Source organism: Oryctolagus cuniculus, chromosome 6 (genome assembly GCF_051225735.1).
Source record: "Oryctolagus cuniculus isolate XC-2025 breed Fujian yellow rabbit chromosome 6, ASM5122573v1, whole genome shotgun sequence".
In the NCBI taxonomy this organism is placed as follows: domain Eukaryota; kingdom Metazoa; phylum Chordata; class Mammalia; order Lagomorpha; family Leporidae; genus Oryctolagus; species Oryctolagus cuniculus.
In genome coordinates, this window is record NC_142872.1 from 61,395,730 (window position 1) to 61,515,753 (window position 120,024).

Sequence of the window (120,024 nt, forward strand, 5' to 3'; positions counted from 1 at the left end):
CAGAATTGTATAATATGAGTATTGGTATCAGCAGTAGCATGAAGCTAGGTTTTCTTTGAAGGCCTTGTCAATTCATGGTGAAAACCAAGAGTGGTCATCTTCTTAGTAAGCCTCAGAATCAACTTGAGAACAGAGGATGAGGAAGCTGGTGTGTGTGTGTGTGTGTGTGTGTGTGTGTTGTAGAATTGTGGGTAGTCTCAAACAAGGCTGAGCACCATGACACGAAACATCCCGAGGCACTGAAGTCTGCCAAGGGTCGTGCAGGTGCATAGGGGACATTGTGAACCCTGGAAGGAGCAGAGAAAGCTCTCAAGGAATGGGGCACCCAGAGCAGCTCTTGGCAGAAGGGACAGACTCAGCAGGGCTTGGCCTTTTTCAGGAATAGATGCAGGGTACCTGGAGGTGGGTGCTCAGAGGAAGTGGCAGCACAGGTGGTTATAAGGGGCCCACGCGAGAATCCTGCTCCCCACTCCCAGGACCGCTGCCCAGCTACTTGGTCAAGATGGGCACATCTCCCACCCTGCCAGCCAGATCATGTGGGCGGTAGCTCTGTGCTGTCCACGTGTTCTTGGCTGTGCGCATGGCCCCAAGACCTTGGAAGGGACAGCACGCAGGTAAAGAAAGCAGGATTAAGAACCCAGAAGCCAGGCAAGGACTCCGGGGAGGGAGTGGAGAAGATAGGCTCTTTGAGAGATTGGGTTTGGAGGGCTGTGTAGTCTATGCTGAGAGCCCGGCCAGGGTGACCTCCAGCGGGCTGCAACGTCTCCCTGGCAATGGGCCACAGAAACTGAGGGTGGAGCCAGTTTTTGGCGGGACCGCCATGGCCTGGTCCATCTCATCATTTCCCTGAGCGGATCTCTCTGGGTGTGTTGTCCGACAGGGATGGAGATGGCCACGGGGGGCCCTGGCGGCACGGCCTGACCCTGACTTGTTTTCCCAAAAGTGCGGCTGGATTTGCTCAGTGCCATCTGCACAATGTCATGGGCCACCCCACCCGCCGTCTGTTTATAGGCAGTCCGACAGCTGGCTGGGACGAGGGGGACACTGTGTGACCATAGAGTGCACAGCACTGACAGCCTCTGACCCCAGAGACCCTGGGGCCTTTACCTCGCTCACCCTGGGATCCCAGTGGAGCAGCTGGACCTCGGGTTAGCATCCACCATGTGCCTGGCCAACAGGGACGACAAGGACATGGTGCTATTGGTTGGTAGGGGTCCCTTAGGTACCAGGTTCGGTACAGACATTTCCTTTAATCCTTGTAGTGACCCTGCAAGGCAGGAGCAGTTAGTCTGCTTTGGCTGATGCGGAGGAGAAGGGTCAGCAGTTGCCCAAAGCCCAGAAGCACAGGACTCTCTCAGCAGGAGAGACCTCTTCTCGGCATTCAAGACCCTTCCGGGCTGTGCACTGATCTGCCCACCTGGCCTCGACCCTGCCCTGCCCTCACCTCTGAAGCCCAGCCAAGCACTCCTTCTGGCCTCCAGACCCTCGGTGCTGTGGTCCCCCATAGCTTTGGGAGCATCTCACCTGGTCTGCGAGGTCCGTGCGGACCCCTCCTTCTTGGCCTCCCTCGGGGCCCATACAGCTTAATCCATGATGACACTTTTTGTTCTAAAGCTGCTGCTCACTGCTGAGCCTGACCAGGGCCCCAAAGCGCGTGAAGCCAATCTCCAGCAGCGCAGTCCACTCGGCCTGGGAGCTGCTGGCATGGGGCCACGCTGGGCATCTGAAGACGCATGTGTGTGTTTTGTGCACGTGTGGACAGAACCGCACATGGAGTGCCCCTCCTCCACCTGCCTCCCCTCCTCCAGCCCCAGAACTCTTCTCCATCTTCCATTGCTCTTCTCTGTGTCCTGGGGGCCAACTCCCGCAGAGGGCAGTACCCTGGCTCCTGGGGCCTCCAGCCCCTGGGCAGGCTGGCTGGATATCAAAGCCTAGGAGGAGAGGGAGGCCAAGGCGTTTGCTCTTCCTCCTCCTCGTCCTGCTCTTGCTCTGCCTCCCTGGGGCCCCCAAAGTGGCCTGACTGCCCTGAGTCCCCGCATCAGCTCTCGCTGGTCTGCAGCAACCTTGTCCCCTCTCCTGACCGCTCAGTGCGACACATGGCCATGGCTTCCTGCTGCGGCTCTGCCCTGGGTGTTTCCCAGCCTCTGTGGGTTCCCTCAGCCTGGCCCCAGTGCGGTATCTGGCCCTTGCGAGACACCCTCATCCCACTTTTGTGTCTGTTGTTGTAACCATGTCACATGTGTGCCTGCTGGGACTTCTCTGCCCCCAGTGCATCCACAGATGGGGGTGTGCTCATGAAGCGGGCAGGGCACGTGTCTCGGGGCAATTCTAAACTAGGGTCCTAGATCAAGTGAAACCACTATGAGAGGGAGAGACAAGCCTGTTGGTGAAGGCAGATTGGCCAGGGCTACAGTGGACACGAGTGAGCTGTGATGGCGATGGACGACTACTGAGCTAGATACTGAGCTGTGGGACTTGGGTGCGTGTGTCCCCCAGGGCTTTTGTGGTGGGTCTTGGTCCCCAGTGTGGGGAAGCGGTGGAGCCTTTAAGAGGTGGGACCTGGTGGGTGATGGGCAGGTTACAGGCTTGGGGGGGAGGGCACTGCTGTTTGAAAGAATGAGCGTTCTCCAGGGAGCCTGGTTCCTTCTCTGCAGTAGGTGGTCAGAAAAGAGCAAGGCTTCCTGTCTCGCCACATGACTGCCCCTTCTGCATGCACTCCCGCCCTGATGACTCTGCCATGACGTCACACAGTGAACGGGGCCGTCCTCAGGGGCCACATTGATGGGGAGGCCCAATCTTGGACCTCCAGCCTCCAAAACTGTGAGTTAACTAAACCTCTTTTCTTTTTCTTCTTCTTCTTTTTTTTTTTTTTTTTTAAGATTTCATTTATTTGAGAGGCAGAGTCAGAGAGAGAGAGAGAGAGAGAGAGAGAGAGGTCTTCCATCCCCTGGTTCACTCCCCAAGTGGCCACAATGGCCAGAGCTGGGCTGATCTGAAGCCAGGAACCAGGAGCTTCTTCTGGGTCTCCCATGCAGGTCCAGGGTCCCAAGGACTTGGGCCATCTTCTACTGCTTTTCCAGGCCACAGCAGAGAGCTGGATTGGAAGTGGAGCAGCCGGGACTGGAACCAGCGCCCACATGGGATGCCGGCATTGCAGGTGGAGGCTTAGCCTACTACGCCACAGCACTGGCCCCAGACTCTTTTCTTTATCAAGTATTGAACTCCAGATATTTGGTTAGAAAACAGAAAATGGACTCATAAGCCTACTCAAACACAGGGACGGTTCCAGCACAGCCTTGTAAAAGAGGATCCACGGGCAGACCATGGTCAATTTCACCTGCCGCCCTTGGATGGACACTTAGTTCTTGCTGGCAACTAAGCTGCTTCAACCAATGTTGCAACAGGCATCCTTGCACCTACACTTCCATGCCTTTGTCCTGATGCATCTGGGGAGGAAGCACCCCAGGTGGAACTGCTGGAGCGAGATGCGGCTGGGTTTCAGCTGTGCTGGGTCTGTGAGTGATGCCGGAGGAGCGTCTCTCCCCAGGGAAGCCCACACAGGAAGCAGTCACCGCTGGTTTGCCCTCTCAGGAGCCAGAGGGGGGGCTTGTCCAAGAGCTAGGGTGTGCAGGAGCCGACTCCACCCAGCCTTCCTGGAACTGCAGCCTCGTCGTCGAAGAATTTCTTATTCATTCAAAGTGGCAATAGTGCAACATGCCCACCGTCACCTCCGCGGCCACCACAGCCTTCTATCTTCCAAAGAACCTTGGAGTTGATATAAGAATGTTGCAACCAATTATCAGGGGAAAAATGCTTTTAAAATGTGATCCAAGAGAAAAGCCTGGAAGCAATTACTCCTGTAAGCTTCCCCATGATCGCGTCGGAGGGAGGGAGTGAGTGTTTAAAGAGCACCCACCCTGAGCTGGGTGCGTGCTGGTGCCAGGACACCATGACCTTGCAGGTCAGGTGCTGCAAAAGTGCAGAGTGTGCCCAGGGTCATGGACTTGTGAGGGGTCAGCATTGCCTGGGTGTGTGGGGGGGAGGGACAGCGTAGAGAGAGGCAGCCCTGGAGCAGCCAGGGCGCAAAGATTCGGGGCAGAGATCTCTATGTCGGGGGTTGGTTAAGGAGTCACCCTGGCTGTTCATAAACGTTCCACCGTCCTCTCCTTCTAGGGCATAGTAAGGTGCTGCTTCCTGCCCAGGAGACTTGGGGAGCAGCAGCAGGAAGTGTTGCCTGCTGGGTGGGAGCCCTAAGAGCCAGGGTGTTGGCCGGCGCCGTGGCTCACTAGGCTAATCCTCCGCCTTGCGGCGCCAGCACACCGGGTTCTAGTCCCGGTCGGGGCATCAGGTTCTGTCCTGGTTGCCCCTCTTCCAGCCTAGCTCTCTGCTGTGGCCAGGGAGTGCAGTGGAGGGTGGCCCAAGTGCTTGGGCCCTGCACCCGCATGGGAGACCAGGATAAGTACCTGGCTCCTGCCATCGGATCAGTGCGGTGCACCGGCCGCAGCGCGCCAGCCGCGGGGGCCATTGGAGGCTGCGGCAAAGGAAGACCTTTCTCTCTGTCTCTCTCTCACTGTCCACTCTGCCTGTCAAAAAAAAAAAAAAAAAAAAAAAGAGCCAGGGTGTGCTTCTGACACTCTCTTTTTCATCTGCCACAGGAACCTCAAAAGTCCAGATGGTTTCAGCCAGGGACCCTAAGCAAAGAGAATGAACTGGGACTTCATCAACCCAATGGTGCGTGTAGGTGAGAAATTCTCCTTGTGTTTTAGGCTACTAAGATTTGAGGACTATGTGTTACTACAGCAAAATTTGGTCATCCTGGCTGATCCTGTTGGAAACCATTGGTGGTGACTGGAGGTGACTGCAGATGGCCTGCAGAAATGGCGTTCAATTACCCGGAATCCCCTGCTTTGAACTGTCTGTGTGACAGCCAGGGGTGAACCTCGGGAGACTGCCAGACTGTCTCTCCCCCACCCAATCCAATATGTCCCAGACTCCCTTCTTAACAAAGGGACAGCTGGCATGGCCTCAAGTCGTTGTAGTTAGCTAACGTTTCACAGGGGAATTTCAAAATTGAGTCTAATTTTAGGGTTGTCTCCTATTTATGGCAAAGGATTATAGTTTTCCACTTGTGGTGGTGACATAAATTTTTTTAAATTGTCAGCAAAGAAAGTGAGTCATGCTAAAGTCTTCTCTAAAGCCAACAAAACACAGGTGGCACATGCTTGTAGCAGAAGGTCATAAAGGTGGTTTGTAAGTGACTGCAGGCTGGGGTATGGAGCTCATGCTCTATGCCAGAATCTCATGCAGAAGCAAAAGGGCTCTGTCAAGGCAAGAGGTGTAGCGCAAGACCACGTGCTTACTATTTCCAAACCTGTTTCTACAGTGAGAGAGAAGTTGGTAGAATTCAGAGAGGCCTATGCTATGGTCTTGTGCTCTCTGTGTCAATCAGTGCTGGCACACAGTTGGTGCCCAATCAATGTTTGCTGAATGAGTGATCGAGTCCTAGGTGAGTGGGCTGCAGTCTTGGAATGTGCCTGCTCTGCTCAGTATTTCTGAAAGCTTCTGTGTGCACATCTCAGGGAGTAGGCAGAACACTACTTGGCTGTGCGCACAGTAGGTGAAGGAGCTGAGGGGCCCTTGCGTGGGGACTGGGGAATGGGAAGAGAAGTCACAGAGGCTGGGTGGGAAGGGGGAGGAGTATCAGGCCGTGTGTGTGTGTGTGTGTGCGCGCATGTGTATGTGTGCATATTTGGGGGATGTGGGAAAGGACAACAGAGAACAGAGAGATGAGTATGTAAGCTGTTTGCAAGGGGCAGCATTGTGGCGTAGCAGGTTAGGCCCCCACTTGTGATGCTGGCATCCCTTATGGGCACTGGTTCAACACCCGGTTCCTCTGCTTGTGATCCAGCTCCCTGCTAATTGGCTGGGAAAGAAGCAGAGGATGACCCAAGTACTTGGGCTCCTGGACCCATGTGGGAGACCAGAAGTTCCTGGCTCCTGACTTTGGTCTGGCCCGGCCAGGGCCATTGCAGCCATTTTGGGAATGAACCAGCAGATGGAAACTCTCTCTCTTTTTCTGTCTCATCTCCTCTTTCTCTCTCTGTAACTCTGCCTTTCAAATAAATTAAAAAATAAATCTTTAAAATTAAAAAAAATTTTTTTGACAGGCAGAATGGACAGTGAGAGAGAGAGACAGAGAGAAAGGTCTTCCTTTGCCATTGGTTCACCCCCCAGTGGCCGCTGCGGCTGGTGCACTGTGGCCGGCACACTGCGCTGATCTGATGGCAGGAGCCAGGTGCTTCTCCTGGTCTCCCGTGCAGGTGCAGGGCCCAAGCACTTGGGCCATCCTCCACTGCACTCCCGGGCCACAGCAGAGAGCTGGCCTGGAAGAGGGGCAACCGGGACAGAATCCGGCGCCCCAACCGGTACTAGAACCCCGGGGTGCCAGTGCCACAGGCGGAGGATTAGCCTAGTGAGCCGCGGCACCGGCCTAAATTCTTTTTTTTTTTAAAAAGTAAGCTGTTTGCATGAAGGATACAATGCAAATCCTCCAACTGCTCACCCCCCCGCCCCAAGTGACTGCATTTGCACAGAGCAGTTCCAGCTTAGCAGGGGAGAGCAGAGGCTGCAGAAATCCCAGTGAGGCCCAGGCTTTCCAGAGCTGCAGCGTTGTGGGGGGGAGGTAGAGTTCTACCATGACATCAACACTAGATGACGCTGGAGCTGCTTTCTGGGTTACACGTGAGTGAATGAATGAATGAAAGGACAACGACTAATGCACACGGGAGTGTGACATCCATACTCTGACTGTGTATGAGCAGTGAGCAGCCAATCTGTTCTCTGAGGATGAGTGCACCAAGGTATCTGATTGCAGTGCACTTCACAATGTGACTTTGGCTCTCCTTCCTTGGGGAGGGGCACCTGTGTCTCCTCCCTTTATGTGCGTGTGGGTTTTTCCTGCTTCTCTTGGTCTCCCATGCGGGTGCAGGGCCCAAGGACTTGGGCCATCCTCCACTGCACTCCCGGGGCAATAGGATATGACAGAGGAGTCCATGTTACATCCCACATCGCAGCCAGGAAGAGCAATGAGGCTTCCGTCTTGCCTCACGGGACACTTGCACTTGAGCCCTCTGCTACCATGCTTGCTGTGGTTTGCTCCTCGGCACCTCATGCTGAACTTTGGTTGCCACATGGCAGCGCTGGGTGGTGGTTAAGATGAATCTCTCGTAATCCCTTCCTTGGGAGAGTCATGTCTCATGCTTGGGGGACTGAATGAATTATGGCGAGAGGTTATTACATGACAAGGCTACCTCTCATGTGGTGTCCCCAATGCATGCCCACTTGCTCTTCTGCTTTTATACTGTATGGGGAAGCAGTAGGAGGCCCTCACAGACCTTGCACTCCTAGACTTCCCGGCCTACATGTCCATGAACCAAAATTAACTTCTTGCCTTGTTGGTTACCTGGTCTCCAGTATTCCATTATAGCAACAGAACACGTACTAAGATGCGTGGGAGGCTGCTGTGCTGTGAAAAACCCCAGCCACAAGGAGGTGCTCCGGTTGGCAGGCTTGGTCATTGCGTCATTCCTATTTTTTAAAATATTTTTCTTATTAATCTGAAAGGCAGAGTCACACAGAGAAAGGTCTCCCATTTGCTGGTTCACTCCCCAAATGGCTGCAACACCTGGGGTTGGACTGGGGCTGGGCCAGGCCAAAGCCGGGAGCCAGGAGCTTCTTCCAGGTCTACAGCGTGGGTGCAGGGGCCCAAGCACTTGAACCATCCTCCACGGCTTTCCCAGGCACACTATCAGGGAGCTGGATCAGAAGTGGGGCAGCCAGGACTCGAACTGGTGTCCATAGGGGATGCCGGCACATGGCTTTAACCTGCTGCACCACAGCACTAATACCTTCAAGTCGTTCTGATGCAGACGTTTAGATGGTTCCCTTCACCAGCTGTCACATCATCTCCTGGCTTTGAGTCTCCCCTGGGTGAGTCCCAGACATCAAGGCGTCAACCCTGCGTTTGCACAGAGCAGTTCCAGCTTAGCAGGGGAGAGCAGAGGCTGCAGAAATCCCAGAGAGGCCAGGCTTTCCAGAGCTGCAGCGTTGTGGGTGGGAGGTAGAGTTCTACCGTGACATCAACACTAGATGACGCTGGAGCTGCTTTCTGAACCCTACTTGTTAGGGTTCTTGCCCCAGGGCACACAGGACTATCATCAGGTGGCTGTTTGCAGGGGCTCGGGGTTGGAGTAGTCTGCCATGCAGCCTGCAGGTACCGGAACACAGTAAACACCGCTCTGTCCACAGCCGAGGCCTGACACCAGCAAGGCCAGAACAGCTGAGCAGCGCAGGGAGGGAATACTGAGCACATGAACACGTGTCTGCGAAGTTCAGCTCCTCAGTACCCGTGGCTTCCTCCAGGCGCCCTTTCATCATTTCACTGCATGATCCTAGCAGTGGGCAGGTGCTTTCCCACAAAAGCCTTCAGTGGGACTGGCTGCTCAGGAACCATGAGTCAGCAAGCTTTGTCAAGGTGCTCTGACATCATTTCCTGCCTGCTCTGATGGGTGCGTTTGGTGGGAATAAACAGTTCACATGCTAACGCCAGAGAGAAAGGGAGGAACCTGCCTCAGGGAAATTCAGGAGTATTTCAGGAGGTTTGTGGAACATGAAATAGCATCTGAGTTTATTTTGGTGTAAAAAAATGTTGACATCCAAATGGATGAAGGATTTTGCACTTGATCTTAGCCAAGAGGCCAAGAAGCGATATAGATGAAGGGTTTTGAAAATGTTCATGGAAAATGTGTATCATGTAGAGCTCTTTGTTTAGAGGGGCACTGAGCCTGTGATTATAAAGTAAACTGAAAGTATGCTATCAGGGCCGGTGCCGTGGCTCACTTGGCTAATCCTCTGCCTGCAGTGCCGGCAGCCCATATGGGCGCTGGGTTCTGGTCCTGGTTGTTCCTCTTCCAGTCCAGCTCTCTGCTGTGGCCCGGGAAGGCAGTGGAGGATGGTCCAAGTGCTTGGGCCCTGCACCTGCGTGGGAGACCAGGAGAAGCACCTGGCTCCTGGCTTCAGATTGGCGCAGCGCTGGCTACAACGGCCATTTGGGGGATGAACCAATGGAGGGAAGACCTTTCTCTCTGTCTCTCTCTCTGTCTACCTGTCAAATAAAAAAAAAGTATGCTATCACAAAAAAAGAAAAGAAGAGAAAAGGAAAGAAAAGAAAGAAATAAGGAGGGAGGGAGGAAAGGGTCATTGTATTCTTGGAATCATATCTATAAAATTCATGAAATTTGTTCTCTATATACTAACAAATAAAAATGTAACAATCACAAAAAAGGAAAAAGTTATGAATTTCAAAACTTTTTGCACCAAAATAAACATATTTTAATTCTATTTTCCATGAACTTTTTGAAGTACCCCTTGTATGTAGGACAGAGATTTTATTTGATTTTATTGATTTATTTTATTTATTTGAAAGACAGAGTGACATCAAGGTGAGGAGGGCGGGCATCTTCTGCCCTTTGGTTCACTCCCCCAATGGTCTCAAATGTCTAGGGCAGGACCAGGAACTCCATCCGGGTCTCCCACATGGGTGGCAGGGGCCCAAGGACTTGAGCCACTTTCCGCTGCTTTCCCAGGAGCGTTAGCAGGGAGCTGGATCAGATGTGGAGAGGCTGGGACTTGAACTGTGGCTCAAAAGAGATGCTGGCGTGGCAGGTGGCAGCCTAGCACCCTGTGCCTCTGGCCCCATGGACAGAGATTTGACTGTTCGTCAAGCTGTGTTGTGGTTGGTTATATTCTACCGGAAGTCCCGCCCAGCAGCTTTAAGAGGCCACTCCTGTCGAAAGTGCACCCAGAAGACCATCAGCTGACTCTCCCCTCTCACCACAGCCTCGCTTCTCTGCCTGGCTGAAGCTGAGGCAGACAAGAGTCTGGTGAAAGCTTCCATCATCTGATCACGGTTCTGAATGAAAACACGACGCTGGCCAGCTTGGTTTTCCCAGTACTGTCGAACACCAGTCTCCTCTGATTTGCTGCAAAGCTGCTTTGCAAATGCTGGTAAAAATTCTAACTAGGAAGGGGGCTTTATAAAGAGTCAGAAGTGGGTTTTTCTACCTGGACGGCACTCTGAGCAGTGTGCAGCTTAAGCCTTGTCTTTGGGCTGAGAAGGAATCACACTGCATTCCAGAGGCAGGAGGCCAACTTCCTTCAACAGAGGGCCACGCCTGTGACTTAATAACAAACTCATTGCGTCGTGGGGTCTTGCTGCCCTTGGAGGTCTCCCTGACATGTGACCCAAGAGCAACTGGAAAGACTCGCTGACTGCAACCCGGCAGGAAGGACCGAAAGAGGCTGACCGGTGCTGTGGGGCTGGGATCTCGGTGAAACCCACAACGTAAATCAAGGGGGAAAGTGCGCTGTGAACTAGAGCCTTGGCAGGAGCCAGTCGCGCTCAGTGACTCCCTTTTCCTGGAAGATCATTCAGTAATTTTTCAGTTTTCCAGCTAATTCATTCCACATAACCTGAAACCTCAAATCTTGGCTCATCTGTCTAAGCATGTGAGCTACTGCCACCTGTGGGCCAGTTGTGGGGCTGCAGCCTAGCTCTATGAGAGGCTGCAAATGTTCAGATGAAAATCATCAGAGAACATAGATTAAAAAAAAATGCAACGGAGGGGCTGGCATGGTGGTGTGGCAGGTTAAGCTGCACCTACGATACCTGCATCCCCTATGAGGGCCAGTTTGAGTCCCGGTTACTCTGTGCTTCTGATTTAGCTTCCTGTTGCTATACTTGGGGAGTGGCCCAAGTACTTGGGTTTCTGCCACCCACACGGGAGACCTCCATGAAGTTCCTGGCTCCCAGCTTCAGTCTGGCCTAGTTCTGACTGTTGTGAATCTTTGCAGAGTGAATCTATGGATGGAGAAATCTCTTTCTTCTTTGTCTCACTCCCTCTCTCTCACTCTGTTGAAATAAATCATTAAGAAAAAAAAAGCAAGGGGATTCCTAAAATATTATATAGAGATAACTATTTCTTAACACAGTTTCTTATAGGGAAGGAATACAAGCTCTTGGAACTGGAGACAGAAATCATTGAATTGTGTAGAAGATGGGGAAAATTGTTTTACTTAGGAATTTCTCAGAAAAACATTCTGTGTGGAAGAAAGGAATTGACTGATAAGTGCCTTTGCAGGTGGAGTCAGATCCACCCAGCCAGAGGCCAGGCTATAGGAAGAGTATATGGTCTCTAAATTGCCCGTGGAGGAGGGTGGATCTTGTTACCCGGTATAGCTGACCTGGATGGAGCAGACAAGTTTGCTGGCAAAACTGCGTTGCAATTTGGGGAGACTCTGGTAAAGGAAGACTAAAGGAGAAGCACAGGAGAGGGGGAATTTGGGGGGCATTCATGTCTGATGAGGAACTGCTGCAAGGAAGACAGAGTAACGTCCGCCCTCCTTTTCCCCCACCGAAAGCCCGGTTGAATTTCTTGGAGGACAATGGAGGAGAGGGAAGAGTCCAGGTGCAACTGGGTTTGAAACCGAATCTTGGGGATGCTGGGGAGTTTTAGAAGCCACCAAGCCGCTCTCCACCCAAAGCAGGAGCCCCTCGGCAGACCTCCTTGGGACATGGGAGCTGTCTGGTGTAGACACATCCAGGGCTTGCTTCTTCAGCACGGAAGACAGGCCCAGAGAGGAGCTTCCAGCGTTTGATTTGCTCGTTGGAGTCAGAAGAATTATGAACAATGAAGCAGCTCCACTTCGTGGTGGGGAAGGGAGGGGCAACAGTAAAGGCAGGACAGCTGCTGGGCAGAGTGTTCCTACCGGGACATGGGGTGTCAAGCACTTTATGTGTGAAGGCATTTCCAAAAGATTGCAGAAAATGGAATGAAAAGAGGTTTATTGTGGTGCAAAAATAGAAACCCATGTAATTTTTCATAATCCACATGTTGCATCACTTTGTGAAGTCTCCTCGTGGAACCTTGAAGGAAGGTCATTATTCCCCCTGCCCCGGAGATACAGGAAGACTTGCAAGCCCAGATGATTTGTTTGAGCTCGCATGGCGTGTACAAGAAGGAGCTTGAATCGGAACCCCAGCTCTCATCCCCGTCACCTGCTGGCTTGACGAGGAATTGACCGTCTGACCACATTTCTGAGAAGACATTTGTTCCCGAGCGATGGGCTCTCCATCATGTCCAGTGTGGGCTCTACACCTTGACAGGAACACAGAGAACTTCCAAAGTGGTCAACACATTGCATAGGAGACTTGGAGAATAAATCAGCTCCGAGAAAAGTTGGGAGGGAGTGGGATGATTTCACCAAGGGGAAGGCTGATTATATAAGGAGTCTTCAGGTCCATGACAAATCTGCAGAGAACGGTGGCCGCCAGCTGTTCTCCGTCTCCCCTCTGGAGCAGCGAGGAGGAAATTGGCTGCAGCCTGAGAGTGTCTATATGGAAGCATTTCTTGACCTTGGGTTGGGTCAATGCAGAAAAAAAAGAGAGAGAGAGCAGGCCTTTCTTCTGAGGCCATGGAATGGAGACCAGAGTCGCCTCTGTGTGTGGGCTTGTTGGAAGCCAATGTCCGCCTCCCTGCTGGGACTCCCTGGGCGTGTGTGTCTGACAAGTGCTGAGAGCTGCATAGGAATGCTGTGGAATCCCTCGGGGGTCTTCTCTGAGGGTCCCTCCAATGCCCCTGTGTCCTCACGACAGCCCAGTACCCCTTAGTAATGACTGATCCCACCAGGCACCAGGGCAGGGGGTTTGGGTAAGTCCGAGGGCTCCATGTCGCTGGCTTTGCTCCTGGCTGTGCTTAAGTTCTGTGAAGCTCTGTTTTCTGGTCCATGAGACTGGAGCTAAGGTACTGTGTAGGATCCCAGAAGCAGGCCATGCAGGAGTCTCTATGGGAGTCTAGCAGAGCGAGTGCTTGGCACATGGTTGGCATTCCGTGAGCGATAGTCTTCGGGATCCCCCTCTTGAATCTCTCGAAGTGTTGTGAGGTCTACATAAGCTCTCTTTTTTGACTGTGAACTGGTGGGTTCTGTCACCTAGTTAAAGACCCAAGGGGCACCATTTACATGTGCTGTGGGAGGGATTTGGTGATGGAACTCATGTCCACTTCATGCAAAACCCGCATAACGCGCAAACCCTGGAGCCTCTCTGGTCTCCCCCAGACCTCTCCAGGATCGGTGCTCTTTGTAGCAAACTCTCGCGGCCTCTTGGATCAGTCTGTCCAGCCAGTGTCATTTGGTCCCGTCTGGGTCTCCAGTTCCGCTTACAGATTCCAGGGAGGCTCAGAATGAGCACAGATCGGGCCGCATTAACCCCAGCTCCTCCACGGACTTGCGCTGTGGAGTCTCCTGCTCTTCCTGCATGGCCCTTTCCTCATCTGTAAAGCAGGAATGGAAACCTAGCAGCCCTGTGGTATCGGGGGAAGAGATCGACTGTGCGAAACACCTGGCACGGGGCTTGGCCTGCTGTTGCCCAATGAAGGCTGCACGGAGAGCAGTGCCTTAGGGATCATCTCCAACTGTGGGCCCAACCATCTTGACACCACGCACATGTATGGCCCTGCCTCTGGCTGGCTTTGTTCTCTGCGAGATTCCTGACGTACAAGGTACCTCCAGAGTCCTCGCCCCTTCACGCACGGTCTTCCCCCTGGAGCCCTGCCAGTGTGGTAGTGGTGGTGGTGGTGGTGGGGGGGGGGGGTGATTAGGTCCTTGCTGATCCGGGAATGGAGCCAGACTTTCACGACTCATGCGCTATTGACATAACGGATGAGCTCCTTGTCTCTGTGTACATTGTAGGATGTTCAGCAGCCTCCCCGCCTCTGTCCACTATGCCCCGTCACATCCCCCACACCAGCTGTGACAACCCAAACAACCTCCCTCTCCCCCGCCCACCCCTGCCCTGCAAGGGACACAAACTCACCTCTGGCTGAGATCCACTGACCGGAGCCGAGACCTGACTCCATGTTTCCATAGTGAGTCTTGGATCTGCCGTCTCGATCAGAACTTTGCTCCCCCAGTCCTTAAATTCCTTGACGGTGCAGCCTGGTAGCCACGTCAGAGACCTTTAGTTTCTTTGTAGAAACCGAGAAAGACACAGAGACAGGGAGGCAAACTGAGGCAGCCAGCAGTGAAGACTCCCATGAAATGCCCACCGTGCTGAGTGTGCAGGGCTGTGAGGGGCTTGCAGGGCTGCCCCAGGCTTGGGGATATACGCCACGAGGCATGGAAGAGCCGGCAGGCCGACCTTAGCGAGCCGGGGCTCCTGGTGCCCAGGGCAGCACGCACGGCCTCCTGGTACCGAAACTTTCTCTCCCTCCATCTCCCTTTCCAAGCCGGTCTCTGCAGGCTGCCCTGGCATGCGTCCCTGCCCATACCCTCTGCCCGGGTCAGCCAGCACTGCCAAACAGCCTCTCAGCTCCATCATGGGTGCGGGAACAGAGAGGCACATGGTGACTGGGGGGTGAAGGAAGCAACACTCCCCATGCTGGCCCATGGAAAAGAATCAGTGCCTTTTCAGAGGCCAAGTTCACCCACTGCCAAGGCCAGCACTGTGTGTCTCCCCACCTTTCAGTCTTGTTAAAAAGCAGAAGCCACGGCACGGCCGGGCAGGGCCGCAGAACAGAGAGGGCTTTCTTCACAGCGCTGGACGCAGCTCAGCGCTTTCATGAAAGCTCTTATTAGCCCCGGCTGGTGTCCCATTTCTCCTGACCCGGAATGAAAACAAGTCGTCTGGGTCGTCTTTCCCAGGCTGACTGCAAAAGCAAAATGACCATGCTCGTAACTGATTACTGTTAATTTTGGTCATTAGCACTCATTGGCCTCCCTTGTTACGTGTGGACTCCAGGGTCCCAGGATACAACTGGGTTTGCTTTCCCTCGTTCCACACCCTGCCTCACCCCCATCTCTTCCAGGGTAGCCGAGAATTCCCCCTCTGGCTTGAATGTTTGAATGCCGATGTGATGGTGACCGATCAGACTTGGGGTGCAAAGTTAGGGGCTCAAAGCAGGTGCGAAGACAGTCCCAGGAGGGCTGGCAGGATTACAGGATGAGAGGGGACGCACCCTCCAGACTGGTGTTGGAGGCAGGAGGCCAGGAGGTAGGGACAGAAAGCAGATACACTTCACAACGATGACACTGTTGGTTCTCCCCCCTGGCCCCTCCAAAGAGGAAGTGCCCAAGCGTGAACGAGCAGTTGATTTGGAAAGAGAATCGGCAGGTTTTGCCTTTAAGACACAGGGAGAGTTCAGAGTCATCTACACAGGAATCATCACATCTCAAGTATTCAAAATATGAGTTTAGCTCCCACTCTGCCAAAACTCTTTAAACTCCATCAAGTGCAAGTCCTGGAGGAGGTTAGCTCGGTTCACACCCACTCTGGAGCTGGAGCGACTTTTCTTCCACGTCCTCTCCTCTCTGGGGTGGCGTCTAGCTCCTCAGAGACCCCAGGAGCTGACAGAAGTGAAGGCAATAAGCAGGGACTGAAAGCTTCAAATTCCCAAAGGGCAGGCCCTGACATCCGCCGCTGCCTGCTGGGCCGAGGGTGGGAACTGGACTCAGGCTAAGCCGAATGTGGTGTTCGCCCCCCATCACACCCTCACCCTGAGCCATCTGGTTTCCTGAGTGATGGAAAGAGGGGCTCCAACTCGGATAGGCCAATCAGAACCCCATCCCAGAAATTTCGAAACCAGAACTGATATGATCTCAAGGCATTCCCTCCTTGGTGTTGGAAATATCAAGCCATTCCCGGACAATCCTTTGGTTCCAAGTTCAGAGGAGAGACTTCCTGGATTTGAGACCCTGCTTCCATGCTTCCAGTTGTCTCTGAAACCTGGATGAGAGACACCGGGAATAGCCAGATTCCTACATAGGTCCAGGAAGCGCCATTCATATGGCCACCACTGAACAGGGGCCCGTAGAGTTGTGCAGTGTACAGCTCGCCCAACTGTACATCATGACTCCTCTGGTCACATCCTGCCCTTTCTTTAGCTCACTTAGAGCAACTTCAATACCCTGTTATAAAACTCCTCTTTTTGCCAAATTCAGTTGGAATTGGATCTATGCTACTTAAACCAAATGAGCCCAAAATAATATGAGAATAGTTATCTTTAACCACAAAGAAGAAAAGATGTGGTCTCCCCACCCATTCCCTGGCCCTCCCACCCCCACAGTTTATTCTACATAGCAAGAAGGAAGTATCTATCTTTCTTAGCTATTAACTGAAAACTTACTGGGGTGCTAAGTCCCGTGGGGCTCGCCAGGTCAGGCAGAGGTTGCACGAATGTCAGCAATTTCCGGAAGGCCCTGGGGCTGGCTGCTTCGAACAGCGGCACAGCTCCGTCATGGGGGTCCGTGTCAGGGCAGACTCAACAGTTTCCAGGGTGAATGGGGCTGAGACACAATGCTGTGCTCTGGCCAGCTCTGGGGGATGGGGTGTGTAGGGTCCTGCAGAGAGAAGGAAGGGCAGCACCAGACAGAATCGCGGCACAACCAGGGGACAAAGAGAATGAAGAGCTTCCGATCCATCACTCCTGCAGCCGGCCCCTCTGGGGGCTCCCGGATCCTCCCGATAAAACACACAGCGTCGAGGTTCAGGAGTGGCAGGGTGACACTGGCAGAGTTCCTGGTGAGAAGACAGAGGGGCGAAAATCCCAAGTGTCCCCAGGCATGTAAATAAGTGTTGTGCCAAGAGCTGTTGTGTGGAGCCTCCTCCCGCCCTGCCCTGTCCTGGCTGGACCCCCGGGAACCCACGGCAACTCTGGGAGACCCTCTCCCCACGGGGAAAAGCGTTTCTGATTGGATGTGGATAAAACACTGGACACAGTTGGCATTAATTGGGCATCCAGGACCACCCGGGCAGACAGGGCCAGGCTGGAACAGGGGCTCTGTGACCGTGGCTGAAGTCACCAGGGCTTTGTAGTAGTCAGCTTCCCCCTCGTACTGTGAGGCTGCTTTGAAGAGTTCGTGGAAAAGAGGGAAATAAAGGAGACCTTTACTTTGATGCAAAATGATTTTGAAATGTGGCCCTAGCTTTTCATAATGCACATTTTCCACCCTCGGAATACTCCCGGCATCGCGCCTGGTTCGTTGTGGGGAGCAATTCGGACTAGACTGTTACTGGAATTAAGACTTATTCTATGCATCTGCTCTCCCACAATATGGCGCTGAGAAGGGAGTAACAGCTTCTACACAGCTGCCTCCAGTTCAACCAATAAACTGTAGGACCTGCTCCTGATTGGAGGAGAGCAGCGTACTCGGCGTGTGGGTAGCAGAGTTGGGATTGGCGGAAGAGGATTATAAAGGAGGAGAGAGACAACATGCACCAGGAACATCTATCTGAAGGAACACCTGTGCAGCCCCCAAGAGAGCCGGCCAGCGGTGTGCCGCTCCCCCGCGGAAGTGGGGAAAGTGGCAGGGGGAACCGCCCTTCCACGGAGGTGGAAGGGACGGTAGCCAACCTGGGAAGAACCAGCAGCAAACCCGGGGAGGGCCGAGCAGACAAAAGAACAGCGCAGGGTCCTGTGTCGTTCCTCCACGAAGACGGGGAGCGACATAATGGTGCCGTGACTCGGATATGAAGCCTAGGCAGGGTTTAGTGTCGTTCCTCCATGAAGAGGGGGAGCGACATAATGGTGCCGTGACTCGGATAGGAAACCTAGGCAGGGTTTAGTGTCGTTCCTCCGCGAAGAGGGTGAGCGACAGTTCGTCTGTGTGTCTTTCCCAATGTATCTGCGCTCATCCTCGGGCCCCGCATTTTCTCACACATACCACGGTCTACCTGATAACAGAGGACCCATGCCGCCTTTGTTTGAAAAATTTTTGAAAGATATCTTTGTTTATTTGAAAGGCAGAATGACAGAGAGAGAAAAGAGAGAGAGCGAGAGAGATATCCCGTCCACACTGGTTTACTCCCCACATGCCAGCAACAACCAGATCTAGACCAAACTGAAGCCAGGATCCAGGATCCAGGATCCAGAAGCTCCATCCACGTCTCCCATGTGGGTGGCAGGAACCCAAGCACTTGGTCGTCTTCCGCTGCCTTCCCAGATGCATTAGTAGGGAGCTGGATTCGGAAGCAGAGCAGGCGGGCTCAGTCACCACTCCAGTATAGGGTGCAGGTGTCTTAGGTGGTGGCTTAACCTGCTGCACCACCATGCCGGCCCCTGCTGGAGTTTTTTCCTCTAGACCTTGCTCAATCCACCAACATCTTACCTCTCGGTATCTACTTTGGGTTTGCTGTTGCTATTTCTGTGTCTTTCTCACTGCCTATTTATTTATTTATTTATTTATTTTTCTTGGGCAGGCAGAGTTAGACAATGAGAGAGAGAGAGAGACAGAGAGAAAGGTCTTCCTTTTTCTGTTGGTTCACCCCCCAAGTGGCTGCTGCGGCCGGCGTGCTGTGTCGATCCAAAGCCAGGAGCCAGGTGCTTCTCCTGGTCTCCCATGCGGGTGCAGGGCCCAAGCACTTGGGCCATCCTCCACTGTACTCCCGGGCCACAGCAGAGAGCTGGCCTGGAAGAGGAGCAACTGGGTCAGAATCCGGTGCCCAACCGGGACTAGAATCCGGGGTGCCGGCGCCACAGGCAGAGGATTAGCCTAGTGAGCCACGGCACTGGCCTCTTACTGCCTATTTTATCACTCCTGTGTTGCTGCCACCCATCCCTCAGTGTACACAGGGGAGCGGTTCAATGACCACCCTTACCCTCCCCCCAACCCCGATCCTGGACTCTGCAGAAGCCCAGGCCCCTTACACAAAATCCTGCAGTGGACTTGCGCTGTGGCGTAGCAGGTAAAGCTGCTGTCTGCAGTGCCAGCATCCCAGATGGGTTCCGGTTCGAGTCCCTGCTGCTCTACTGCCCATCCAGCTCTTTGCTGTAGCCTGGGAAAGCAGTAGATGGTGGCCCAAGTCCTTGGACCTCTGTACCCATGTGGGAGACCTGGAAGAAGCTCCTGGCTCCTGGCTTTGGATCGGTGCAGCTCTGGCCATTGTGGCCATTTAGGAGTAAACCTGCAGATGGAAAACCTCTCTCTCTCTTTGCCTTTGCCCCTGTGTAATTCTGCCTTTCAGATAAATAAATCTTAAAAAAAAGAAAAGGCTAGTTTACCTGCAGTCTGCAGTCCACACACCTGTTCCACAAGGATTTCTCAAGTTCGGCACTGTAGGTATTTTGGATCAGATAGTTCTGTGCTGCCGGGCTGTCCTGGGCATCGTAGGGTGTTCAACAGCATCTCTGGCTTCTACCTCCCAAAGGTTGGAAGCACTCCTACTCCAGGTGTGAGTATGAAAAATGCCTTCAGACATAGGCAGATGTCCCCAGAGGCAGGCAGGTGTACTGTGTGAGAGAGAGCCATTGCCGTAGGCCAACTCTAGCTATAAAACATGCATAAGGCGTGGTGCACGGTGCACAGAGCTGTTGGTGCTTTGGCCCAAACTGTGCCTTTGCTCTTCTTTTGACTTTTTTCCTAGTTGAGGTTATAAATACACATAGTTCAACTGGTTCTACCAGGTCTGTGAAGACAAACAACATTCACTAGTCTTCCTCCCCTCCCTTTCCCCTTCTGGGGGAACAACGTTTTCCATCTTTTAATATTTACCGCCTGTCTCCATATATGCTCGCAGCTGCTTCCTGCTTTTCCAGTGTGGGTGTTACCCATGAATTTGCCGCCATGGATGTTAAGGACTTAACTGCTTCCTCCCTCCACTTTGGCGTCCCGGTCCCTAGCCGCTCCCTGCACTTCTGTTGCACTTTTAGCTTGATAAACAGTCATTATGTCTGCTTCCTGAAGAGCAGCTCACCAGCACAGTCTGACCTGGTTACCCCTGTGCGTGCTGCCAGCTGGGCTAATCCTTCATCCTTGTTCTGAGAGTTCCTCTCACCTCTGGTTTCTGCACCTGCTCCTGGATTAAATCTCGTCTCGCAAGACTTCAGGTCTTTTCCAGAACCTCAGAATATGATGTCATTTGGAAAGAGGATGGTTATAATTAGTTAAGGTGAGGTCACACAACTGTAGGATGGGCTCTTTTTTCATCCAACATGCCTGAGGGACTTACTGGAAGAAAAGCAAGAGACACAGAGATAGCTATGCAGGGGGAAGACAGCCTCATGACAACATAGGCAGACAACTTCGGCTGCCACAAGCCAGACACCTATATACAGCAGAAACTTGAAGAAGCAAGGACCCTCCCTGGAGGGAGCATGGGCCTGCAGGTACTGTGCTGTTGGGCCTCTGGCCTCCAGAACTATGAGACAACACATTTCTCTTGTAAACTACCCAGTTTTTGCTACTGTGGCCCTCCCCTATCTCTGTCCTCATTTTACATCATTCAGTTACCCATGGTCTACTGCAGTGCAAAGATACAAATGCAACCTTCCAGAAAGAAACAAGTCATTGCACAGGGTTCTGGGTAGTGAGATGAAATTCTGCAAAGACCTGCGCTGTCCCACACCAGATGTGTTATCCCCCTGCCCAGGGTCTGTGCACCCTACACACTCCCAGTCCCTCAGTCACTCAGTCATCAAATCTACCAGCGCAGCATCACAGCGGAGTCTTATTTTACTTAATAGTGGCCTCAAAGTGCAAGAGTCGTAGTTCTTGTGTTTCAGGTATGCCAAGGACAAGCTCTAAAGTGCTTCCTTTATAACTGAAAAGATGAATGATCTCAACAGAGAAAGAAGACACATCCCATGTGGGGGTTGCTCCTATCTGTGGCAAGCACAGAACATGGTGTGTACAGGGTTCAGCACTGTTAGGCTCCCACAGGATGTTGGGAGGTTTAGCCCATGGATAATGGGATGCTTCTCCAGGTTGTCACGGCAGCCCTAAGAAGCTAACACTATGGAATGTGGGTTATTTTTGTCTTTTTAGTTTGCTCTCTCATTTCATAGAGCCTATCTCTCAATGGCTTTGAGGGAAAAGAATGTAGAAGGTAAAATTTTGAGAATTTGCTTGTCTAAATTATTCTATTCCTTTTTTTAAAAGATTTTATTTATTTATTTGAGAGACAGAGTTATAGACAGTGAGAGGAAGAGACAGAAAGAGAGGTCTTCCATCCTCTGGTTCACACCCCAAATGCCCACAACAGCCAGAGCTGAGCCGATCTGAAGCCAGGAGCCAGGAGCTTCTTCCGAGTCTTTCACGTGGGTGCAGGGACCCAAGAACTTGGGCCATCTTTCACTGCTTTCCAAAGCCATAGCAGAGAGCTGGATTGGAAGTGGAACAGCCAGGACTCGAACGGGCACCCATGTGGGATGTCGGCACTATAGGCGGTGGCTTTACTGGCTATGCCACAGCACTGGCCCCTCTTGTGTCTTTTTGTTGATGAATCTTCTCTCCTCTCCATTTTCACTATTCTTTTTTTTTTTGGTACTGTTCTTATTTGCATGTTGAATTTCTTGGGATGATTTTCTAATTATTGCCTTTTTTTCAGAATTATTTTGGGAATATTTTCCTCAATTTGATTTTTCAGTATTCCTATAAAATTGTTCTTTTTATGTTCACATTTTTAATTTTCCAGTAATACTTTTTGTTCTGTAAGTGTTCTTGTTTTACAGCACTCTGTTCTTGTTTCATGCATGCAGTATGTTGTCTTACCTCTCAGAGGCTATTAGTGATACTTTTTGGAAATTTTCTTCTCTTTGCATAATTTCTTTCCCTCTAAGTTTCCCTTACTTGTTTGCTTTATCCTCTGACTTTCCTAGCAGAGGCTTTCCCTGCCTGTCTGTGCGTCTGCAGCCGTCCGAATGGGAGGAACTTCCTTGAGCTTCATTGTGAGGTGCTAGGCTGCAGCAGCTGTTGGGGGAGCTCCTATGTCAACTTCTCCACGTCTTTTCATCTGGGCTTCTAGATTTAGCAGAGATTCTCCCAATTCTCTGTGTGCAGGGCAAAGGCCCAGGAGCCAGCATTCTGGGGGTGCGACAGAAGAAGGGGAACAGGGTGTGTTTCAATGTCCAACACATCCACCGTCTCCGAATCCTCCTGTTTCCAGTGCAGTGCCCTTGGGCTCAGTCTGGCCTGATGTCACACAATCCAGAGTCCCTATGTCTTACCCTCCCTAGAAAGCAAATGGTCAGTCCTCTTCCAGAGTGGGAGCAGAGCAGTCACCCAGCAGTGTGGAGCTGGAGACGGGACCCAGGCGTCCAACCTCTTCCAAACAGATTTCAATTAATCCGATACTCCGCACGACTTTACTCTCAGTCTCAGGAGCATCTGGTGCCATGGGTTCCCGAGATTTCCTGAGCCTTCTCTTGAACGTATCCAGTGGGTTCCTGGATTTTCCCAGTGGTAGGCTGGAATTCAGGTCTGTTGGTTCCTTCTCATTCATCAGCATAGTGGTTATTTTCATGTTTCGTTTTCCCTTGTAGATTTATGTCTTTAAAAATCCCATCGCAGTCGGCGCCATGGCTCACTAGGCTAATCCTCCGCTTTGCGGCGCCAGCACACCAGGTTCTAGTCCCGGTTGGGGCACCGGATTCTGTCCCGGTTGCCCCTCTTCCAGGCCAGCTCTCTGCTGTGGCCCGGGAAGGCAGTGGAGGATGGCCCAGGTGCTTGGGCCCTGCACCCCATGGGAGACCAGGAGAAGCACCTGGCTCCTGCCATCGGATCAGCGCGGTGTGCCGGCCGCAGCGCGCTGGCTGCGGCGGCCATTGGAGGGTGAAGCAACAGCAAAGGAAGACCTTTCTCTCTGTCTCTGTCTCACTGTCCACTCTGCCTGTCCAAAAAAAAAAAATTCCCATCATGCTCGTGGTGTAGCGTCCTCCTAAGGGGCTGCACCAGATGCTTGTTCCAACCTCTTAATTCGGAAGGGTCTCCTTTGCATTTCTGACCTTTTCCTCTGTGTTATTTTGGAAGAGGTCAGGACATCTCAAGTCCATTCCAAAATGCCTTTCTCAGCAACATCTCTTAAGCAAAAGGCACAAAAAGTGTTATTTACATAATAAGATCTTCTTGGGAGGAGAGCAGGTTTGGGGAGGAGGCGGCTTTGGCAATGGCAGACTTGAGTTGTGGATGGGACATCCGGGTGGTGGTGCAGAGTGGGCAGCTGGAGCTCTTCCGTGGTGACAAACTCCAGCTGTGTGCCTCACCTGCATGGACTCGTCTCTCATCACCGCTGCAGCCTGGTCAGGATCTCAACCCCTGTGCCTGGACAGGAAGACAGAAGGTTAAGCACCTTATCCACAGTCATGCATGGGAAATGGGTCCAAACCTGAACCATCTGGCCCCGGAGCCTGCCTTTGGACCCACTGTCCCCTCTGTGCCCCCTCATCTGACCATGCACACAGGATTCCCTGGGGTAATGTGGGCACCAAAGGCCCTGAAGAGCGACAGGTCAACCTCGAAGCTCAGGGCAAAGTGGACAGTTGTTGAAAGTGAGGCTTCCGGGGCCAGTCAGATCTGGGTTTGAATCTCTGTTACTAATTCACAGGAACTTCTTTACCCCTCTCAGCCTCAATTCTCTGTCCTGTGGAATGGGGAGAGTAGTGGTACCTGCTTCTTAGGGTCTTTGTGACAGTGAAATGAATTAGGGCGTGCAAAGCACTCAATAAATGTTGTCGTCATCACTATTGTTATTAAAGAGCAAAGGTTGCAGAGTCTCCTGCTTAAACCCCACCCCTTCCTCCTTCCTCATGACAGCAGATCTGCTGTCATGCAGATGAGCTCGTGGGATCCACGAGAGACAGGCCTCTCTTCCATGCGTGAGGAGCAGCTTGGGGCCCCACCCAAATCCCATGACGTTAGGGGTCCTTGGTGGCTGATGAAACCACTGAAGATGCCCCATCCCAAGGTTCTCGCGCCTGCAGGATCTGGACCAGGGCTCAGGGAGAGAAGGGGTCTGCAGGCTGGAGACGGGACTCATCAGGAAGCCCCCTGTTCCCCACGGCCGTCTCGAACCCCGCATGCAGGAGGCTGGGCCACAGCTGCCAGAGGTCCTCCCTGCCACAGCCTGCAGGCGGCCCTGGAGCGTCTCCTTAGCTGAAGCCGCCTCCCCCTTACAGGCACGAAGAGTCCCCTTCATTCCTGGGTCCAGAGGCATCCCAGATGGGTTTAGAACAAGGAAAGACTCTCAGTGCAGAGAGACACTCAAAAAAGCAACCAATAATTACAGCTTGGGAGCCGGGAAGCCGCCCGGAGAGACCAAGGCCTGTCTCCACGAGACCGGAGAGAGAACTCTGTTTACCAATTTTTTCTTCTATGCTCCACCTACTTCCAAAAAGAATTTGGAGGGTCGCTGATGGGAGAAGCAAACAAGAATCCCAGCTCGAAGACTTCAGCCAGCGGCAACACTCCTGAGGTGGCTTTGAAAAGAGGAGGTACTTCACCCAGAGGAAAGAGATCGGGAAAAACCAAGTGAACTGTGGCGGGGGGACCAGTTGCTTCCACGCACGATAGACAGTGGTGCTGCATACTCACGGTGCACTGGTTCTGGACCTGCCCTCCCCCCCAGTGCCCAAATCTGTAGCTGCTCGGGTTCCTTCTATAAAAGAGCACAGCCTTTGCCGGGAACCTATGCACATGTCCCCATAGGCCTTGAATCCTCTCTGGCTGACTTGCAATGCCCAATACGGTGTGCATGCAGTGTCAAGCACAGTTACCCTGTATTGTCTGGGAAATAGTGACAAGGCAAAGAGTCTGCACGGGTTCAGTTCAGACCCAATTTTGTTTCTCCAAATATCTTCCACTTGCATATGGCTGTCTCTGTGGACATGGAGAGGAGGCTGTGGACATGCAGAGCTGACTGTACACGGAGTAGAAATCATGACAAATGCCTCTTCTTCTAGCATCAGAAAGAAATGGAGGGGCCCAGCGCGATGGCTTAGTGGATAAAGCTGCTGCCTGGAGCGCCGGCATCCCATATGGGTGCTGGTTCAAGTCCAGGCTGCTCCACTTCCAATCCAGCTCTCTTCTATGGCCTGGGAAAGCAGTAGAAGATGGCCCAAGTCTTTGGGCCCCTGCACCCGCGTTGGAGACCTGGAAGAAGCTCCTGGCTCCTGGCCTTGGATCACCACAGTTCCAGCCACTGCGGCCATTTGAGGAGTGAACCAACAGATGGAAGATCTCCCCTCCACCCCATCTGCCTCTCTTTAACTCTGCTTTTCAAATAAATAAATAATAAATACATAAATAAATAAATAAAATGAAAGAAAGAGGGAAGGAAGGAAGGAAGGAAGGAAGGAAGGAAGGAAGGAAGAAAGGAAGGAAGGAAGGGGAGTTCTTCCTGAAGCGCTGCCATATTTAAAGCACGGATTGTGCCCTGGGCCCTGACATGCCGCCACCCCCATTGTTAACGTGCTGATCCCAGGAAGTCACTCAAGTAAACGCCATCAACGGGGCGGGCGGTTCCCACTGTGACAGGTGGAATAGGATTTCTAGGACCAGATGCTGCTTTGGGGCAGAGGAGTCGAGCGTGGGCTCTAGGCACTGCGGGGGTGGGCAGGACCGGGCTGGGGCAGAGGCTGTGGCGCGGGACACAGGGGCGGGCTGTGGGGAGAGGAGAAGGTGGGCACAGCTGCTTGCTGACCATCTGTCTCCCACGCGGGCTCCCTAAATGCCACCTGACAGCCTGTGGCGTCGGTACTATCATTCTGGGTTGTACCAGGAAGGAAACTGAGGCTCAGAGAGGGGGCACGGATGGGTCCACGTCACATGACTGAAAAGGAGGGAATTGTGACCTTGGCACAAGGCGACCTGGCCCCAGTCGGTCCATAATCGAGGAGATCTGGGCTCCCAGGCTCATCCCGGTTGCCCAGGCCTGGGCAGCTGCAAGCGCTCTGCCAGTCTTTCCATTGACAGGTGAAGACCCCAGTGCCCCGGCCAGCGCCCAGGAACCTGGTTCTCGACTCTGGGGCGCTGCTGTGTTCAGCAGGCCGCCCACCCGCCACGCCACGGCCTCGCACAATGCTCCCTGCAATCCTCCAGCCTGCCACCGACCGTTGTCAAAAATGGAAAAGTGCCGCAGCCACGCCTGCTGGGAAGTGGAATCTATTTTGCTCTGGAAGCCACTATATTTACCATACCTGACCTTGGCCTACATCGGAGAACATTCTTAAGAATCCAGAGAGGAGCAGGTCAGATCCTGTTATAGCCAGGGCTGCAGGCAGCGGTCCTGCGGCATGGTGGCAGCTGTTTCCAAGCGTGACTGGCCTGGGGCTTAGAAATATTTTGGACACAGTGTGCTCTGTGTTGCTTCAAGAGGCTGGATGTTTTAAGGTAAATATCAGCACGAATTCCTGGGCAAACAGACTTTCCTATAGCGCACACAAAGGTCAATGGAAATTGTCATTATTTTCACTAGTGTTCTATTGACAAATCTGGCCAAATTTAGGCAGTTGGGATATTAAAAGTTGACTTGTTTAAAAGCCACTATGGCATATATTAAATGGTGTTAAACCAAGGGTGGTTAACTAGTTCTTGAAGGCATGGGGAAAGGCCACAATAAAAGTGGGTTATTTGGGGCTGGCGCCGTGGCGTAGCCGGTAAAGCCGCCGCCTGCAGTGCCAGCATTCCATATGGGTGCTGGTTCGAGTCCCAGCTGCTCCACTTCTGATCCAGCTCTCTGCTATGGCCTGGGAAAGCAGTAGAAGATGGCCCAGGTCCTTGGGCCCCTGCACCCACGTGAGAGACCTGGAAGATGCTCCTGGCTCCTGGCTTCAGATCAGCGCAGCTCTGGCCATTGCAGCCAATTGGGAGTGAACCAGTGGCTGAAAGACCTCTCTCTTCCTCTCTGTGTGTAACTCTGACTTTCAAATAAAGAAATCTAAAAAAAAAAAATAAAATAAAAAGTGGGTTATTCAGAACTTCACAACTGGTAGGCACAAAATAGTGGTGGGTGTCTTTCCTGTGTTGGTCACTTCTTCCCCTCCAAGCCATCACCTAATGGGAGATACTCAGAAGGCTTGGGTTTCACCCTCAGCTTTGCTGTCTACCACCAAATTACAGCTCAAGCACAGCGAATCCGAAAACTCGGAACCGGAAATGCTCCAATAACCGAAACTTTCTGAGGGCTGACATGACACCACGGTGGAAAAGCCCATGCCTGATCTCACGTGATGGGGTGCAGTCAAAGCACAGGTGTGCCACGAATATTGTAGTAAACCACCTTCAGGCTGTGTGCAGAAGGCTCTAGGAAACAGACACGAATCTCATGTTTAGACTGGAGTCTCACTCCCAAGCTATCTCACGAGGTATATACCATATTCCAAACTGAAAAAACCCTTAGATAGGGGCACCTCTGGACCCAAGCATTTGGGATCAGGAAAACACCCTGTGATATAGGGCTCCAGTAGGAACGGCAACTATGCACAAGGATAGATTTTAAGTAATTGTAAAGTAACAGATGTGCCGATCCCTGGACGCTGGGAATGATCGCACTGAGAGGGATCACACTTGTGCTTGAAGTTTTAATGAATGACTCTGAATTTTAAAGAGAAGTGAGACTCTGCTGATGGAACTTTTCCTTCACAGTTAGTAGCTTGAAATAAGAGCTGGGTGCAGCAATCTATGCAGCCCCAGCCCAGCCGGCGGGGAGCACAGAAACAGGAACTCATGAGATGCAGGCGGGAATGTCAGATGGCAAAACTTGGTGCAGAACCTGCGAATCTGGCGTGTATGTCTGCCCCACGACCCAGAGACTGTGAATTAAGGATTACATATGAGGGTGTCCAAGGCAGCGCCACATGGGACAACCCCAAACTGGAAACACCCAAGGACCAGACGCACCCATGCGAGTAACTCCACACACGGCAGTGGGAGACAGATGCTGGATGCCGGAGTCCACGTGGCTGCTGCCCGCCCTGGGAGGTTCCCACCCGGGTGAAATGAAATCCTCGCATGGGCAGTCAGGGTGGCTGACATCCAAGGGGGCGGAAGTGGCTGCGAGGGGGCAGAGTCCCTTGAGACGTTCTTTTCTTTTTTAAAGATTTATTTATTTATTTGAAAGAGTTGCACAGAGAGAAGGAGAGTGAGAGAGAGAAAGAGAGAGAGAGAGAGAAAGAGAGAGAGAGAGAGAGAGAGAGGTGTTCCATCCACTGGTTCACTCCCCAATGGCCAGAGCTATGGCGATCCGAAGCCAGGAGCCAGGAGCCTCTTCCGGGTCTCTCACGTGGGTGCAGGGGCCCAAGCACTTGGGCCATCTTCTGCTGCTTTCCCAGGCCACAGCGAAGAGCTGGATTGGAAGAGGAGCCGCTGGGACTCGAACCAGCACCCATATGGGATGCTGGCACTGCAGATGGCAGCTTTACCTGGTACGCCACAGCACCGGCCCCTCCTTGAGATGTTCTTTCAACCCTTGTGAGAGGAGACGGGCGAGTAGTGGGGCTGAGGGGAGAAGGGCCTGGAGGAAACCAAAAGGGCATGGGTTTTGGAGGGACGGCCCTCAGGGGCTCTCAAGGACCCTGGGCTGTGCACTGTGGAGCACAAGAGGCTTCCACTTGTGCCCGAGCTCCACACCTAGATCAGGCGGGTGATGAGAGCCAGGGGCTGGGGCTGGGCCTGGGCCACCAGGCCGGGGACTGAATGCAAGACAAGAGGAGAGGCTCAGGGGCTGCGTCCAGCCCAGTAGTGAGGGTGAGATAAGCAGAGCTCCCCGGGGAGGGGGGTGTTTCTGGCCCCCCCCCCCCGGCTGTGTCCCAGTGAGACAGAGAAGCGGGATACTGGCCACGCACAGAACACAGCGAGTGTGTGGGTGACCCTGCTTTGAAGCGCCCCATTCTTGCAGGGACCAGCCCACACCTGTGAGACCCACCCCACCCCTGAGGCCTGCAGAAGTCCCTGTATGAGGGCGGAGCCTCCCAGACCTAGTTCCCCACCATAGGCTCCACCTCTTTTTAAAAATTTTTAAAAATTTTTTATTTTTTTCATATAAATACTTAAAAAATTTTCCCCAAGAAATCTTTTATTTATGGAATACAAATTTCATAAGTACAACTTTAGGAATATAATTATTCTTCCCACCATACCCACCCTCCCACCCACTCCCACCCACCTCCTCCTCCCTCTCCCATTCCCAGTCCCATTCTCCATTAAGATTCATTTTCAATTAACTTTATACACAGAAGACCAACTCTATACTAAGTAAAGAGTTCAACAATTTGCACACACACACACACACAGTTTGAGAAGCAGCTTCACAGTTAGCTCTCATAATACAACTCGTGGAGGACAGAGGTCCTGCATGGGGAGTTAGTGCACAGTGACTCCTGTTGTTAATTTCACAATGAACACTGTTATGTATGACATCAGTGATCACCCGAGACTCTTGACATGAGCTGCCAAGGCTATGGAAGCCTTCTGAATCCACAAACTCCATCAGTATATAGACAAGACTACAAGCAAAGTGGAAGTTCTCTCCTCCCTTATCTCCTTCTTTGCCGGCCCCTTCCTTCCACTGGGGTCTCACTCACAGAGGTCCTTCATGTAGGGCGTTTGTTGCCACAGTGTCTTGCCTAGGCTCCACCTCTTAAAGTTCCACTGCCTCATCAGGGGACCAAGCTCCTAACACATGCAGCCTCGGGGGCCAGACCACAGCCAACCACGGCAGGGGCGCCTGGAATTCATCAGCCTGTGCAGCCACACCTTGGCCCCCTGGGGGTCATAAGCTCAGCCTGACACCGCATGCAGGGGAGAAGCAGGGGGACCACCTGAGAGACGCTGGCATCTCCGAGGTGCTCAGGGAGCATCGCATGAACTTCCTTGTTAACCCACTGTAGAGACCACCTGAGGCTGGCAAGGACGGGAGACAACAGAACATTCTGCCCACGACGAGGGGTGGAGGCAGTGACTGGGGTGTCCATCCTCTGGGGGGTGGGAAGGAGGCGTCCCTGCTGGAAGTCAGCTCAGGGAAGGACCGGCTCTCAGAGCAAGTGCAGCTGTGGGGTAAGGGCAGTGTCTGCAAGAACAGCAGCTTGGGGCTGGCGCCGCAGCTCACTTGGCTAGTCCTCCGCCTGTGGCGCCGGCACCCCAGATTCTAGTCCTGGTTGTTCCTCTTCCAGGCCAGCTCTCTGCTGTGGCCCGGGAGTGCAGTGGAGGATGGCCCAAGTGCTTGGGCCCTGCACCCGCATGGGAGACCAGGAGAAGCACGTGGCTCCTGGCTTCGGATCAGCATGGTGCACCGGCTGCAGCATGCCAGCCACAGTGGCCATTGGAGGGTGAACCAACGGCAAAAGGAAGACCTTTCTCTCTGTCTCTCTCTCTCTCAACAGCAGCTTGGACGTGGGACTGCTGCTTTTCCTCTCATTTCAAACCACTCCACAAACAGTCTGGAGCTGGTGGGGCAGCTCCGCGTGCCCCCGGGGCACCATCCTCGGCCTGTTCTTCCATCCTTTGGTTTTCCTCATGGCTCAGGATGGATGTTGGAGCTCCAGGTATCATATTCACTCCCACAGAAAACAGGAAGGAGGGAGGGGCAAAGGTATACTCAGTCTAGATGTTCCCCTTGGCAGGAGCGCCCTTGACCTTGCCTAATGGGGGCCTGGAGTAATTTCCTGTAGATACTGGGGAGGGTATGAGAGTAACCATGCCTTGCAGAAACTGAGAAGCATCCTTGCAGACAACCCGATCTGGGGCAAGCTTTTCTCAGGGAATACTGGAGGGAAATGGAGCCGCTTCCTAAGTGGGTGGCTGAGGGATTCAGAATGAGCTCCAGGAAATACTGTGGATGCCTGGGGTCCTCTGAAATTACCCAGAAGAGCCCTGGCCCACAGAGCTGCCTTGGGGAGAGGGCCAAGGGCAGAAGGTTAGGCTCAGTTGAATCTGGATGTTGGAAGAGAAAGAGGATCCAGCCAGACGCTCAGAGGCACCTGTCGAGGGGGCTTGTGCTCCGGGGTGAGGAGGGTCCCACCTGCTGTGTGACATGTGCCCAATCCATCCTACCCAGGTGCCAGGCGACCACCTCCCAGAGGCTGGGAGCAGGGCCAGGGGCTCTTTCTGGGGCCACTTCCTGCCCTCCCGGGGCTGTGATCTGAAACTGACAGCTCTGCTTCCCTGGGGGCCAAGACATCCTGGAGCCTCACGAAAGTCCTCCAGGTGGCTCCTTCCAACGGCACATCTGGGGGCCGACCTCCCCCTCAGGCATCCGGCTTGGAATCCAGCTGTCTGGCCAGTGCCCTGGGCCTCGGCTCCCTTGTCAATAGTGAGGAAGATAACCCAGCCCTGTAGTGAGGATCCGAGGCTTGGGTGCCACTGCTCTCGGCACCCAGCACATGACCCCAAAGAAACCCTGCCCTAGGAATGTCAGTCTCTGTCCTGCCAGGCCTCCAGCCCAGCCCCATGAGTTCATCTGAGCCCTTCCTGCACATGCCAGCAGGGTCTCCACTGCTGGGGGCAGCTCTGGGGCTGCGAACGTGCACCGTGCAGGGGAACAAGGGGCACGCTGCAGAGTGTGGGTCTCCACGGTGAAGTGTTCCAACCCAGAAAACAAGCTGCTAAGTAGAGAAAGTTCTAAAGGCTCCCCCATCCAGTGTGCCTTCCTAATTTTCTGCAAGGTCAAGTGCAAAATCCTCCAGGCTCTGACTGGAATGCGGCCCCATAGGGAGGGTCAGCTTGGGCCAGGGGCAGACTCCTTCTCTTGTCATCCCAGCTCCACTGCACACCTCGAGGGGCTGCAAGGGACTCCCTGCATCACACGTGACACTCAAGGTCACACCTCCTGGGAGCGGCTGTCCTGGGCCACGCCTTGCCCTAAGATGCTGCGCCAATCTGGAGCACACCACACCCACCCTGCGGTCCCTGGGAAGGGGCTCACACATTTGGGGATTCTAGGGTCTGTCCATCTAGATGTGGGGTTGGTGGAGGCCATTTGCCTGTCCAGCCTCTGTCTCCCTCTACTCCTGGGTCCTGGACCAACAGCCCGTGGGCAACCCTCCATGCCAAGGTCAGGTGCAACTGCACGGCTCCCCCTGCCCAACTGCCTTCCTCCTGCACACTCACCCAGCGGCGGGCTCATTCTCCTGAACACCCTTTTCCTAGGGCCTGGTCCTGTCCTTCTGTGACTGTATCACCAGCCACGGATTCTGCTCCTGGGCCACAGCCGGTGCAGGCCATCTGGAGAATGCTTGGGACAGGGCCTCTGCCAGATGGAGTGCTGAACTTGGAGTAGCCGTGGCTCAGGGCGTCACAGGGCAGTGGGCAGACCCAGCCTGGGTTCGGGGATCGGGTCTTAGCTTAAGCCTGAGCGACCTGGCACAGGGCCAGGCTGTTTCCAAGACCTGTTCTCCTTACACAGTGCTCAAAGATAGGCTCACAATGCGACAATCCCCTGGAGCTGCAGGTGTAGAGGCCCAGAGCCCTGTCCCCTCTCCCCACGCCCTTCTCCTTAGAATCCGCGTTGCAATGGTCCTGATTCTACTCCACGTTATCATCAGCAACTACAACCCACACTGAGCGGGATTTGCTGGGCACTGCCTTAGGCACCTGCTACGTGTTAACTCTGATCATACTTACTCTGGCTGTTTCAAGAACCAAGTGTGTGGGCACAGGTTTTAAGGGGCGATGTTTGCCTTTAAATACAGGGCGGCAGTTTTTAAGTCCAGGAGCAGCAATCATCTGTGCACTTGTGAAAGATGCCTGGGTCAGGCATTTGGATCAGTGGTTAAGGCACTAACGTGGTCCCGTAGTGTAGCACACGCATGCACACACACACACACACACAAACACACGAGAGAGAGACACACACACACAGACACACACACACACACACACACACACACAGATCTTCCAACCCCCAGTTCACTCCTCACATGGTTGCAATGGGTAGGTCTGGGCCAGGTTGAAGCCAGGACCCTGGAACTCCACCCAGGCCCCCACGTGCATAGCATAGCAGGGGTTCAAATACTGTGCCATCTTCTGCTGCTTCCCAGGCAGATAAGCAGGGACTTAGATTGGCAGTGGCGCAGCCAGGACGTCAACCAGTGCCCAGTACGGGATGCCTTTACTGCAGCTGGTGGCTTTAACCCGCTACACAACGTCAGCCCTGGCTCCGGCTCCCGACTCCAGCTTCCTGCTAATACAGATCTTGTATGTGTGTTGGGGGGATAGCAGTGATGGCCCGAGTAGCTGGCTCTCTTGACACTCAGGTGAGAAGCCTGGATTGAGTCCCCGGCTCCCAGCTTCAGTCTCATCCCAGCCCTGGCCGTTGCAGGCAATTATTAGAGAGTGAACAAGTGGATGGGGACTCTCTCTTGCCTCTCAGATAAATAATTAAATGCACAGTCTTGGGCTCTAACAGTCTTCTTTGAATTAGAAACTCTGGGTGGGGGGGAGGAGGGGAGAGGACGGCACCCAGCAAGCTGTGGCTGCACACGACCTTCCAGTGGGTCTGATGTGCACTCAAGGGTGAGCACCAGGGGCCCTGTTTATGTCAACTCCCCCTGGCAGTAATTACTACTAATAACAGAGGACACTCACCTGGCTCTTCCTCTCTGCCAGGTGCTCACGTAGAGCCTTGAGGTAAGCATATCGCTCATTCCCACAGCACTCTACAAGGCTACTGTTACCCCCACGTTACAGACAAGGAAACAAAAACACGGGAAGCTTGTTGGGGGGGGGGATTCAAGGTCACACAGCCAGGCTCCAACTCAGGCACCTGCCTCCTCGCTCCTAGCGGTTGTCATGGCAACACAGAGGCACCGGCAATATATGACACGATTTAAAAAACAAAGATTGATTCCCAGAAAACCTCGCAACCCGAATCGTTTTTCCTCCCCAGAGTAGTTGACCACAAGATGGGGCCCATGGGAGCCGGCCACTTTGCAGGTCTCCTGGCCAATTCAAGTTTTCCTGCGGGTCTGGGTGACAGGATAGGGAGAGGCGCCCCATGATGCGGCCTCAGGGCTGGGTGGGGACTGTGGTGAGCAGAATGGGGTGTGCCACCTGGGCACTCCAAAAGGCAGATATCTGGATTTTATTTCAATACCCCCAATGTCAAAGCATTGTCTCCATTCTAAACGCTCCCAAATCAGTGTTCCAGACGTCAGAGCACAACGAGGAACCTCCTCCGGGCTGTCCCCCCATCCCCGAAGCAGCGTCCGGAGGTCTGCGTGGGTGGGTTTAGATGTACTTGCTCAGATCCAGTCACTGGGACAAATTACTGATTGCGTTTTCAACGTTGTCCTCGATCCAACAAGGGGGGTGGGGGAGAAGGCAACTGGGAGCTGCGTTGGGTTCTGGAGTCTCCAAACCCACCTCACTGAGGTCGGAAGGTTCCCCACAGCTCCACCCCAGGCAGGGCGCACGTAGCTCGGCTCCGCAGCCTCCTCCGGGCCGCTCTGCGGGACAAGGAGGGGTTGCGAGCGCCGCCTAGTGGGGCAGGCGGGGCACTGCCGGAGGGCGGTCTGCCCGGGGCCCGCAGGCTGGGCATCGCGGAGGCGGCTGGCCCTCTGGGATCCCGGAGCCACTGTCGGGAGTATGACGGCGTCACAGCTTTTGCGGGCCGGTATGCGCCGCTCCAGCGGCGCAGGAATGCGTTCCCGCCTCGCCGGGTGCAAGTGTGGGAGGACGGCCGCCGGCCTCTCTCAGGTCCTTAGGTTTTGTGCTGGTGTAAAAGTCGCACCGATGGCCCAGGACTTTTAACTGTCGCCCTGTGGCCACGTTTGCTGCGGGGTTGGTGCGCACCTGGGTCTCCTGGTAAACGCATATGTTGCTTCTTTTCAAACTCGAGCCATCCGTGACCCCAGGCCCCGTGCCCTCTGAGACGCACCAGTGCGTATTTCCTAAGGCCAGGGGCAAGCCTCTCATGCGGCCCGGGACAGTGTCCTCGATCGGGAAAACGAACACGGACACTACGTCACCGTCCCACCCGCAGACCTCATTATCTTCTCGATAGTGACGTCTGTGGCTGGAACAGACAGTGCACACCTGCTGACTTACAAAGGAAGGAACTTGGTTCCTCCCAGTTCTGGGGGCTGGGGAGTGCGCAGTGCGAGGGCCCCGCTCCTGGTGAGACGCAGAGGGACATGGGGTGCAGAGAAGAAGGCCGTGTGATGATGGGAGCAGAGGCTGGAGTGCCACACTCTGCAGACAGAAAGAGGGGCCTGGGGACGCTGAGTCCCGCAACTAGTGGATTCTGCTCTGGGGCTTCCACAGGCACCTGGGTCTCCTGGATTTCCGCCAGGGAAATGGATCTCAAGACTTCCGACTCCCAGAACTGTAAGACAACAAATTTGTGAAATGTGTGTTGCCTAAATCCACCCAGAGAGCGATGGCAGCTGTAATTAGTGAAATCAGAAGCCCCAGCACTGGGCTGGGTGGGCGGCTCCTTGTCACCCTATGGAACTGGTCTCTGCACCTGCTGGTCTTCCCAGGTCAGGCCCACAGGCAGGGTCTGTGTCTTTTTGCCTGCATTTTTTTAACCAATGCCCTATTGCTGGAGAACCAAGTGTTCTTGGTTTCTGCATTAGCAACAACACTGGATGGGCATCTGAGGGCTCAGCTGTTGTTGATGTCTCTGGTCATTTCCTAGGATGGAAACAGAACAGCAGCATCAACAGCCATGCACATTTTAAGTGCATTTGGTATCTGCACAGGAACTTCCGAAAGTTTATGGAAAATGGAGTTAAAAGACACATTTATTTCGGTGTAAAAATGTTTTGAACTCCATGCATAGGAGAGGTCTTCAAAAACTTCATGAAAAATGCATCGTATGAAAAAACTATGCACATATTTCAAAAAATTTTGCACCTAAATATCTTTTTAAGGATTTATTTCATTTTATTTTATTTGCAAGATAGAATTACAGAGAGGAAAGGAACGAGATCCTCCACTGGTTCACTCCCCAAATGGCCGCAACAGCCAGGCTGGGCAAGGGTGAAATCAGGAGCCAGGAGCTTCTTGTGGGTCTCCCACGCAGGTGCAGGGCCCAAGCACTTGGGCCATCCTTCCTGCTTTTCCCAGGTGCATTAGCAGGGAACTGGATTGGAACTGGAGCAGCAGAGATGCCAGAATTCCAAGTGGTGGCTTAACCCGGCATAAGGCCCAATGCCTCTGAATAAACCTCTTTAATCCTACTTTTAATAACAGTTTTAATTCTACTTTTCTGTGAACTTACTGAAGACCTTGTATTATCAACACCCTTCAAAGAGATCATGCCCATTTATATGTTCACCAGCTTTGACTGGCAAAGGCTCCTGTCCCCTCTGACAACCCTGGTCACTGTCATTAGAACCGTTCTTGTGAGATAATATTGGTAGCCAAGGTAGTGGATGAAGGACTCCTAGCTCATCCTAGGAAAGCAGCTGCAAATCAAGAAGATGAACACCCCGCTGGGAGGAGTGGAGGAAGAACAGGAAGATGACGTTCACAGAAGCAGCAGCACAGAAGCATCCAGCAGGTGCTTGCGTCCCCCACAACTCAGGGAAGGGCAACCGAAGACCACAAAGTCAGCCCGTGGAACCAGCCACCAAATCTGCCGAGTATGGAACAGACAGATTGCAACCGCAAGTCTGCACGACACCCACGTTCGGTCTCCCCGGACCCCCCGACCTTCCCCAGGCCACACCGGGGCACCTCTGCATGCTCCCTTCTCCCTGCACTCCCTTGGTGGCAGCAAGAAGGGTGGCCCGCTAAGCAAGGGTGCTGGGAAGGGGACGACGCCACCTCTCGGCGCACAACGTGCCGGTCTGGGCTGAAATGCAACCTGTGCCAACGCCACCTCCGGGTCGCCGCCCTGCAGAGCCCCTCCCGCCGCTGCCCAGGGTCCCCAGTGCAGCATTGCTGGCATGAATGGGAGGCTGGACACGGCCCGAGTGTGCATCAGGAAGGGAATGATGACAAACATGACGGCCAATCGCTAGTCCAGACTGCACTGCTCTGTGATCGTGTGCAAGCCCCTTAACCTCTCAAGGGCTTCTCCACCGAGCACCGGCGGATCACCAGAGCCACTAAGTCGTAAGGCTCACTGTGCGGATGAAATAAAATGTTGTGCAAGCACACACCAAAAGGTACTTGAAAGCATGGAAAAATATATTTAAAAGAATTCATTTTGGTGCAAAAAATGTTGCAGTATCTTCAGAAGGCTCATGGAAATGCAGATTACAAAATAAACTGTGTGTGGATTTCAAAATTGCAGTGCATCGCAACCAACATCTTTCAGTTCCATGTCTATGAACTTTCTGAAGCACTTTTCTATACGTAGGATGATCCTCAAAACTTATTACAGGGGGGCTGGCATTGTGGTGTAGCAGGTAAGGCTGCTGCCTGCGATGCCTTCATCCGTACAGCGGCTCCACTTCCGAGCCACCTCCTTGCTAATAGCCTAAGAACAGCAGTGGAGGATGGCCCTTGGGCCCTGCCACCCCCATGGGAGACCCGGAAGAAGCTCCTGGCTCCTGGCTTAGGCCTGGCCCAGTCCTGGCCGCAGTGACCATCTGGGGAGTGAACCAGCAGATGGAAGCTTCTCTCTCTCTCTCTAATTCTGACTTTCAAATAAATAAATCTTTTTAAAAAGTATTAAATGAAAAAAGGAATTTCCAGAAGTATCTAACTACCTTCATGTTTTAATGGCATTTGTGTAAAGAATTTTGCCAATAAGTCCAGATCTCTTTCTCTCTCTCTCTCTCTCTCTCTCTCTCTCACACACACACACACACACACACACACGCCATCCTGGGATGCCCCACAGCAGATATATAGCCGTTGCTGTTGCAGGGAGACAGTGGAATGGGGGCAGCGGGGAGGGGGGTCCACACTTAGTTCTGAGTGGGCTCACTGTGACACTTCTGCAGGGAAAAACCACAATCAACCGCCGTAAGAGCAACAGCTGGCAGACGGGACTTCCGCACCGAGCCCAGGGCCCGCCCCTCGCTCTCCTTTCACCTCAGGGGCACAGCAGACGCCTTGGCTGAAGAGACCAACAAGATCTCTCCAGGTCTGGGGTTGAGCACAGGTGAGATCGGTACCCTTCTCTGGCCCTACGCATCCTGGGGCAGGGGTCTTGTCCCAGCCGCCTCTCCTGAGCTGGCTCCTCCTGCCTGCTCCGAATGTGCCCCCTGGTGGTGAGAACTCACAGGACTGTGGGCTCCCAGCCGGGGCGGCTTTGCCCATCCTCGCAGGGTTCCGCCATGGGACCTGGGGGCCTGACCCTGGCACTGACCCTGGGTCTACTGCTAGTGGTGGCGCGAGGTCCCCGTCCCTGCGGGGGAAGGCATCTTTCTCCTTGTCGCTTTTTGTTGTCCTCATCTCGGTTTCCAGAATTAGCAACTACAGACAGGACACCTGGTTACACTTGAGTTTTAGATATGTCACAGATGATGTTGCATGGAGCTTAATAGTTTAGAAGAAGTGACCCATGGTTCTCTGGGGGGAGGTGGTGAGAGAGAGGAAGTTCTGGGCAGTGCACAGGGCCAGGGAGGTGGTCAGGTGAGCCTCTGGCTGCAGAGACCACAGAAGCATCTTTTCCATGCAGCCGAAGTCGCCAGGGTTCTGGGCTCCGGCATTTTTAAAAGCCCCCAGGCAGATCAGATGCGCAGCCAAGGATGGGAACTAGTGGGAGAGCTGGCTCTGCACAGGTGTGTGTGTGCATGCGTGTGTGTGCGTGTGTGTGTGATGTCTTCCGTTTGCATAGCCCCCAGTTCACCAGCTGGGCTCCTCCTCCTCTAGCACACACTCCCCCGCCCCCAGATGATGGAGCCTGGAGCTCTTCCCAAAATGTTTCCTGACTCCCCTGGTGCTTGTCTTTCATGGTCACGCCAGCTGACTTCCTGTGCGTGCTGAGCATCCTATCTCAGCGCTGCCTTCTCCTGGGTTGGGGGTGGGGGGCTGGCTGTTTCTCTCCATCCACGTGATCTCAGTGCTGGCCTCGAAGGATTGGAGCTCGCAGCTGGGGGACTGAGCAGGTGTTTCCTGCAGGCCCGCGTTCATCCCCAAACCAAAGGGTTCTGCCCCGCAGCCCTGGGCAGGCAGGAGACCCCGTGGGGAGGCATTTCTCTCTGGCCCACTTCCTCCCTCAACTCCCTCTGCTCCCCTTTTACTTCTGCACCTTCTCCCTGTGTCTCGGGAACCATCCTGCCCCCTTCAAAACACAGAGAAAGAAACGAACAAAAGCCAAAACAGATCCTGCTTCCTCCGGCAGCCGGCGCGCAGCTGCTGGCCAGGTTCCAAATTGCTGTTCCTGTCTTCATGAGAGCAATCCAGCGCTTCCTTCTCTGTGGCTCCCACATGTCCAGGTATTTCCAGAGGGATGCGAATCCTGGGAAAAATGAGTGATTCAACACTTGCCCTAGCCAGGACAGCCCTAGCACTGGCTGCAGGCAGAGTTTACAAAATAGCATCTGCCCCTTCCTTCTACCTGGGCAACCCAGTTACCTTCACAGCTGGGGCACCCTGCTGGGTTCGGTGCAAATATTCTGGCCAGACAGCCGAGGTCCATGGGTGAAAGCCAATGGTTGGAGGGCTTGGGGTCTCCCTCTATGAGGCCCTAAAGGGCAGGGACCGAGCACCCTGATATGGGACCCAGAATGCCAGTGGATCTTCGATGCCTGAAAGACAGCCCAGCTCTGGGGCTCCCACACTTAGAAAAGCTGTTTGCTCTTCGTGCCTGTGAAAGGTTGGGAGTCACTTTGGGAGTTCTGACTCAAAAGCCGAGGCCTAGCCAAAGGCTGGTGACCCACTTTTCAAAGCGGCTGGACCCCACAGCTCAAGGACGGCCTACGTGCCGAAGAGCAGGGGCTGCCACTGCTCTGTTGGTGAAGGCAGCTTCAGAATCCCAGCCGGGACAACCCAGTGGGGTGTCTGACCTCAAAGAGGTCGAAGGGCACCAGCGGCTGATGGAAGGGAGACTAAGTCTCAAGCTCTTCTATTTGCTAACCCCAAGGCTCCCTTAAAGGCCTGTGAGACCCCAAAGCCAGCCATGCCTGCTCTGACCACAGCAGAGGAGGCCCTACAACACCAGGCGTGCAGACTGTGTGATAGACCTGCCCCAGCAGGCCTGGCCTGCAGACAAGCCCCTGGAGAACCCACAGTAGCAGGTGTGGAGGGAGGCATCTGGAGGGCAGGCCGCACTAAAACTCAAGTGTAACCAGGTGTCCTGTCTGTAGTTGCTTCTGTAGAAGCAGCCCCAACTTCACCCACTGTCCCACATTTGAGCCCAAAAGGCAGAGCTAGTCACCCTGATCCAGGCCTTGCAACAGGGGAAAGGCAAAGCCATTGGTTTTTGCACTAACTCAAGGTATGGGCTTCTGGTACTGTAGGCCCGTGCCACTAGACAGAAGGAGGGGGCAATGTTAAAAGCCACAAAGCTCCAGACAAAGCAGGAAGACCTAATCTTGCTTCTTTCAGAAGCAGCTTGACTCCCTTGACAGGTGGCGATCATTCACTGCGGGGACACAAAGGACGTCTCCATGGTGAATCCAGGGAGCCACACAGGCAGACAAAGCCACTAAACAGGTGGCCGGACTGCGGGCACCTGCTGCGGACAGGGCTGTCCCTAATGATGGGTCCTTCTAAGCGTCCCAGCTGTCCCCGGTGCCTGCAGCAGGAACGCGAGGAGACTAAAGGGTCAGGATAGGAGGAGGAGGATGCCGGGGGTTCATCAGAAATGATCCCGTTCGCAATCCCAGGGGAAGACCAATGGAAGCTCGTCAAACCCCTCCGTGGTGCCGCCCACTAAGGGGGAGAGACCGAGGGGACATCAGTCTGTGGGGTGTTTACAGGGCGAGGCCTCAGAAAGACTATAACGCAGGGACCCTGTCGTGTGGAAGGCGTGCCCACAGCAATGCCCAAACCATCCCATCTTACCTTCGTTGATGAAACCAGTGCAACCCAGGGGGCTGTCCCCGGGGGGAGTCCCCGGGACGGGCTTTCCTCAGATGCCCCGAGACCCAGATGCAGGTTCCTCCTCCTGCTCTTCATGGATCCCTCCACAGGTTGGGCGAAGGCCTTCCCCACCCACACCGAGAGGGCACCAGAAGCTTGGAAACTCCTCAGAAAGGCGGCGGTTCCTGTGTTTGGACTTCCCAGCCCCCTCCAGGGTGATCGAGCACCTTCCTTTGGGGTAAATGTCACCCAGGTCCTTGGCACCTCCCCAAGAAGACACGACAGGTCCAGGCTTCCTGGGACTCCCAGGCTCTGGATAGGTAGAGAAAAAAATGCATCACACCCTTAAGAAAACCACAGCTGAGCTCTGCCAAGAGCCCATGACCATGGACTAGATACTCCCCATAGCAGCCCTCAGGGTCCACACTGTCCCCAGAGAAATCCTGGAATTTAGCTCTTTTGTGATGATCCATGGGAGACCCTTCCTTTCCACTGACCTCCTCACTGACAGGGAGCTGAGCCAGACCCTAACCTGGGATGCAGCCTGGGATAAGCCTAGAGAGCCGGGCGGACTCCAGAAACAAGATATCGTCAGCACCTCAAAGAAGACACCATCACACACACACACACACACACACACACACACAGAGGCGCTTCTTGAAGCTTGGGAAGAGGGACCCATTACAGATCAGCTGTCAGAACAGTGCAAAGGACCGCCCTCACTGCCAGGAAAACTCAGAGGGGCCCCCAGCTGGGTCTATTCCTCCCAGCTTAAACAGGTCCCTTCCCCAGGAACCCTCAGTTGAGTGGAGGCCCCGAGATACCCCTGTGAGAAAGGGACAGGTGAGTCATGTGTTGGACTGGCTGGGCCCTCCACTTTTTCTTCCTGATGCTCGTGGTTCTGTTCGCTGTCTGTTGGCTTCCTGAACCAGCACCCCCTGGGAAGCCTCTCTCCTGCCTATGCTGGGTCTAAAATGGATGCAGTTCTGGCAAGCTTGCAGAAGTCCCTGGGACCCTCCCTCCTGTGTCAAGTTTTGCTGCGCCATAGCTGAGGGAAACAGCCTACCCAACCGCTGGAGGTGCCATGGCCACTCCCAGGGACGTGGGTGGGCGGGGAGCACTTTACTTCCCTCTTCCTAGGAGTATGCCCCTAAATCCAACAATATCGAGCGAGGCCACTGTCCCTTTTGTGTGACTCTTCCATCGCAGTCAAAGAAGACCCTTCTGGGGCTCCATTCCTTGTATACACTTTACCCCTTGCTTCCACCAGACCTGTCACAAACAGGTTATGCAACGAAACTGAACATCTTTTACAATCTCTGTGTCCCAGGCGGTGCCTCTAAGAACAGCAAGAAGACCCTGCGTCCCCTCCAATGTCCTGAAACCCAGTGTCACCATCGTCAAATGCATTGGTGCCCCTCCGGGTGTTCTCCAAGCGCAGACCCCTGGAGAAACAGGCTGTGCAGTCTGCGGCCTGGGGTCAGCAAGGTGGGGGGAGCTGGGAGGCGCTCTCTGGAACACCCGAGCTTGCAGCCACGCCCACAGAGGGAATAGCGGGTGTGGGCCACCACTGGGGAAACCTGCTGCCTTCCCACAGGATGCTTCTCAGGAGACCGCAGCACTCCAGTCGGTGCTGCCCCCCACCTGCTGGGAGCTGCCTTAATGATGACCATGAAGAACTGAGGGATGGCGGCATGTCCGTCCTTGACTTAAGGACCCGCTCCATAGTGCAAACTTTTATACATATCCCCGAAGGGAGACAGCAAGATACACAGATGAATAAATCTCCTTAGAAAAAGAGTTTAAGGCCAGCTAAGATGTCATGGCGGGTTACAAACAAGCCAGCGATGACGCGGAACCGACCAGGATAAGTACCTGGCTCCTGCCATCGGATTGGCGCGGTGTGCCGGCTGCAGCGCGCTAGCCTCGGTGGCCATTGGAGGGTGAACCAACGGCAAAGGAAGACCTTTCTCTCTGTCTCTCTCTCTCACTGTCCACTCTGCCTGTCAAAAAAATTTAAAAAAAATTAAAAAAAATAAAAATAAACCTTTCATTTTCAAACAGTCTCAGATTTACAGAAAAACTGCAAAACAATAGGAAGAGTTTCCATACCGCTACACGGGTTTCCCCCTTTATGAACTTCTCATACTTCTCGCCATGAACGGACCAGTGTTGATACATCGCTACCGACTAAAGTGAATCCAGATTTCCTTAGTTTTTACCTAATGTCTTTCTTCTGTTCCGGGATCCCGTCCAGGGTTCCGCGTCCCATTTAGCTGTCATGTCTCCTTGGGCTGCTGTTGGCTGTGACAGTTTGTCAGACTTCTCTTGTTTTGATGACTCAGTTTTGGAGTGCTGGCCAGGTATTTTGTAGACTGCTCCTCAGTTGGAATCTGTCTGCCTTCTTTTCCCACAATTAGACAGAGGTTATAGGCTTGGGGGTGGAAGACCCAGCGGTTCAGCACCATAAATCACACCATGTCAAATGCATGTAATCAGCAAGGCCCCTCACTATGCTTTTTTAAAAACTTATTTTATTTATTTGAAAGGCAGAATTATGGAGGGAGAGAGAGAGAGAGAGAGAGAAATCTTTCATCTGCTGGTTCACTCCCCAGATGGCTGCAAAGGCCAGAGCTGGGCTGATCCAATTCCAGGAGCAAGGAGCTTCTTCTGGGTCTCCCACATGTGTGCAGGGGTCCAAGGATTTGGGCCATCTTCCACTGCTTTCCCAGGCCACAGCAGGGAGCTGGAGTGGAAGAGGAGCTGCCGGGACTCGAACCGGTGTCCATATGGAATGCCGGCACCACAGGCAGTGGCTTTACCTGCTACGCCACAGCACCGGCCCTGACCTCTTATTATGATAGTGACTTTGAACACTCGACTGAGGTAGTGTGGGTTCCTACCATGTGAACTTAATTCTTTCCTTCTCCCCTTTCCATATGCACCCTTTGGGGGCAAGGTCACTATGCCCAGACTAGATTTGAATGAGTGGTGGGTGACATTCCACTTCCTTGAACTTGGAAAACCTATGTAAGTGACTGGACTTCTTCTGCATAGGAGATTTGAATCCCTCATCTAAAATCTGTTATCAACCCAGGGAGGACTGGGTGGGTTGGGGAAGAAATGTGTCCAGCCTTGGAATTGCTCTTCTACCCTTCGGGGAAAAAGATGGGGTGGTGGCAATCCGGAAGAGAAGAGGAAAGAGCTGACTCCAGTAGCACTCACCCCGAGCACCTGCTGCGCCTCGCTTTCTCCCTTCTTCACAAGCGTACTGAAGGAGGGGTGGCACCCCGACTTCCGTGTTGCACCTCCATCAGGAATCCCGATCGGCATGGCCCAGAACCTTGCAAGACTATACTTAAGAGTCTCCCCCCAAAATGGTGGAAAGGCCTTCATTCTTCTGCTCTGAGTAGGCTGTTCCAAGAAAGAAGCCATACCATTTCAAATCCACAGCAAAACAGCTGTCCCGACAGCATCTCTCGTCCTGCTGCCTCTCTCTGGGTGAGTGGCCTTGCTGCAGTGTGTCCCAGACCTCCCGAACGGAAGTCCTTGGGATCCTGTTCCCTGTGGAATTCCCAGCAGCACCGCGGCCACGGGACATGGGGGCCCTGGGGCATGTGAGTGTGTCCCAGCTCGCGGCACCGCCACCAAGACTCTCTCCGCTCTGTGCTGAAAGGGGGGTGGGGGGGAACCATTGTAGGTAGGTCTCTTTTTAAGGAAAGGCCAAGGAAGTCTGGAAAGAGCAAGATCTGACTAAGAAATGCAGAAGTTATTTTTATAGCGAGTCAGCCATCGGATAAAACGCCGCCGTTGCCGAAGCGTGTCTGGCTCGAGGCGACTTTCTGGACGCTGAAGTGTCCCTGCCTTTGATTATGGAGATCACCTGCTGTGAACGTTTCAGGTTCAGTGGGAGCATGGACACAGTCATGTGGGCCCTGCCCACAGAGCTGGTACCACCTGGGAGTTCAGGTTTGTGTCCAGAGGGGGACACTGAGGCTCCCCTGGCTGGAGTCCCGTCACCACCCCTCCTCAGTGCCCGCCCACAGGGCAGCACTCGGGCTGCAGGAGCCACCGTGCTCTGGGCCGCCCTGGCCTGGAGCTCTCTGCGGGTGCACAGGCCTGAGTGGCGAGTCTCCCGCAGGAGTCCTGTGCCCTGTGCACATGTGCCTTCAAGCCAGCCCGGAGACACTCTTTGACAGCTGGGCGAGGGCCCTGCACTGCTGAATCCCGAGCGGAGAGGTGCACTGACAGCCATTGCCTTCCTGGCAGGTGTGTGGCCTCAGCTTGCACATGGCGACTCTCCCTGATGCCAGCGGCAGGTTTCCCACCTTTCACAGAGAGCAGCAGAGTGGAGAGAAGGCAAGCGTGGCCTTGGCAGTCAAAGCTGGACTGGGAACCAGAACTCTCCTTTATTTCCCATCTGGCCTTGGGACAGCTCACTCTAAATCCCCTGCCCATCTATTTCCTGATTGCAGGTGGAGATGATATGCAATGATGGACAAAGGGTGCTTCAAAAACTTTGTAGAAAATGGGATTTAAAAGGCAACTTTATTTTGACACAAAACATTTTGAAATTCATGCATATTTTTTCACAGCATGCATTTTCCAAAAGCTTTTTGAAGACTCCTCACATGCACGAATTTCAGTTTTTTTTTTAAAAAACTGAAGGAAACTTATTTATATTTCATTTACCATAAACTTTTTGAAGTATCATCATTGCAAAATGTGTGAAAAATAGTGGATTGTGTAAAATAAAGAATGGATTGTAAAACATGCATTTTCGGGGCTGGCGCTGTGGCATAGTGGGTAAAGCTGCCACCTGCAGTGCTGGCATTCCATATGGGTGCCGGTTCAAGTCCTGGCTGCTCCACTACTGACTCAGCTCTCTGCTATGGCCTGGGAAAGCAGTAGAAGATGGCCCCTGCACCCATGTGGGAGACCTGGGAGAAGCTCCAGGCTCCTGGCTCTGGAGTGAACCAGCAGATGGAAGACCTTTTTTCTCTCTCTCTCTCGCTCTCTCTCTCTCTCTCTCCCCCACCCTCCCTTCCTGCCTCCCTCCCTCCCTCCATCTGCCTCTCTGTAACTCTGCTTTTCAAATAAATAAATAAATAAATAAATCTTAAAAACAAAAAAAACATGCATTTCCTCTCTGACAGAGCTCCAGTGTTTGATTCTTTAAAAAACCCAAAGAGTTCCGTACTTCTACAACTTTTTTAAAAAGTTTTTTAAAGATTTATTTATTTGGGAGGTACAGTTACAGATAGAGGCAGGGAGAGACAGAGAGAGTGGTCTTCCATCCAGTGGTTCACTCCCCAGATGGCCTCAACGGCTGGAGCTGAGCTGATCTGTAGCCAGGAGCTTCTTCTGGGTCTCCCACATAGGTGCAGGGACCCAAGCACTTGGGCCATCTTCCACTGCTTTCCCAGGCACATTAGCAGGGAGCTGGCTTGGAAGTGGAGCAGCCAGACAGAACTCGAACCGGCGCCCATATGGGATGCTGGCACTGCAGGCCCGGGCTTTAACCCACTGCGCCACAGCACCGGCTCATAAAAAGTTAAAACATTTCAGGGGCTGACATGGTGGTGCAGCTGGTTAAGCCACCACTTATGACACCAGCACACCATACTGGAGTGCAGATTTGAGTGCTAGCCGGTCTGTTTCTGATCCAGCTCCCAGCTAATGCAGCTAGGAAGGCAGTGGAAGATGGCCCAAGTGCTTGGGCCCCGCCACCCGTGTGGGAGACCCAGATGAAGCTCCTGGCCCCTGGCTTTGGCTTGACTCAGCACTGGTCATTGCAACCACTTGTGGAGTGAACCAGGGGATGAAATATCCTCTCTCTCCATCTCTCTGTGTGTGTATATGTGACTTTCAAATAAATAAATTGTTTAAAATATTTTAAAAATGTACACCTCAGATTATTGATATGTTTTTTACAAAATATGTTTTTCTACAAATTTAAACATGGGAACTTAACACAAGTAGATGTTAATCAATAGGTCTGCCTTGGATTTTCAGGTTGTTAAAAGTATTTGGAGGGGCCAGAGTTGTGGTGTGGTGGGTTAAGCCATGGCTTGCAACACTGGCATCCATGTCAGAGCACCAGTTTGAGTCCCAGCTGCTTCCGATCCAGCTCCCTGCTAATGCACTTGGGAAAGCAGCAGAAGATGGCCCAAGTGCTTGGGACCCTGCCACCCAAGTGGGAGACGAGGTTGGAGTTCCAGGCTCCTGGCTTCCGTCTGGCCCAGCCCAGACCTTGCTGCCATCAGCAGATGGAAGATATTTTCTCAATCTCTCTCCCCCTCTCTTTGGCACATTTGTGTGTGTGTGTTAGAACCACTAGAGCCTTGTCCTATATTCAGGGGATGTGTCGGCGTGCTGGCTCTGCTCTCATGAACTGTGGCTATGTTACATCTTACTGCGCTCCTGAAAGCTAACAAACGTGTATTACCAAGGAGCTTCACAACCATGCAGCTGCATTCTCCTGTGGAATTGGGCTATGATCTGTGCCAGTAGCTAGAGTATGAATCTTGTCTGCTTTCTGGTTTTTCCCCAGCCCATCACTGGAGTCCTCTCTCCCCCCTCAAACTCTATGGTGATAACGTTTGCTCCCTTGCTTTTGAGTTTTCCCCAGTCCCCAGGGCCTAACCGAGTCCTGTTTCTGCCACACCAGATGCAGAGGGAACTGGAGTCATCAGAGGTCTTTGACAAGCCAACAAGAACATTTACTTATTCAATTATTTGCAAGACAGGGCAACAGATAAAGATGGGGTCATGGAGAGATCTGCTAGCCACTGGTTCAAGTTCTCGGGTCATCACCCTCTGCTCCCCGGGGCGTGCAGAGTCGGGATCAGGGGACTTGACCCCAGGCCCTCCAACATACAGGTCCCAAGTGGCACCCTGACCCCTGTGCCAAAGGCCCTCTGTGAGTGCACACTGTCTTGATCTTGTTTTTCAGAGAACTCTCCAGGAAAGCTCATCTGGTGCCTTTATATTCAGAGGGCCAGCCCCCTCACCTCGCCCTCCCCCACCACAAACAAGGCAAGCTTAAAGCTGCAAGAAGCCAGTTTGAGTTGGATGGTCCCGACCTGAGCTGTGCTGTCCTCACTGTAGTCCCCAATCCTCTGCCTGGTGGAGGAGATGGCTGCCAGTTTTGAATGTACAACGTGAGCAGACAGAAGGAGGTGCACCAGGCCTCGGTTGTCCGCCTTCTCACTTGTCTGCATCCTGCACGCTCACCCTTGACCCGTGCCATGAAAGCCCCCCTGGGCTGTGTCTGGGCAGGCAGTTGCTTTTCCAGACCCCCACGCCTTCCAGCTGTCTTCCTGATGTGTTCCAATGAATCCTCTCTCTGGGCAACTGCCAGTTTGGGCTGGTTCCTTGGTGTCCCCCGACAAAAGCCAAACAGTGACTCAAGTGCCAAGACTTAGTGGCACCGTGGGACCCTTCCAAACGTGCACGAGGGAGCCCTGATGTCCACCTCACTGGAAAAACAAAGTATGGATGAAGGGTCCTGCAAATCTATCCAAATTCACAAGCAACACGGAGGTGATGTGTCAATCAGTTTGGTCAGACACGAGCTTGGATCAGTGCACAATTTTACAGGCACATGCCACTGTGACTTGTTCCAAAAACAAATTGAGACAGTGACAGAGTTGAGTTAATCCTTCTGTAGGGGTCAGCACTGTGGCGTAGTGGCTTAAGCCACTGCCTGTGATGACACTGGCATCCCATATGGGGTTTCTGAGTCCCGGCTGCTCTACTTCCGATCCAGCTCTGCTAAGGCCTGGGAAAGCAGTGGAAGATGGCCCAAGTCCCTGGGTCCCTGTATCTGCATGGGAGACCTGGAAGAAGCTCCTGGCTCCTGGTTTTGGCCTGGCCAGGCTGCTCATTGCAGCCATTTGGGGAGTGAACCAACAGATGAAAGCACTCTCTCTCTCTCTCTCTCTGTTTCTGTAACTCCGCCTTTCAAATAAATAAATAAATCTTTTAAAAAATTCTTCTATGGATATACCTTTAAAGTTCAACAAACACCCATTGGGCACTTATTTTGTGCCAGGAAATGTCCGAAGAATGTTACAGCTCCTCATTCACTCACTGGGTCCTCCTGTCAACCCTGTGAGGTAGGCGGAATGACACTCCCACATCCCAGATGCTAGCACCGAGGGACAGCAGAGGGGAGTCGGCCATTCAGGCACGCAGAATCAAGGCAGAGTGACTCCAGCCCTGTGCTTCTGCACCTACATCATTCTCCCGGAACCTCCAGAAGCCTAAGAAGCAACCATTTGTGTGTGCATTCATTGCCCAAACTCAACAGTGATCCCCAGCGTGGTGCTCATGCACACAGGATGCTGGCATCTGGGGCCTCCCCTTCCCAGACCCCGTTCTGTGGTCCTCAGCCTAGCAAAGGGCCAGGGGAGGGGGGTCAGCATCCTGGCCCCGGGCCCCCATCCAGCCCTGCTCCTAAGCACAGTGTGACTTTTGGGCATGTGACTTCACCTCTCCCGTCGTTTCTTCCCACTGTGAAATGGGAATAAACAAACACTGACCTCCGGGTGTTTTGAGGGTGAAATAAATTAGTGGCTGCAAAGCAGCGTACAGGCTATGGATGTGTGCTCAATCCACACCCGTGTCCTTCGGAGGAAACGTGGCTACTTGAACTTGCACTTCCACATTCATGTGCAGTCACTCAGTGAACACGCTTTATCATCCACCCCTGTATCGGAACCACGGATTGAATATACCCAAAATATAATTAAGTCCATACTGAGCATGGACAGACTTTTTTTCTTGTCATCATTCCTAAACAGTGTAACAACTCTCTATGTAGCATTTACACTGTATTAGGCACCATAAGTCATCCAGAGGTGATGCAAAGGTAAAAGTATACAGGAGGAGATGCTTATATGCTTAGGTTCTCTGCAAACACTACACTATTGTGTAGAAGGGGCTTGAGCATGGGTGCATTCTAGCATTTGCAGTGGGCACTGGAGCCACTTCATGGATACTGAGGGATGACTGCACTTCATGGAGGTGCTGGCTGTGCTTGGTGTTGGCCAAAGAAAGATACAGGAGACTCTGGGGGGCTCCGAGGGTTGGCTCTAGAGTAGACACGGAGCAGGAGTGGGCGCTGAGGGCGGGAGCCAGACTCGGTTTCCAGTTCCAGCCCTGTCTCTTACTGGCTCCATGATGGGGACTCACTCCACCTGCTTGAGATTCAGCTTCTCTGTCTGTGATGACAGAACCACACAGTGGCCCCTCCCATTGGAACGTGAGTGTGAAAAGCGACGGTGCAGGTTAGGAGCCTGGGGTCTCACTGTCAGCACTGCTGGGGCCACCTCCCCTGGGTTGGCGGGGGATGAGGCAAGCTGGGGAGTACCGGGAGGCACGTGTTTGCTCTGGGGAGGCTGCAGGCGAGCTGGAAGGATCTAGGTGTTAGGGCTGGGCTGGACAGACGCTGGGACGCAGGGTGCGGGCCCCGACCTCAGCACGCAGCCTGCTGCTCTTCGGGGTCTGCCCTTCCTCTGGACCCCATTATTATTTTCTCCAAACCAGGCTGCCACCCTCCGATGACCCCCAGCGAGGCCGGCAGCCTCCAGGGCCACCGGGGAGTGGCTGTTTACTTACACTGTCCTGTTTATGAGGTGGCCCTGATGAGACCAATGCTGAGGTTAGGGCTGGTGGGGGCCCTACAAAGCCGGCTTTCAGGCCCCGCTCGGCTGCAAACCTGGGGACGGGCGCGTGGTGAGATGCAAACAAGGTCAGGCCGGGGTCTGCTCTGGGCTGGGAGAGGAACGGACTGGAGGTCTCTGGAACAATGACCATCACCGTGGGCTCCTCCCTACCAGGCTAAGGGTACCCCAGGCACTATCTCAGCTTCACACACAGAGAGGTGGAGCAGGGCTCCTGCTCAGCTGCCTTTTTGTTGGGAGCTGGGATTTTTGAGGTCTGATCTCTCTCAGGTCAAAAGTTGATTCATCTTCACGTTGGATGGTTTGCCTCCCTGGCTAAAATCAATACTGTGAGGTTCTGATGAAGGATTCTTTATAACAGTCAAAGCAACCCATTCTGCACGTTAAGAGACCGAGGTTCCAAGAGGCCCGATGTCTTGTCTCTGGTAGGGAATTATCGAGCTGGGACGCATTACCCAGGCCCTTGAGCTGGTGGGCGAATGAGCCTGGTTCTCAAGCCCAGCGGCTCTCTTCTGATGGGAAGGTGCCTGGTGCCTGCCCTAGCGTACAGGCAGGGCCTTGTAGGGCCCCTCTGCTGACATGACCACAGAGTGCCCTCCTTCCGTGTGTCTAAGAGAGCTGGATGGCCCGGCGCCACCTCTGACCTGGGCTCAGCCATCTCTCCGTGGCTAAGGAAAGCTGCCACTATTGATTGATGGCTCTGAGCTGTGTGCCTGGCTGACACCTCTGATTCCCATAGTAGCCCTGTGAGTCCATTGTACAGAGGAGGGAATGGAGGCCCAGAGAGCCAAAAAGGACTTGTGCAGAATTACCTGGCTACTGAGGGGTCCACCTAGGATCTAAGCTCTACTGGCGCCTTCTGACTCACGGAAGCGCCTCTCCTCTCCAGCAGCAAGGCCTGGCTTTGGCCTCCTTTTCCCTTAGCTCTTCTGTTTCTTCTTCCTCCCATGCCCCGGTGCATCCGCGCCCTGCGTTTTCCACCTCTCCCCTCTTTTCCCTGCGTCTTTTGGGCGCTGCTCTAGTTCCCGGGAGGATGCTGCAGTCCCCGCCTGAGCCGGCCTCCTGTGACATCCTGCAGCGGACAAGCTCTCACTGTGGTTCTGCTAACCCGCAGGCTGGCTGGGCCGCTTGGGCCTGGCTACGCCACAGCCCTGGGCTTCAGTTTCTCTCTGTAAAATGGGGCTGTTCCGACTTCTGGGGAGCTATGCGGGTGAGCTGAGCGGTCAGGCACGGCTCCTGGCTCCTAGCACTCCTGCAGCTCCGTTGAGTACCAATAACACGAATGAGTGAGCAGCTGCTACGTGCCCCGTGCGTGTCGGGGCTCCACACGCACCAGCTCATTGGGCAAGTGACGGGAAGATGCGAGCTGAATGATGCTGGTGTCTCTGAGGTTCCTGGTACCTGCTGGTTTCTCTCCTGCACCTATTCTACTCTGCTCTCTCTTGTTCTATGCCATCCCTTGCTATCCCTGTTCTGTCCCGCCCAGTCCCTGTCCTACCTGGTCCCATCCCATCCCATCTCTGTCACATCCCCTCTTGCATTCGCTCAGAGCCCGGCTGTGAGAGGAGCACCGTGCTGCCCTCAGAGTCCGTGGAAGAGGGAAAGCTGTAGGGCAGAAGAGGGAGGATTTAGGGGAGGTGGTGCCACTCCTCCCACGTGGGTGGGCCACGAATCCACGGTCAGCTCTCCCGCGAGAGCCCCTAGTAAACCATCCTCATGACAACTGCTGGCCGCCATGCATCTCCTGTTTCCTGCTTTCCTTTCGCCCTCAGCCTGTTCGGGAAAGGCTCATTCTGTCCCCCCTGCCGGCACCTCTGCCTCCGTGTGACCCCCTCTAGGGATGAACCCACCAAGGAGATGCTCCCTTGCTCGGGGAATGAGCCCTGGGGGGCGGGTGGGTCTGGTTCCATAGTCCACGCCCACTGCTGCAGTGTCCTTGGCCATCCCATTTCTCTGGCCGTCCCATGAGACTGAGAAAGACCCTCCTGGGGACCTGTGGTGTCCGTCCATGGTCATGGCCGCCCCCTGGTGCACTCTCAGACTCAGGGTGCTATGGGGCCTGTGGCCACCTCGCAATCTAGGTGTCCACCTTTCTCAGTCTCTTCTGCCCCCTGTCTCTCACTAGAATGGTAAACTCCAAGACGTGGCGCTGGGGCACAGGAGAAACGAGCAGAGCTGGCGCGTCTTCAAGCTGACTTTGGTTCAAGGCCGGGTCACCCGAGAACGAGTTTGGGCAAACCCAGCACCCTGTGTGGTCTGGCCCGTGTCCCCGGAGTCAAGGTTCAGGGCTAGAGGCTCCACTGATAATAAAGGAGCACTTCACCAGTGTCCGCTGGGCAAACACCATCCCCGGGGACTCGCAGGGAGGCGGGAGAGAAGTGACCTTGGGTCTCCAGATCAAACAGGCCCCATTGTACCACAGCAAACCACAAGCTGTTCCCAGCACAGACTTAATGAGGAAAAGTGGCATGACATCTTACAATGCTCCTTTTATGGGGAGTGCATCTCATAATGTGCCCTGTGTTTTCATCCCCCAGCCCAAGCGTTTATGGAGAGATCTGGGCTTGGAATGGAAACCAATAAAAAATCTGAGCTTATTAATAACTTATGCCATATAAATAAATTTCTGTTAGTTTCCACAGCTCAGGAAAATGGCTGCACAGACTTCCACCAAATTTGGAGAGTATGTTCAAGATGGTCTAAATGGGTGCACCAAGAAGCAGCAGGGCTTACAGAGGCAGGTAGGGTGACGGTCACCAAGCCACGGAGGGAGTGGGAAGAGAAGGGGGCAGCATGAAGACCATGAGGCAGTGTGGACACACGGAAAACACCAGGCTATCCTGGCTCCAATGCCTGTTCACGTTCATCTCTACCACCCGACCTGGGAGGTGGCCATGCTGTTTTCTTGAGGCCAAGTTTGAAATGAGTGGAGTCACCGGCTCCATGTGGCAGAGGGCTGTCCCATCGTTTGGGTTCATGGCTTTGGCCATTTCTTCTCTTCATTGTCACCACCCCAGACCAGGCCTTTCTCTGACAAGCCCATCCTGAAAAGCATTCTAGAAAAGATGAAGCTTATAGTCTTAAAGTGTTCTCCAAGGGGGGCTGGCGCTGTGGCGTATGATGGCAATGTAGCCATCCCCTACAGGTGCCAGTTCGAGACCCAGTTGCTCACTTCCTATCCAGCTCTCTGCTGTGGCCTGGGAAAGCAGTAGAAGATGGTCCAAGTCCTTGGGCCCCTGCACCTGATGGGAGACCTGGATGAAGCTCCTGGCTCCTGGCTTTGGATCCGTGCAGCTCCACCTGTTGCAGCCAATTGGAGAGTAAACCAGCAGATGGAAGACCTCCCTCTCTGCCTCTCCTTCTCTCTCCGTGTAGCTCTGACTTTCAAATAAATAAATATTTAAAAAAAAAAGTCCTCCAAGGAACGATTCCATATTAAGGCGACAAAAGAGGTGTGACCAGTGAATGCATCGTGCACTCCTAAGCTGGATCCCTTTGTGAGACACCTGGCTATGCTGACCTCAGATCTGAGGACAGATGGTGCTCGTGTGTTCCTGCTCCTTTCCCCCTGCTCCTGTGAAGGCTGACTCGGAGAGCACCTTTGTGGCATTCTGTCAGCTGTTCTCAAATGGCTCAGGAAAAGGAGTTATTTGTACCAATCGTACAACTTTCCCGTAAATTAAAATCCTATCCAGGGAAAAGAAGAGTTTTTGGCAAGTTATTATGTCTAATAAGAGTCTGCATTTTCTTTACAAATGAACCTACCTCAGGTATTTCATTGTAGTAATGAAAAATATGTGAATGCATTTGAGGTCCCCAGAGTAGTGAAACTCACAGAGCCAGCAGGGAGAGGGGTGGTGGCCAGGGGGCAGGAAAGGGGGAGGGGATGGTGAGTTATTGCTTAATGAGTACAAAGTTTTAGTTTGGGGGGAATCAGAAGTCCTGGAGATGGCTGGTGGTGGTGACTGTGTAAGAATATAAATGTACTTGTTGCCACTAAACCAAAGACAGTTAAGATGGCTAAGATGGTAAGATTTATGCTATGTGCATCTTATCACACCTTTGAAAGCCATGGAAACAACTAGGCTTTGGGATGACTAATATTCCATCGTGCATTTATAACATATTTTCTTTTTCCATTCATCCACCACCTTGGTTAATCCCAGATCTTGGCTATTAGTGCTGCAGTGAATGTGGGAGTGAAAGTATCTCTTTCATATGCCAATTGCATTTCCTCGGGAAGCATACCCAGAAGTGGCATCGCTGGAAGGAAATAGTTTTAGTTTTTTTCTTTTAAATGTTTCTTTATTTATTTATATCTACTTGAAAAAAGGGAAGGAAGGAGTAGATAGATAGATAGATAGATAATAGATAAATTCCATCCACTTCTTCAGAGTCTGGAATCTCTGGGTCTCCCACGTGGGTGGCAGGTGCACAAGCACTTGAATCATTACCTGCTGCCTTTCAGGCTGCATTAGCAGGAAACTGGATTGGAAGTGGAGGAGTCAAACTTGAACAATATGGGATTTGTCCCAAGCGGCAGCTCAACCTGCTGCACCACAACACCTGCCCCATTTTTATTTTGAGTACCCTCCATACTGCTCTTTATAATACTAACTTGTATTCCCATCAACAGTGGAAGGGTTCCTTTTTCTTCACATCCTTGTCAGCATTTTGTGTGTGTGTGTGTGTGTTTGATAATAGCTATTCTAACTGCAGTGAGATGATACCTCAATGGTTGTCCTTTGCATTTTCTTAATGGCTAGAGATACCATTTTTAAAATGTAAATGTTGGCCATTTATATTTCTTTTGAGAAATATCCTTGATCTTTTTTTTTTTTTTTTTTTTTTTTTTTTTTGGACAGGCAGAGTGGACAGTGAGAGACAGAGAGAAAGGTCTTCCTTTACCGTTGGTTCACCCTCCAATGGCCGCCATGGCCTGCACGCTGAGGCCAGTGCACCGTGCTGATCCAATGGCAGGAGCTAGGTGCTTATCCTGATCTCCCATGGGGTACAGGGCCCAAGTACTTGGGCCATCCTCCACTGCACTCCCTGGCCACAGCAGAGAGCTGGCCTGGAAGAGGGGCAACCGGGACAGAATCCGGCGCCCTGACCGGGACTAGAACCTGGGGTGCCGGCGCCGCAAGGCGGAGGATTAGCCTAGTGAGCCATGGCGCCGGCCACCTTGATCATTTCTTAACTGGATTGTTTGTTGATGGATTTTTAAAAATTTCTTATTCTTGGGATCGGCGCCTGTGGTATAGTGGGCTAAGCCTCTGCCTATGGCACCAGCATCCCCTATGGGTGCTGGTTTATATCCTGGCCGCTCCTTTTCCAATCCAGCTCTCTGCTATGGCCTGGGAAAGCAGTAGAAGGTGGCCCAAGTGCTTGGGACCCTGAACCTGAGTGGAAGACTGAAAGAAGCTCCTGGCCTCTTGGCTTCAGATCACCTCAGTTCCAGCTATTGCAGCCATCTGAGGAATGAACCAGCAGATGGAAGATCTTTGTCTCTGTCTCTCCTTCTCTGTCTATAACTCTGATCCTCAAATAAATAAAATCTAAAAAACCCTTTTATTCTAGATATTAATCCTTTGTCAGAATAATTTGCAAGTATTTTCTCCCATTCTGTTAATTGTCTCTTCACTTCATTAACTCTTTCTTTTGCTATGCAAAGCTTCTTAATTTGATATAATTCCATTTGTCTATTTCTGCTTTTGTTGCCTATGCATTTTGGGGTCTTATCTAATAAACCATTGCCTCTGCCAATGATTTGAAGTACTTCTCATTTTCTCCCAGTGGTTTCATAGTTTAAGATCTTCTATCTTTGGTCCGTTTTGAGTTGAATTTTGTACAGGGGTGATGCCAGAGAATCGATTTCCATCTTCTGCATGTGCTTATCCATTTCCCCAGCACCATTTATTGAGGAGCCTGCCCTTTCTCTGGTGTATGTTTTGGCATCTTTGTCAAAGTTGAGTTGGCTGTAGGTACATGGACCAATGTATGGAATCTCTGTTCTGTTTCATTGTTCTATTTGTCTGCTTTTCATGCCAGCACCATGTTAGTTTGGTGTCAACAGCTCTATAGTATGTCTTGAATTTTGGTACTATACCACTTTCAGCTTTTTTCTAGATTACATTAGCCATTTGGGGGTCTGCTGTGCTTCTATGGGGATTTGAGGACTGTTTAATCTAGTTCTGTGAAGGATGTCATTGGTATTTTGATAAAGACTGAATCTACAGATCACTTTGTGTAACGTAATAGGAATATTAGAATAACATTAATTCTTCAAATCCATGTACCATGGGAGGTCTTTCCTTTTTCTTTTTTGTTTTTCTGCAGTTTCTTTCATCAGTATTTTCCAGTTTTCATTGTAGGGGTCTTTCACATCTGTGGTCAATTTATTTCAAGGATTTTTTTTGTAGCTATTAAGAATGAGATGGCTATCTTAATTTCTTTCTTGTGAGTGTATAAATATACTACTGATTTTGAATGTCAATTTTGTATCCTGTGACTTTAATGAATGTTTATCAGTTCTATCATCTCTTGGTTAAGTCTTTAGGATTCTCTGTATAGGAATATATCATCTGCAAACAAGGATAATGTGACTTCCTCTTTTCCTATTTGTATGCCTTTTATTTAAGTTTTGCTAAAACGTCCAGTATTATATTGAATAAGAGCAGTGACAGTGAACATCTGTGTCTGGTTCCAGATCTTTGTGAAAATACTTTTAGCTTTTCCCTATTTAATATGATGTTGGCTGTTGGTTTGTCATATACAGTGTATACTGTGTTGAGGAGTGTTCCTTCTATACCTAATTTTCTCAAGGCCTTTAATATAAATATTGAATTTTATCAAATGCCTTTTCTGAATTTTTGAGATGATCCTGTGATTTTATCCCTTGTTCTGTTGATGTATTACATTTATTGCTTTGTATATGTTGAACCATCCCTGCATCACTGTGATAAATCTCACTAGATCATGAGGAATGATATTTTTATGTGTTGTTGGATTAGATTTGCTAGCATTTTGTTGAGAACTTTTCTATCTATGTCCACTAGGGATACTGATTTACAGTTTCCTTTTCTGGGTTGTATCCTTGTCCAGCTTTGTAATCAAGGTAAGTCTGATCTCAGAGTTTGGAAGGGTTCCCTCCCTTTAAATATTTTGTGAGTAGTTTGAGAACTGGTAGAATTCAGTAGTGAAGCCAACTGGTCCTGACTTCTCTTTTTTGTTAGACTTCTGATTACTGATTCAATTCTATGACTCATCATTGGTCCATTCATGTTTGCTGTCTTTGTGATTCAACTTTATTAAGTTATATATATATCCAGAAATTTACCCATTTCTTCTCAGCTGTCCAATTTGTTGCATATAGCTGTTCACAATAGTCTCTTATAATTCTTTGAATTTCCTAGTACCAGTTATAAGATCTCTTTTCACCTCTGATTTTTTTCCTTAGGTTGGCTAAAAGTTTATCAATTTTATTCTTTTAAAAAGCCAGCCCTTCATTTCAGTGATTTCTGCATTTTTTCAAGTTTCTATTTCATGTATCTCTGCTCTTTATTATTTCTTTCTTTCTACCAACTTTGGGATTGATCTGTTTCTACTTTCCTAGGTTCTGGAGATGCACTGCTAAATTATTTTATGGTTTTCTATATTGTTAATGTAGATACCTATTACTATCGATTTCTCTCTTAGTAGTGCCTTTGCTGTATTCTTCTAAGTTTCTGAATGTTATATTTCCATTTTCCCTAGTTTTAAGGAATTTAAAAATTTCCCTTTTGATTTGTTCAATGATCCACTGTTCATTCAGGAGCATGTTCAGTTTCCAAGCATTTATAAAATTTCTAGTTTCTTTTGTTACTGATTTATTCGATTATAGTCAGCAAAATATAAAGATACAATTTTTAATTTAAATGTTAATGGGTTGAGGCCGGCGCCGCAGCTCACTAGGCTAATCCTCCGCCTAGCAGCGCCGGCACACCGGGTTCTAGTCCCGGTCGGGGCGCCGGATTCTGTCCCGGTTGCCCCTCTTCCAGGCCAGCCCTCTGCTGTGGCCAGGGAGTGCAGTGGAGGATGGCCCAGGTGCTTGGGCCCTGCACCCCATGGGAGACCAGGAAAAGCACCTGGCTCCTGGCTCCTGCCATCGGATCAGCGCGGTGCACCGGCCGCAGCGCGCTGGCCGCGGCGGCCATTGGAGGGTGAACCAACGGCAAAAGGAAGACCTTTCCCTCTGTCTCTCTCTCTCACTGTCCACTCTGCCTGTCAAAAAATAATAATAATAAAAAAAATGGGTTGAGCCTAGTTTTGTGGCCCAATAGGTATTCTATGCTAGAGAATGCTCCATGTGCTGATGAAAAGAATGTGCAATCTGTAGCTACTGGATGAAATCTTCTGTAAATGTGTTAGGGTCATTTGGTCATGTGGCTTAACTCTGACAGTTCTTTGTTGATTTTTTTGCCTGAATAATCTGCCTATTCATGAATGTGGGGACTGAAGCCCCTACTATTATTGGAACTTATCTCTGGCTTAGATCTAACAATGTTTGTTTTCTAAAGTTGGGTAAAAAGTGTTAGGCACATATATATTTACAACTGTCATACCTTCTTGTTGAATCAATCCCTGGATCATAATATAATGACCTTTTTCTGATATAGGTATAGTGACTCCTGCTCACTTTTGGTCTGTTTGCATGGAACATATTTTTCCATCCTTTCACTTTCAGTTGTGTGTGTCTGTACTGCTGACGTGAGACTCCTGTTGGCAGCATATTGCTGGGTGTTCTTTTTCACTCCATTCATCCAGTCTGTATCTTTTAGTGGCAGAATTTAGTCCATTTACATTTAAGGTTATTGTTGATAAGCAATCATGCCGTCCCATCAGTTAAGATTTTTCTTGTCTGAGTTTATGTTTCTGGTGGATTTTATATTTTCACGTGTTTTTATGACAGCTGCTTTCTTTTGCTTCTGCATGTAGAGCTGTATTAAACATCTACTGTAAAGCTGATCTGGTGATGAATTCCCTCAGCTTTTGCTTGTCTTGGAGTCTTTATTTCTCCTTTATTTATGAGAGATAACTTCACTAGATAAAGTATTCTTGGTTGGCGACTTTCTTTCAGAACCTGGAATATAATAGCATGCTATTATCTCCTGGCCTAAAAGGTTTCTGTTGAGAAATCTGCCACTAATCTGGTGGAGGTTCTCTTAAAAGTGACCCAACAATTTCCTCTTCCAAATTCTAGAACTCTTTGTGTTGTACTTTTGAGCTTAACTATAATGTATGCTAGTGAGGCTCTTTCTGGTCATGTCTATTTGTGGTTCTCTGGGCTTTCTGTACTTGGACGTCCATCTTTCTGCAGATTGGTGAAGTTTTCACTGAACAGGTTTTCTTAGCCTCTACCTCTCTCTCTCTCTGCCCTCAGGAATCCCCACAATTCAAATATCTTTCATGCTTGTGAGTTGGGCCTACAGCCCAAGACTATTGCAACCAACCACCTATGGTGTGGTCAGGGTTACAAGTCCAATTGACAGGGATCATGAGTCTCTACTTGGGACTGGGGCAGGTCCAGGGACTCCATCCATAGGCACTGGCCTGGAATCAATGACCATTAGAATCGGTCCAGTGATGGTTTCAACATATTTAAGACACAGTTTGGTGCCCTACTCCCCAGTGGCTGGAGTCTTGTTCTTTGCTGCTGCTCATCATTGAGGGAGATGGTGAAGGCAATCCCTAGGCCACCAAGGCTAGGTTGTACCAGAATCTTGTTTTTAAAAATATTTTATTGTACCTGAATCCTGGCAACTACAGGGCCCTGCTCTGTTTTGTGGATGCACACCAAAGCCGGCAAATCCAGTCTGTATTTGCACGAGGCTGTGAGTGAAACAGGTTGAAACACCCATCCATCCCACCAAGGCACAGGTCTCTGCCTGATGCCGGGCAGAACCAGAGACTGCACTCCTGTGAGCACTGGCCTGGGGACAGAGGAGGCCTCTGAGCTTCATCTTGGTGCTGGGTCTCACTGTGACAGGCTCAGCACTAAGCTTCAAGGCAAAGCACTGTTTTCTTTCCCACTCCACTTCCCAGCACCTGGAGTCTTGCTCTACTGTCTATGAGAGGCTAGGGGAGGAGTAGGAGATGCAGTCTCTTGGCCAAAGTACCAGTTTGGGAGACACAAGCCATGGGACCCTGTCAGATTCAAGGTGCCACCATAGCAGGCCTGGTACTGGGTTTCAGGTCTAAGATTTGGACTTCATTCTCTACCCCTCCCATAAGTTTGAGGTCTCTCTCCACACTGCACAGCTTGGAGATGGGGGATGGGTGATGTGGCAACTCTCCTTCCCGTCTTCTTCAATGTCTTTTCTTGTTTTCAAAACCAGGCACCATCCTTTCTCACTCAGGTTCCATGCTTGTTGTGAATGTGACTCAATGCACGAATAGCTGCTCCAATCAGTGTCTCTGTGGAGAGGCTGCTGGAGCTTCATCTTGCTCTGCTTTCTGAATCTCTGCCTCTTCATCTCCATCTTCTCTGGGCACCCTGACATTTCCTCTCAGCTTCAGGAAAAACAGTGCAATGTGTCCAGTCTGTCGTGGGCCCTACTGTAGTCCTGTGAGATGCACAGCCCAGCATGCTTGCACTGTACACGTGAGGGGACTACACAAAGTTCATGAAAAGTGGAATCTAAAGATGGCACATATTTTCCATGAGCTTTTTGAAGACCTACTCATTATTTATATGCTAGAATGAATAAACCATTAAAGAGACAAAGAAAAAAATAAAATTTTTTTATTATAAATTTTTTTATTATAAAAAATAAAATAAAATAAAATCTAATTGATGTGGGAGATGTGAGGTCTAGATTCCTATTCCAGGTCCTTGCCTAGAGTAGCATTCCACGTACAGGCACAAATACAGTACACAGAGTGATGAAGCTTAAAGGTGAGAAAGCACACATGCACACGCGCGCGTGCACACACACACATAGGCACAGTTGAGGAGTGGAGTGGGAGAAAAGGGGTGGGGGAGGGAGAGCGGAGAGAAGGGGGGCAGCTCCGTACCTCCTTTAGTCTTGGTCCCCAAAGGAAGAGACAGCGAGCACCGTCCAGCACCTCCTTTCATGAGATAATGTGGTCACCTGGGAGGTGTGAGATACCTCCAGAAAATTCCACATGGAGCTTAATATACATATTTAGATGGTGACTTTTCCCCAGGTCCTGGATGAATATAAGGCATCTTGGGAAATGGGGGTGTCTTGACAAACAGAATTACATGGGGCAGGACCCTGTGGTTTGTTACCTCCAGCTCAGCTAGCTCCCGTATCTCATATAATGAATAGCCTTAAGACAAAAATAAGCTCAACTCACAGAAGATGTTTTGGTGTGAAAACAGCAATAAGGGCAAAGGATAATAGTTTATTAATTTTTATTTATTTGAGAGTATAAGAGAGACAGAGACAGACAGGCAGGTAGGCAGACCTCCCATTAGCTGCTTCACTCCACAAATGCAAGCCCCAGCTGGGGCTGGGCCAGGCTGTCACTGCTGCCTCCAAGAGCCTGCATCAGCAGGAAGCTACAGCGGAAAGCAGAGCCGGGCGTCGAGCCCAGGCACTCTGGCAGATGTGGGCATCCCAGCTAGCATCCTAACTGCGAGGCCAAATGTCCCCCACCATTGGTTTTTACATAAAGCAGTCCTGGTTGAGACATCCGACTACTGGTTTGTGAAATGTTACCACTGGGTAAACCAGCTAAGCAATGTTCACACAGGTTCTCTTGGTGTTATAAAAACAAAACAAAAAAATGCATGTGAATCTATAATTACACAGAAATAAAAATTTTAAATAAAGCAGTATATACAAACCTGCTCTGACAGTTGAGGAAACACCTACTAGTGGGAGGGTCGATAATGGGGACATCAATGAAATGTCACTGACAGTCACTCAGCTGCAAACAAACCCACAGGGTAAAAGGGGCGTGTGTGTGCCGGGCAGCAGGAACTCCGGTAGAGCATCCACCTGATGGTTCTGGGGGAAGAGGTTGCAAGACAACATTCTGCGTATGTTGTGGTTGCTACTGACTCTATCTGGCAAGGTCTTACAGGAAAGAAGCGAGCTCAGAAAAGTCTGTGAGCAGGAAACAGAGAAGTGGGAGAGCCCAGACATTCCGGGACTTAGGATGTCGGACAAGTAAACCAAACAGTGGGAACCGAGTCTATGGGACCCTCACAAGGCAGATGTCTCCACGCAATGACCAGACTAGGAACGTGTCACCCTGACAAGCTTGACAGCTGAGCGAAGTGGCCCAGGGAAAAGTGTGAGGCTGTTTGGCATGCAGGCTTCAGACACTTGAGGTTTACAGAGAGGGTGGGGGATGCACCAGAACAAGGAAGTAGAGAAATCAAGCGGATTTGATACTTGAGCCTCAAAAAGAGCAGTGAAGGTGGCTTCCGGCCTATGAGACCGATTGCAATCAACTGCATGAAATGCTTACTGTATCTGAGTCATTCTGACAAAGGCCCCAACGTGTCTATTCAGATCTTAAATCATCCTTGGATCTCCAGTCTCTTAGACACATTGGGAAAACCGTACAGTCTCAAAGGAGTTCCGATTCTGGAATGTTTGAGTGTGGCCAAAGAGAAGTAGGCAAAAAGATAAGGGAAATGGAAGAATCCAGTGGGCAGATGAAGACAGAAGCCAGAGAGGACAATGAAGTGGAAGGCTCCTCGCCAAGAATGGTACCTGTCCCGAACAAGGAACACCCACCCTGCCTAGGTTAAGTGGCCGCACAATGGCAGCCCATTAGGACTTTGATGTTGTTAGGAGCCAAGAACAGCAATTTCCAGTCTTCCCCTTTCCAGTTAGTCCTCTGTTGCACAGCGGGTGAGACAACAGGCAATTAACCTGTCTTTCTGGCTCTTAGACCTAACTTATGAGGCTCTGGACTTAAGAGTTGGATGCAGGGCTTCCATAAGGCTTCTGGTTCACCTCCCCTGGGGCAGCTCTGGCATCTCTGTGGGGGAAACACATTTGCTGGTCTTAGGGCATGCTGTAGACTTGCAGTCCTCACCCATATTTGAGTCTCCTCTCATTCCAGGCACATGAGTGGATCATACTTCTGTTCCCGTGCATCGAGGCAAATGGACTAATTCTGTCCAAACGGGATGTGAATGGAGGTGACACGCTTCACTCCCAGGCCAAATGATCTAACTCCTCCTGGGAGACTGCATGCTCTCTTTCCCTCAGTGCTCTGCAGTCTTGGGTTCAGAGGATGGGGTCGAAGCAGCCAGTATGCCAAGTGCTACCTGCACAGGAGCTTTGCCTGGACCATGCCATCGTGAACGTGTATGTGTGAGAAGCTGTTTTGCTAGGCCTCTGAGATTCTGATACGTCTTTGATCACTTACTGCAGCACAAGCCCAAATCAACCAGGATGAACACACCCTCAGAGCACAAGTGGCAGAATCAGGACTCAAATCCTGAACCTTAACCCAGCAAAGGCCACCAGCTCACTGTTGTGAGGATGAGGCCATGCGTCATGCAGAATCTGGTAAACGCTTCCCGTTCCCCTACACAGTCTCCTCTATAGAGACCTGACTGCTGTTTCCTTTAAAGAGCCCAGATAAACTGCCACACTCAGCCTCTCTCACCCCTGTTGTCACTTCTGCTCTCTGCAGTCTACTGCTCTCGTTTGCAAAATTTTAAGCCCAGACTACGTCCAGCTATGCCCCTAGGGGCAAACTGAAGAGGCTTCAGACAACCACTGTGCTGGCTGGCCCGGTCTGCACACTAGTTGGACCTTGTAGCCAGCTCTGTGTGCCTGCCCTACCTCCTGTCACTGTGATTCATCCTCAGATGGGCTCAATCTAGATAGCAAGTGGGGGATGCCAGGGAGGCAACTTTAGGCTCCATCCCGATCCAAAAGGTTCCAGAACCAAACCTATGCCACTGCAGCCACCTTAGTCATTGTAGCTATGCAATCAAAGTCTGGCAGATCTGGCCCTGTGGCTGAAGAGATTGTTTGGAACAACTGCCAGTAATCACAGGACAATGACACTCTGGGGCAAGTATCTTGGACCCAAGCGTCTACAAGGGCCAGCAGGGTCATGGGAATTAAGCCAGCCAGGGGCATTTGCGTGGCCCACGTGCTATCTCAAGTAGCAGGATGCTACTTCTGCTAGTTGTTCCCCAGCAGGGATCCAAGGCAAGTGTGGCCCATCCTTGCCCCTTTTTCATTAGGAGCCAGAACTATAGCTACATGGATCTACATAAAAATTCCCCCAGTTCAAAATATTGCTAATTAAATGAAAACAAAACGATCACAACTCCGCGGCTGATGGACGTGGCTACAGGGCCAGAGCAGGCCAGCCTGTCTAGTTCCAGTTGAGGAGAGCAAAGCCTGGTGGGAACAATGGGAGTGTGTTGAGATAGAGAAGGAAGTTCAATTGATTTGATTTTGGTGTAGATTCGGAATGAAGGCCAGATCCCAACATACTGACAAGTTTGAACTTTTAAAGTATTAAGGAGGCAGAGGAGGAGAGGTAGAGAGAAGCAAGGGCTTCGGATTCACAATTCTCAACTCTGCAGATGTATAATGAACAGGCTGCTTTACTTCTCTGAGTCCTGGTTTCCTCATACCAAAAATGGAGAAGACACGTTAACACCAGGGTCAAGACAACGTCTGCCGTGTGGCAGGCACCACGTTCACTTCTTTAAAAGCTTCATGAGGAAAACATCTGATGAAAGCAGCGATTCAGGAAACAGGGCCACAGGCAGTCTGGAGCCCGGAGTCCGAGTGGCCAGGTCGCAGGCAGAGAGACTGATCGAGAGGTGATTATTACCATGTGGCCTCGAAGCCAAGCCCGTCTCTGGGAACAAGACCATAAAAGTGGCCCTCCTGGCTCCTGCACAGGTAAGGTGATGGACAGGGGGCAACACGCGGTGCCAAAGAAAGCTTGGCTGTGCCATCTCTCCTGTCTGCTTCTCTACCCTGTTCTGGGAATCCTCAGGGCAGCCAAAGAAGGCAGAGCCTGGGCCCTTCGCCAGTGCTCATCCAGACACAATTTAAAAAGCCTACCCTCAGTGCCAGCCTCAGACACATGTCAGGCCCTGACCTTTGCTGGGTCCCCACAGGCGTCTCACCTGGGTCTTGAATAGCCAATGAACACCTTCTGCAGGTTCCAGGCCAGGTTCTGAGCTGCATTAGCAAACTTATCCTCAGAAGGCTGCTTTGCTTAGAGCTTTTGAAAGCTTAGGTTTAAGTTAAACACAAGATGGGGCTGGTGCTGTGGTGTAGCAGGTGAAGCAGCCATCTGCAGTGCTGGTATCCCATACAGGTGCTGGTTCGAGTCCCAGCAGCTCCACTTCCGATCCAGCTCTCCGCTATGGCCTGGGAAAGCAGTAGAAGATGGCCCAAGTGCCTGGGCCCCTGCACCTGTGTGGGAGACCTGGACGAAGCTCCTGGCTCTGGCCATTACGGCCAATTGGGGAGTGAACCATTGGATGGAAGATCTCTCTTTCTGCCTCTCCTCTCTCTGTGTAACTCAAATAATCTAAAAAGTTACACACAAGCATTTCTAATTCAAAATGTCCAAATGCATTCCTTGCAAGGAACTACAGGACAAAAATTAGTTTCTCCTTTCAAAGGCCATTAGCACAGACCCTTGTGCACCTACTAACTGCAATTAAACTGTCATTAGCAGTCAACATCATCGTCTTTCAAAAAGGATTCCTAAGATGAAAATTACTTTTAGTGGCCTTCAGGACAACCTTGAGGGCTTATTGGGGCTCTCCCCAAGCCTCTGAGTGAGGACCACATTTCTAACAAGTTCCACGGCAATCCTGTCAGGGATTCTACGTTTGGAACCACTGTTATAATCATCCATGAAGACGAATTCCATTCACAGTGCTAGTGACACAGAATGCACAGGCATCTCCACCCTGCCACACATTTAATAGAGGCTAAGGCAAAATAACAGCAAAATAAAATAACTCCTGAAACCTTGCTATAAGAGGCACAAACCTACTGAAAGCCAAGATTTAAAAGAACAAGGACTGGGGGGGAAGGGGAGCACATGGTTGGCCTTGTAACTAGGACACCTGGTTAATACGTCCACATCCTACCATCAGAGTAACTAGGCTTGATCCTGGCTCTGGCTCCTGACTCCTCCTAATGTGGACCCTGAGACGTAGTAGGAACAGCTCAAGTATTTGGGCACGTGCCACCCATGTGAGAGACCTGGAAGGACTTCCTGGCTCCCAAATTTTAGACCAGTCCAACCTCAGCTGTTGTGGGCACTTGGAGTAAACTAGTAGATATGAGTTCTCTCTCTTGAATAAATTAAGAAATGCTTTCAAAGAGCCACCACACAGGAAAAGTCAACGAGGCCTGGGGTTGAGACGGCAGGTTGGCCATCAAGCATTTACTCCTAAACTGGTAACGAGGAACAAGCCAAGGACAAGAGTCTCCAGTAGCAACCGCAGATGCTGCTGGGGCAAAGAACTGGATTTCAAAATCAGAACACCCTCCAGGCCTCACCTCAAAAGAGGGTAGGACTTCCTCAGTGAGGATCCCTGAATGTAACTCTGAGGTCTCAATGGTTTTCCAATGCTGGTGAAGTTTATGTCCTCCGGAGGTAAGCTCTGGGCTGCACCAGGGATTTTGCAAAAGGCAGTGGATTTTCCAACTGCAGCAGACGAGCCTAACTGGCTTACAATCAGCAACAATGAAACTTCTTGTCTAGGAATCAATAGAGCAAGGACATCTAAGGGGTGAAGTATTTCTGGTGGTCTCATCTTCCTTGGGGGTTTCTGCTTTAGGCCAGAACAAACAGGATGGGGCCAGTGTTGTAGCATAGCAGGCTGCCATTTTGAGTCCCGGCTAATGGCCTGGGAAAAGCAGAAGATGGCCCCAGTGATTGGGCCCCTGCCACCCCTGTGGGAGACCCACAAGAAGCTCCTGGCTTTGGCAGCACTGGCCGTGGCAGCCATGTGGGGAGGGAACCAGAGGATGGACGCTCTCCCCCCACCTTGCCCTCGCTCTGTAACCCTTTCAAAAATAAAATAAAAAGAACATGACATTTCTAGGTTCTGCATGGCTCACACAATACCCAGAGTGAGGACTGTGTCTAGGATGCAACCTAGCTGGTGACCTGGCTTCTAAGCAGAAGTCAAGAGGCTGGCTTTCTCCCCAACCCTTCTTCTGGTGCTGCTGTCTGGCCTTGCCCTCCTATACCCGCCAGACTGAGTATTTACCCAGGGGGCTTTGGATCTAGTTCAGCCAGGAGCCCAAGTCTTTACCCAGGGGGCTTTGGATCTGTTTCAGCCAGGAGCCCAAGTCAGCCTTCTGTCCAACAGCAGTGATGTGCCTACAGCTGCTTCTCCAATCGGATAATGTTCTGTTCCATTTTTAAATCAAGTCATTACTTGCCTAGGCGACTCAGCAGGTATAATACAATGTAAAAAAATAGAAACTCGGGCACTTTAACAAATGGTCCAGCCTTCTTGAGTAGTGGAAGAGAACTGATGCGGACCCCAAACTGCCTGCCAAAATATACCTGACACAGTCAACTGAGCATTTAGAGGCAAAGGAGGATGAAGCTCTGTCAGCTCTGCCCTGTTAGCTGCCAAACTGAGGTCAGTGTTGGGTGGGCAGGAGAGGAGGGTCAGCAACGCTGAGGTGGGGGAGGTGGTCCTCCTTCCCATCAAGGATCCGTGGTCTCAAAGACACTCCAGTTAGTGTGAGAAGCTTCTCCGCAAACGGCACTAGGAAGTGTGGCCACCCCACGCTCACCTGTCAGTCTAATGGGCCCTTCTGCAGGTGTTAGAAATGGCAGTAGAGTTCTGAGACTGGAGAAGGAGAACAACCCACTGCAGCCAGAAGTGGACCTGCACCCACCTGGTGGCGGGAACAGACCATGCTTCAGATCCAACTGCCAGCTTCCTCAGTGCGTGGCCAGCCTCAAGCGAGGGGACATGCTGCCCAAAGCATCGTGCTGCAGGGCAGCCCTGACTGAGAGTTATTCAGGTAAAGGCAGAAGTGGAACAACCCTTCGAACAGGAAGGGCACCGTATCAGTCACCACTTCGGAGGTTAGCAATGTCCTCCAGTGGACTCAATTAACAACCAAGGACTGGGCCGGCGCCGTGGCTCACTAGGCTAATCCTCCACCTAGCAGCGCTGGCACACCAGGTTCTAGTCCCAGTCGGGGCACCGGATTCTGTCCCAGTTGCCCCTCTTCCAGGCCAGCTCTCTGCTGTGGCCAGGAAAGGCAGTGGAGGATGGCCCAAGTGCTTGGGCCCTGCACCCCATGGTAGACCAGGAGAAGCACCTGGCTCCTGCCATTGGATCAGCGCGGTGCGCTGGCCGCAGCAGCCATTGGAGGGTGAACCAATGGCAAAGGAAGACCTTTCTGTCTCTCTCTCACTGTCCACTCTGCCTGTCAAAAACAAACAAAAAAAAACAAAAAAACAAAACCAAACAAACCAACCCCAACCACCAAGGACTGAAGTAATCTTTGACCTTATCCAAGGCTTACAAAACAAAGCGGGTTCCCGGGCGCAGCAGCATCAGCTGGCGCTTGTCAGAAACACAAGCTCTCCCTCCAGAGCCCGAGTCAGAATGTGCATTCCCCCAGCCGCCCAGGTGGTACTCCTGCACATCCAAGTTCAAGAAACACTGACTTAACGTACTGCCCTCCACAAAGGCCAGCGTTGGTGACGATTCAGGGGAGGAAAGGAACTGCCTATTGCCCTCTGGCCACACATACCAGCTCCAGGGAGAGTAATTCCAAATTACACCCACCAACCCTTCACCGCTGCTAAACCGTGTGTTGTGCATAGAAATGGTTAACAGAAGGGGAAAAAGGTTCACCTGCAGACACCAGGGGCCCAAGGTTCCATTGAAACTTCAGAGTTAAAGTAGCAAATGATTTTATTATAAAACTTGTACCACTTATGGATCATTCAGTTTTCTAAAAAACAACTGTGAGAATAAGATAAACACCCAAGACACACCAGGCCCTGTAGGCCAGGAAGATGCCCTGGGCGGAGCTTGCAACCGGTTCCCCCACCCCGTCTGGGCTTCTGCACACATTCCAGGATTCCACGTTGTCATCTTGTATAGGCAAAGGAAACTGGCTAGAAGACTGACACGTCACGATAACTTTAAAGCTATTTGGTGCTAATGATTTGTGCATTCTAGTTTGCAACTCAGACACCAAGTAAGCACCACCAAATACCTGCTCCCAGGTAACCTGCACTGCCATTAGCCTTTGACGTTATCTTTGAGACATATTCACTCACTGTAGCTTTTGTGTATCCCAGAGTGCAAACCCTAAAAGCCACGCAGTCTCCATGTTCAAGTATGTGAGTTTGCTTCAGGGCAACTGAGGTTGCTGTAGTGTTTCTCTGCATCTCTGTAGTGTCTCCTGTGTGTCAGTCGTGTACAGCCAGGCCAGTGGCAGCACAATGCAGGGGCACACAGTCAACTCCCCGACTGCCCGACAGCTCCCTCTTCCATCCGGACGCTGCCCCAGTCAAGGCTGAAATCCGGAGATCAGTGGTGAGTGTGGCCCATCTCCATTTGGAAGTTGTTCTTTTACGTAACTGAATCCACTCCTTCACCAGAATTAAATGGAGTTTTCAAAAGGTGTCAGGCGCATTCTATAAGAGAAAAAGACAACTATCAAAATGCCACTTTTTGGTAAGACCATTTACCTAACTGCATGTTCCTAAAGGAATTTATAATTAAACTAGAAAAACAAAATGGTTTACACTCCGCCGTGGACTCCAGGTTTTCTCCTAGTAGAGTTGCACGAAGACAATCCTCCAAGTGAGGGCCCCTCTCAGGCCAGTGCTCTTGCCTGGTACTTGCTATATTCAGAATGCCCCAGTCAATGCAACTCACACACCTGATTTCTTAATAAAAACATGTCTTAAAAAGAACACCAATAGGAGCAGGTACTGGGTGCAGAGTTAGGACACTGCCTACTGGAGTGCCTGAGTTCAATTTGTGGTTCCAGTTCTTACTCCAACCTCCTGCTAACCAGTAGAATGAGGGGACAAGGCAGACCCCAGTGGTTGCCAACCATTGATCTCGCTGGTCGTATTTACTCATGGCTTCGAATGCCTGCAAAAAGCATGCATTTGTGCGTCTACAGCTGATTTTCAATATTAATTCCAAATTTAATAACAAAAGGGGTGCTTATAACAAGTCCCCCATGGGAAATGATAGTGGGAAACTCAAGTCCTACTCAGAAGAGCTCAGAGGGGCTCTCAGCCCCCTCTCAGAACGCACTGCTTCATGTTATGTTACGTTTGCAAACCTACATAAACTAACGTCCGGAACAGGGACTCGCTGAGGCGACTTCGAGAAACATTTAACTTTCCCTGCTGCACACCACCCAACGCCCCAGCTGGCTTCTAATGAAGCAGCTCTGGCGGCACAAAAAGACCACACTCCCCAACGCAGGGAGACGCTGTCCGTTGGTCCTCAGTGAAAATGCAGCTCCCAGGAGGCACAGTCTACCCACTGGAAAAGCTTCTCTGAGCAGATATAAAATCTGATCCCCAGCTCCGGCTCCTCCCTTTCCTATCCGTTTCCCACATGTGTGCGCCGGGGACCAATGCTCCCGACAAGACAGGGTAGCAGACCTTAGGAGGCATCCTGGTTTGGAGCTGGAGGCTCCTGGCTCTCAGGCTCTGGAGGGGGCGCCGGCACCGCTTCTTTCTTCTGGGCCGCCAAGAACTCATGTATCGCTCGTTCAATCTGGGGTCTGAAGATGTGGTTTAGTTTTGGATCCACCACCTGAGAAATAATCCTGTCTACCCCAGCTTCCAACATCCCTGACCTGTGGAGACAAACAGATCACTCCATTACTTCCTCCCTTTCAGGCTCACCTTCTGTCCCAACAAGCGACAGGCGGGCCCCCAGTGAATGCCCTCCTAGGGAGTTCTTTCAATGCCTAAGTCACTTGCCACATGGAGTTCCAACCATTTTATTTTCCCGTCTGGGGCAATTCACAACCTGACAATCTCATCCACTGCACCTCAACTTCATACGAAGAACCAAACCAAGCTAAGTGGACTGCCCAATGAGCGAGAACGAGTGATGACACGCAGGAAAGACCCTGCAGACGCGGACAGAGCAGGAACCCTGTACGGCCCTGCTGAAGGCAGCGAGCCCGCGACTCGGCTCCATTTCCTTCAACACTTATTCTCTCAGCAGCCAACACAGCAGCAGCCCCCAGCAGCACTCTGCTTACTGGGCCTCAGATCATGAGGGGAGCTCAGCACCTCTGGGAAAATGCAATGAAGAGTTTACTTCAGTGCAAAAAATGTGAAACCCGCGCATAATTTTTTCAAAACACGTACTTTCCAGGAAGTTTTTGACAACCCCATGTGTGGATTTCAAAGTTTTTTTGCACCAAGATAGACATCTTAATTCCACTTTCCACAAACCTTTTAAAGAACCCCCATACAAGACGAATCAGGAATGAGAGTGGTTACGCCAGCAGTTCAGCATAGCCTTCGGCTGTGGGTACTACCTACAAAGGCAACCTAGAAGCAAGCAAGGAAACAGACAGACTGGTTTGAAGCTCCGTAGGGCTAAAATCCAACGGCATTTGGAAAAGTTCACGGAAAATGGAATTAAAAATGGGTTTATTTTGGTGAAAAATTTCTTCATAGTCTGAACACACACATGAGAAAACTATACCATGGATTTCAAAACTGATAAAATCCTATTTTAAATTCCATTTTTGGTATTTTTTGAAGAACCTGCCTACATCCCCAAATCCTTTTGAGAATTTACTGGTCCCTGCATTCAAACAACGAGGAAGCCTGGTGACAGGGAACGGATCACATTCAGAGAGCCCAGGACAGCCCACGAAGGCTCAGACTGAAGCGGTCTCTCAAAGGGTTCCAACACTGAAATACCAGCCTGGGCACACGGACGGGTTTTACTCCACTTCCTTCAGTCTGCGAGTTCTCAGGCCGGCCAAGCCTTTGCCTGGGTAAGACTGGGTCCTGCGGCAAGCGGGCAAATGGTGTCAGGGCACAGGAATGGCAACAAATGTGAGAATGCGCACCATGACAAGGAAGATGAGAAACAGGCCCTGAACCGAGACGGCCGAGAGCGTGTCAAGTGCTTCCTGGAATCTGTGGTAGCTAACGGCTAATCGGCAGGAAGTCTAAACGTAAACACAGAACCATTACGAGGGGCATGCCTCTAGAGGGACCACGCATTAGACAGTATTTGCTGTTAAAGATGAGCACCACCGTCAGCGTCAGGCTGAATGCCGGACAGAAAGCAGTCACCTCCCCTCAGTCACGCATCCTTTCAGCGGCACCATCTCCTGACACAGATCCACTGGGCCTTTACTGGATGCAAAGGCCTGGTGTTACAGACTGAACCCCCCACCCCCACCATGTCGGAATCGAATGTCCAGTGTGATGGCGCTATCTGGAGTAGGGGCGTTTTGGAGGTGATGAGGTCACGAGGGTGGAGACCTCACGAGTGCAACTCACGCCCTCACAAAGGGAGCCCAAAGCTGCTGAGTGCTTTCCTGTTGTGTGAGAAGAGCTAGACTGTGGCACTGCGCAGCCCGGGGCCCGTGTCTGAGTCCCCCCATGTCAACGCTCCAGTGTGGACTATGGGAAGTAAAATTCTCATGTTTTTGCTAAGCCAGCCAGTTTATGGCACTTGGCTGAAGCAGCCCTGGCAGACCAAGACACCTGATGAAGGAAAGCAAAGTACCAGGAGAGCGTCAGCTCACTGTACTTGGGGAATACGAGATCTCGTCAAGGGCCTACAACATAAGACAAGGTGAACAACTATGCAGTTGGAAGACTCGTTAGAATAATGGTCATCTGCAGCCGGCGCCGTGGCTCAATAGGCTAATCCTCCACCTTGCGGCGCCTGCATACTGGGTTCTAGTCCCGGTCGGGGCACCAGATTCTGTCCCGGTTGCCCCTCTTCCAGGCCAGCTCTCTGCTGTGGCCCGGGAGTGCAGTGGAGGATGGCCCAAGTGCTTGGGCCCTGCACCCACATGGGAGACTAGGAGAAGCACCTGGCTCCTGCCTTCGGATAGGCGCAGCGCACCGGCCGTGGCGGCCATTGGAAGGTGAACCAACAGCAAAAGGAAGACCTTTCTCTCTGTCTCTCTCTCTCACTGTCCACTCTGCCTGTCAAAAAAAAAAAAAAAAAAAAAAAAAAATTTCTGGTCATCAGCAGAGGCTGACTTCCTGGGAAGCCCTCCATACCACAGACCTGGGCTATAGCCCCTGGGCCTGGACAGCCAGGCTGAGACCTGTGGGGTTGCACCTTGGTGTGTGGGGTGGGTATTCTAGAAGGACCAAATCTGCATCTTGAAACTCTGCTAGATTTTGGCTCAAATGCAAGCGTCAGCAAGAATCATGGAGAATCGTCCTGGCATTAAAGCCAAATATTTGTCTTCAGGCAAAATATCCTAAGTCAAAAAAAAAAAAGCAGAACAATCCACCCAGCTGGTCCACGTAGAAGGAAAAGCAAGGAAGGGATCGACTCCCCAGAGGAGAAAGCTCTGTCTGGGGCCAGGGCGTTCTGGAACGTCCAGAAACATCCCGCTCCCCAGCCTGGTGGTGATCAGAGGTGTGTTCTAGTGACCTGTTCTACGGTACTTTCATTCTATCCAATTTTTAGAAAAGATTTGGAAGGCAGAGAGACACACAGACAGATATCTCATTCACTGGTTTATCTTTCAAACGCCTGCAACAGTTGAGGCTGGGCCAGTCTAAAGTGAGGAACCTAGACCTCAATTTGGGTCTCCCACATGGGCAGCAAGGAGCCAACTACTTGAGAGATTGTTGCTGCTCCCCCAGGGTGTGCATCCGCAGGAAGCTGGATCAGAAGCAGAGATGGGTGACAAACCTACGCACTCAGTAAGGTATGCAGGCGTCCCAAGTGGCATCATTTTTTTCTGACAGGCAGAGTGGACAGTGAGAGAGAGACAGAAAGAAAGGTCTTCCTTTGCTGTTGGTTCACCCTTCAATGGCCGCCGCGCCGTGCTGATCCAAAGCCAGAGCCAGGTGCTCCTCCTGGTCTCCCATGCAGGTGCAGGGCCCACGGACTTGGGCCATCCTCCACTGCATTCCCGGGCCATAGCAGAGAGCTGGCCTGGAAGAGGGACAACCGGGACAGAATCCGGTGTCCTGACCGGGACTAGAACCCGGTGTGGCGGCACCGCAGGTGGAGGATTAGCCTAGTGAGCCACGGCGCCGGCCCCCAAGGGACATCTTAACCACTACTTTCTGTATGTCATTTCCTGCTAAAAGTCTGTTAAAAGGTTGCACAAAGACCCTGAGAATGGCCTCAAAAAATGCTCACTGTGGAAAGTAACAGCAATGTTGACAGCCTCTGTATCTCTAAGCAGCTTCCCACATACTTCAAGATATACATATTCTGATTTATTCTCTTATTGTCTTGGCCAATCCCTCAGAAGCTAGGGTAAACAAGTTTACAAAACCCAACAATGCTTCAGTAGGCTTTCCGTGAGGATTAGAGATGACACGTGTAAGGGTAGTGCCAGATGTGTAATAACCACTTGCTCTATAAGGGGCAGCTACCCTCCTCCTTGCTGTGAGATCCCTGGGCCACCAGGCTGCTCCCTGGAGAAGGGGCAAAACAGCAGGAATCACTCCTGAATGCCAAGGCCAGGGCAGCCTTTGCTATCATGTTGCTTCCCTAATTCTCAGACAACTGTTAGTTTTATTTAAGATTGTAAAAGACTGATTTCAGCAGCCACAAGCCATCTTGAAGGTGCTAGTTTGTTACTAATATTTATTTTTAGACACTTTTAATTTTGAAATCACTGGTAGCTTCACAGGAAGTTACAAAGAAATGTATAGGAGGGCCACACACCTTCCACCTGGCCAGTCCCTATGTTAGCCTCCTGTATAACTGCAGTACAACAGCCAAGCCCAGGAGAACAGCACTGGTACAATGCAGACCTCATTGGAATGCCAGTCACGCCCCACTAATGGGTGTCATCCCCATCCTGGCTGCATTACAACATGGCAGAGAAGCAGAAGGGGGAGTGGGCATGAGAGCCAGCGAGCTCACAAGGCAAGAGAGGAGGCAAGAGAGGACCAAGAACTCACGCTCTAACAACCCAATCTCCCGGGAACTGATCCAGTCCCATGAGACCCTCACTTTTTCTAAAAAAAAAAAAAAAAGATATTTACTTATTTGAAAGGAGGCAGAGTTACAGAGAGGCAGTGAGAGAGACATCTTCCATCTGCTGGTTCACTCCCCAAATGGCCGCAATGGCCAGAGCTGGACCTATCCAAAGCCAGGAGCCAGGAGCTTCTCTCGGGTTTCCCATGCAGGAGGAGGGGCCCAAGTACTTGGGTCATCTTCCATTGCTTTCCCAGGCATATTAGCAGGGAGCTGGATAGGAAGTGGAGCAGCCAGGATTCGAACCCATATGGGATGCCGGCACTGCAGGCTTTACCTGCTACTCAACAGTGCCGGCCCCAAGACCCTCACCTCTTAAAGTTTCCATCGCCTCAACATTTACACAGTAGGGATTAAACTTCCAGCACATGAACTTTCGGGAGCTGAGCCACCCAAACCCTAGCTCAGCTGTATCCCACGAGTTGTCTCCTGGAAGCACCAGCACAATTAGGACACCTAACTGTACCAGACGGCGCCATCGCAAGGTCGTCCTGTGGTCTCCCTCATGCCACGCCCCGCTCCCCTCCCTGCCCACCGGCAACCCACACCTAGCTCTCCAGCTCTATCAGCTCATGAACACGACAAACGGGGTCACACACTGTGCATCCTTTAGACACCGGCTTTCTTCATTCGGCATGGTTCCCTGATAGTCCTATTTTTAAAGAGAAAGGCTTCACAATCTTTTAAATATTCCAGGAGTTCAGTGCCTCAAGAAGCCCCGAACATAAATGCTGGTGCCGAGAGCTAAGGATTCTGAGATGAGAAAAGACTGACCTCGGGGCAGCGGGTTCCAGAACCAACCTCCTTTTATGCCTTGTGACACCAGAAAGTCACGCGGATGAGCTAACCACCGTGCCTTCCTTTGCCGAGTTCAGTTCATTGCTGGCTGCTAGTACCCTCTAAGGAGGACTGAGGCTAGTCCAGAGACTTTATACAGAACTCACGTCCACTTGTGAGCCTGAAGTTACAGCTCCTCTTGCCCAAGACCCAGACGCTGGTACTCATAAAACTCAGATATGTTAGCATACATTGAAGACTTCACAAAGCAAGAACCCCGTCATCCAACTTAAAGAGCTTGAGGCTCCCAGCAGAGGCCTTCGTGGGCCGGATAAACCAGCACGAGTTTCAGGTAAACGCTTTGCCTACTTTAACCCTAACATCCATGAAGCAGGAGACTGCGCATGCCTGTGGCGTTATGGGACATCCAGCACGAGCGACCCTGGCCAGAGCGACTTCCACGAGCTCCTTGTGGCCGCTGCCCGGGCAGCGGGGACTCTGCTTACTTACTGAACCACGCTCTGCCTCAGGCCATTCCGCAACTGGTTCTTGTTCATTGTAGGATTCCACTCTTGCTTATCCAGATGCGTGGACACGAAGTTATCCACTTTCTGCCTCAGGTTTTGGTAGGCTGGCTACAATGTGAAGAAGAGGGGGTGAGGTCAGAAGGTACAGGGACCAGGGTTCTGGAACTCAGTCACGGGGAGCGCTGCCTCTCATAGAATCGGTCATTTCCAAGTGTAAACGCTCCCACTGTGACAATGAAGATCACCCCTCGGCACCGCAGCCGCGAGCCGAGCTCACGGCTAACACATGGACCTCCCTGACGGCGGGTGGGCCCGATGTGTGCCTAAGTATACACAGGTTTCAGTTATTTTCAGGGGGTACCAAAACAAACTTACCTTTTGGCTTCATTTTTCCATGACCTTTCAGAAGTACCCTCACAGTATCCCCTTTACTTTTCAAGTAACTCTACGACGGAAGGCACGGGGTAGCTCCTGCTACCCACCAGAGTGAGATTAGAATTCTAGGCTGAGAAATTAAGTAACTTGCTGAAGTCCAAGCACGTGGGCCACCGTGAAAGACTGTGGTGAAGCAACATGTAAGCTCCAAAGAGCTCAGGAGGTCCTGGCCGGTCTCAAGTGTTCTAGATCCATGCAGGATAAGGAGACCAAGATTAGAAACTGACCGGGTAAACACAAGGAATGCACACACTGAGCTCCAGGGCCCCCTGGCACTATTCCTTGCTCCTCCCCAGAACAGCTGTCGGAGGTGGCCTGCCACATAGCATGCCCCTCCTCGCTCCCCGCACCGCCGCCATGCTGGTTTAAGACGTGACCTACTCTGGCCAGCTGTGTTATCTGGCTTGGCTCTTGTGCACCAGTGACCCTCAAGCAGAGGGTGCTGGCAGGAGGTCCTGTCCCTATGGGCTGGAGGCCCAGGATGGGCACATGTGCACAGCAGGCCTAACCCCACCGACAGCCTGGACCCAGGCCCGGGGAACCTAGAGCAGGCAGCTGGGCCCCCCAGCTGAAGCCCATCTAGATGAGCTGAACTTTGGCTGACCCGCCGCCCTGTCAGCGTGAGAGCAAATGCTTGCTGTTAAGAGCCTGTCTGCATTACTGTGGCAGAGTTTGCTAATGGGAACATGAGACCGACAAAGGAACCAGCAGGCCTTGACTCTGAGTGGACTCTTCCGAAAGGCCGAGAGAGTGCGCACTCGCTCTTTCTCTCTCTCTCCACTACATCTGGAGAGAGGAAGGCAAGAAGATGGGTGAGGCCGGCGCCGCGGCTCACTAGGCTAATCCTCCGCCTAGCGGCGCCGGCACACCGGGTTCTAGTCCCGGTCGGGGCGCCAGATTCTGTCCCGGTTGCCCCTCTTCCAGGCCAGCCCTCTGCTGTGGCCCGGGAGTGCAGTGGAGGATGGCCCAGGTGCTTGGGCCCTGCACCCCATGGGAGACCAGGATAAGCACCTGGCTCCTGGCTCCTGCCATCGGATCAGTGCGGTGCGCCGGCCGCGGCGGCCATTGGAGGGTGAACCAACGGCAAAGGAAGACCTTTCTCTCTGTCTCTCTCTCTCTCTCACTGTCCACTCTACCTGTCAAAAAAAAAAAAAAAAAAAAAGAAGATGGGTGAAGAGTAAAGTTCAGATTTCCACCTACTATCTGCCTGGCAACTCTTTTTCCTGCTGTGTTCTCCATCTCACAAGGTTGGGCAGCAGGTGCCATGTTCTCCTGGCCACAGGGGTGGACGCCGGAGCCAAGCTAACACAAGGCAGACCTGCCCTGAGGTGTTTTTGAATCAGCGCTGAGGGTCCCTTTCTAGAAGTAAAAGCCGTAAAAGGCAGCCATGAGGCAGTGGCGAGCAGACGGACGACTCCACCCTGCAGTCAAAGAGGCGCAGAGAACAGGCCTGAGACTCAGCCGGCGGCAGCCAGCGGCAGTGCCAACGCAGCCCTTAACCACAGCAGCCCCATCATGCACTCCTCCCTGGGGCTTCAGGAGACATCAGAAACGGCCCTTTGCTGAGGAGTTAGCACTAGACTCATCCTGGTACCACACCTTCTACTTCTAAAAATAACTCAATGGGTTTGAACCGAATTATTTGCTGAGAAAGGGCAAAGGGCAGTGAACATCACCACTGGACAATACAGAATAATCCCGTCTGTTCCAGAAGTCCAAGGAACTACTTTACTGTCCTGTGTATCCTTCCCTCTACTCAATCAACTTGCTTTGGACGCACTGCAAAGCAAATAAGCGACCTGTTCTCTCTTCTTTCCCCTGAGGACTCTAGAATTGGCCTAATGAGTTCCCAGGTGATGCCGACGCTGCCGATCCAAGGAACACACGTTAAGAACCACTGGCCTGACGCTGGCCAAGGTCTCAGCTAAGCTCGGCCTGCAAACAGACTATCTTCACAAGGAAAAGCATTAGCAAAAGGTAACTAGGGTAACTAGCTAGGGTAACTAGCTAGGGTAACTAGCAAAAGCAACAGCTTGGGGGGGGGGGGCAAGCTGAAGGCTCCGAGAACCGGATTCCCCAGGCTCTACCATCACCGGCACACACTCCGCCCCTCAGAACCTCATGGATCAGAACATGAGTGGAGAACAGAGGAGAACTCAGGAGTCCAGAGACAGGTGGACGCTCTGTTAGTGTATGAGACCCTTAGACATCGTGTTGCACTGCTCCCACTCCTGTTGGGGGTTTTTGCCTGGGAGGAGGCCAACAGGACCCTGACTAGATACTGGCCTGCTGGCTCAGGGTCTGCTTTCCCGCAGGGACTCACCTGTCCCGCATCCTCAGAGCCTAATGCACTAGAGGACAATACTCGTCAGGTCTTTCCCTATCTTTAAACATCCATTAAGCTCACAATGTTGCTGTGAGGTAGGCAAGCTCAGAGGAGAAATTGTGCTTTCCAGAAGCCCGGGCCACAGCAGAGAGCTGGCCTGGAGGAGGGGCAACCGGGACAGAATCCGGCGCCCCGACCGGGACTAGAACCCCGGGGTGCCGGCGCCGCAAGGCGGAGGATTAGCCTAGTGAGCCGCGGCGGCGCCAGCGGGAGAAACTGAAAAGGGAGACGACGAACACTCCTTCAAGGACTGTACGACACCACAATACTTCACTGAATCCACGTAGAAGTGTGGTGGCATCTTCCTGGGCGACCAGCCGCTGGCACTAGGATCTACAACAGGCACCCATCTTTAACTTCATTCCATGATGTAGCAGCAGATAAGGGTGCTGTTTCCATTAACAGCGAACCTTAATTCACCTGCGCACTAAAGCCTACACGTCACTGAGCTGGCGACAAGGGCCATGACAGCGCACTCAAGCCCCCTGAGCAGAGACTGGGGAGGCAGCCTAAGTATTCTGGCACAGCTTCCTGGCTTTGGTTTGTTCTTGAGGGGCCTAAAGCTGCTCCGTCTTGGGGAAACCAGGGTGTAGGTTCCAAAGTCTGTACTGAACCCCCAGGTTCAGAGAAGCGACTGCTCTAAAACAAATCACGGCTGGCAAGCGCCCTGCTGCGAGCCGACCCCACGTGTGCAGCACAGAGAGACCTCTGCACTGCCCCAAGTGGCGCGGCAGCTCACTGCTGAGATTTTTAAAGCTCTCTTTTGTTTTGCTCTTGCTTCTGGACAATCCAAGCTGCAACCTCCACGGCCTCACGCCCAGCCCCCACTCCCCGCGGCCCGGGCGGCTTCAGCTACCTTGGTGTCCACGTCGGCCAGGCAGTCCCGGCGGAAGCTGTCAAACAGACCTCGGCTCTTGAGCTGCTCCACAATGAGGGCGATGAGCTGCGGGTCCCCGGGAGGCAACGAGGCCGGGTTGATGGGGCCGCCGCTCCCGCCGGCCCCCGACGCACCCGTCGCGGCCCCGGTAGAGGCCTGGCCTGCTCCGCCGCCGCCCACCGCGCCCGTTCCCCCGCCGCCGCCGCTGTCCGCCATGCCTGCGCCCAAGGCCCGCGGAGGATGCCAAACACGCGACAGAGGGCGTGAAGTGAGTGGAGTTGGAGGCAGACGCGGAGGAGGGCGGCGCCAAGGAGGCAGCGGCGGAGGTGGTAATAGCGGTGGCTGTGGCGGTGGCGGTGGCGGCGGCGGTGGCGGCGGCGGCGGTGGCAAGGGCAACGGCAGAGCAGGCAGGTTCCGAAGCTGCGGAGACGGAGGTGGAGGCTGCAGAAACCGCCCGCGGCGGTCCCGGCGCGCTCCCGATGGCGTCACCCTTTCCCTTTGCATTGTGGGGCAGGTGGTTTTCTGCAGCCATCCCCGCCATTCTTATAGGCAGAAAGTTTGTCGAGGAGAACTACAACTCCCGGCAGGCTCCTGGCTGCAGTCGCGAGTTCGCGGGGCCATGTGGGAATTGTAGGCTCAGGTCGTCAGCATTGCGGCCACCTGACTGGCCTTCCCCGCCCGGTCTTGGCAGCCTTCCAGCTAAATCAGAGCTTATCAACAGTGCCTGATTATAGGAATCAGCTGTAGAGCTGATTAAAAGTGTGGGTTACAGGTTTATCCCTTAAAGGCTTTGATTCAGCACTTCTGGGTCGGGGCTTTGGAATCACGCGCTGCTACGTCCGCCTTGAACAGTGTGAAGGGGGGGGCGGAGAACAGCTGGTTAGTCCTAATAACAATATTTTTAAAAATGTAGGGTGTTTTTTTTCCCTTTCTGATTTCAATTTCGGTGCTCGCCGGTTTTAGAAAGTAGTAAAATAACAGAAATGTAAAGAAAAAAGCCTCCCTTCATTTTCTTACATATGTGTGAATTTCCTCACAAATATTAAATATTGTCGATAACCATAGCCGACTCGGCCATCAAATAACAGGCCCTCCTATTTCTGCCTTTTTTTTTTACAGCTGCAGAAACAAAAGGAGGCACAGGACTGCTCGTTACCCAGCCAGTGCAAGAGCAGGATTTCAATCCAGGTTTCCCGAATCCAAGTCCTGTGTATTTCACCTAAGGTATACCGCATCCTGAGAGGTAGCGGGCATTGCGCCATAGCTAAGGCTTTGTGTATTGATTTTTTTAATCAGCCACGGTTCACTATGGGAAGCTGCCACCACTCTCCTCCCTTCCCTTTAGCCTTGTGCCCATTATTAACTCCAATCCTGCTCCCTGCTCCTGCAATTACACCTGCTATTGTTATTTGTCATCTGACCTAAGCAATGGAGGGGAGGCACATCCTAAATTCTGCAGTATTTCTGGCTCCTGCGAAGACATAGCCCAAGCGAGAGAGCCAAGATCCCCACTCCAACACTTACTACCCAAGAACGTGGAACATGACCCTCCACATAGATGTTCTGGTGTTGGGTCATGCCGCTGCTTTTGTGACGCAGTGACACTTAATGGTTGAGTTAAGGCCAGTTTCTCTCTATGGCTGCCCGGCTTTGAAATGACCCAAGGTCTTTGTTAGCCGTCTGCACCCTGACCATTCATCTCTAGCCCAGGAGAAACCCGGTTCAGGCTGCCTTGCCCCACACTCATTCTCCTCCAAACTTCTCCAACATGACCAGCTGCTTGTCGTTTCTGACATGCTACGCTTTACCCTGTCCTACAAGGAAGCTTTCTTGACCCCAGACCTAATCAGATCTTGCTCCCTGATTTATGTCCTCAGAGCCTGAGGCATTTTTGCAGTTATTCTGACTGAGAGGGAATAAGCTATAGTCTGGCCGCGTGTCTCTTCTGCCAGAGTGGGAGCTTTAGACGAGGGGCCGTGCCTTGTTCATTGCTGGTCTTCAGCTCAAAGCTTAATTCCTTGCTCCTCTGGAACTCATCTAAGTGGGGTGGGTGGGGTGGGGTTGGGGGATGGGGGTCCGAGGTAATTTATACTAAGGCAGGCTTTTGACTTAACCAAACCCTGGAACAGAGGTCCTCCACTACATCCAAAACACCCATGCAGAGACATGTAATACACAGCAATGGTCATCAGGGGGCGCCATTGCTGTATTAATAGCGCGGGGCAGTTGGACTTGTCTGGGCAGAATCTTGTTTTGACTTAGGCGTAGGTAGCAATCTCATTTGGAGGCATCCTTTAACAAATCGTTGTTGCTTCGCAATGTTCAAACTTGCCAGTAACAAGTTGCCCAAGCCCAGTGAGTTACACGTGAAAAGGCAGAGCCTTCACAAGCCCAAATCCAAACCTTGAAGGGGAAACGGCAGAAACTGGGGGGGAAAAAAAGAGAGAAATGAGATCCATAGGTTGCCAAGGGAGATATGAAAAAGTAGTCAAATGCATGGGCTTTTTGCGTGTGCTGCCGCTGGATGGAGCGCCAGGTTCTTTGCTTGTGGTTGGTGTGACCGGGAACTGCATCCAGGGTGGGGAGGAGGATTCCCATTTAGCAGAACTCCAGGTCCCTAGTACACTTGATTAACATTATCTTGTGAATTTCCCTTTGTGTTTGGAGGCTGATTAACCTCCATCGCCCCCACTGGCCCCTAAACTCCAGAAGGCAGGGCTGCTCTGTTGCACTCAGCACTGCATTCCTAGCACTCGGAACAGTGCCTGCTGGGGCCAATGTGGTGTGCAGCGGGTTAAGCTCCTCTTGTGATGCCAACATCCCATATCCTAGTGGCGGTTGGAGTCCTGCTGCTCTGCTTTTGACCCATCTCCCTGCTGATGTGTCTGGGAAGGCAGCAAAGGTGGCCCAAGTACTTGGGCCCCTGCCATCCATGTGGGAGACCCGGATGGAACTCTAGGTTCCTGGTGTCGACCTGGCCCACCCCGACCATGGGGCCATTTGGGGAGTGAACCAGCAGGTGGAAGATTCTCTCTTTCTCTTTAAAGATTTCTTTATTTATTTAAAAGGCAGAGTTACAGAGAGGCAAAGAGAGAGAAACTCTTCCATCCACTGGTTCACTCCCCAAATGACTGCAACGGCCGGAGCTGCGCCGATCTAAAGCCAGGATCCAGGAGCAACTTCCAGGTCTCCCACATGAGCACAGGGGCCCAACAATGTAGGTCATCTTCCACTGCTTTCTCAGTCCATAGCAGAGAGCTGGTCAGAAGTGAAGCAGCCGGGACTCAAACCGACGCGCGTATAGCGGTTCTACCTTCTAAGCCACAGCACCAGCCCCTCTCCCTTTCTCCCCCTCTCCCTCTCTCCTTCTCCCTTTCTCTTTCTCCTTCCCTGCCACTCTGCCTTTCAAATAAATAAAATAAATCTGAAAAAAGAAAAAAGAACAGTACCTGGTATACACAGACTCTCTGTAAATATCTGATGGCCAAATTAAAAATATGAGTGAGCGAGTGGGAAACTTACTGTTGGAGGTGTGGGACAAGGCACTTGGAAACTTGTATTACTGCCCTGCACAGTTAATACTCAAAGAGGTCAAGAACAATCCAGCGATTTGTCTGTAATACACGACTGAGCTGGACCCCCAGCCTGGGACCAGAAGCAAGAGCAGAGGTGAGAAGTACAGGGGTTGCCCTGGAAACCTTCTATTCTAGGATCTTGGTCTGTAAGTAAGAACATTCCAGAACTCTACGACCACACAGGGCTGCATTTAGACCCTTCGCCCTCTTGGTGTGGACCAGCCATTGGCCCTTGTTCATGTTCACGGAGTGGCCCTTTCTCTTCTTGCCTCCATGGACTCACTGTCCGGAGCCTTGTGGATTGAGAGGCTGACAGCTGTTCACTGTGTCCAGAGTTCCTTGAGACTGCCTGTCTCTGACATACTGACGACATCCGCACCATCTCTTGGCTGTTTCTTTGGCTCGTGTGTTTCTGATTTCCAGTGTCTCTAATAAAAGATCGGGTCCCGTACACATTAAGAACCCAGGGCATGAATAAGTTGGAGAGTTCAGTGCTAATCCACACTGTGACGTCTCCCACCAAAAATGAGCCTCAGACAAGATTTCAGGCTCATTTTTTTTTAACACATTATCACTTCAAATTATTATTGCTAAAGGGTATCACTGATACCTCCTTTTTGGACTGCATCTCTTGTCTGTAAAAAAAAAAAAAAAGTTGGGACAGGGTGACTGGAGGGGTAGTCAGTGGGAGATACCAACATTTAATGACCAAACTGCAGTAGGAATTCGGCCTAGGATGAAGATGCCAGTTAAGACACCAGCATTCCATGTTGGAGTGCCTGGGGTTGATTCCAGCTTTCTGCAATGCAGACCCTGGGAGGTAGCGGTGATAGGAGGCCTGGATGGAGTTTCCACTCCTAGATGTTGACCTGGCCCAGGCCTAACTCTTGTGGATATTTGGGGAGTGAACATGTAGATGGGAGTGCTCTTTCTCTCTCTCCCCCTGCCTCTCTGCCTCTGAAATAAATAAATAAATAGCCTAACAGTTTATATATAACACAACACTTTGTATGGTGTGATTGATTGTGCCACGTCTCAGATACTACAAGAATTAATATCGACTATGTACATTTATTCTCCAGTGTGCTGTGTGCCCTGTGGTGTGTAATGATGGGACAAAGTTTGAAATTGGGGACAAATGTTTTGCTGTTGTTGTTGTTCCTGCCCATGTTTCTCTACACCTGTGCATATTTAGTCTTATTTGGGCAGAATATTTAAATTCGAGGGCTGTGCACCAGAGGCCATGATGCATGGCTCCTCTTGCCATGTCCCTCTCATTACCTCTCGTCATTTTGGGCCAGGGGAATACAGAGAGGCCTGGGACTGGGTGTCTGGGTGCAGCCTGGATGTGGTTGGGTGTGGCTTAGGTGTCATTTTAAAAACAGATTTATTTGTATTTACTTGAAAGATGGAGTTACAGAGAGAGAGAGGGAGAGACACAGAGAGATTGAGAGAGAGAAAGAGAGAGAGAGAGAAATCTTCCATCCTCTGGTTGTCTGCCCAAATGGTTGTATATCAATAGCTAATAGCCAGGAACTCCATCTGCATCTCCCACATGGGTGCAGGGGCCCAAGCACTTGAGTCATCTGCTGCTGCTTTCCCAGGCACATCAGCTGGATTGCCAATGGGACAGCTGGGACTTGAACTGGTGCTCCTATGGGATGCCGGCGTCACAGGTGGTGGCTTAACCTGCTGCGCCACAACACTGGACTCTCAGTGCCATCTTTTTGGCAGCCAGGTCAAGCAGAGGTATCCTGTGGCATTTCTGAGGGCAGCACTGAGCCCAGTGTGTGCTGAGTCTTTGTGGAAATGCAGCTGAAATCCTTGAGATCCCGGAGGTGGCGAGGGAGACCAGCAGGTGGTGCCAGCCAGGGGGAGAGAGGCGGTGTTGTCCCTGCAGGGACCACACACCCAATCCAGGTTAAGCCTCCTTCCCTCAGCACCTCTGTTTGTGTGCAAGGCACACAGGTGTCATTTTTATTTTACAGATGCGCAGACAGGTCCAGAGTGGGAGAGATCCCTGGTTCAGTGTCAGAGCTGGAATTCAAGTCAGGCCTGCCTGATGCTTCATGCCTGGGCTCCTCCTCCTATAACTTATGGCCTCAGAGGGCAGGCCTGAGGTAGGATTCAGGCCCTGCCACACACATGGCAAACTGCAAATGGCACTTTCGGTCTTGTTCTCAGGGGCCTTCCTGCGTCTTTGTCTCATTGTGAGCGTCCCAGACTCCGCGTGATCCATGTTCTCCCAACTGGGCTGAAAGGGTGGCTCCAGGACCCTCAAGCCCCTTCTCTGCTCCTGTACCCTCCTCTTCATTGCATTGCCTGAGGGGCCTGGCCCTGGAAGGCTGCAAGGCAGGCTGGGAAGTGTAGTCTTTGAGCTTTTTGGTAGAGCCTCCAGTTAAAACTGGGGTTCATATTATTAAGGAAGAAGTGGCAGATGTCCATTGGAAGGAGACTAGTGGTCAGTGTTGTATCTAGGACACTTGTTTTATCTTATATCCTGTGTCTGGATGGAGCACTAATGGAAGCTTAGGCATTTAGTCTGTTGGTCACTGGGCAAGATGGCACCCATAGTGGCATTCACTCATTTAGAAGTGTCAACGTTAAACCTTTAGGAGGGCTGTGAGGCCAGGCAGGCCCTGGGGTGTGAGACCCCTCAAAGGGTCAGCAAACCACTGCTCAGGGCACCTTGCTCCTCTGCATCTTCCCTGGTGTCTCAGTGCATTTTCTGATGCTTTAACCAAATACTGGAGACTGAGTAACTTAGAAAAAAGGAGAGATTTCTTTGGCTCACAGTTCTGGTGGCTGGGAAGTCCAAGAGCAGAGCAGCGGCATCTGGTAAGGGCCTCCTGCTGCGTGGTCACGGGGTGGAGGCCATCGCGTGGCAGCATGGAGCAGGTGCACTGGGCTCTTTTCTTTGCCATCCTGAGGGCCTCCTCCTCATGGCCTATTCTAGCCCTAATGACTCCTCCCTCCAAAAGCCCCACCTCTAAATACCCTGAACATAGGAATTTGGGGATTCGATTTCTAACACAGGAACTTTGGGAAAAGGCATTCAAACCATATCACCTGGGACTCTGGCCAGTCACCTGCGGCTGAAACGGAGACTTGTGGACACTTCGAAACTCAATCCCTGCTCCCCATCAGGCAGGTGCCTATGAAGGGTTTACTCTGAGAAAGCCCGGGGCTGCAGAGAGATGCTCGTCTTTCTCAGGAGATGGTGTAGTGTCTAAGGAGCCTTGGAGGAAGAACTCAGCTGCCTGTCTGAGCCCCCAGAGACCTGGCTTGGCTCCTGGCTTGGCTCCCGCCTCCTCCAGTGCTTCATTGGTGGGCTGAGCATTGGATGGCTGCTGCTGCACGTGCATGTCTTCCATGACCACGCCCCCAAAGAGGGTTTTCCTTCAGCCCCTTAGTGCTGCTAAAGGAATGCACAGGGCCCAGTGGCTCAACCAGGAAGGAAACTCAGCTCTGCTGTCTCCATCCAAATGTCTTATTCTTCTGCTGTCTCAGCAGGTGGGCTTTGATTGGCAGCTCCTGTGAGATGGACTATGGTGGGCCTCATTAATACTACTTAGCAGACAGTCTCCGCTCCCTGCCTTTTCGACCCCAGGCAGGATTGCACTTGCTGGCCTCATGGCAGGGGCATAGGACTGGTTGTGGCCAGTGAGCCATATGTGGAATGACATGGCTTCCTTCTGGGGAAGGGCCTTGAATGGCTCCTCCACATCTCTCCTTCCCTCCGCCATGATGGCACTGGGCCGTGTGTGAGGCGGTGGACACTGTCAGTCTGAGGTCTGTGTTAACAAAGCCCTGGAGTAGAGCCCTCAGCTGGCCCTTGATGGATAAGAAACACAAATCAGAAATAAGTCTTAGGTGTGTTGAAGCCACCGTGATTGGGATCTGTTGCCATGGTGTTTACCTAGCCTAACTGGATTGATTCATGTTTGCTGTTGATTTCGTTGCCTGGCTGGCTTCTCATCACTCTGCCTGTGCTGAAGGAATTCCTCACCCCCCGAGTCTTGTTGGGAACCTATAGGCAGTGAAAATGCCAGGGATCGTCTTTGCAGCTCGGGTTCCAGGCCAAGGCCAGCAGAGATGGCTGTACAGAGGCCGTGCCAGCGCCTGTGTGTTTGCAGCAGCCGCCGCAGTGGCGTTGCTGGGCTGGGTCTCTAACCAGACTTTTCTCTGTGGTCCCCCTCTTTTCTGCCTCCTTCCAAAGCCTGGTTTTCCAGCCTTCCTGCCTATTGTGTGAGATACCCAGTACCTTTTAACATGTTCACTTCCAGTTTAATAACCCAGCATCCCTGTATGTTGTATGTAAGAGCCATGTTAGAGGTCAAGGTGAGGCTGCAAGGGAGGCCGGAGTGGAGGAGAAGGAAGTGGCCACATGTGCCTGACTTCCATCTTACGCTTGCTTCTCCGCGAGCAACGTTGCATGTCTTAGCCCAGTGTGAGACAACGGGTGCTGGACAGAGGGGTTCTGGGTAGACTTGCTCAGCCTGTGAGCCTGTAAACCCCCTTTCCTTATCTGTAAAATGAGGCATATAAGACTGCACTCTTTGGATGTGAGTAATACATTAGTGAAGGTCTTTGACGAAGTTCTGGGAATCCTAATACAAAACCCCAGCTCCATTATTATTGTAGCAGTCTCCCCTTATCCTTGGGGGATGAGTCTCCAGGCCCTTAGTGGGTGCCCAAAACCAGAGATACTGCCAAACCCTACATAGACTTTGTTTCGTTCTTAGCAAAGTTCTTGGCAACCCCCGGAATACTTTACTTATTAAGTTGAGAGTGTCTACATTTTCACTTAAAAGAAACATCTCATAGCTTTTCTTTGGCATAACTGAATTTTCAGCAGCACTACTCTTGTGCTTTGGGGTTGTCACATGCCGCCATGACAGTATGTGATAACTGAGCTGGCTCCAGAGTGACTAATGAGTGGGCAGCATATACGTCGAACCAAGGGAAGATTGACGTGCCAGAAGGGACAGAGCAGGACACTGCAACATTTCTTCATGGTTGTCAGAACAATGTGGAATTTATACATTGTGTATTTCTGGAATTTTAGATTTAATATTTTCAGATTACAGCTGACTACAGTAACTGATACTGGAAAGTGACACTGAATGAGGGAGACAGCTAAAAGATAAGTTCCTCTTGGTACAAAAATTTTTGAAATTCATGTATAATTTTTCATAGTACACATTTTCCATGAACTATTTGATGATCCCTCATATGCATGAATTTCAAGATGTTTTTGCCTCAAAATAAGCTTATCTTTTAACTCCATTTTCCACAAACTTTTTTTTTTTGTAATGTTTACTTATTTATTTGAAGGTCACAGTTAGAGAGAGAGAGGTCTTCCATCTGCTGGTTTACTCCCCAGATGGCTCCATGACCAGGGCTGGGCCAGACCAAAGCCAGGAGCCAGGAGCTTCTTCCAGGTCTCCCACGTGAGTGCAGGGGCCCAAGCACTTGGGCCATCTTCTACTGCTTTCCCAGGCACATTAGCAGGGAGCTGGATCAGAAGTGGAACAGCCAAGACACAAACCAGTGAACTTATGGAATGCTGGTGTCACAGGCACAGGTTTTACCTGCTATGCCACAAACCTGCTATGTAGTGGTGTTGACTTGTGAGTATATCCAACTGGAAAATCTTGGTTAGCATGACAGGATGAAATGGAAATTGTCAGGCTTATTTTCAGTTTTTTAATTTAAAAGCTTATTTATCTGAAAGGCAGAGAGGTGGGCAGAAAGAGCTTTCACCACATGGTTCACTTCCCAAGTGCCCACAGACAGCTGGGACTGGGCTGGTGCTGGAGCTAGGAGCTGGGGACACAATCCAGGTCTCCCCTGGGAGTGACAGAAGCCCCGTTACCTGAGCCACCACCATGGCCTCCAGTTAGCAGGAAGCTGGCGATGGGAGCTGGAGCCAGGGACTGAACCCAGGCCCTCTGACATGGGACACAGGCATCTTCGTGCCCAGGCTGAATGCGGTTTCCTGCCAGGCATCCCTGAGGTGCTTCCTACCGCTGTCCCATCACTCACCTTGTAGGTCACAGGTCAGTGCTCTCAGCTCAGACCCCTCGCAGGCTCTGCTGGAGGGACTAGAAGATTCCTGGTGAGCTCGACTAACGCAGAGATGTGCAGGTGGGAAAGGATGTTGGGCACTGTTTCAGCGAATTCTTTGCTCAGAGAAGGTGAGTCACCAACCTGCAGTCACACAGCAAGTCTGCAGCCAATCTTGGGCTTTGGGTGCAGATCTGTCCGTGTTGATACCAGGCTGTAATCTGCCGGCAGAGCTGTGCCGTAATCCAAGTTTGCAAGGGTGAACTGGAAATAGGACGACTCTCCCTCAGATGAACCAGCCCCATTTCATACCCACCTGTGACCAACAGGCCCTCACGCCTTCCTTGAGAAAGACGCTCGGAGGCCCCGTCTCCTTTCCTTTCTCAGCCCTCTAAAGCACTTCATTGAGGAAGGGCGAAAAATCGCTGAATCGACCTTTTTAAATGAACACGGATCCGAACCAAAGAAATTTGGAAGAAGAGAACTTTCTCATCCCAGTGGCTGCCAACGCCCCACCCCCAGCTGAAGGGCTCCCTTGTTCTCGCCTGCGCCGGCCCGGATTCACGGCTGTTCCCTGAATCCTTGGCAATTTTCTCTGCACTGTCCTGACAACCCTCGGCCATGAAATTAAAAAGCTAGTTACCGAATCTTGTTCCTAATGGCTTTGTCCTTGCCAGCAATTCGACAGAGAGCTGGGGAAGAGGGAGCCTGTGCTGGGCCTGCATTGGGCTGAGATGCCACCGGAATGACAATGGCAGCCACAGTGGGAGGAGGGGGAGGATGTGCACTTTGCCAGGAATGAATGAATGAGAGACATAAAGAGAGAAAGAGCAGACTTTGGGCTTCAAATTGAAAAATTCCAAAGCTTCAGCAGAAGCTCTGGGGGCCTTGACTCCCAGACCAGCTACCAAGTGCTGAGCGGGCACATTTCTCCCTGCCAGTGCCCTCTGGCCCTCTGCCCGGGGCCCCAAGGCCTGACGGTTGCAAAGTCAGAACGTGGGGAGAAAACGGCTCCGCACTGGGGCAGTCCTCGGGAGGCCAGGAGGCCGGGAAGCTGGGCAGCTTGCTGTCTGGCCATGCTCTCCTACGTCTCCCCTGAATGCCAACACTGGGGCTAGCTCCACACATCACCCCCTCTCCCGAGGAATTTTAAGAAACCCTCAAAGCCTGGAGGAATTTTAATGATCCTTCATTAAGAAAGAACTTCCTAGGAGACCATTATGTGGGGACTCCCTGGGACACGGGTGTCCCAGAGCTACAGGATGGAGCAGCCTGGCCTTGTTGCTGTCTGTGGCTCAGCCCTTGGCTTTGGGGCCCACAGAGAGCAAGGGGCCCGTGGATACTTTTTGGATAAAAGATTAGGAGCTGCTGCATTCAGGGAGTTCTTTTTTCTGGCCTCAGGCCTATCTAGGCGCAGACTTACAGGTTGAATCGTGATGTGCAGGAGAGCAGGAGAGAGGTGTGGGGTCACCCAGAACAAGGTGGGAGTCTCAGCCCTGTGATTCCTAGCTGGGAGGCCTTGAGCAAGTTGCTTAACCTCCCCAGGTGTGCCTCCTTACCTGTGAAATGGGAATCACCTTGGTGACTGCTCAGAGGGTGGCTCATGAATTAAATAGTCTTTAAAAAAATAAAATCATTTGAGGGGCCAGCGTTCTGGCACGTTGGGTAAAGCTGCCGCCTGCAATTCCAGCATCCCATGTGGGTACTGGTTCGAGTCCCAGCTGCTCCACTTCTGATCCAGCTCTATGCTAGTGGCCTGGGAAAATCAGCAGAAGATGGCCCAGGTGCTTGTGCCCCTGCCATCCGTGTGGGAGACCCCAGTGAAGCTCCTGACTCCAGGCTTTGGCCTGGCCCAGTCAGAGCTGGCTGTTGTGGCCATCTGGGGAGTGAACCAATGGATGGAAGATCTCTCTCTCTCTCTCTCTCTCTCTCTCTCTGTGTGTTTCTCTCTATCCCTCCGCCCCATAACTTTGATTTGCAAAATAAATAAATCTTTAAAAAAAAGTCATTTGAGAGGCAAAGTTACAGGGCAGGGTGGGGGAGAGTAACTGACAGAGAGCTGCCATCTGCTGGTTTATGCCCTAAATGCCTGCAGTGGCCAGATCTAGCCAGGGTCTCCCATGTGTGTTTGAGGAACGCAATTACTTGAACCATCACTGCTGCCTCCCTGGGGTTGTGTTATCAGGAAGCTGGAATGGAGAGGGAACAGAACAGGGATTCAAATCCAGGGGCCCTGATGTGGGACATGAATGTCTTAACTCCTTAGACCAAATGGCCACCCCTAGACCAAGCCTTGGATATAATGTGCTTGTCATATGCCCATGCCCAGTGCCCCAGGCATCTTGGGGTTAGTCTTGTTGCTGAATGGGACTGTGCTGAACGGCCCCTTGGAAGCTGTGTTGGCCCTCACTATCTAACTGAACAAGCGCACTCACTTTTTGTTCATTCACACATTTATCCATTTAGCCTTCTGTGAGCTGCCCTGTGCTGGGAGTTAGAGCTACAAAAGTAGAAGGTGGCCCAGCTTGGTTCTTGGCACTTAAAAGCCAGGAGCAGACAAGGAAACAAACTCAAGATCAAGATCACTTGGGGTGCAGATAAGTTGGTGGTCAGAGAAGGCCTTTTCTGGGAGGTGGCCTTTGAGCTGGGACTACACAGCAAGGAGCCAGCCACACTCAGACCTTCGGGAAGAGGGTCCCACACGAAGAAGCAATATAGTACAAAGGCACAAGCCTGGCCAGACCAAGGGGCTGCCCAAAGGCCACGGTGGCCACAGGTGATGGAGCCGTGGGACATGGAGAGCAGATAAGGCCAGGCAGGAGGCCTTGCAGGAGGGTGGGTTGTGTTCTAAACATTCTGGGGAGCCCACAGACGTGTCATTTCAGGTGTTGGGAGCAGGGGAGTCAGCAGGTATGCCCCAAGGACTGGGGCTGGGCCTGGAGCCCAGAACAGGGGCTGGGTGTGGCTTGCTCTCAGCAGAGCCCCTGAGGCTGGCTCTGGCCCCGCCCTTGTCCTGTGGTGACTGTGAATGAAAGGCCAGGCCTTTCAGGAAGGTGATGGGCCTCTGCTCCACTCAGTGCTAGGCTGTTTGGCCCATCTTCTCAATGGTGCTTGTCTTAGGCCTCTTTCTGTTGCAAGAACTGAATACTAGACTGGGTTATTTGAAAGACAGACATCTATTTAGCTCATTCTGGAGGCTGCAGGTCCAAGAGCATGGTGCGGGCATCTGGTGGTGGCCTGGCTGCATCCTAGCCTAGAGGAGGGCACTGCATAGGCAGAAAGAGAATGTGTGCTGGCTCACCTCTCTCTGCTGCTTTTTTTTTTTTCCAAAAAATTAATTATTTGAAAGAATTACAAAGAGAGGGGGAGAGAGAGAGAGAGAGAGAGAGAGAGAGAGAGAGAGATCTTCCATTCCATTCCATTCCATTTGGCAGGAATAACCAGTTGGCAAAAGGCTGCCCACTTGGGTCAGGCACGATGGCGGGCGGGCACCGGGTCCCAGGGATGGGGGCCTTGATTACTGACTCTGACCTGGAGGCAAAGCCTGCTGCTTACCCCCCGGAATCCCCTTCTCGGCGACTGCCTGCACCGCATCTGCGAGAGATGGCCAGGTTGCAGAAGCTGGCCTCGTGTGTTTTGTTTTGCTTCAGGACTTGACCCTGTGGCTGCAATTCTGTCGCAATGAACCTGGCTGAGTTTTGCATGTCTCTGCGGTTCATTCTACAGACACAGAGGTGGAGATCTGTGTGGCAGAACAATCTCTTTTTAGGTTAGGAAATGCAGAATTCATGGTGGCGAGAAGAGGACTATTTCTGTCTCCAATCTGATTTTCTACCCATTTCAGTGTTCAGCTGTGCCATGTTCTAGAACAAAATCCTCTTCCCCTTGCTGTCTCCTCCCTCCCCTTCCTTCATCCCCTTCTCATCCTCCCATCTTCCTCCCTCCTCTCCACTACCCTTTCTCCTTTTCTTTCCTCTTCTCCTTTTTCATTTAAATCTTTTTTTAAAAATTTATTTGAGAGTCAAGGGCTGGGGGTGGGGGGAGATTCCCATTTGCTGGTTTATTCCTCAGATGCCTGCCAAAGCTGAGGATGGGTGGGCTAGAGCTCCAGGTTCACTCCAGGCCTCCCACGTGGGTGGCAGGAAGGAACCCAGTTCCTTGAGCCAGCACTGCTGCCTCCCAGGGCCTGAGTCGTCAGGAAGCTGGAAACGGGAGGCAGCGCTGGGACTGTGCCCCAAGTGTTAGATCCGGAGCAGAAGTCTCCACTGCTGGGGTAAGCACCCGCTCCCCTCTCCTCCTGTTTAAATCAGCCTACATTTATTTGGCTTTTCACATAGGATATAGTAGTGATCGGAGATTTAATGTTAAAGGAAAATCCACTAACCCTGGAGCTGCCAACCTAATTTATAGGAATTCCCATTGCCTCTCTTTTTCTCTCTACAGTGGGAAGAGTTCACCACCACGAGGATGTGTTTTCACTGGCCTCCTGGGATCCGAGAGGAACATAAAGATGTGGAGAAGACATCCCCCCTCTTAGCAACGTCCAGTCTAGGGGAACTTTCCCTAGGAGACCCTCGAGACAGACCGGCCCAGGACTGTACATAATTGAAGCGTGGCTCCCAGTGGCATCAGAGTTCAGGCTGAGTGTGGGTGGAGGGCCAGGTGGCCCTGCTGCTGACGGGAGAACACGCATGGGCCTAGAAACAAAGTCTCCCTCCCCCAGTCCCCTGTGCCCACATGGAAGGGACCAGCCTGTGTCCTGCTCATCCGCGCTTCATTGCAGCCCATGCTCCTTATGTCATTGGTATCAGAGTTGTCCTCTTCCCTTTGCTCTCACTGGCACCCCCTGCCCTCCCCACCTTGCTCACTGGTTGGGAAGATTCCCTCGAACTCCTGGCAGAATCCAGTGCCTTAGGCACAGCGGTGACGTCATGTTGGCCTGCATCTGGACTCTGCTGTGTGGCCCAGGCAGAAGTTCAGCCTGGTGGTTGGGATGCCCACATTTCCCACCTGGGTTCAAATCCTGGATCAGGCTCCTGACTCCAGCTTCCTGCCAAAGTAGAGCCCGAGTGGCAATGGTGATGGCTCAGCTAGTGGGTCCCTGCCACCTACATGGGAGACTGGGACTGAGTTCCTGGCTCCTGGTTTGGCTTGGGCTAACTCCAGTTGTGTAGGCATTTGGAGAGTGAACCATGGGATGGGAGATCTCTGTCTATCTGCTTCTTGAATAAAAAAATAGTAGGATGTGTGGGCCTGAGCGTCCAAGTCCTCCTGTAAACTGAAGACAATAATCCTCCCTCACAGGGCTGCTTTCAGGATTAAATAAACTATGCATGGATAAATGGCCCAGGGCAGGTATGAGGGGTTCTTGGCAAAGTTTGTGACAGATCAATGGTATGAAAAAAACTATGCATGGGTTTTGAAATTTTTTGCACCAAAATAAATGTATTTTTCATTCCATTTTCTATGAACTTTTTGAAGTGCCTCCCAAACACGAGGGCCAAAAATCCTGTCTGGGAAGGCAGAAGAGTGCCGGCACCCACACCGTGGCTCGGGGATCACACTGGGCTTGCTCCCTGATCTCCAGGGTTTCCCCGGAGGGTTGCATTCAACAGGAAGTGTTGACCCAGTGGTACTAGTGTTGTCGTCGTGGCAACCGTGGCTGAGTCAAGGCCACAGAAATCCTACCTCTCAGTGACTTCGGGCAAGAACCTTGTACTGACCGAGGAAGATGACAAAGCAAGTAGAAAATGATGACTCACCCCTGCCGAGTCTGCACGGGGTTCACCACCCTGCATAAAGGTATCTGCAGGCAGGAAACATGCTGGGTAATAGGACCCCAGAGCCCTGACAGGACTGATTTTTCTTGAGGCACCCTCTGGATCCCACACGCCACATCCTGTCCTCCTAAGAATTCACACTGTGCCAGGAGCTCATCACATAGCAGGAACAGAGTGGCTAGACCTGGGGCAGCTGGCGTTCTGACTTGCTTTGTTTGCAAGCCTTGAACACCAGTAGCAGCTCTGGCTGGCCCTGGCCCCTCCACGGGCTGCAGGCAGCTCAGAGCCTGGGGACAAAGGAGTTCTCCTTGCCTGCTTATTAGCATGAGGGCAGCAGAGGTGAAAGTTTGCTGTGCTGATTATCTTTCTGTTTGCTGATGCCCAGCAGAACCTCATCTGGGGAGCCCCGAGGGCGGCTGTGTGAGATTGAAAAAGGAAGGAGGTTTACTGATATAAGGCCCCTTCCACGGAATTTGTAATCAGGGTGCTGAGGGCCATGGAATTTGTAATCAGATGCGGAGGGGCCAGCCATGTCATGGTGTTAACAACAGAAGAAGTTCACAGGAGCCAGCACTGTGGGGCAGCAGGCTAAGCTGCTGCTTGGGAAGCTGGCCTTGCATAGTGGAGTGCCGGCTGAAGTCCTGGCTGTTCCGCCTTTGCTCCAGGTTCTTATTAATGTGCCTGGGAATGCAGTGCGGATGGCCCGAGCCCCTGCAGCTCGTGTGGTATACCGTGATGGAGTTCCAGGCTCCTGGCTTCTCCCTGGCCCAGCCCTGACTGTTGCAGGTCTATGGGGAGTGACCCAGAGGTTGGAAGAACTCTTTCTGTCTTTCCCTCTCTCCATCAATCTGCCTTTTGATAAATAGGTAGATAGATAGATAGATGAGAGTTTTTAAAAATCAGTTTATAGCGATTGCACGCCAGGCAGTTTTCTAAGCACACATATTAATGCACTTAATTGTCACCACAACCCTATGAGGTAGGGTGCTAACACCCCCATTTTACAGAGGAGAGAACTGAGGCTTACAGAGCTAGAGAAAGAAGCGAGTGGTGACATTCTTAGATTCGTGTGGTCCTAGCCACCAAGCAGCCCATAGTTTGGTGATGGAGTCGTTAGGTTGGGGCAATGGATAAATGAATTGATCACAACTGGAGGCGGATGGTGACACTGACATGAACACAAATAAGTGATGCAAAGGAGAAGAGAGCGTGGAGAGGGTTAGAAAGGAGGGAGTGTCCTGCGGCTGGAAGGCTTGGCAGGAGAAGGGGGAAGGCGGGAGGGACTCTGCTCTGACAATGGCACGAGGTGGCCAGACTGGGCACGCTTGGAAGCCAGGGCTCTGCGGGGAAGCGGAACTGCACTGCCGAGACCTGCGTGTCAGGGGAGGGGCTGCACTTTATCCGGGCAATAGTAGGCAGCTGAAGCCCTGGACCTTGCTCTTCCTCTTAGTGCATTGAAGAAGCAGAAAGAACCTTTCTGTTGAATGCCACTGGCCTAGCTCGTGGTCTTTGTAGCCAGGCAATCCTGGTTTCAGTTGTGAGTTTCCCCGTGGATTTGCTCTGTGTTCTTGAGGAAGTTACCCAACTCCTCTGCACAAAAAGGAATAATTACACACAGTTTATTGGTTTTTGGAGAAAATGAAATATGATAATGGATGCAAAGTATGAGATTTATGCTAGGTATTACAGATTTTCTATTTTTATTTATTTTCTATTAATACCATGAACTCTGCTGTATTTTCACTTTTAATGTTTGTCTCTGTGGGGAGCAAACCGGACTAGACTGAGTTACTGGAATTAAGACTTATTCTATGCATCTGCTCTCCCACAATATGGCGCTGGGAGAGAAGTAAACAGCTTCCGCACAGCTGCCTCCAGTTCAACCAATAAACTGTAGGACTTGCTACTGATTGGAGGAGAGCAGCGTACTCGGCGTGTGGGCAGCCGAGTTGGGATTGGCGGAGGAGGACTATAAAGGAGGAGAGAGACGGCATGCACCGGGAACATCTAAGGGGAACATCTAAGGGGAACATCTAGCTGAAGGAACACCTGTGCAGCCCCCGAGAAAGCCGGCCGGCGGTGTGCCGCTCCCCCGCGGAAGTGGGGAATGTGGCCAGGGGGAACTGCCCTTCCACGGAGGTGGAAGGGATAGTAGCCAACCCGGGAAGAACCAGCAGCAAACCCGGGGAGGGCCGAGCAGACGAAAGAACAGCGCAGGGTCCTGTGTCGTTCCTCCACGAAGAGGGGGAGCGACAGTCTCTATAAGCCTTGCCTTCCTATGATCCCTCCTTCTGGAACCAAAAATATAAAAGTCTACCTTTTTTTTCTGGATGAACTCCTATTCAGCCCTCAAGAGTCATTGCAAAAATCTCCTATACTCTGAAACCTTTTGCCAACTCCCCCAGCACAAAGTGAACCCCTCGCTGCACCCTGCCTCTACCCTAGCCCTCGCGCTGTATGGTAATTGGGTTTGTATATGGTCTATTTTCTGGAAGTTTCTGAACGTGTAGAAACTGCTGTATTGCCCTAGCTTAGTGTTTCTCCAACTGTGCTCTGCAGTACCCTGGGAGACCCCTGACCCTTTCAGGGGGTCCTTGGGGTCAAAATTATTTTCCTAAAAACTCTTGGGGGAGGCCAGCATTGTAGCAGAGGGTTTAAGCCGCTGCCTGTGGTGCTGGTGTCGCATGTGAGTCCCGGGTGCTCCACTTCCGATCCAGCTCCCTGCTAATGTGCCTGAGCAGGCATCTGGGAAGTCAGCTCACGTACTTGAGCATCTGCCACCCATGTGGAAGACCCAGATGGAGTCCTCAGCTCCTGCTTCAACCTACCCAGCCCTGGCCATTGCAGTCACTTGGGGAGTGAATCAGCAGATGGAAGATTCTCTCTCTCTCTCTCTCTCTCTCTCTCTGTCACTCTGCCTTTCAAATAAATAAATAAATTTTTTTAAAAACCACATGCAAGTTTCACTTAAGACCACCTTTAATGAAGTATTAAAATTATTAAACTTGTATAATCTTGGCCCCTGGATACATTTATTTTTAAAAAAATATTTTTGTGAAGATTTATTTATTTGTTTGACAGGCTCAGTGATACAGAGAGAGGTTCCATTCACTTGTTCACTCCCCAAATGGCCCAGTATTCAGGGTCAGGCCTGAGGCAGGATGCAGGAACTCCGTCAGGGTCTCCACACGGGGGGCAGGGACTCGAGTTCTTGAGGCGTCATCTGCTGCTCCCCTGGCATATTCACTAGGAGCTGGATTCAAGCAGAGGAGCCGGGACTTGAACTGGTGCTCCCATGTGGGAAGTGAGCATCTCAAGTGATAGCTGAACCCACTGTGTCACAATACCTGCCCCACTACACATCGTCTTAATAGGAAAATGGAAAGTGGTGTAAGGGACTCCTACCATAGCACGGAGCACAGGGTAGGCGGCCATGTCCAGGAAAAGCCCCTGTGCAACGGCTCACATTCGAGCTGATTTAGCCACTATTGCCTGAACACCATTTTTACATGAAAGAACAAGTGACAAACCATGGCTCTATGGAGTTGGATATTTGGCAGACATTTTCTCAAAAATGAACACAGTGCACCTGCCACTTCAAGGCAAAGAGCTACCGGTGTTGATGGCCAATGCCAGAATTCCAGCTAAGTTGAGAAGAGTTTATCTACCACTATGAACCTGACAATTTCTTGTTTTACTTCTCTGGTGAGATCTGCAGTGATACGGAGGCATGTGCTTTTCTGATGCTATGTAACGAAATGAGTCCATCTTTGAAAAATGTAATGAGCCCGTGAAGCAGTGGTTTCCAAATGAACAAAGCGTGGTGTTACCACAGCATGCATGGGTGAACAAAGATCCATTCCAAGTGCAAGACAGACCCAGGGGTTTTGATGTGGCAGAGGAGAGAGGAGAAGAAGCTCATTAACCTAGTCTCAGATTGCGTGTTGCAACAACACTGAACCCCATTCAAGTTTTGGTGTAGTACCAAGAGGAGATATCCGTGGTTGTCTTGAAAGGGTCATTACAATGTTTCCCTTTTTCCAAGGAGATATACGTGTAAGGGCAGATTTCTTTTGTTTCTGGAAACCAAAACAAGACCTTGCCTCAGACTGAATGTAGCAGCAGCCACAAGGACCCAGCCGTCTTCAGTTAAACTTCACATCAAAGAAATTTGGAAATACCCTGCTTCTTGAAAAAGTTCATAGAAATGCATATTGTGAAGATACTATGCTTGAATTTCAGTTATTTTTGTGCACCCAAATAAACATGTCTTTCTTCCACAAACTTTTTGAAGGCCCTTTATACGCACCACAGTGCTACTCTTCTGAATAAATGTCTTCATTCTGTAAAATACAGATTATTTCCATAAAAGCATATCTTAGGTTACTATGTAATGGATTTGTTTTTATTACTTTTAAATGAATGAGTAAATAAATAAAATAAATATTTGTGATTCTTTAGTGCTATTTTTTTTTTTCTATTTTTTTTTGACAGGCAGAGTGGACAGTGAGAGAGAGAGAGAGAGAGAAAGGTCTTCCTTTGAGCGGCGCCGGCCTAATTTTCTTTTTTTAAAGATTTATTTGAGCCAGCGCCGCGGCTCACTAGGCTAATCCTCCGTCTTGCGGCGCCGGCACACCGGGTTCTAATCCCGGTCAGGGTGCCGGATTCTGTCCCGGTTGCCCCTCTTCCAGGCCAGCTCTCTGCTGTGCCCAGGGAGTGCAGTGGAGGATGGCCCAAGTGCTTGGGTCCTGCACCCCATGGGAGACCAGGATAAGCACCTGGCTCCTGGCTTCGGATCAACGTGGTACGCCGGCCGCAGCATGCCGGCTGCGGCGGCCATTGGAGGGTGAACCAACGGCAAAGGAAGACCTTTCTCTCTGTCTCTCTCTCTCACTGTCCACTCTGCCTGTCAAAAAAATTAAAAAAAAAAAAAAAAGATTTATTTGAAAGGCAGAATGACAGAGAGAGAGAGAGAGTCAGAGACAGAGAGATCTTCCATTCACTGGTTCAATCCCTTAATGTCCACAACAGCCAGTGCTAGGCCAAACCAAATCAGGAGCCAGGAACTCCATCTGGGTCTCTCACAGAGGAGGCAGGGGCCCCAGTACTTGGACCATCTTCCACTGCCTTCCCAGGCACAGGGGCAGGAAGCTGGTTCGGAAGTGGAGCAGCCGGGACTTAAACGGGTGCTCATATATGGGATGCCAGCATCAGAAGCAGCAGCTTAATCCACTGTGCCACAGCACTGGGCCCCGGTTTTAGTATCTTATGTGGCACGTAGAAGCAAAAGCTCTTTGGGGCCCTCACTTATTTCCAGGAGTATAATGGAGCCCTGAGAGCAAAGAGCTTGAATGCTGCTGGCCTGGCTTGAGGCCTGGCACATAGTAGGTGCTCAAGGTATAGGTATGACATCCAGGCCATTGTGAGGGTGCGGTCAGGCCACACAGTCTCAGTGCCACTGTTCCTCTGCCCTTCCTAGGATGGTGTCTGGGCTGCCTGGTCCTCTCCCACTGTGGTTCTATGCAGGGCCTGGCCTTGGTGACTTCGGAGCCCACTTCAGGCTGGGTTCGGCCGCATGGTTCACACTTAGATTACCCATGAGCCCTCATCCCAAATTCTCCCACAGACTGTGGGTCCTAATTCCATTTGTTTGCTGCCTTTGTGGCTGGGTTTAGGCCAGGTCGAGAAGCCTATGGCACTGCTTAGACTGTGATTTGCGATCAAATTTAAGAAATGTGAAGGGTCGAGTCTGGGGCAGATGCAGGCGGTTTGTAAAGCTGGGCTACTTATGAATGAAGCCAAGGTGGACCTCTGGCCACTTGGGCCTTCCCCGCCTGGCCCGGGAGAGACACTGCCTGCAGCAGGAAGTGCCGGCTTCCCTCTCCTTGCTCAAAGGCAGGAGGAGTTAGGTGAGCGGTGACCCTTCCCTGACACCCCGTAATCCAATCTCCCCTCTCCTTCCTCTCTCCTTCCCCAGCTGATCCCTGTGGGCCTGCAGGAGACTGCCTGTCATTAGCGCCATGGCCACGATACACTTGAGGAAACAGTAATGGGGCCTGGGACAAAGCTAATTAGCTAATGTAGTGAGACATATAAATAAAGAAACCCAACAGCCTTGTGGAGGCTGAGGTCACCCTGGAGCTGTGGTGCCACCGTGGCCCTTGCACCCTCTCTTGGGTCTCCGTTGAGAAGGGGCTGCCTGGGGCACAGAGTGGATCTGGGTCCCATGACTGCCTTTGTGATGTGTCTTAGGTTGGATTTCCCACAAAACAGATTCTGAGCCTGGGGGTGTTTAGGGGAAGCAGGCTTGGGAAACACACCTGTAAGAGAGTGAGGGGTGCAAGGGGGGAGGCATTGGGCTATGTGACAGAGGTTCCAGCAGGTCCCCTAGGAAGCTGGGGTGGCTCTCTAGAGTCCTGAATCAAAGCAAGGGTTCTCTGTTTTGCTGGGACCAGAGATCAGATCCTGGCTGTTGGCTGCCCCCTGGAGAGGAGACACAGCCAAGGTTACACAATTCTCTGCAGCCTGCAGCCTGGTGCCAGTGTCAGAGGCCCCCAGCGAGGGCCACCAGCAGAGGGATGGGTGCCTGGGTCTTCGTGGAGCCCCTGGACTGTGCACCCCACATGGAGAAGCCATCTGTGCACCCAGGAATCATAGGGCTATAAGTCAAAGCTGCAAATGCAGAGGCTGCAAGGTCATCGCAAATGAAGTAAGTGTTGTTTGGAAAGAAATCCAAGGACATGTAGAGGGTACTTCAGGCGAATGTGTTGGATGGGCTAAGGAAAGGGAGGAGTTGCCCTTAATTGAGCAACTATTTATCACACACCTGGCACTGGTCCTTCATGTGTCATTGCTGATCCTCACAAAATGCCCATTTACTAGCGGGATTAGCAGATTATATAAATGTGTGTTTTCCCTACCTTCAAGGATTGGCCAGAATATGAAGAGAATACATCAACACTCTGAATATTTGGAAACGCGTGGGAAGCTGCCTAATGGGAGGAAGGCTGTCAGCATGGCCGTTCATCCCCTTAACGGGCGGTGCTGCTCAGGGGAGTTCACACGGCACTTCTCCCTCTAGGAAAAGCAGCACAGCCAAGTGCACAGAGCAGAAGAGATCGTTAGACCGGCCCTGTAACCACCACCTGGGCTAGGAAGTGGAGCACTCCCAGCACCCCAACATGCCCAGCCCTGGACCTACCTTCCTCCTCTCAAAAGCTTATCATCCTGGCTTTCAGACGAGGCCGTGTTCTGGAATCCAGTGTGCACAAGCACAGGATTGCTCTTGGGTAGGCGTTTACCCCTTCTGCCTGCGCCTTGGTTTTCTCCTGTGTGAAATGAGAATAATGGTGGCACGGTCATTCTAAATCTTTTAGTGAGGATTAAATACGGTAATGTGGGAGAATGCCCAGAACAGGAACCCCGTGAACGTTAGCTATCGCAGTGTTTGCTGCCCTAGGAGAGGTGGTGGTGGTTTGCACACCTTGGCTGTCCCTAGAGACAGCCCCGGAGCTGCAGGTCTGAATCCAGAGTGCACAAGACACCATGAAGGTACACGTGTCATTGAGGTTTGGCCTCGGGTTTTGGCTGGGACATAATTTCCCGAGTGGAGCGGGTGCCAGGAGTGTTTCTCTGGGGGGTAAACACAGAGAATGCACTGAAGGAAGCAATTCTCCAGTTCAGTCCTATCTCAATCCTTGTGATCATGTCAAGGAGAAAGTGTCTGGCGGGTGCTGAGGTGTCCCCAGTGCCTCTCTGACACTTATGATCCTTTTTAAAAAACATTTCTTTATTTTAGAAACAGAGAAAGATGGAGAGACAGAGTTCCCATCTGTCCATTCACCCCCCAAATGCCTACAGTGGCCAGGGCTGAGTCAAACCAAAGCTAGGAGCCAGGACCTCAAACCAGATTTTCCATGTATGTGGAAGGAAACTGATTACTTGGGCCATCACCTGCTGACTTCCAGGGTCTGCATTAGCAGGAAGCTGGAGTCAGGAGCTGAGAATGGAACCAGGTACTCCGATGTGGGACATGGGCATCTTAGCTACTGGGCAAACTGCTTGCTCCTCGTGATTCTTTTTAATGGAGTAAGAACAGACAGCAGACTCAGCATTGCCTGGAAGCAGCAGGACCCGGCTGGGTTTCAGTGGCATTAGTTTGCTCTCAGGGTTCTTATTTTTATGCTGGCCGTCTATTTATAGCAAGCACAACCTATTTTAAAATGACTGTTGTGAAAGATGCTTCTTTACGTGAATTTTACATAACAAAAATAAGTGAGTTGACTTCAAGAAAAAGGGGAAATCAGAAAGAGCTCAGGTTGTGCTTGAGCATGGCAAACGCTAAAGGGCTGAGGTGTGAGTGCCGGCTTCAGGGTCAGATGAGACATGTTTAAGAAGGCAGAACTGGCAGCACTGGAATCTGCCCCATTCTTTTGTCTCCCAGTTTGTGCCACAGAGAAGGCCCCAGACTTCTCATCCCATGTGACTCGAATTCAACACACTCTCCCCTCCCAGGTCTTCGCCAAGAGCACCCTGAATCTTCTGCAGGCAGGGGTTCCCTCTCTCCTGGCTCTATTCCCACAGCACCTTGGGGCCAGCAAGCGTGCTCGGTTCTATTAGGATAGGGCACAAACTAAATTCCAGCCCTTTGTGCTTAGTGCAGTGCAAAGCACACAGTAGGCACACAACCGGTGCTTACTCTGAATCTGCAGCTCAGTTAACCACCGTCAGATGAGAAGCATGCACACTGATTGGGCTGCACCCAGCCAGAGGGACAAAAACTGCAGCAAAGTGCTAGGGGGCCCCCAGCTGCCAAGTGCACAGGCTTCCTGTGATTTAAGACTTTGCAATTGTAATACTGATCTTGGGAAGAGCACTCGGGAGCTCGGAGGTGAAGGACAGAGCCACGCAGTCACTCCCTGCATTTCTGTGAGATGCCAGGGGCTCCTGACGGATACGGGAGCCCGTCGGTGCTGGTGTCTACAGCCGCTCTTGCCCTGTCACCAGGAGCCATCGCTCTCATTGAAACATCGGCCTCCTTTCTCAGGAGCCTGGCGCCTTCGCTTCCCCAGTCACAGATGATCAACCGTGCAGGCAGAATTAGCTGATCGCAGGAGGAAAGAGGCACTTGGAAGCCACAGTCTTCTCTGAACATGGTGATCACCTTTCCTCTGTTTGCACTGGGGAAGAGAGAGACTTCGGCTGGGTGGCAAGCTCTGCAGGGAGCTCTGATGTGATGAGGGCCGAGGGCTGGGCTGTGCATCCCAGCTCCCCCGTGGGCAGCTCTGTGACTGAGCAGTCACCTCCCCTCGCAGAGCCTCGGGGTTGTCACCCTTCCCTCCAGGTTGTGCAAATGCAACTGGCTCAGGGACGGGCAGGTGGCAGTGGCTCTGACTCCACAAAGGTTCGTCCTTTGCCTGTGAAGCCCTGCCGTGGTGGCAAGGTGTGGGGTAGAACGGCTAGAGAAAATACTAAGGAGGAGGGGAGCTGCTCCCATCTCTGCTGTAATGGGTGCGAATGAAGGACGAGACCAATGAACAAGGCACATCCAGGATGTGCCATTCTCACATTTCAGTGGGGTAAGCCTCATCTAAGGATGGCTGCTAAAATGCAGATTCCTGGGTGCCTGTTCCAGAGATTCTGGGTGGGGCCAGGGAATCTGCATTTTCAACAGCACCCCCCCCCCACCCCCAGGTATCCCAAGGCAGGAAATTCCTGGCAGCACCTCTGAGAAGCCCTGCTCCAGCTTACAAAGCTGCACCATCCAGTCTTGGGATCATAGATGGGGGCCATCACCTAAAATGGAGAGATTGTCCCTTGATCCAGATTTCTAGCTCTTTGGGAAACTCTGGAATGTTGGTGATCCTGAGCCAGCCTCCCCACTTGACAGCAAAGCACAAGGGCTGAGTTGCACCTGCTGCTTTTAGGTGGGGCTGCTGCCTCCACAGCCGCTATCATCACTTGTGATTGGCAGCCCCTGGCTGGTCTGGTCCTTCAACCCAGATTAGGAAACCGAAGCTCAGAGCCAGAGTGGCTCAGGCCTGGAGAGTCCAGGGCAGAGAGGCCTCTGAGGAGCTGCCATGTATGTATATGTATATGTATATGTATATGTATATGTATATGTATATGTATATGTATATGTATATGTATATAAACCTGAGTGAGGCCTGAGAGTCAGGAGCAGACCATGCCAACAGCAAAGCAAGACAGCTGCCGGGCCCTCGTGGGTGTCAAAGTCTCCAGGAGGCCCCAGAGGAAGCAAACAGCCAACTGCAGTGTAGCAGACAAGGGCTATCCCAGGGGCGTGGCAGAGTGGGGGAGGGAGGGGTGAGGAGTGGAAGGAAGAGTACTTTGGTCCCTCTGCAGAGCCAGTCCCAAGGGGCAAGCAGCAGCTGGTGGCTATTTTTGCCCCCGCAAGAACGGAGCATCCCTGAGGCTGCAGAAAGCAGAGCTGGGAGAGGCAGGTGGGGGAGAGACAGAGAATCCTCTTGCTGTTATGTGAGCTCTTGGAGGGAGTGCTTTGGGTAGCAAGTGTCTGTACTTCCCATCCCCCACCTGAGTGCTGCCAGGCACCATAGAGGTTGCTCAGGTAAAGCTAATAGTGACTATTTTAAACATAAATGTGCCTCATACCATATTGGGGACATGCCTAAACTAAGAGTGTAATTGTGTATCTGAAAGAAAAATTTATCTGGGCATCCTACTCTTTCAGGTGCTAAATCTGGCTACCTTCCTCTCCCCCTCCTTGGGGTGTAAGCCTGCCTGCCTGGGTGTCTGAGTCTTATCATAAAGTGACCTCAACAGAAGCAGGCACTTGTGCACCTGCAACTCAGAGAGGTGATTCAACTTGCCCAGGGTCCCGAGGCAGCGAGTTATAGTGGCTGGGGAGGAACCCAGCTCTGTGATTCCTCTGTTCCCTGTACCCGAGGGGAGCGGCTGGGGCACAACAGAAGAGAGGAGACAGCTCTGAAACTGATGTAACACGATTAGTTTGGAAAAGAATGTGGGACAGGGAGCGGGCAAGGGGACTGGGACTCACCACTGTTGACTGATGGGCAACATTGCTTTGTTATTACTTAACTCACTCAGTATTTATCAAGCACCCACCAGCTGCAAGGCACTGTGCTTCTCTGATCTCTGAAGTAGGTTGATAGCATCAGAGCTTACTCTTCCCATTTTACAGAATGGGAAGGTGAGGCTTGGAGAGGCTGCAGGTCTCGGGCCACAGGGACTAGGAACTCCCACCTGGAGTTGCACACCTTCCCCTACCAGCCCCAATGGAGGGAGGCCTGTCTGCTCCAGGGTTTGCTGCAAAATCAACCCAATCCCCATCTCCTCTCTGAGCCAAGCAGTGCAAATCGGAATCACTAGCTGTCATGGCGCGTGTGATGTGAAATTCTGTTGCTCTGGCCACAGGCCTCCTTGCAGAGCCCAGCCATGGCTCCTTCCTACCTCGTGAGATGAAAGACACCAAGGAGGAGAAGGAGGACAGGAGCTCAGGGCCTCAGCAGAGCCGGAAGTTGGATCCAGGCCTCTGGTACCATGGTGACAGTTGCTATAGAAACGTACCAGCTGCACTCTGCATACCTACCAGGATCTGTGGGGGTTTTTCAGACTGGAGCCAATGGAAAGGGGAACTCTGTAGTGGTGATAGCCAGGAGTGAGAGCCACGTCTCATCTTGGGTTGCTCCTACCTGTGTCTCCATCGTCATCCCCTGCTGCTTCCTGCCCCTCTGCCCCTCCTTTGTGGTGCAGTGTTGCACATCAAGTACAGTTGCTCTCGGCCTGGGAAACCCTTTCTGTCTTATTTATTTGGCTAATTCCTCCGGAGCCTCCAAGCCTCCTCCTGACACCCTCCTTCATTCAGTAAATGCATGTCTGAATGCATATTGGGTGCAAGTGCATATTAAGCACAGGGACACAACTATGACCAAGACAGACAACGCCTGCTCCCAGGGAGTCACTGGTCCAAGCTGGACCTACAGGACATATCCTTGTACATGAACAGGAGCACAGTGCCATGGAGGCAAAGGGGACGGCCAAGGCAGCGAGCCATGTGGGTGTGGAGTCAGATGGGCAGGTGCCCACAGCTGCCCCAACCCCAGCCCCCGAGACCCCTCACCTCCATATTCTGGTTCCTCTTCATGTCCTGCAGCCCTGAACCCAAGCTCTGATGTTGCTGCTTGTCTCGCACCCTGAACTGCTCCCTCCATGACAGGTCAGGAATAGTCAGCTCAGTCTCCAGGTCCCCAGTATCTGGCACATAGCAGAGACCTTACAAGGCACACGCTTTTCTGAGTGTCCTCCATGCGTCAGGCAACCTCACGGACGGTGCAAAGATTTGAGTGTGGTTTGGTCCTCACGTAACAGTGTCGAGAGCTGGTGGCACTTTCAAGAGGCATTTGGGGTCCTTACGGGATCCCCCTTATGGATGGCTGAATGTTTTTCTCCCAGGAACAGGTTAGCAATCGCAGGAGTGTGGCCCCTTTTGCTCTCTTCCACGCATGCCCGCTCCCTGATTCCGCTTTTCTACCGTGCCTGGAGCAGCTCATGGCCCTCACCAGAAGCCAAACAGATGCCAGCACCATGCTCTTGGACTCCAGGAGCTGGGAGCCAAAGTGAACCTCTTTCCATAACTTACCCAGACCCACGTATTTTTCTACAGCAACAGAAAATGGGCTAAGAAAAATGGGTTCTTGTGTCCCTTTTGTAATAATTCCAAAGCAAGACTATGATTCGATGACATGCTGTCCTCTTAGAGAATGAGAAAGCCTCGGCCAGGTGAAGTGACTCGATCCAAGCCCCCCAGCTGGCGCCCGGAAGAGCTGAGATTCACACCCGACTTGACCCCGTCCTTGGCCCTTGTTTGTGACCTGCTCACCGTCTTACTGGGGCATTGTTCATATCTCAATGCCACTCACCCTTTCGAAGGTGAATGGCTTTTCGTCGGTTTTCAGCATTGTGCAAACCCCAGAGCAATCTGTTTGCGAACACTTCTTCGCAGAACCAAAGCTCTCTCTCCTCCAGCTGGGGCTCTGAACCTCATCTTCGTGGGAGGACTTGAAGGCCAGCAGTGTGCTGCTGTTGTAAATTTAGAGCTGAAGATTTTGGCGTGGGAGGCCTGCTGTCTCTGGCATCACACTAATGAGCCTTTGGATTATGGACATTTTAAATGCATATGCTTGGCTTCTCTGAATTAAGACCCCAATTCTCTGCTGAAAAAATTCTCAAAACAACCTTGGAATTGCAGAGACGTCTTCAGAGGGCCTTCCTAGCTGGAACACCAGGCCCGTGGGCCGTGAGGCCACGCAGAATGTTTTAAAGCCCGAGACTCCATGGAAGCCTGATTTTGAGGTATGTGCTGGATGCAGCTGGGGGCACCAGTGGTTCTCTGTTTTTTGTTTGTTTGTTTTGTTTTAAAGATTTATTTGTTTATTTGAACGAGATAGAGAGAGAGACAGAGGTAGAGAGAGATCTTCCATCCATTGGTTTACTTCCCAGATGGCCAGGGCTGAGCCAAGCTGAAGCCAGGAACCAGGAGCTTCTTCCAGGTCTCCCATGTGGGTGCAGGGGCCCAAGCACTGGGGCCATCTTCCACTGCTTTCCCAGGCCACAGCAGGGAGCGGGGTTGGAAGTCGAACAGCCGGGATTCCAACCGGCACCCTTTGGGATGCCAGCACTGCAGACGGTGGCATTACCTGCTTTGTCACAACACCGGCCCCACCTGGGGTTCCATTCAGCTGTCCCCTTCAGGAAGGACTTGTGTCCAATTCACTCAGAGGCCCAATTCAGCAGTCCCTCGGCCTCAGGACCATGAGTGGGGTTGGTGATCATTTCACCATTTTCTTTGTGCCAGAGAAGCCCCCTTGTTCCAAATTTTCACATCCTCCCCACCTTCAGCTAAGCACCGGGACTTGAATTTCACCTTTGGACATGTGTTTATGACAGTATTGGAGGGTAACCAGAAAACTGTCTCCCCAGCCCTGTGCTCCCAAGAGGTCATTTGTCTTTCGGACATGCACGCGGAAGCCCTGGTTGCCTAATTTCAGGCAGTGCTCAGCTTCTGTCTCCTGGCCCCTGTCTGCCCTCCAGAGAACTGTGCCAGAAACTCGAGGTCTTCGTCAGTCTTCAGGGATCAGGCTGCAGCCAAAGGCAGGTGAGGCGAGCGCCAGAGAGCCTGCTCCATCCCGCTCCTCTATCCCCAGGTCAGCGCTCCATGCCCTGTGCTGGGTCAGGACCCTCATGGACAGGACTCTCCTCGGTATTCATGGGGCACTGGTTTCAGGACCCTTCTTGGAGCCCCAAATCCACCAGCGCTCAAGTCTCTTCTAGAAAATGGTGTACATGTTGCACCCTCCTGTATCCTTTAAATCCTCTCTAAATTACTTATAATTTCAAACACAATGTAAATGCTATGTAAATATTTGTTATACTTTTTTGACTTTTTAAAGATGTATTTTGTATTTATTTGAAAGGCAGAGTTACATAGAGAGACAACAGAGACAGAAAGAGCAAGACTTTACAAATTGACACTCCTGTTTATGGCATCAGTAATCTCCCTATGCACCAGTCATGAGTTTCCAAGGCTATGGAAGCCCCTTGAGTTCTCCAACTCTTATCTTGTTTAGACACGGTCATAGTCAAAGTGGAGGTTCTCTCCTCCCTTCAGAGAAAGGCACCTCCCTCTTTGAAGACCTGTTCTTTCCACTGGGATCTCACTCACAGAGATCTTTTTGCCAGAGTGTCTTGGCTTTCCATGCCTGAAATACTCTCATGGGCTTTTCAGCCAGATCCGAGTGCCTTTAGGGCTGATTCTGAGGCCAGAGTGCTATTTAGGACATCCGCCATTCTATGAGTCTGCTGAGTATCTCACTTCCCATGTTGGATCACTCTCCCCTTTATTTATTCTATCGGTTGGTGTTAGCAGATACTAGACTTGTTTATGTGCTCCCTTTGACTCTTAGTCCTTTCATTATGATCAATTGTGAACTGAAATTGATCACTTGGAGTAGTGAGATGGCATTGGCACATGCCACCTTGATGGGATTGAATTGGAATCCCCTGGTATGTTTCCAACTCTACCAATTGGGGCAAGTCAGCCCGAGCATGTCCCAAATTATACATCTCTTCCCTCTCTTATTCCCACTCTTATGTTTAACAGGGATCACATTTCAGTTAATTTTCAACACTTAAGAATAACTGTGTGATAATTACAGAATTAAACCAGTCGATTACTGATGCCATAAACAGGAGTGTCAATTTGTAAAGTCAACAACAGGAGTCACTGTGCACTTACTCCTCATGTAGGATCTCGGTCCTTAACGTGCTGTACACTGAGGCTTAATGCTATAACGAGTACTCAAACAGTATATTTCACTTTGTGTTTCTATGGGGGTGCAAACGACTGAAATCTTTACTTAATGTACACTAAACTGATCTTCTGTAAAAAAAAAAAAAAAAAAAAAAAGGAAATTTTCAATTCCCAACTTGACTCTCACTGGGATTAAACATGACAATAGGTCTGATCTGATTTCATCATCATTTAAAAAAAATCATCTATTATTTTTCACTTTATGTTTCTGTGTGGGAGCAAACTGTTGAAATACTTACTTAAGGTATACTAAGCTGATCTTCTGTATATTAAGATAATCGAAAATGAATCTTGATGTGAATGGAAGGGGAGAGGGAGTGGGAAAGGGGAGGGTTGTTGGTGGGAGGGACGGTATGGGAGGGGAAGCCATTGTAACCCATGAGTCGTACTTTGGAAATTTATATTCATTAAATAAAAGATAAAAAAAAAAAAAAAAAAAAAAAAAGAAAGAGCAAGAGATAGAGAGATCTTTAACCCTCTGGTTTACTCCCCAAATGACCGCATGGCTGGGGCTGAGCCAGGCTGAATCCAGGAGCCCAGAGATTCCTCTGGGTCTCCCAAGAACTTGGACCACCTTCCCCTGCTTTCCCAGGTGCATTAGCAGGGAGCTGGATTGGAAGTGGAGCAGCCAGATCTCAAGCCAGCACTCATATGTGATGCTGGCATGGCAGGCAACAGCTCTACCCACTATGCCATAAACCCCAACCCCAAATGCAAATAAAAATACTATTTTCAATCTGCTGTTTGTTGAAATCATGAATTCAGAACCCATGGATACATGGTGCTTGAGAGAGGAACCAAACATGGCCAGCTAAAGCCAAAAAGACTCCCATGGGCTGTTTACTGAGTAACTTTCCTGAGTCTTTGGAGGGGCCAGAGACCCAGGTTTGTGGGTCACCCAGACAGGGTAATTGTACGCATTTGTGGGGCACAGCATGATGTTCCCACATGTGTTTACAGGGCAGAACAGTGCTGTTCCCCAGATTCTTTTTCCATATGCCACAAAATTAGCACTGCTCCAGAGAAGGGCCACACAGGGCTCTGGTCCCTGAGTGAGGCAGACACGGGAAAGAGCCACAGTGAACTCCGAGTGCACTTGCAACATGGCTGAGACATCAACCTTTGTAGATGGAAGCCTCTGCGAAGTCAGAATTGCATTATTGCGGCATAGCCAGGCCTGGTTTAACTGATATGAGCCAGATACCCCCAAATAACTTTCCTTCCGTGCCCCTGTGGCTGGACGGTTTGCTTCTAGTCTTGGGCACTCCTTGGGACAGGGAGTCCTACCTCATCTTCCCCCAGAGAAGGACAAGGCAGCTGCCCATGGTGAGGACACCGTCCCAGTGTGTGGAGGTAATGCTTGAAGCTGTGCGTGGAATGTGGCTGCTCACGCCCAGAGCAGCTGTGTTGCCGTGTGGAACGCCGAGCGCCGTGGGCTGCTACCCGGCTTCCTCTCTGCCTTTGTGTCTTGCCAGCACAGCCCTGTTGTTCTAAGGTTTCCGCCCCAGCTCCACATGAGTCAGGGGAGCTGACTGCCGCCTGGTAAGGGAGAGATTACTCAACGTACTCAGGCTGTTCTCCAAACTCTTCGCTACTGATGCGTAATGAGATGAGTACAGATACGGCCAGCTAAGTGTTTAGAAACTTAGAGCAATTTTATAGTCTTATCATGGCATCCAATCCCGTGACCAGGGGTTCCTCTTATGGAACAGGGCATGGATCATTTTAGGTGCTGTCGGAACAGCCTGGGAGGCTCCATGTGATAAAACTGCATGCTAATCGTGTGCGAGTGGGAACTTATGTTGACCCATGACGCCTAGGCTGAGCACACTGATCCTCTCCTAGTGATTGCTCAAGGCTTGGGCATGTGACCCCCCCAAATCTGGCCAATGAGACCTGAGAGAAAGTCTGAAAGGAGCTTCTGGGCCAGGTTTGCTTAGTCTTCAGAGAGACGCAGAAAGAAGCCATCTCTCATTTTCTTGGTAGCACTTGGGTCTGGATCAGGCACATGGGACCGCTGCAGGCCCCTTTGGGTGTCCAGTTACCCAGAGAGAGCAGTTTTTCATGCTTTAAACAGCTTGGAGGGACTGGCGCTGTGGCTTAGGGGGTAAAGCTACCGCCCGCAGGGCTGGCATCCCATATGGGTGCCAGTTCGAGTCCTGACTGCTCCACTTCCCATCCAGCTCTCTGCTATGGCCTGGGGAAGCAGTAGAAGATGGCCCAAGTGCTTGGGACCCTGCACCCACATGGGAGACCTGGAAGAAGTTCCTGGCTCCTGGCTTTGGATTGGCACAGCTCTGGCCGTTGCAGCCATTTGGGGAGTAAACAAGTGGATGGAAGATCTCTCTCTCTCTCTCTCTCTCTTTCTCTCTCTCTGTGTGTGTGTGTGTATAATTTTGACTTTCAAATAAATAAATAAATCCTAAAAAAAAACAAAACAGGTTGGAGTCTGGCTGTGCTGTCACTTGCTGCACGTTGACCGAAGCAGTCACTCAGGCCTACCTGGAAGATTCAATTCCCCTAGCACCAGAATGAATCCCTCCTCTAGGCAGCTACAGTCAGAGGAGGCTTATCCCTCCCTCTCACCTAACAAACAAATCATTGATCGCCTGATAAGAACAAGGCCCTTTGAAAATAACTGGTTGTATAAAACAGTTCCATCCCCAGGTTCTTTACAGTGCAACCACAGAGTAGCAAGATGTGTGCATATAAAACCAGTTCAAAAGTGGTGCACATTATAAATAAACGCACAGATGAATGTGCAAACACACAGCAGACAGAAGTGACTCCTGTTGGATTGTAAGCATGTTGTCAATATAAGACCACAGTCCTGAGGCACATTGCTCACGATAGGGCTTTTGTTCTCTCCTCTGTATTATACAAACTCTACCAAGAAAGAGAAGTTCAAGTCTGACCCTGTTCACTCCACTGTCATCTTTCACATGTCCATTCTCCCTTCCAGGTTCAGCTTCAAGTTTTATATACTGATAGTGCTGTTATGGGTGTGCTTACATTTGTGACTTAATCCACACTCATTCTTACCTAATAGCATGCACATTTGCCATTTGCTAGAGCTGCGTCCCCTCCCGTCTTCCCCACACTTCATTGTCTCTTGTACCCCTGAGAGAACTGTGAATCCTTCCAGATCTTTCTCCGTGTCCACACGTGCATGTGTACAGATGTTTGGTTTTGCTTTTCTAAGATTGAGTCACAACATACACATTTCTCTGCAGTTGCCTTTCTTATATAACAATTGGGCAAGAACTCCCCAAACCACCTCTTTTCCAGAGTTCCTGGACTCTCCGTTGTTCTCCCTTGGTGAGCCTTCTTTTGGATGCTCTTGGCCTATGGGCTCCTTTCTAACTGGTCTGCCCCCTCCTGCTCCCTCCAGCCGACTTCCAGGGTTACCAGAGTCAGACTGTGTGGGTCCTTATCCTTGTTTATGCCATGGTGCTTGTAATTGCAATTTGGGGTTCTTATCAAATATTTTATACATCAGTGCAATTGTGGTATAAAAGAAAGAGAATCTGGCTGGCGCCGCGGCTCACTAGGCTAATCCCCCTCCTGCGGCACCGGCACTCCAGGGTTCTAGTCCCAGTTGGGGCGCCGGATTCTGTCCCAGTTGCTCCTTTTCCAGTCCAGATCTCTGTTGTGGCCCGGGAAGGCAGTGGAGGATGGCCCAAGTGCTTGGGCCTTGCACCTGCATGGGAGACCGGGAGAAAGCAGCTGGTTCCTGGCTTTGGATTGGTGCAGCGCACCAGCCATGGCAGCCATTTGGGGGTGTGAACCAACAGAAGAAGACCTTTCTCTCTGTCTTTCTCTCTCACTGTCTAACTCTGCCTGTCCAAAAAAAGAAAAGAGAGAGAGAGAGAGAGAGAGAGCGATAATCTTGTTTCTATGGAAACTGAGTTAAAACTTCAGAAAGCTCTGCTTGGTGGAACTCTCCATAAACTTGTGCTGTCAAGACCACAGTAAAGAGGTCTGGGGTTCCTCAGTTTCCTTTGGCCTTGAAAGCAACCAGCCAGCAGCACGGTGGCTTGGAACAATAATGAGCTGTTGCTTGTCGTGATTCCATGGATTGCTGTAGAGGATGTTACAAAGGATACCACTGAAGAGCTGTCTAGAGCGAGGTACAGGAGAGCGTCAGGAGGTGCCATGCTCCTTCCGGGGCATACCATCCTCTGGGAGCCTCTATGTGTTTGGCTGTAATGGAAGCTCTCTGACCTGTCCTTTTGGGTTTTTATGGAGGTCCATTACCTGGACAGGACTGATTAAATCTTTGGCCACTGGTGATGGAGTTAACCTTCAATCCCTCTCCCCTTCCCAGAGGTGGAGGGGGTGGGATTGGAAGTCCCAACCCTCTGATCCTGCTTGGACTCTCAGGTGATCAGGCCCCAGCGTGAGGGTAGCAGGAACCTCCAGCCACATCATTAGTATACAGAAGACACTTAGCACTTGGGCCATGCTGAGGACTTTAGGAGACACACGCCAGAAAATGGGGATAGAGACCAAGTATGTATTTCACATGGTCACACAGGCTTGCAGTTACAGGCCAGTGGACACAGTCCTCTCTGTCCACAATACAGGGCTGCCATGTTTATTTCACCAGTCCCTTGTCAGTAGATATCAAGGGAGTTTCTCTTCTTCTGCCCACAGTGCTGCAGCAATGTCAGGGGAAGGATAGCTTTGGATTCTCTCATTTCTGAGTTTGTCTTCAGTGCTGATAGGCTCCAGTCCAGGAATGGACTGTCTGAGTCAACCATCACGCCCATTTCCAATCGGAACAGACACTGCTGTCCCAGCAGCTCCATGGGGTGCTCTGTCCCCAGCAGCCTGGGACGTTATCTTTTCCCGTTCTCCGTGGCCTACATGGAGCTTTTTGCCAGAGTGACTCTGCAGCCCTCGTATCAGTGTCTTTGTGCTTCCATGTGTGTTGCACACACTGTCCCAGCAGATGCCTTCTTTCTTCTCCCCCTGTCTGGGGAGCTTCCAGAATCCAACCAAATCCCCTCTACTTTGGGGAGCTTCTGCGATTTCCTGGAGGGTCAGCTGGCCTCCAGCCCTCCTGCCTTTGCTTTCCTCCTGTCCTCTCTGCCCACCCTAGTGCGGGGCCTTCACAGGAGTTGAGTCTCCCCCCAAGACCCTAAGTTGGTAGAGGACAAGGGGACTTCTGTCACAGTCTCCCCTAAGTCCCCTGTGTTCAATTACTGAGTGGCATTAAGATGAAGCATTTCTGCAAATGTTTGTTGAGTGGCTGCAGGGTTGTTTTGGAAAGAGAACTGTTGAGGGGGCTGGGTGAGGCGGAGCAATGTCAATTATAGAAGCTACGGGCAGAGCGTCTCAGGCCAGGAGAGGGCCCAGGGGTGCTGGGTTGTCCTTGATCAGTTTTGCAAATTCAGAGATTCTGACATCCTCTCTCTGTTCTTTCTGGACCTGGGCACCCAGAGTCGCCTCATTATGGCTCTGTTGAAAGACAGCACCCCAAAGCGGCCATGGATTTGGAACATCTGATTGACTTTCAAAGTCTGAGCCACTGGCTCATGAAAACCCAATAAATGTCAAAGATAGGTCTAGCCCATTAATCTCTGGGGGTCTATTCAAAGACTGCTTTTTCCTATTTTTAATTTTTCAGAAAGATTTATTTATTTATTTGAAAGTCAAAGTTACAGAAAGAGAGTGGGGAAAGAGAGAGAGGTCTTCCAACCACTGGTTCACTCCCCCATTGGCTGCAACAGCCAGCGCTGAGCCAAGCCAAAGCCAGGAGCCAGGAGCTTTTCCAGGTTTCCCTATGATGGTCACCAAAGCATCTCCTTCCTTGCCCTGACTCCTGCCCGCCCAGCTCCTCTCCTCATGAAGCAGCCGCTGGTACTGGCAGCTTACCTGTCCCTTGGAGGTGAAGAACAACACAGCTAAGTGAAGTTTAGACTGGTTGGAATGAGCCCAGCTCCCTGGCCATTTGAGTCATCGTTATTGACCCTTGCAGAAGGCCAGGTGTGTGTGTAGGGGCGCTAGCTATGGCTGTGTTAAGCCCTGCCCTGGGGACAATAGTGGGCCAGACTGGATGCAGGAGTCAGAAGTTGGAACAGGCCACTCCGTTTCACAGAATGGCACATGTCTACTTTACAGGATGAACCAGAGGACTCTGAGTATGGATATCCATCTAAATTATATGGGTGCTTTTCAAAATTCAGATGTTTGGGCATCATTCCAGGCCAAATGAAATCAGAATATCTTTGAGAGGGTCCAGAAATACATCATTTTAAGCCTCCCTAATATCGTTTGGCACACTCACAAGATTATGCAGATTGATATATAACAGAAGGTGTATACTGGGGAAGTTACCGCTGCAGTATTTGATTAGGCAAGTAAGTGGACGTCTGTGCATGGCCATCAGCAAGGAACCCACACCATCCGGTGGAATACTCTGCAGCATCAAAAACAAACTGGATCTCCATGCCCTGATAGTTTTTAAAAAAGAAACGTTTGTTTACTTGAAAGCATGGCTGAGGCCGACACTGGGATGCTGTGCATTAAGCTGCTGGTGACACCGGCATCCCATGGGGCGCTCGTTGGAGTCCCAGCTGCTCCACTTCCCATCCAGCTCCTTGCTAATGCTCCTGGGAAAGCAGTGGAAGATGGCCCAAGTATTTGGGTCCCTGCCACCCATGTGGGAGACTCAGATGAAGCCCTTGGCTCCTGGCTTGAGCCTGGCCTACCCCAGGCCATTGTGGCCATTTGGGGAATGAACAGGTGGATGGAGATCTTTCTTTTTCTCTCTCTCTGTCTCTCCCTCCCTCTCTCAGTAACTATACCTTTCAAATACGTAACTCTATCATTTAAAAAATAGACTGGATGTTAAAACAAGAAAGGCAGAGTGACAGAGTGAGAAGGAAAGAGACAGAGAGAGAGAGAGATCTTCCATCTGCTGGTTCATTCCAAAATGTCCACAAGAGCTCTTGGGCCAGGACAAAGCCAAGAGCCTAGAACTCCATCCTGGTCTCTCACATGGGTGACAGGGAGCCATGTACTTGAGATACTACCTGTTGCCTCCAAGGATGTACATCAGCAGGAAGCTGGACTGGAAGCAGAGCAGGGACTTGAACCCAGACCTTGCAATATGGGATACAGAAATCCCAATTGGCGTCTTAGCCACTGCACCAAAGCCCACCCAAACACATTTTTAAAACATTTTTATTTTTTTTATTTGAGAGGCATGACAAAGAAATACAGAAAGAGGGAGGGAGAGAGTGTTTCACTCTCCAAATCTCTGTTTCACTCTCCAAATACCTGCAAGAGCTGGAGCTGGGCAGGGCCAAAGTCAGGAGCTGGGATATCAATTTATGTCCCCCATGTGGATGGGAGGAATCCATCTACTTTACATCATTGCTGGATGACCTATATGAGGGTATTCTGAAGTTCATGGGAAGTGGAATTAAAAGATAAAAGTGTATGGGGCTGGCACTGTGGAGTAGTGGATAAAGCTGCCACTTGCAGCACCAGCATCCCATATGGGCTCTGGTTCCATTCCCGGCTGCTCCACTTCTCATCCAGCTCCCTGCCAGGGCACCTGGGAAGGCAGCAGAGGCTGGCCCAAGTGCTTAGGCCCCTGCACTGGTGGGAGACCTTGAAGAAGCTCCTGACTCCTGGCTTTGGCCTGGCCTAGCCCCAGCCATTGTGGCCATTTGGGCTGTGAACCAGAGGATGGAAGATTCTGTCTGTAACTCTGTCTTTCAAATAATTTTTTTAAAAAATAAAGTTTATTTTAATGCAAAAAGGTTAAATCTATGCATAGTTTTTTTCATAATACACACGTACCATGAACTTCTTGAAGACCCTTGTATATCTAATGATCACACATCACTTCATTCGTGTGAGTTCTGTGTAGTAATTGACATTGGGCAAATTCAAGTTTTGCTTTTTGGACCTTTCTGGAATTAAAAAAAAAAAATGTTCAGTGTTTGGCTCTACAGATGGAGAACCAGCGTCTCCAGGGGGCCAACCGCATCCCTAAAATTAGCACTCAGTGCTTCCTGTGCGGCCAGGCACCTTGCCCTAACTCCCAGCTTCATCCTCGGCAGACAGAACAGCACCTGGTACACAGTTGCTGCGCAATACAGATCTCTGTCCGAGTGAACGAACAGCCCATTGCTCGCTGGCTGGAGCGCCTGCTGTCCCCGGGGGTGACCTCGGGCTGGTCCCTTCCCCTCCCTGTCTGGAGGAGGTGGGTCCTTCCCAACACGCCCCGCCCACTCAGCCCAGTTCTCGTCTGACCTGGAAGGATCAGGGAGATGCTCAGAGGAAGCTGCCCCTTCTAGTTCTGCTTGAAGTCAGCCTTCAAGTGAGTCAAGTCTGAGTTGCCATGGATTCCGGAGTCCACTTCCCGTCCAGCACCCAGGTCCCCGAAAACCCCCTCCTTCTTCCCTGGCTTCCCCGCCCCAACCTAGGAGGCAGCCCATCCATCCCACAGGGGCGGCTCCGCCGTCCTCGCAGCAAGAGGATGCCTCAAGTTCCCGGATGGAAGTTGTTTCCTGGCAACGCGTTCACAGGGTTTGACCCTCCGGGGATGCACACTGCAACCAGGCGCTGTGGATT

At 51.5% G+C, this 120,024-nt stretch overlaps 1 protein-coding gene and 3 long non-coding RNA genes across 15 annotated transcripts; 2 read left to right on the forward strand and 2 right to left on the reverse strand.

Moving 5' to 3' along the window:
• Window positions 1–11,885: 11,885 nt before the first annotated feature.
• On the reverse strand, window positions 11,886–21,167 carry LOC149126157 (uncharacterized). Of its 2 annotated transcripts, none has more exons than XR_016236469.1 (4): window positions 19,113–21,167; window positions 16,239–16,630; window positions 13,931–14,081; window positions 11,886–13,761 (listed from the first exon to the last, which is right to left on the reverse strand). It is a non-coding gene; the product is annotated as an uncharacterized LOC149126157 (long non-coding RNA). The 2 variants fall into 2 exon arrangements; XR_016236468.1 differs by lacking the exon at window positions 19,113–21,167 and adding an exon at window positions 17,663–18,518 and having other exon boundaries at window positions 11,886–13,388; window positions 16,239–17,588.
• Window positions 21,168–23,030: 1,863 nt separating this feature from the next.
• BOD1 (biorientation of chromosomes in cell division 1) lies at window positions 23,031–81,169 on the reverse strand. 2 transcript variants are annotated; one of them, XM_002710387.6, is made up of 4 exons: window positions 80,618–81,160; window positions 76,924–77,048; window positions 71,076–71,272; window positions 69,337–70,085 (listed from the first exon to the last, which is right to left on the reverse strand). In XM_002710387.6, exons 1-3 carry the CDS (start codon window positions 81,140–81,142, stop codon window positions 71,077–71,079), a joined length of 846 nt encoding a protein of 281 aa, XP_002710433.2. In that variant the 5' UTR covers window positions 81,143–81,160; the 3' UTR covers window positions 69,337–70,085; window position 71,076. The 2 variants fall into 2 exon arrangements, with proteins under 2 accessions (XP_089192343.1, XP_002710433.2); XM_089336217.1 differs by lacking the exons at window positions 69,337–70,085; window positions 71,076–71,272 and adding an exon at window positions 23,031–23,148 and having other exon boundaries at window positions 80,618–81,169.
• LOC149126158 (uncharacterized) lies at window positions 37,582–42,289 on the forward strand. 9 transcript variants are annotated; one of them, XR_016235527.1, is made up of 5 exons: window positions 37,886–39,158; window positions 40,857–41,066; window positions 41,539–41,589; window positions 41,679–41,825; window positions 42,077–42,289. It is a non-coding gene; the product is annotated as an uncharacterized LOC149126158 (long non-coding RNA). The 9 variants fall into 9 exon arrangements; XR_016235524.1 differs by adding an exon at window positions 37,582–37,879 and having other exon boundaries at window positions 39,018–39,158; window positions 40,857–41,825; XR_016235522.1 differs by adding an exon at window positions 37,586–37,879 and having other exon boundaries at window positions 39,065–39,158; window positions 40,857–41,825.
• LOC127490555 (uncharacterized) lies at window positions 78,542–95,742 on the forward strand. 2 transcript variants are annotated; one of them, XR_016236467.1, is made up of 3 exons: window positions 78,542–79,352; window positions 81,758–81,862; window positions 94,726–95,742. It is a non-coding gene; the product is annotated as an uncharacterized LOC127490555 (long non-coding RNA). The 2 variants fall into 2 exon arrangements; XR_007918564.3 differs by lacking the exon at window positions 78,542–79,352 and adding an exon at window positions 81,252–81,517.
• The last annotated feature ends 24,282 nt before the right edge of the window (window positions 95,743–120,024 follow it).

Excerpts from the sequence above, each read along its gene's own strand:
- BOD1 (XM_002710387.6), bottom strand. The coding sequence starts at position 81,142 with ATGCAAAGGGAAAGGGTGACGCCATCGGGAGCGCGCCGGGACCGCCGC. Across the intron at positions 77,049-80,617 it reads TGGCCGACGTGGACACCAAG|CCAGCCTACCAAAACCTGAG; the intron begins GTAGCTGAAGCC and ends TTCACATTGTAG. Across the intron at positions 71,273-76,923 it reads CTGAGGCAGAGCGTGGTTCA|GTCAGGGATGTTGGAAGCTG; the intron begins GTAAGTAAGCAG and ends TTGTCTCCACAG.